The sequence below is a fragment of the Empidonax traillii genome, unplaced genomic scaffold (genome assembly GCF_003031625.1).
Source record: "Empidonax traillii isolate 1590-97213 ecotype Southwest subspecies unplaced genomic scaffold, ASM303162v1 scaffold59:size1551110, whole genome shotgun sequence".
Lineage (NCBI taxonomy): Eukaryota > Metazoa > Chordata > Aves > Passeriformes > Tyrannidae > Empidonax > Empidonax traillii.
This window is the reverse complement of record NW_020955252.1, coordinates 501,472-645,650: the sequence shown is the minus strand read 5'-3', so window position 1 is coordinate 645,650 and position 144,179 is coordinate 501,472. Positions and strand designations below refer to the sequence as shown.

Sequence of the window (144,179 nt, the reverse complement as noted above, 5' to 3'; positions counted from 1 at the left end):
CTGTTTTTGCATGCTAACAAAACTTTTTTTTTCCTCTCCCCCTCCAGATCCAGAAGAATTTTTGAATATTTTATTTCACCATATTCTAAGAGTTGAGCCACTGTTGAAAATAAGGTGAATCTTTTTTCTTTGCTAAATTCAAACATTTGAGAGGCTGATGCAGAGAAAGTATCTGCTGCCTTTCAAACTGAGACAACTCCTAAAACACCATTGACTTGTGATTGGAATTGCTAATAGGATTCAATGTAGTAAAGTTATGTTGACAAATTTGATACTATTTCCTACCTTTTTTGGTAAGTAGGTTATGCCATACTGGTGTCGTTGCACAAGCTCATGAGCATAATTTCATGAGAGCTGGACAGAGATCCTGTGTCCTAGTGCTGTCTGCTTGAGATCCTCACTGCCTTTCTGTTAATTATGCTGGAGAAGGGCTGCTGTAAGAGGGCCTGCAGCAATTCTTAATGTGGCCTGCAGCTTACAGCTCCTTTTTTCTGGGACAAGCTGCACAGATTGCTGAGTCGGTGTGTGAGCTGTAGAAACTGATTTGCATTTCTTCTGTTAGGCTAATGAAAATATTTCAATTGTTTGCCTTGATCAAGTTTGGTTCTCTTACTTTATCAAAATAACAGATGCTGGCATTTATGCATGGATTCATTCTCAGCTGTAGCACTACAAGGGTTCAGCTGTTATAGCTGAGTTTAAGTGAGGTGGGGACTGTTGCCCAGTGCTGTCATCCTCTTAGCTGGCACCTGATATTCCCAGGTTTCTTGCTGCATTCTGTGGCAGCAGCATTGTTACAAAGCGTTTTCTGTAGTTTTTCAGTCCTTTCCTCGTTTCAGGAATTCTGTTACTGTGCTGAGTGAGGTGTTATCTGTGCCCACTGTCGTGCTCTGCAGAGATGAGAGCTCTGACACTGTCACTGAATCTCACACTGCTTTGGTTTCTTTAAGTTTTCCTAAAATCAGTCCACACTTACTACTTGACTTCTGTCATCTGAGGCACTTTGTTGTTGGGGGGATTGTGTTTTGTTTGGGTTTGCTTTTTTTTTCCTAAAGCACGATATATTTCAAAGCAGAGAGGACGTTTTATAAACTATTTTTTCTATGTTATTTTCCTAGTAAAGTACAGTGCTTACAGTAGACCTTCAGAATCTGTTTTCTTTTTTTTTTTTTTTTTTAATCTGTTTTTAGATCAGCAGGTCAGAAAGTACAAGACTGTTACTTCTATCAAATTTTTATGGACAAAAATGAGAAAGTTGGAGTCCCAACAATTCAGCAGTTACTCGAGTGGTCATTCATCAACAGCAACTTGAAGTTTGCAGAGGTTGGTGACAGCTGTGATGATACCTAAATATTTGCCCATTCAGCAGTGGGACAAAAGTAGGATTTGGTGTAAAAACACGTGGACATGTTGGAAATGGGAATACTATGCCAGTTGTCCAGGATGCCTACATAACAAAAATATTTTAAGGCTGACTTAATGACATGTCTCCTTTGGCTGAATAGACCAAAGGGATTTAGGCAAAGAATTACTAAAAGCAACCTTCTTAGTTACTGGCAGTAGGTTGTTTTAAGGACTAATACTTTGAGATATCTCTGACAATGGACTGCAAGTTTAAATAACATGAATACGTTTATAACAGTAGAAGTATGTCTCTAAATTTAGATAAATAATTATCTCAAGCTCATTACATTATATTTTGGCATTTTACCTAGGCACCCTCTTGCCTGATTATCCAGATGCCTCGGTTTGGAAAAGACTTCAAAATGTTCAATAAAATTTTTCCATCCTTGGAATTAAATATAACAGACTTACTTGAAGATAGTAAGTATATAAAATTGCATTGTGTAATGAGAGTTGCTGAGAGTGGCTAAAACAGTGAAAGTAACTACTCCTGGTAGTTTTGGTGGTTTGCTTTGTTGTGGTTTCTTTTTCTAATAAATATTTACCAATATTTTTTAAATGTATTGTTCTTCTCTGTTTAAAGTAATATTTCCCCTTTCTTTTCATACTTCTTGTCTGAAAAAAACCCCCAAATAGAATACAAAAAGCCTCCCCAAATTGGAGACTTAATATCTTTTTTTAAAAATGCAGCTCCCAGGCAGTGCCGTATATGTGGAGGGCTCGCCATGTATGAGTGCAGAGAATGTTATGAAGACACTGATATTTCTGCTGGGAAAATCAAGCAGTTCTGCAAAACATGCAATACACAAGTAAGTGGTTATGTTTGTTATTCTGTGTAGGTTTAACCCGAGTGGTTTATGCTGTAATAGTTGAAAGGAAGGGGTAAGTGAGATTTCTTCATCAGCACTACTGTCACTGCCACCCACCCAGTAAAGTGTCTCCTTTGGTGACAAATCAGGAACTCCTGCAATGTGTTTATCAACACGGCAATTGTCAAATCTAGGACTGGACACAGTGGAGAGGTAGTAACTGTCTGCTTTAAATCCTAATTTATGTACACGCCCCCTTGTTAGAGCTGATAAATTCATGACATAGAACTGCTTAGTTCTGTTTGGTAATTGCATAAAGATGTCAGTCATGGCTTGTTTTCAAGTCATGTGAAAGTGTAGTAGAAAATTGTTGCATTAAACCTGACCTCCCTTCTAACCTTACGTTTGAGTTTTCTGGGTAATGTTGAACTACACTGGTGGAGAAAATTAGAAGAAATGTTTAGTCAGCTATTGTTATTGCAGTTCCTTTTCTAATGCCATTAATCTTCTGTTCAGCAGCAATGTTCTTTTTAGCTTTGTCTGCTACTGAAACAAATAATCTTATGGGGCGTTTTTCCTTTTCTGAAATATCACTTCAACTGTAGGTTCATCTTCATCCCAAGAGACAGAGTCATAAATTCAATCCGTTGTCACTTCCCAAGGATCTGCCAGACTGGGACTGGCGGCACGGCTGCATCCCCTCCCAGAAGATGGAGTTGTTTGCAGTTCTGTGCATCGAAACCAGCCACTACGTAGCTTTTGTGAAATACGGGAGGGATGACTCTGCCTGGCTCTTCTTCGACAGCATGGCAGATCGGGATGGTAGATCTTTTATTTACTCTGTTCACCTTCTCTTAGTTTTTTTTAAGTGTGTTTTAGATTTCAGTGACTATTTCTTAAAGCTGTGGGGATATTAATATCGTTTAACTTGATGTACTCAATGCTGGGCTACTGATCTTGATCCAGCCTTTCCTCAGTACATTGATTTCATGGCAGCTGCTCATTTGCATAATCTGGATTTCACCTAAATTGGATACCTGAGTGAGTAGATGGTACAAAAGCAACTGTAGAAATTTGCTAGCAGGACTCCTTATATGTTTTTTCTATGCTTTGCAAATTTGGCAGAAAGAATTAATTTTAAATAATCAACTGCAGGAATGTATTTTCAGTCTATATTTAAATGGATGTACGCGATCATCAGATAGTATGAAAATATTTTTATTGCTTTTTCTTAAATAACTTACTGAAGATGTCTTTAGAATAAAAGAAATAGTCACACATTACAACATCTACACCATTCCTTTGAATCTCTTTAGAGTTATCAGTGGAAAATTGTTACCATGTAATAATACAAATGTCAGTAAAACAAGTGGTCTCTTAGATACTGTGATTTAAACAGATACTGTTTAAATAAGGACTCTGTTCAATCCTGGTGCCTGAGAAAAACAGTAACAGATGAAGTGTCAGACTCATAGTAACAATTTTTGCATGAAGAATTCTTGAACCCTTGAGTTAGTGTGGTTTGGCCTCCTGTTGAAAATGAAACTGTTACAGGATTAAAGTCACTTTCTTATACCAACTAGAAGACAATCAAGCTTTGTTTCACAGTGTTTGAAATGTGTATGACTGAAGTCTTTATTTTTTGGAATTTAGATCACATGAGGTGCTGAATACATATCGTGCTGATCTTAGGGAGAGGTTTTTTGTATCACAGATATTTTGCTTCAGCTTTTCTTCATAAGTTAAAAATGTCTGCTGGGAACTGCGAGATGGATGTCCATACTTGTGTTGTCTGAATTTGCTCACTTTTATGTGGAAGATGGCCAGGAGTAAACTCTGCCTTAGTGTTGCAAGTCACCAGTGTTACCAGTTGTGTTATTAACAAGTTCAGTAGATTAGAGATGGATTATGTATTCAGGTCACTCTCCCATAAAGAATTTTTAGTGTTAAGGAAAACTGAAAGTTCTCCTTGGGTTTTTGTGGTGCTTGTGTGAGTGTGGTTTGTTAGTAAACACTACAAGATATTCTGACGTTAATTGTGATTTCTTGAACAATGCACCTTTTAGAGAAGTTTACCCTGCAGGTATTACCTAAATATGTCCAGAGGGGCATATTTAGGCTTTTTAGAAGACATTTTCAAGATGAACTGGTGATGCTGTCATAATTAAAGTACATGATAAAGAGCAGATATATGCAGATGCTATCTTAATCTGTTTCTCCTTCTTTCCTTATGGTTTAAAAGGAGGTCAGAATGGCTTCAACATTCCACAAGTTACCCCATGTCCAGAAGTTGGCGAATACCTGAAGATGTCTCTAGAAGAATTGCACTCACTGGATTCCAGAAAAATCCAAGGATGTGCTCGAAGACTGCTCTGTGATGCTTACATGTGCATGTATCAAAGTCCAACGATGAGTTTATACAAATGAACAGGGATCTCTGCGGAACTGAAGAAACAGTCGGGGGTCACTGTTGTGTTTGCTGCGTTCTGGGTTAGTTTCAATGCAACCGTTGCTGGCAATGGAAGAAGTTGACTATGACAGCAAAAGGATTTACTGTCCCAAAAACTACACATGGAGTTCTGCAACTGAAGTATCTTAAGCATTTTGCACTCTGGGAAGTGTGCTTGTGTGTGTTTGTTTTATAAACAAAGTTAAGTTACTGAAACTTAAAGCTTTAAGTGCATTGATTATACACAAGCTTTTTTGAAATGTTAAAGGTGGAATTATATCAGGAGAAATCTCCTTAGTCCATTGGGAATGTAAGGAAACACAGTGTGCATGCTCAGTGCATGTCTGTGGACAGGGATGATGATTCTCATGTGTTTCTCTACCCCTACTCTGTTTCCCCACCCTTGATCTTTTTACTGTCACAGATTCTTCTCTCAAAGAGAGAATAACTTCGATTTTAGATAAATTTTAGACTGTTCATTACAAAATAATTTTGTTCTGTTATCTGCTACATTCTTTTCAGTTCCAAAAAATTAACATTCATTTAAAAATCTATATTCCTGTCTTGTGAAAATCAAGCACACAGACTTGCTGTGTCGTTAACTTGCAGTTTTTGGAGGGGAAAAACAGGAGGAGAGAGAGGGTATTAAGGGGAAGCATAATTGCTGAAATATAAAATTAGCAATGAAAGTTAACAGATGTCTTTTTCTAAGTGTCTATTTTTAAAGAAACAAAGCAGTCTGGAACAGAACAGCAACTACACACAAATGATTCCAGGACAAAACAATAAAACAGTGGATTGCCTCAGGGAATGTTACTGAAGTGGATTCTAGTCCTTGGTAAACAGAACTGACTTTTCTACAGTACATTAAGCTACTGCCTGGGAATGTGTTATACATCTGACTCTTCATTTCAGGATTACTAATATTAAAAAGAGAATATTAAAAGTCTCTGCCTGGAAAGAGGAAACTATAAATAAAGGTAAATCAGAATTTTACTGTATACCAAGTACCTGATGAAAACTAACTTGAAAAGCTGCAAAACCTATGTTAATGTAAAATACTGTACTTCAAAGTCTGTCGGTTCCTGTTTGCAATGAAATAATGTTGTTTTAGTTGCCTTTTAGCTACTTCTGTCTACACTGACTAGCAAACATGCAACTATACATATACAGTACCATCTGGTTGTACAAATTGCATATATATGAACTTTACATTTTCAACTCTTGAGATGTTTTATATGGAAGTTTCCTTTTGGGGATCAAGTCTATAGAAGGAGAGATAACAAAATATAACAGAGGAAAAGCCACTTTGAAAAAGCCACTGTTTTAAAGGCAGTGGAGACTGATCCCTTGTAGAAAATGTGGTTACTTTGTTTTTCTTGGAAAATCTGTACTCTTTCTTTGGGACACACTACCACAGAATAGTACTAGAGAGAGATTTGAAAACTGCTTGAAGGACTAATCAGTGTAAAGCAAGGGCTGCTGAGGGGTTGATCTGTTCCACTAGCTATTGCATGAAGTGTGCTCTAATTTTTTACTTTCAAGAGCAACAAAGTTATTAGAAGTGTCACTGTTGCTTTTGCCTCTATGAGTCTCCTGGCTTTCCCGTTCCCTTGCCTTGTTTATCTAGTCTGTGCTCCTTGGCAAAACTCTCTTGTTTCGGTACTGCTCTGAGCTCTTGACCTCTTTCTCTCCTGGAAAAATTCAGTGAAGCTTTAGATGATGGATTCTCTAACCATCTGTCAATGGATTGATTATTGTCCATGGGCACTTCCTCAGGTCCATCCCATCCTGCTCTGGGACAGCAGCTGGGATGTGCTGACAAAGATGCCCTGGAAGCATCTTGTAGGTAAAGAGAGCAGGCCTTGGCCTGGCAACTTGTGCTCATTGACATGAACTAGAGACCACTTGAGTCATCCAAGCAGAAGGTGTGGTGGCCTGCCCTTGGCTGTGCAATGAAGAGGAAGATTGGCCACAGTCTCCAGGTCCCTCCAGTGATGTTTTTAGAGCTGTTTGCAAATCAAAGGCTGAGGGGACTTGTTAAAAAAAGGCAATAGTAATACAATGGACTCAACTCGCTCTCTACAAGGTTTGAGCCCCTGTTTGAACCCTTCCCTTCCCCAGCCCAACCATGTCACTCAATCTGAAAGGAGGTGCAAGTGTCCCCTCTGAACAAGGAGCAAAGGCAGAAGCACAAACCTGTGTACCAATGAGACCAGTTTGAATGTCTGCATTGTTCTCTTCCCAAGCCCTGTATTTATTTTCATCTTTTCCCAGTGCATTCATTTTATGTATCTTCCACTGGTGTCATCTTTCCCACACCCCCAGCCCCATTACATATAGTTACCTCTTCCTGCTAGAACTTTGAGAACAGCCTTGGACCTGCTATGGCCAGAGGACAGAAATGGAATTGGCAACCCTGTTCAAGTTTTCTTGATGAATAATCTTGTAGCAAAATACCCACTCTTTTTTACAACTGCAAATATCCAAGAATCCCAGTTTTGCAGGATACATACTCTGTTTAATCAGAAGTGAATGAACTGTTTGGCTTCTTGCCTCTAGTATTCTGGTCTTTCACTGGCAAGGGAAGAGAAGTTGTGTGAACTCTTCCTGTGGGACATATAGGGCACATTCATTACTGAGCACTTGGTGACAAATGCTGTGTTTGGAAAGGCAAGCAGTGCTTTGCAGCCTGCATTTTGTAGGCTATTGTAGATTATTGCAAAATGGTAAATAGTTAACAGTATATGGTTTAGTTTATTGCTCACCAGTTAAGAGGGCGAAGATATCTTTTATAATACTTAAAAAAGTGTTGACAGTCTTCTTTTAATCTAAAAAGTGTGATGTACTGCACTGGATTGAAGGTGGTCTGGCAATGTAAATTAAATGTTACAGAAACTAACTAACTCCAATTTTATTTCCTTTCTCAGGAACAAGTATTCAGACAGAAAAGTGATTTCACTGTGAAAGGAAACTTGTAAAATAACTCACATACTTATATGCAAGGGGAAGAAAGCTTTTTAGCCCTCAGCATGTATTTGTAGGGAATTGAATAAGCTATTTTGAAGCCTGCTTTTTAAGTATCTGCTGCGGTAAATGTAATGGCCAAAGATTCCAGTGACTAAGCACCAATATTTATGTTGTTTAATGCATTTGGAAACCTCTCAATCAGTTCTTTTTTCTCTTTTTTTTTTTNGTTCAAGACAGAACAAATCACTGTGCCACTAAATGCTTGCTTATTTTGAACATAGAGGGTAAGGAGAAAAGGTCTTAGTTAAAGGTGATGCCTTACACATTACTAAAACAAGCAAACAAAAACCATCAAACCCCCACCTCTCCAAACCCACTGTAAGTTACATCAGAATGCTTGTCTTTGGTTGGGGGAGATAACTGGAGGGAAAAAAATGCAAAGATATCTATGTTAAGTAAAGGTCTTTCTAATAGCTGTGATACCAATTCTGTGCTCTTGAGAATTGTAGCACTGTGTTGTACTAAACAGCCTGTGAGATTCCCTTTTTCAGCAAGTACTATATGTAACAAGAATTCCTCTTGGTCATAAATGGTTCATTTCAATGCACTTATTTTTCTCGTGCACTTTATACTCCACTGACTGGCTGAACGTGCTCACCACGCTCCCTGAGGATGGCCTGTTCCATGCAACACAAAGGCACACCGTGCTGCACTCTGGAGCGGTGTGTTTTCTGAACTGAACTGGTGTAAAAAGCAGCTTGAAAGCTTTGTGTATTTTTACCACTGTAACAAAGCATGTTTTTATCTGTTCTTGATGTTTTGCTAAATAAACATCCCATGTTTTGTGCACAGATAGTCTCTTAAACTTATGAAGGCTGTGTCCAAGAAGGCATTAGGGAAACAAATCATTGGATCAGGTTGCCCTCAACTAGCCTTAATTTTTTTTTTTTTTTCCAATGGTAGAGCTGAATGAGTTGCTGCTGGAAAGGAATGTACCATGTGCTCTTTCTGTATTAATATTAATTAAAAATATTGTTCTTATGGCTCTATTAATTTCTTTGGGGATTGGAGTTCTGGGAGTTGCATGAAAAAAAATGAATGCAGTGGTGAACTAACTTGTTTTGCATACTTTGAGAAGGATTTATGTTTAAACATTTCTGTTAGTCCCTCTTCAGCATTTCTAGGAAACTTGGGAATTGTACTGTATCCAGTCAGGTCTAACAGTATGACTTCTATCTGAACAGTTAGTACCTGATACTGGAAGGGAAAACCACCGAAAAGCAGCTATAGTTACCTATAGTTTTCCGTGGGGAAAAATTACTTCATTTTTTAATTGCTTAGTAGACCACTTTGCTAACCATAGTGAGCAGCCTAATCCTCCTCGGACAATGCTGTAGCTTCATCAGTGCTGAATCCAGAGCTCCTGGTTTACATACATTTTCTATATAGAAAAAAATACCACTATCCAGTATTTCTAGGTTTAACTTTTTTTAATTATTATTTTATTTTTTATTTTCCTGAGTTTAATAATAAGAATGAAAAAAAAGTCCTGCCAGGGCCGGTAAAGGGAATTCTGCCTTCTTTGCCTTTGCAGAAGCTAAAGCTGAGCCTTCCCGTGACAGGTCCCCGTTCCCGGCGCTCGCATCCCGGTTCCCCCGTTCCGCCGCACGAGGGCAGTGCCCGCACCGCCTGCGGCCCCCGCGGGATCGACCCGCGCGTGTCTCCAGCTTTGTCATCCCGGCTTTGCAGCGCTGTCCTTAAAGCGGGCCTGACGCAATTAGGGGCAGGTAAGGCTTTCACAGGTGTGTACGCTTCGCGCCTGCCCAAGCAATTATTCCGTGTGTATTTCCTGTCTCTGGTTATGCTTGGCTCTCTGTGGCCCCATTTGATTGCTGAGGCTGGGGTGGGGTGGGGGCTGTGGGACTGAACCCCCTGCCCCCCGCCCCATAATGACAGCCTGTACCTGCAGGCAGGAGCTGCCACCTGCACTGACAGCAAGGCAGCCCTGGCTTCACCACATGCCCAGCAAACTACCTCCCTTTAGCTTTCTAATGTTTTAGGAGTCTCCTCTTTCCATCTGCTTCATTTTTCAGCTGATTCCCTGTTCCATGAAGCAGAGACATCTGGGAATATAAGGATTATTATACATATGTTACATAGCAATTTCTTTTTAAACAGTATATAAATTGGCTGGATTTACCTTCACTTTCTGATGAGACCAGTTTGTCTATGCTAGTGCTCATGTGTGAAGATGTTATTCACTAGGTAGCATCTCACATTCCACACTGCGTGTTGGGTTTTTTTTTTGAACCATGCAAATTTCCCACTTATCAAAGTAATTTGCAAAGGTAATTTTGTTTCCACTCATCTATTACAATAAATCAGTGAATAAATAAATTATAATGCAGCAATTAAATGTATAACGAGATGGGCAACAACTATTAATAAATACAGAGCTAGTTGCCCAAAGGTGAACAGACTTCCCCTCTCTTCTTACAAGTCAGGTGATGATCTAACTATGATTGAGAAACAAGCAGCTGCTAAACATGTAAATGAAACCAAGGGATATATGAGTTCACACTATAATACTGTTCCTCAGACTCATTATTATTGTTACATTATCGGTTCTTCTGTGACTTTTCCTCTGAATATTTAAAGACAGGGAGGGATATGCAATTATTTTTAAATATCCTTCTGCCAAATGACTGACTGAACAAACCCAACCATGTTGCTGAGGAGTTGGCTCTCTTTGGTAACCTAACTGGTAGAGCATAGCTGAGTTTTAACCAGCAGAGCTATTACAAAACCAGTGATGATCTGCAGGATAACTCAAAAATTCTGAAATTTCATGGGGGATAGAAGTCTCTTTAAAAAGAAATCAGCATTATTACATATCTAATCTGAACAAAATTATATAAGAAGGCTATAAACTAGTGCATCTTCTAATTTTAAAAATGGCTGTGAATTGTAATATCACTGGTGCTCTCAGTAGTTGATATTGCAATAAGGAAGAGGCAGAACGATCTTAACACCTTTTTGCTCCTTCTTCCTCATGTGGGAATGCTTCATATTTTTTCAATGTCCATCTACCCTCAATATTTTTTTCCTATTCAAAATTAATTGTCAGAGAGTTGCCATGTCATTGTAACCCCTTATTTCTTTCTTCAATAGCCACAACAGTGGATCCCTTGTAATTTTACTCCGACTCTTTCCCAAAAGTATGCTCATGCTCTCCATCTCTCTGTGTCACCTCTCCATGTGTGTGTTTACCCCCATGAATGCTTTACCACCTGAGATCACATTATTCAAAAAGTTTGTTTTTAAAGGAATAATTGATACATTTAGTTTTGCCCCAGTCTGAGCTGACTCTGGCTCACCACTAACATGGGGCTGAGGAGACACAGCATTGCCCAGAATATCAAGTTGTTTATCTGAAACTTTCTCATATTTACAAGAGTACGGTTTCCCTCCCCACCCCTCATTCTGTTTGAGAATTTCAAGGGCAGCAGCTGGCAGAGAATTCAATGAAGCTACAGTGGTTGATTTATTGTAATAGATGGCAGGAAACAGAATTATCTTAGCAAATTAGTTTGGCTGATAGGAAAGCTGGCCAGCAGATAAGAGGCAGTGCTGATGTCTGACCTGACCTGCACATGCTTCTGGCGGAGTTTCACCAATTCATAGCTGAGGATGAGTCTACGCTCAGCACTTAACAGAAAGTGCTCAGGAAGAGCAAACAAGCCCAGACACGGCCAGGAGCTGCATGCAGTGTGCTCCCTGGAAGCGCTGTCCTTGAGACTGTCCAGCTGCCCTGCAGTTTCTGCGTAAGGTGAGAAATATTGGCTGATCCATTCATCATTTTTATACAGTTCAGACACTCAGCAGGAGGCTGTTTCACAGAAGAAGCTGGATAAGTTTTTCAACTTGTATACTGCAGTCACAGAAGTTCAACTGTATTTATCAACCCTAATGAAATGATATCTTTGGCTTTACAGTCCTACACCTTCCTGGCTCTTTACAGCCCACCAGCAGCATGAGGGGACCTATGGCACCCAGGTGACCTATGAAGCTTTTACTAAAGGTTAGTAGTCTTATAAGGGTCTTTCACGAAGGAAAAAAAAAACAAAACAAATGCATCTAACTCTCCCCCACTGCTATCTACTCCCACCTTTTCTGTTTATGCTGGAGAAAGCAGAACTCTCAAAGCCTTCAATAATTTCACAATATAGGCTATTTAGCAATGAATGCACAGTTGAAGCAAGAGCTTTCCTGCCATACTTATCTTGTCGAAGCTTCCTGGAGCACAATAGCAAGGGTAGAACTGTAGGGCAAAAGCCTTCAGGTGACATTGTTGGTGCTTTGCTGCACGAGGTGCTCAGAAGATGTTTTTAAAGTGGACATTAGATGTGCCTTTGACTTTATGTTGGGCTGCTGAGGAAGGCATGAACCAATTTTTCAGAGCAAACTGTAACTTAGCCAGCAGGCCCCAGAGGATTCCCCTCCAGAAACAGACAGTTTTAATATCTTTCCTCCTTTAGAAGCAATTGCCTCCCATGCCCTGGGACACCCATAGTTTGGTCAGAGATGCTGACTCTGACCTCAGAGACAAAAATTTTGGAATTTAGTGGAGCAGTTGATTTTCTGTATTAAGTCCCCCATAAGCTCAAAAAGGTAGAGTTGCAGAAAAGAAACATAGAGGGAGTCCTGATCCCTGCAGATATTGGTGTCAGTGGGTGGTCAGAGCCTTGACACATGTGGGCCACCTGGAGTAACATATTTGTCAACACTGGGTAGGAATGAGTTTAGCATTCATCCTGTCTGTGCAGAGGCCAGGAATCCTGCTAAGCTCCTACAGCCAGAACCAACAGCCAGCTCTTAGTTCTTATGACGAGTGTGAGGAAATTAAATTATAAACATGGAGAGAAATACAATGATAAACACTGGGCGGGGGGGGGGGGGAATGAACCCTTTCTGCAAGGTAAGAACTCAGTGATAAATAGATCTGTGCATATTTCCCAGCCTCATTCCTCACTTGCCAAGTCTGATGCTATTTTCATTAGGCCATGTTACCATACATGTCATTTTATACAAAGGTGCAGTATATCACAACTGGAGGTTGAGGTGCTTGTAGTGAACACAAATGAGCTTGTAATGGTCCATCTGCTTTGATTTTATTTAGTGATCCCTCAAGGGCTGGGAGCTAGAGTGAGAATAACAATGCTTCAACCCATCTGCTATTGTAGTACCAGCTCCAGTTGAATTATCACATGTTCTGAGTGGCTGGCATATGCTGTGACATAAAGCCACAAGAAAGTGTTGCTCTCCAGCTGTTGTGTTGACAAATACTTTTCAGCCAGTCATTAAGTTCAGCTCAATAACCAGGCGGAAACTGTAGCTAAAAGTTGATTATTATTTTATTTTATTTTAAGCATTAGAAATCACTAGTATAATATATTTTATTTAAAAATGTGTCACTAAGGGCACACATTTTATATGAGCTCTAACAATAAAAAATTCTCTGTGATGCCCATAAATTTTGGTGTTATAGGATTGGATGGGCATCTCTGTAACTGACAGTGTAAATCTTAGTAATGAGACTATGGCTAACCTTGTTTAAGCAGCAGCACATCTGAAGCTGTGTATGTATAAACTTGCTGGCTTAGTGGTGTTATGGGCCATGAACATGCCTCAGAAAGATTGTGATCTGAGGCCCTGTGCAATGACAGATAACTAGATTGTCTTTAAATTGAAGAGGAAAGCAAGGAGAGACCCATGCAGAGACATGTACCTTGTGGATGCAACAGGTTCAGATGGCTCATCTGTCATGGCCCCTTATCTGGGCTGCAAAGTGTGATTGTTAAAAATGGCCACTTTTTTGGCCTTTATTGCCTCTTCCACTGTTGGTGGCCTACTGAAGAGCTCAGGACACTCTGGAGACACCCTAAGTTGTGCCCACACAGGCTACTTACTTCAGAGCAGTCTTAAAACAGCATTTGTGGCTCTCTGTTGATAATAGATTGTCCCTTTCTCCTTCCTCTCTCCACCCTGTCCTCTCAGGGCTACTCTGGGTATGGAATCCATCCACCACTGTGTCTGGGAACAAAAAAAAGGCATTTCCCAGAGTTTCAAAGGCTGATATATAGACGGATGTATGTAGGATATGTGAGGTCCCCTGCACGGGCAAATGTTCCCTCTTTCCGTAGATACCGCGCCGAGGGATGGATGGCACATGCCTTTTGGGCACTGCCCACCATCCAACAGACACATGAGAGCAGAGTATATAAAATCTGTTCTGGATGTTCAAGAACACCCTCCAGAGTTCTCATCTCTAATCTGAGCCATTCCCACTGTGGGTGGGGAAGGGGTTGGTGAGGAGTTACAACCAAAAGGCACTGCAGGACGGTGCCAAGCCCCGAGTGCTGCTGCACCCCGGGAAGGCCAGGCGGCCTCTCTGGAGCATGGATGGCTCTTGTGTGCTTCTGTTACCCGCTGCATTAGGGATTCAGTTCCTAAATACGACTTAGGCTTGTATTTTGCCTCAGAAAAACAATAGGCACTGTTCATACTGAAGCATTTCAGTTCTAAAGGTTTATATTTCCTATTGTACCCAAAGACCTGTGGGTGCCAGCTGTCACTGGTGCTGCCATTGTATTATGATCCCCTGGCTAGTGCAGGAATTGTTGATTACGTTGCCTTTTGAATCAGTTGATTACCATGAATAATAGGCCAAAAAGGCTGTCAGCATTTTGACTTTAACTATAACTGTTACAATTAATTATGGGTTTAATTAGCATATATGCCTAGCAGTAGAGAATATAATACTTCATGGGTAACAGATGATTCTGCAGCTGTAACATAAACTGTGATACAGGTTGGGGTACAGATAGTTATTAATAAATGGCTTCTATTGTTTGAGGTCCTTATTTATACAAATTAGCGGGCACGACATAATCAAGCCAAACTGTATAATTTATAATAATTGATTTCATTTTGACTGACCACCAGTCTGCCTACTACATGCCCTCAGAAGAAAAATAGCCCTATTAGGATAAGTTTAATCCTAAACATAGCTAATGAATCCTATTACTTTAAGGTCATATTTGAAGCTTTTGTTAATTGTCAGAACCATTTTAAATTGATTAGAGTTAAATTAAATCAATGTAATGTTTAGAAAAACAATATTTCTAATGGATGAGGCCAAGCTGACCTCGAATAAACATATTTATCAACCGATTTCAGTGAATGAGAAGGCTAGCAGCTGGGCTCATAATTCATGATTGTCTATAATATGGGAAATGTCACTATCTAGGCCATTAATTATGTCAGGTAATAAATCTGTTGCTCACAGTTGAGCATTTGCCAGTTGGGGTAACAATCCCCTCAGCAAGGGTATGATGTTTAGGGACTCTCTCCTCACCTAAACCAGCACTTTACAGTAGCAGAACAACTGCATGAAACTTTAGTGGGATTGAATGTGGTGTTTCCATAACTGACAAGGTGCCAGACTGTGATAACTTAGAATGGAATCGTCATTTGAAATAACAAAGGTGTTCTATGTGTTCTATGAGGAAAAAGTTTTGCTTCACTATATAACGTTTCCCAAGCTGGAGACATGAGCAGCTGTTAATAGTTCTTAGCAGACCTCTACAAAAAGCCTGACTTCAGTAAACATATTGTGTGGCAAAATGTATAATGGTGATAGAAATAATTGTTTTGCACAAGCTTGAGAAATTCAGAATGGATTGACATGAACTAGGCTACATAATGTCTCACAGGTAGTGGTGAGTACAGTTTAATACAACAGGATATAGGAAAAATGATACACAGAAGTAGGATCAGTTTAAGGTTAATCATGCATTCATCAGCTTAGGAAAATGTCTGGCATTATTGCAGACAAATGACAAAAAACATCTGTTCCCTGTTCAATATTTTGTCAAAGAAAAACAACAAAGATAAACTCAATTTTCCTAAAGTAAGGGTGAGGAAATAGTATAAAAATGACATAGAAGTCATGAGAGAGATAAATTCTCTTTTATATCGTATTATCACAGAAGAAAAGACAAGTATAAGTAATGTATTACAATATTGCTATTAAAAAAGAGCATGATAAGCGATGAAAAGTTCACTAAATTAAAAAGAATCTGGGGCAGATCAAAAATATTCCTACCATTTTTTGGAGTGCTTTAACTATTCCATAGAACAAGCCTTCCCATGTTGCAGGTCAATACAAAATGCTGCCTTCTGGTCAGCTGGTCTTCAACACTGAATTTGACCATTAGCTCTGAACTGTACCAATAAATGGTCATATCCTGACAATATTAATCAAAAATTAATATAGTTGGTCAGTCTTAGCTTAGATTTTGAACCTGCAAGGTACCATGCATGGTACTGAACTTGCATGTACATGATCAACATTTTGGTTTCATAAGTTAGATGTGTCTTCTTTGAACCACATCATATAACTCTGAACAACCACAAGTATGTTGAGAACTGGCCTTTTTTTTTTTTTGCCTTGTGTCCAAACAGCTTCATAAAATGTAGTTGTGAAAGTAAGTACTCAAATGCAAGTTCGTAAGCTTACATATACATTGTGAGCAACAGATTTATAAAAGAGTCTCTAAGTCAAAGTGGTTTCCTATGAGAAGAAAATACAAACAAAGCACAGCATCTTTATTAAAAAGGTTCTGCCAGCAGTTCCATGGGCAGGCACTTATAGGAAATTAGAAATTTAACTAGAGGTCATCTGTCAGGATGAGACCCTTCACATGAAGCACCCAGAACTCCAGCCTATGGACAGGGTGCCTTGGTCTCTGCTGCTCCTCTTACAGAAGCTAAAGGCAAACCTCAATCCCACATTTGCTCTCTCCTGATGGGAAATGCTTTAGTTCATACCACTCAGCTTTCTTGGTGAGGCTGCTCTGGGGGCTGCTCTGCCTCTCTGTCTGCTGTGCAAGAGCTGATGCAGCTGAGTACAACTCATCACAGTGGGTAAAATCCAGCTTTGCTTTCTGTTTGGGCCAGACTCTTACATTAAGCTTTTTGTGTTACTAAGAGAATAAGAGAAGCCATAGTGAAATTTACCCTAACACACACATATTTCATTTACAGTGGGCTGAAGCTGCCACTTGACTTCAAATTTCCAGCACATACTTTGCAGATACTACTTGCAATTAAGCATTTAAATAAGGATTGGTTCCATTTGTATATAACTTATCAGCAGGTTTAGAAAAATATGAGAAAATCAAACCCTCAACTGCGAAACACTGCACTGGAGAGCAGCTTTGGGAAATTAAGACAATTTGTGTGTGTGACAAAGAATATGAGACTGTGTTTTTATGGGTCTATATAATTACTATTTCATTTCTTGGGTAAAGGCTGTGTGTGTGTGTGTGTGTGTGTGTGTGTGTGTCCTTTCCTTTATGGCAAGGAAAATTGCTCTTCTAACCTGTCTTCAAAATGTAATAACTTTACTTGCAACCAACCACTGTAGACCTGGACTGGACTCTGAATTATTACTGTGAGTTGAAACATTTCTTTAACAAAACTGAGTCCTTTAATATCCCCCATCTCTGTTATTAGATGGACGAATGAATTTTACTTTGAACATAACATGTGGCATTGTCTGAAAATTGCCGGTATGAACTGAAGTTGGCAGGTATTTTCTTGCTCTCCTCGTCAGTGATTGCCATTTATTATATGTTGCACCTTTATCTGTCAAATACCGCAGAGCGCTATATTGATTTGTGTCTGCCGCAAAGCAAAGGTCACTTTGATCAACATACTACAAAACCAGAAAAAGTAGGGTTCTGACATTTCATTACCTGGGAAAAAAAGGACTAAAATAAATAAGAATATGTTTGAGAACAGAGCACTTCAATATCACAGTGTGCAGTAACTGTAATTAACAAAAGAACTGCTCTATTGAGGTTAAAGAGAAAAAAGAGAAGGCAGGTTTTCTTGCAGGGACTATTCTTTACATGACTGATTCTGTAACATTACAGCTGTGATCTTACTGAAGGGTTACATTCATTACAAATCAAATACCTTTGCTTCTCAGATTCAGACTTTTAATGAGCAATAAACTTGGGAACTCTTTAGGAATTGGGCAAGATTTTATAAAACTTTTAATTTTGACTAAAAACCCCAATGAGATTGGGGAATTTTTATACCCAGATGAAGACATGGTCCCTACTTCAGGAATGTAGTCTGAAGGGATAAATCACAGGAGAAAGAACTGGACCCACTGAGACATGCTACATGCCCCAAGACTGCAAGGAGTGAAAGCAGGAGCCAGAAATTAAATTAATCTCCATTTTGTAATTCTAGTTCCCAAAAACTTGATTGCCTTTCAGGACTAGCACACAAAAATTTGAAGGGAAGTGGTATTGCAGGTGATCTAGTTTTTCTTCATGCCCTGTGTCTGTTGGGCAGCCCCTACATATTGTTTCACTGGGATCAGCAGACACTTCTTTGCATTGTGTAAATAAAATGTAACCAACATTTCTGTGGAAATCTTTCATTCTTGCAGAAATTCTGGCTTACGTTTTGGGAGTCTGCTTTTAAAATCAGTGTAGTTCCCTATCCCTTTCCCAGTAGATCCTGCAAAAAAAAACCCTGTCATTTTTTTTTCATAAAGCACCTAATAGTTTTGCTAATAAACATAATAATTTTGTGTGGTTTTTTTCCATGCAGCACCTCGCTGCCCTCTGTCTGAATCTGATAATTCACATCCCTGGTCTTTCTGAACAGAAAAATGAATGTGTGGGCTCACAGGTACTACTGCTCTGCCTGAACAGAGGCAACAAAGTGCTGCATTCCTGTCATTACTGTTGGTGAGTTTTGTTTTTTCTGACTTCATGCACAGTGTTCAGTTCTTCACCTGAAGTCACATTTGCATTGAAACACAGCAAGCAGTTACACCTGAGAGCTCTGCTATACCTACAATCAGTAGGGTGCCCATCACAGCTTGCATGGCATATGGCAGTGCTTATCATGTCAATAACAAAGTCTGAATAATGCAATTCTTGGTTGTAATTATCTTTTATTATTATCAAGGGTCATTCCTGGCCTCTTCATCCTTTCATCTCATGTGGAATTTTGGGCTTCCTTATTAATTAAATAGCCAGTGTGATTGAATTAGCCAATTAGCTCTGCCTGAAGGGATGAGCACTGATCCAAACAAAGGGCTTGATTCCACAAACTTGTTGCTGTGAGGGAGAGTCTTGCAGGGAGCTGGCTGGCAATAGCAGGCTCCTAGGACTTGGCAAACCTGATCCCAGTTAATTTGCAATTATTAGACCAGGTAAAAATTTCCATTTGGATACCTTCCTACTAGGAGAGTACTGCTTATCAAGCATGAAACTTTCCATAGAGTTGTTTGATTTTATTAAAAATAATGTGTTTGAAAAAAAATCAGATGTTGCTATACAGTGTTCTGCTGTTATAATAAAAGAATTAGACACTGTGTTCAATAGCTACTTCAGCAAGACAATGTATGTTCCCTAATCCTAAACCACAGATTAAAATCCCACAGGGCAACAGGGCTGTGCATCTCTTAAGTATCTGTGCCTGAAAGGCACATTGGAAATGTATGCAAATGCAGCTCATCTCGATCCTACTCCACTATTCTCACTCCCTTTTTTCTTCCCTTTATCTTGACATGTTTACTATTTCTTCTACACTGTGCTTCACTGAATAGCAGATCAAACTTCAAAGCAACTTTTAGTTTGAAATTTGTTTCCAAGCTCCTAAGCTATTCTTTTTCTGACAGCAGTGGATAAGAAATTGTCACTACCACTGGTGACATGTCATCGGGAGATACAGGAATAACAGATGGGCAGCAGTGAGATAACAGCAAGTAACTTCTTTAAAAGATTGTGTTGACATCACCAACCATGAGAGCAGAGGTAGAATGACCCCCAGAAGGGAATCCAATCCCCTCAGCTCTTTCTGACTCACAGGTTTTTTTCTTATTTATTTCCATACACAGATCATATTGGATTTAAAATTGTTTGAAGTTTTAAAACAGCTGTGTTAGAATTAATAGTAACTATTAATAGGAATTAAGAAAAGGATGAATGGATTTAGACACTAACTTGAGTGGTTTAAATTATGCCACTAAAATGATAAAATTATCATAAATGATAAAATGATTGCTGATGTAACTGGCATAACTGAATGCCATTAATAAAAGTCAAGAATCCTTGATTGCAATGTGAGATCAATGGGTTATGACATTTTGATGTCAGGCTGATGGATCTGACTTTCTAAATGAAGAATGACTGATTATAACTCCTCAAAAGTGTGGCTCATTATCAGCATATCTGAGCAAGTCTTGACACCAACTATACATAACACCCATTATGGTGTGTCAGAAGTCTTTTCTTTGGGTGGGTGGCCACGATTTCCGAGGAAATTAATTGTTCTGATTCCTGCAAGATATTATAGCATATTACATAAAACAAAATAGTGGCAACTACAAGGAAAGCACCACAGAGGCCAAGAAAAGATGGGGATTTTTTAGCCCTTTGTGCATTTTGCATCTAACAGATGGTCCACAAGCCTATAAGAAACCTGTTCTTATAGCAGTAAGAAAACTATATAAAGCACAACATGGGCTTAATTTTCTGCACTTTATAAAAGTGTATGAATTTTTCCTCTAAACCAGGAATGACACAGACCCACAGAAAAACAGAGTTCTTGATTTCAAAGTGGGCTGCATTAGTGCTAATTACTTTTGAAAGTGCCCTGCTACGCTGCCCTTCATATTTTAAATTTTAAAAAGATGTAACAGTATTTTATTTACAGTACATTTCAGTCCAGTTCAAAGTGTTGCTCCAGGGTGTAAACTCCATTGTGTAAAATGGCTTTATAGTGGGTAACACGGACAATGCCATTAGTGCAGGGCATTGTTATGGTAATAAAATAATGCCAATACCCCCTACTGTACTGAATATTCCTTTTGAAAGAAGTTGATATTACAAAAGAAATTTTTAAAAGGTATATTAAATGTGGTCTGTTCATCAGTTCTTGGTGTTTTATTGTCTCCTTCAGAATTCTTGGAAGAGCTCTGAGCCACTGAAGGATAATCAGTCACAGCAGAAACTTTTGCCACTAGGTCTGACAGAGTGAAAAAAGAAAACAGCCAGGAAGAGAGAGATTTATCTAGGGAGGCAGAGCACCCAACTGCCCTCTGCTACTAGCTTCTGAATCACTAGATGTAGGATTTAAAGGATTTCAAACGGGCATTTCAAACCACTTCAAACCACCACATTTAACATCATATTAATTTGGCTTGGAGGACATCATAATGTATTGACTTTCCACCTAGAAGACTAAGACATTAGACAATTACTAGCTCAAGAATATCACTAATTCTGCCAAGTCTTGCCAATTATTTTGTCTCCCAAAGGACGATGAACACAGAAAAATCTCCATACTGAGAAAATTACCTTTAAAAAAAAAATAATATTCTTTTAAAACTAGTGAAGGATCTGCTAAAAAAGAAATTTTTTCTCCCTACTGGAAGAGAGTTGGTGTCTGGCTGAAATAAGGTGCAAGTCTTTTCAGGTAGGGATTTACTTTGGAGTGCTTCCAGTAGGAGTTGGACTTTCACCTGTGGATCAGTTTTGGAATAATAACTAACAATTTTAAAATAACTAACAATTACTTAATAAATATTACCTATTACCAAATTCTTCTCTGCCTTGGAAGTTCAGTGAATTCTCAAGCAAACCATGATGCAGGCACAACGTTTTGTTTGTGGCTGGAGTTTGTTTGCCGGGATGGTGCTTGAGAGGTGGTGATTGCCAGCACGTGTTGTGCTCACAGACCTGCCATTTCCTACAGCTAAATAAGACATCTCTGCTGGTTTTGTGAAGGAATATGAACATATATATTGACTAATACATGAGTCACAATTTGCTCCTGCTCTGAACTAGGCCCAAACACACACAAACAGCTCTGTTACACTTCGATCTGTCCTTGTTTTATGTCTGCACTGAGTGGGGCAAATAATTACAGTGATCTGTCCTGGATTTCTGTTGCTGGAACATCACCAGCCAGCAACATCCAGAGTTTCATTAGTACAAATCCATATAATTAAGAGCTAGTGTTTTCAGGAGGACCATTGCTTGGCACTTTGTCAGATCCTAAGAAATTTCCTGATGTTACATCACCATATCATTGCAGAGAAATCCTAGTAAGCAAAGACTGGATCAGGGCTTAAGTATCAGTTCATAGTCATAGCCCTCTATATTGTTATTTTTTAAATTCAGTTTCTTTTGTGGGAAAAGAAAAATAAAAATTGCAAAATCTGCCCACATCTGGTAGATGTGATGTGATGAACAGCTCATAATTTGCAAACTGAAGCCTTCTAAGAAAATTATCAATTACTGAATTTAAACCAAAATTTTTCTTCATCCTTAGTGGAGAAGTCTTACAATTTAATGATGATGCTATAGAATATTAATAATGGGTTTATAGAAATTGCCTTGTACATCTACAGGCTTCACTGTTGCATATTGTCCAGCTGTGGCAGTATGAACGCTTTGTAGAAGAGAACATTCTTCTCCATAACTTTTACCAACAGAGAGAAACTGAAAGTGTTTACAGCAGCCCCAACACTGGAGCTCCTGGAGAGTTGCAGAGAGCTTGTGCTCCCCCAAGAGCATTTGCAGGCTCCTCTCACACCTCTTCCCAGCATATCCCTTTGCTTTTCTGGCTCCCAAACCTTCCTCTGGGGGGGCCATCCACTGATGCCTGCTGTCACAGGGTGCACAGTCCTGGAGCTGTGTAGTTGGTATTTTGCTTAAGAAGTCCCTGAAACAGTGACAAAATCCTCCACATAAATTGCTAAAACTCATTTCTCTATCATTGCTTCCCTTCCAGCTGCTGCATATTAATTTTTAATTATTTATTATTTCTCCTTTTGGGTTTTACCTTCTCTGGAATGCTTCTGTATATTTTTTTTTTTAATTTTTTTTATTCTGCAAAATCGATGAATCAGTAGTCACTGGGGTGTCTGAAATGGCTGGTCACGAAGGGGAGTAGCTGCGTTGTTTGGGTTGATCTCACTAATACACAGCTAAAACTGCCCGACATCACGTGCTGAAAAAGGGCAGAGCTTATCATACATGCTGAGCATCATTGTGGACACTGTGGAGATACCTTCTAGAAAAGAAGACAACTTCATGTACTGCCCAGGCTGTAAAAAATACAAAAGAAAAAAATTAAAAGCCACCTGCTACTGTTAATGTTTGGAGTTTTTAAAAATATTTTTCTCCATAACTATTCAAGTTCCTTAACTTATATATGGCACATTTGCAAATGATAGGGTTTCTTTTTTTGCATTACTGGATGGCTATCTACTTGGTATATATATGCTACACCTCAGCAAACAGAAAACAACAAATAACCTGTGCACAAGAATGCACATCAATGGATTTTTAGCACAGTGTGTAGGTTTAATAGTTATGAAAGCAGTATTTCAACCATGTGATTCTGTAACTGGGTTCCACAGAGCTTTAGATCATGGACACTTTCATGGCAATTTGTAGATAGATCCACAAACACCCAAATGCAGGACCAAGTTTAAGTTTCTAAACTAAGGCTGGCTTGGTACTATATTCCAAGTTCATTGTGCTTTCCAGTATGAAGTATCTTTATATGTGCCAGTAAATTTTAATAAAGGCAGATTTAAAAAAATCCCAAGTCCTCAGCTTATTAAGTGAGGAGCTCACTCCTAGACACCAGTTTCCAATTTTAGGATGTATTTGGCTTTCAAACTTCCAGGGAAATATGAGCTCAGAGTGACCAAAGCAGCTACTTCGATCTGCAGAGCACTTGGGACAATTTCCTTATTGCCTTATTCATTCCTGTAAGGTGTTAACCCAGTCACCCAGGAATGGTAATTTAGATGTCACGAGGAGTTATTGAACTCCTTCATGTAAGAAAGATCTGTACAATTTGCTGTGAGTGACATCTCATCTTAGTGTCACAAGGGGGTGATAGCTGGATGATAATGCCACTTGTTTCTTCCCCCATTAAAAAGAAGAAAAACCTAGCAAAACAGGAAAGTTCCTAGCAAAGTATCACAGTCATTTGTTATATTAACGACTATTTTCTATTTTTCAGACTCGAAGAATGTTTTAGTCTTGGTGCTGTACAACTGAGGAACTAAAGATGACCCTTTCTTCAAAAAGATTTCAAAGAAAAACTGTGCTAGCCATAGAAAGGTGGACTAACACAGTCCTAGTCAATATAGTAGTCTGTGAGTTAAATTTTTGCTCATTTGCATGGCATAAAATGAGTGTCAGTTCTGGTTAACTGGGCTTGGTTTGAAAGCTGGAAGAGTAGCACTGCCAGCATGTGCTGGAGAGCAAGTCAAAGACAGGATAGAGCTGCATAATTATCGCAAGAGTTGGCAACAAATGGAAGATTCTCCTGGGCAGAAAAGAAGTTCCTGCTCTCTCCATTCTGATTCCCATTCTTTGTTACGATGAGAGTCTGAAGACATGAAGAGTAGTAGTACCTTTAAAAAAACCCATAAAACTCTTGTGAATATAACTGGAAAAGGCTTTCAACACTGCACTGATGAAGTGATCTGAAAGGACTGCTGCTTCTCAAAGAGGTAAAGGTAAGTGTAAGATTCTGGAGGAGCAGGCCCAATTCAGTTTTAGGACATAAGCTCTTATTCCACGAAAATTCCTTCTAGGCACTTATTCAGACCAATGAAGAAGCAAAAAAGTAATCCATGGACTACTACTTAGGCCACCACTTGAGTGTTTCAAGGCTATAACTTAGAGATGTGATTTTCCCCACCCCCCATCCCATCCCACAGAAAACTTGTGATTTTATGTGCTTTTTTATGCATGTATTAAACAAATGGCACAGCTGAATAGCTTTTCTTAAAAACTGGACATTCACCAAAAAGAAGTTTGCCAGCACAGACAATTAGGCTTTCTTCTTTTAACAATAGATTGACTGACTGGCACATTTGAAATGCGAGCGTATTTTTTATTCCTCCGTTCACCCTTTGAGCTGATAAACATGAACAATGGGAAACAGCTGGGACAGGAAAACATTTTAGTTTGTATTTTCAAAGCAAGCAAGAAATAAACCCATCAGTGGGAGCCAGATCACATCTTCTGCCTTAGGGGTAGTCAGCAATTGGGGGGAAAAATACGATCCATATTTTTAATCAAACATTACATATTTATTAATGTGCAGCTGGCCTATTGTGTGCATGATTTTTTTTCTTTAACGCTGTGCTGCGTCCGTCAGCCTGACATTGTTCTGTAACTGACATTACTCTATAAGGATCTGGAAATGCACAGATTTAATAGGAATCATTGAGACAATTGCTTTCTGTATTATTAGGTCTGTGTGACGTAGGTACCATCTGAAATTCAATTTTAGCAGAAAAATAAGATATTGTTCTATCAAGGCAATTTTGTGCACCTGTGATACAGTAAGAACACACACCCCCACCCTCCCATTTTCCTCCTCACTCATCTAACTTCACGGCCATTTAATGATATGTGCCACTCTTTTGTTAAAAATGTTTGGCCAAATGTATTTTGATGCTTATTGAGATTAAACTTTCAGTACATCTCCCTGGTAGCAAAGGTTGGGCTGTTCATTAGTTGGAGGTTTGGCCTTGTCAGGTTCCATTGACTGCTGGCTAAAAGGATCACTTTATCATCATTTGTCTGCAATGGAGACAGTCTTTATTCAGCCTTGATTCCTCTGGGGTCACAGCTGTCATAACTTCACGTGCTTTATAGTGCAGACCCCAGTTTTGCAATCCCCTTAGGTAATTGTCTGATAGATTCAGTTTACCTTAATATAGGTAATATGTTATTTACAAAGAAGTACAAGGGAAAGAAAGGGACAATACTGCTTAAAAACATCCCCTTCCTAACCGACTCCTTGGGATCAAGCATTTGAAAATTATATTAAACTCAGTTTTCATTTTGAGCTCAAAAGGGAAATATACCTTTATTTTTTTCTTCTGAGTTTTACTCTGATCCTTCTGCTGCAAATCTCTAGACTGAACCCCCAGACCTGCTTTTCCACTGGTGAAAGTTGAGATAACTCCACAGCTTTTCATAAGGCTCTTGGTGTTTTGGAGAATAAGGCCTTCATTTGTTCTTTTTGTTCAGATCCTGTATCTAAAAGAAGTCTGGGGAGTTGAGCTTGTCTTAATTTATTTTTGGGGATTACTTTGGTTTTGAGATTTGTTGCAACACACTAAAAATGTTCAACACAGAATGTACAAAGATATTTCAGCACAAACAACATATTTCATGCTTTTTTGGTTCTCTTTTTTTTAGCTATGTGAAACTGTTGCCACCATCCTTGTCATTACATAACAGGATTTTCCTCAAAAACACTACTACAGTGGGTGATGCAGGACATTCTCTTCCTAGGTTTCCATTGGATCCAACACAAGCAAAGGAATACTGCAATTCCCAGATTTCACAGAATATTCTGAGTGGGGAGTAACCTATAAGGATCACTGAGTCCAACTCTTAAGTGAATGGCCCATACAGGGATTGCACCCACAGAAGCTTGGTGTTATTAGCACCGTGCTCCAACCAGCAGAGCTAATTCCCCTCCCAAAACCATACTGAGAACAGCATTTGCTCCACTCTCAGCCTCAGGCTTTTGGTTCATTCCTGGGGCAAGCCCTAGGTACAGGCATATATTTCAGGCTCCATAGATGGGAATGCTCTTCAAAAGGCAGCATCCCCTGCAGTGTCCTGGAATGTCACCAGTGAGGTGAGTACATCTTCTGTGCCAACATTTTAGATGCTGAAAACTACAGTTTAATTCAACTTGAAACAATAAGTTTGAGTCTAAACTTCAGGAGGAAAGTTTTGGAAGCTCAGATCTACACAATACTCCCACACCTTCCTCCGCAGGAGGATCCAGACACCAAATCCTCCACACTTCACTGACTGGCTATTTCTTTTTCAAACTGTTTCCAGAATGAGTTTTATTTTTGAAACAAAACATATATTCTATCAATGGCATATTCTCACAGTAGTTTCTTTCAAATTCCACTCAGTCATACCTTGTATGTGCATTTATGCACAAGCACGTGTTGAATTTCCCAGCTAATATCTTAACTAGAAGCTGATTTTCATTTAAGCTTCTAATTCAATGCCACAACTGATTGCACTGCAATATCTTAATTACAGTTGGAGGCAGATAAGTAAACAAGCCATAATGCTGTGGAAAGTTACCCTTTAAATATTAGCTTTCACTTATTTTTTATTATTTTTTCACAAATATCTTCCATATAAGAAATTAATTCAAGATAGTTATAGAGAAAATAAATATTACACAGGGAGAAAAAAACAACCAAAAAACCCCACAACTCCCAACACAATCTTTTAAAGAACTGCATAAAAACTGGATATAAATGCCTGTTTCTATGTGTACTGCTGCACCATCCATGAAAACAGCCTTTAAGACAACTCATCTTACAAAGGGAAATGTCACTAGATATAGTGTTGATCATTAGGTGTACTACAGTGCATTCGTCTGCTTGTGCCCCACTTTGATTACTATACAGCAAAGATGGCCACAAGCACTCAGAAAGTTTTATTGAGGTTTAAATCTTCATTCAAATGATGTAAAGGGGCATTGAATGAAGATTTAGAACTCTATAAAGCTGCTTGGCAGTGTCTGTGGCAATCTATGCCACATAAAAACTGAAATGCTTCTACTTTCTTATTGAAACATTTCTACTGTAATTCTTTAATATTAGGTAGCAGCCACAGTGTTGGGACATTACCACATCTGGGAGTATTTCTCTTACCGAGGCATTTGCCTGCCATCAATTGTGCAGGGTATTATAGAACGTACACACTGTTGATGTCTAGGACATAATGGAAGAGGAATTGTTACTGCAATTACATATTATTATGCTTTTCAGAAGATAATGTGGGTTCATTCATGTGAGTATTTTGAACTAGCAAATACCCTAATTGCTTACACGTCTGTTATAATCCTAAATCCAGTTGACATATCTGATGTACTGTTGCATTTTAATCTGGCCACATGCACATGTACTCTTTATGATTTTTCCTCTGACCTGCATGAACTGTGCAAATAAGTACCACAAGTGTCTTGTGCATTGTCTTTGCAGTTTTGGTATAAGAAAACACCCAGGGGAATAGAGGGACAGAGCACTGTAACCCAGTGCACTTTTTCCAGGAATGTAGAATTAGCCTGTGTGAGAGCAGGATAAGTGCAAATGATCTGATTATGCTGTAATGACAAATTTATGAAACGAAGAGTGTGTGCATTGTTTCAACTGTCCTTTCACAACACATCGGACTGACAGAGAATGTGTGGCAAATTATTCACCCATTCACTTAACCAGAAAACAAAGGGAGATGATTAAGAAACATCAGCATTCTGAAACAGCAATCAAACTGACCCTGCCAAGGAGTGAAGAACAGCAAGCCCAGCCAAAAAGTGCTGCAGTCGTCTCGTTTTGTAACTGCAGGTTTATGGTCAGCATTGTTTCACAGACTCTCCTGAGGTGGCAAGCAGGACAACAGAGATAACAGCTCGCTGCACGGGAACAGCATGGTGCCTATGGTATTCTCGTGTTCACCCTGAGTGACAGAAAACGCTTGGAGAAAAAGATGTGTGCTTTTATAAATTCTTGCTTAATAATCCACTAGAGGGAGCTTATGTATAACCTCTGCTAGGCCAATTATGTCAGAGCTTGGTTTTGCATAATTGACGAAGATGAGGTGGTTATGAGGGGGGGTACCTGCTCTGCTGTTCTTTTCTCCAGCTGTCACCTTGGGGCTCAGGAGTGGCATTTCTGAAGTTCGTCAGTTCTAACCAAAATAGCAATTTGCTTTTTTCAAGTGGAAGCAGCACTCTTGTTTGCGTTAGGTGAGATGCACCTGCATCATCTCTGGACTCGAACCTGAGAAGAAGCAGCCTCTGCCTTTGCCTGTTTCAATTCTGACTGTAAACCAATAATTCCATCGTTATGATTCCCAGAGAAGAAACAGGCAAACTACCTGGATTGCAGATGTTAGTTACTTTTTATTTCAGTAAGACAAGGCTTTCAGCACAGTGTTTGCCTGGGAGTGTTTGCTTTCCAAGTGGAAACTCTGTATTCTTTCACTGGGAGGCAGCTGGTATAAAATTTGGTGTCCTTCACAGTATTTGACATGCAAACACCTTCAATTATTTCCTGTAAATGTAATTAATAAAAGACACGTGTAGCTCTCTCATATCAGAAATATGAACTTTAGTTTAGTAGCAGAGATGCACTTGCAATTACAATTCTAGCTAAATCTAGAGATAACACACTTTCAAGCTACATACCCACACAGTACAGTCTAGCTAAGTAGTCAGATACACTATCAAGAAGCTTATCATAAAACTTGAAATTGCTGTATCCTTTACACTCATTTTGTTGCCTTTTTTTCTTTCTTTTTTTTTCTGTTGGAAGAGAAAACTTATGACTACACTTCAGCTGTCACCAGCTTTCAAGGTTATACTGATAGGAATGAGAAACATATTCCTAATCTGCATACCAATGCATTGAGAATGCAAAGGCAGGCTTTTTGCCATTGAATAGATGATGATAAGGTCTTAAGTCTTTTGAATTTCTTGTGTTGTACTTGTATTATCATATGATTTCTTAAGCTAGGAATGAATATGTAAATTTCTTGCCACTGACTTGCTCCAAAATAATGGACATTACACTTGCACAGTGGCAATTCAGAGTGTAAAATTGATTAATATTTGTTTTCAAAATGACATGCAATGATGTATGGATCCTTTTACAACTTAAATTAATACTTTAAAGAGATGAATGGTCTCTACAGAGGATGTTAAAGTTCAAGCTGGAAAATTTGCATATTTATATTACAACCAACTGATAATAATTGTCGAAACAGAATGTAATGTGGTTCGTTTTTCATTTTAATCTGGTTGTACTCAAACACAGGACCTCATTAACTTCCAGCAACTAATACAGCATTATCAGTCCCCATAAAACAGGCTTGCCTTGAATTTATGAATTTCAAAGACTATTTCCAGTGGTGAATCCCTGTTAAACACTGGGTCAGTCCCTAGCATGTGAACTCCATGTCATGTGCTGCAGAAGCATGAAAGTTACCTGGGAAAAGTGCTTCAGAATCCCATGGCCAGTTGCCCACTTGCTAGCTGACACCTGGAGCCAAAATTAAGGTGTGACATAGACATCCTGCCTTTGATAGCTCACTCAAAGTTGGAATTTTTTGCTCTGAATGACCAAAGTTAGTTCCACTTACTAGGTTAGGTAATATTCTATAACATAAAAAAAAAACCAAAAAAACAAAAACAAACCAACCAACCAACCAACCAACCAAAACCAAAAAAACAAAACAAAACAAAACAAAACAAACAAACAAAAAAAAAACCAAAAAAAAAACCCGCAAGATATCGTTCCTTAAGATCTAAGTTTTGTAAAAGGAAAATGCATAACTTTTGATAGAGTAAATAAGTAAGCATTATAAGTATTTTTGTAGCAGATTTGGAAATTTTTTGTATCAGGAAATCTCTACAGTACATCTCTAAGAGTGAAGAGTTAGCAAGAACCTTCACAGGTCTGTGAATTTCTTGTTCTGAAATGGATATTGAATCTTCTAATAATGATGCTTATTTCTTTAGTTCACCAAAAGCTGATGGTTATGAAAAAAAGAGGTACTGCTTGCAGTGCACCCTCTTCAATTTTTTAAAAATATTTCCACATAAGTGCTAAAAAAAGGATGATGTGATTAACGTATTTCTATCAATAAAATAATTAGGGGAAAATAATAAACTACTTTTTTTCCATCTCATATTTTGACAGCTAATATGAACAAAAATTCCATGGGCCTAGGAACTCATATTGACCCATCTGTTCAAGAGATCTGGTGTGTGGCTTGTCTGGGAGGGTGGGAAAGCAAATGTAACTTTCCTTAATACTATAACAGCTCCAAGTAACTCCAGACTCAAAAGGGCTGTCTGACAGCTGGCAGTAGCTGGAGTATGGATGCATTTGCAGTCTTCTAACTGTATTTCAACAGAGAAGAGGGTAACATTCCTAAACTAACTTCCTGTAGCCCAGATGTTTTCTTTAGGCAAAGAACAGGTCACTCAGATCAGTCCCATGGCTGCTTTGTTCAGTACTGGGAAAGTCCCGAGAGGCTGAGAAAAAGAGAAGGAACACTACAGAAACTCTGTAAAGAAAGTAAATGTACACTTTGCTAAGAAGAATAACAAGAACTTTTATTTAAATTAATTAAAAGCTCTAAAATGTCAATACCTAGCATTATAATTATTATTTTCTAAGAAGCCATTCAGATTTCCTTTTATAATCTCAGAAAAACTGTTCTGTAGATATTCCTATCAGCTGGAAAATACCTAAAGGACAACCTGTTCCAGCAGCACAGTGATTGGACATTAATTTGTTGCAACTTTATAATTCGACTCTTTGGATGCTCGTCACAAAATGAGTCCCCAGAATAGGCCAGTGAGATGCTTTGTTGAATTCCCAAATTTGTCATTGAAAGAGCTGTGCTGCGTCCAAGCCACCACAAAACTTAAAAACAAAATCAAAAAAAGGACAGGCAATGTAGTAAAGCCTCACCTGCAGCACATGAACTCATAGATCCTACATGTTGGGAACTAAATGATAACTAAGTAATTGATTTTTCATTGTGAAGGGAATGTACCTTCCTACAGATCTCTAGTGGGACCTCTGCTGTAATATATTCATAACTGACTTAGAAAAATGAAGGAGAGCATATTCTGGAGACAATTTAGTATCTAGTAGAATATTACCTAGGATAGTGAAAACATAAACTGATCAAGACTTGGTGAAGAATCTCTGAGCAACTTGTTAATAAAATGGCTGAAGAGACAAGATGCTGACAAAAGCAAACATTGCACAGGTGGGGGGAAGGGAAGAGAAAACAATACCCCAAACCAGAAACACAGTATGCAACCCTAAATAATTTATTATCACTTAGCAAAGTGGGAGAGTGATTATGGACAGTAAACATTAACTCAATGCTTAGGCGAGGAATGGAAAAACATTATTTATACACAGCACCCCTGATTCATGAATACTTCTCAGTGTTGGATTTCAAATGTGGTATTACAGAATAATAGAGGGAAAAATAATAATGACAACAACAGTTTTGAATGGTTTTTGAAAAATTAATTAGATAAGATTCCTTTGATTAGGACAGGAAAGCTTGCGAGAGAATTTGTGAGAAACCTATAAAAACATGCTTTAACATGGAAAAGATGAATTGGGAATAAAGTCACCTTTTCCCATACTACATCAGTTAGGGATCAATCTGGGAAATTACAAACCAGAGGGTATATGGAAATATATTTCTCTTTATATGCTTCCTACTTAATTAAAACATATTTAGATGTTAAAATTGTGTGTGGGTTCAGAAGGAAATTCAAACAAGAAATGTCCATCAGAAATTCTTAAACACAGTGATGCAGCTATAAACAGCAGTCCCTGAACTCCAGAACGCTGGAAATAGTAAGACTGCCGTGAGGAAAACTTCATATCATTGCTCCAGCCTTATGCCTGTTTTCACAAACATCTGCAGGATGTAGGGCTTGCACAGCCTCTGCTGTGCTGGGATGGACTGACGGAATGGCACAGAACAGGAACACATGAACGTTTGTTCTACTCTAGTCACAGCTCAGCAGATCACAGAATATTTTGGTTTTCAACCCCACCAACCACACTGACAAATTTTCTTACTGTAGCAAAACTCTTTGCCAGTGAAACTGGGATTTTCCAGTACAAGTTCTAGCAATCCCTGTGAGGCAATGAGGGTGAGTTAAGCCATCAGAAATATATATTTACACGTGGAAATTGTCAGCAATACGGCTCTTCTTTTCCCCAGAGACAGCTCCACTGCAACAGCCTTGGAAAACACATGCACGCACACACACACAGAGGGAGAAACAATCAATAGATACACTTAGAAAGCCTGTTATACCATGTTGTGCTTCACGGATTTTGATAATATCAATCATAATTGAGTTAGATATAATCCATCTGACTTTCAGTGTGCTGGGGTCAGCCGGGGACGCAATGCCTCACTTCACATCAATTACCACATATAGTAAGGTGGTGGTAAGCAATTCCATTTGATAGTTTGCAGCTATAAATAATTATATGGCAATAGCAGTAAAGTTGGCTCTTGGGCACAATACAGAATCATGAATTTTCATTTACTTATATCTCAGAAGCTGTTAGGCCTACTGGTTTGAAATGTGAACCCCTGGTTAGGTATATCAGTCTTTCTATTAATACAGTATACGCAGCTGGTAGATGCTTTTGAATGAACATTTTATGCTTTCTCTTACTTCCTGAGAATATTTTCATTACAAATATGACCACATGATACATAAGGATTGATTAGAAATTGCTATGACAAAGCAAACTTGGCTTCATTCTCCTTTATTATCATGTTTCATCTTTCATTCAGGTTAGGGCCTATCCCATCCAAGTCTCTGCAGGTTTGCAGTAAGAAGGTGTTTTTTATATGCTGTATAATAAATTTTCAGCAATTTGAAAACGTACAGAGTAAAGCAGGTTTATTAATCAGAAGAGTAGTGCAGAAAGGTTGCAGAAAAATCAGATATCTTATTCATTTCATTACTTTGCCTGGACACCTGTTCCTTTTAAAATTCTGCTCTTTATGACATATTCTGCATTTTAAGAAGACTAGTCAACAGAGGCAGAGTGGACGTAGAGTCAGAGTAGGAATAAGGTAGGAGTATGAAATGGAGTTTAGCCGATTTAAGAATTTAGCTGATTTAAGTGTAAAGAAAAGAAAAGAACCAGGCTGAGGGACACCTAAGGAAAGCTGGACAAGTACAGTAAGAACAGGATGATGAAGCAGAGAACTGGAGGAATTACAAAAGCCCAGTCTTCCTAAACATGGAGGTATCTCTATGGCCCATAAAAATGCAACAGAATTCACTTGAAGTTTTAAAAGCAATATGGAATTGGAGGTTGGGGAGTGTGAAGATTCAGGAGAGTCTGATGATAAATAGTTTGTTTGACTTTGAAAAAACACCCACTGACACAAATTTAATAGTCAAACTTTTTCCTAAAAGTGAGGAATATCAGGGGATAGGGGGTGAGGGAGTCTCCATGCCCACTCCTACATGTGGCATGGGTAAGAAAAGAAATACCCTAATAAAGTCACATTTTGGATGTTTTTCTATTTGAACTGTACTGACATTTTAAGGAATACCTACTATTCATAAGAAAGCTTTTACAGACTAAGAATTTGGTTCAAAATGAGCAAAGAATCCCAGTACTTGTCCACTGGGATATTCTTGACACTTCAAAAATTAAGCTTTACACTATCTTAGGGAGAGTGTCTTGTTGAATAATGCTCAGAGTCTCTGCAGAACTAACATGCTGTGATTCAGTGATTCTTGGCTTATCAGAAGATGGACAAGGCTGTGAAAGTGAAACATACTGGTCTGTGGTCATTTGTTCATGTACCACATACATCTGACAAGACGAAACCCATCACAACCAGAAGCTTTTGCCATACACTGTATTTCACCATCGATCACAGAACAGGTATAGGAACATTTCATGCTCTCTCCTAGAGATTTCTGTGGAGAACAGGGGCTAATTTCACTGGTAAGCTTATTTTCAGAAGTGAATATGCCACAAACAGGTGCTGCAGAGCATCCCCACAGAACACTACCAGCAGTTTACGGAGATGCTGGGGCTGGAGGTGCTGTACAGGACACAATGACAGGAATCAAATGCTGTGAAATGGGGCAGCAATGGCTGTGCAACACCAGGAAGGATTTAACAGTGAAGAACAGAGAGAAGATGCACCATCAGCAAGATATTACCATGGGATCCACATTCTAGGAAAGCCTTTCTCTTTCTTTTACCCTGCCTGGAAGACTGATTGTGAAAACCATCAGCATTTTGAACAGGAAGGAAAATAAAAGAAAATGTCCAGTATCCTGAGAAAGAATTAATTTAGGAAAAATTCTTCTAACCAGGAGGAAGATTAAATGCATAAGTGATGTTATAGATATTTGAACAAGAGTTAATGATACAAAGAAAAGGCAGATTACATGTGCCAAAGGAACGCATGGTTGCCACTAATACTAGATGAATCACTGAAAAAACATTTCAATAAAAAAGGGAAGGCTTGCTGGATGATCAGGTGACAACTATATCCTTAATTATGATTTGATAGGATAGATCTAATTTTAGTAATGCAACCTGTGTAAAAATTATGGATCGACGGATTTGAGAGGCCCAGGTTGCAGCCCACAGAGCAGCATCTTGCTGATCAGAGAAATGGTATTTAGCAGCGTGAATTGAACTGCAATCAACAAGGAGCCTGATTTGTGTTCTAAATTGGTGTTTAGCAGCATGATCTGAACTGCAATCAAGGGAGAACTCATAGCATTTTCTAGGGGGAGCAAATGGATTGTTTCCAATCTCATTACAGAAAATATTTGTAGCAGCTGAAATTAGATTGGAAAATATCCCAAATTATTTAACTTGAGGTTTGTAGAAATAGAACTTTTTCAATATGTTTTAGAGAAAAAACCTGCATAAATGTATAGCTTTTAGTAAAAGATTCACTCTAAGTATGTCTTTTATTATTTTTCACATTATAAAAGGAAAAATGTCTGAAGAGCCATTGCAACTTAAAAAGTATGTATTTTGTGTCTGGTTTTTTAACCTTTCTTTCACTAATTTCTCTGCTCTATAACATGCTGCTACACCTGCATGAGTTGTTGTTCGTGTTGTTTTCAGCAAAATATAATGCTTCCCAGAAAAATCAACACATATGGATAAGAAAGGTATATTGCTTTGTGTCATAGCCCCATTTTCTGATGTCACTGCACAGAGAGCTAAAGATCAGACCATCAGGTAATAATCCCTAGGCAGAAATATTATTCAAGAATTTGGTGGCCCTTCCACAAACCTGAGGCACTGTTTTCCCTGTAATCATATGATCAATTTGATAATTAAACTCCCAAAGCTAATATTGCACAATATTCCCACAACTGACTATTTTAACAACCACCTCCCATGCTGGTTTTATACATTTTGTGTTTGTCTAATGTTTTTCTTCTTCTTCATCTTCTTCTTCTTCTAACTCAACCAGAGCCAACGGTCAATTTGAAGATCTGGCTACCCGGCCTGTTGCCATACCTTTGCATATTCATGAGTAAAATCTTTCCATATCCACATGGCAAACCTTTCAAACTGTCATAAGGAAGAAATAATCACCTTTTCTTTAAAATCAAACAAAGCCCACCAGAGCTGTGTTCTTTGTATAATAGTTAACATTGTCACTAGTAATCAATTTATTTTACTGGTAAAGACAGTATTCTCATGACAAGTCAAAGACCTTTGGAAACAGTACATCTGTGCCTGCTATTTAAGCACACACAGACACAAAGAAACAGAATATATTAGAAACAAAAAATATGTCAGCTTGTATAATGGTCCCATTGTTTGCTCTACCAGAGAGGGATTGTGCCATAACATATGACGCTGAATGTGCTTTTCTTGTTCTCCAGCCTTCATAATAAAGTATTTGATGCAAATACTCTAATCACATGGAGAAGATGCGGATGTTAGTTGTCCTTCCTTTCACTGCTATTCCTGCTGCCTCAAGAAATATATTTTTATGAATATTAAAAAACCCAAACAGTAAATTGATGGAATCCTGCTTTAGTGTGTTACTTTTAATAGCAGGTGCTTGATTCACACTTGGCTCAACAGGAGCCCCTCTGCCAGACACTGAAGTGACATTACTGCAATGTTCAGAAAATGGCACCTCTGTTGTGGCTTCTCCATTAGGCTGCTGAATTATTTTGTATAGGATAAAACAGAAGAAGCAAGAAAAGGCACAGGGACCAGCACACACCCTATGCAAATGCATTAAATTGCTCTGTATAGCACTGTAACTGTATGCAGCACTTCCTATGGGTAGTGCCCACGATTGACAAGAAAAAAGTAGTTTTCCAGAGGTGTAGGAAGAGGTAGAATAGGTGAGTTCATGCATTTGTAACACTTCCTCCCGAGCAGGGGAAGTCTAAGGTATAGCTTCCAATACCCAAAGTGGCCCTAAGTAGGAAGGAGATTTAATTATGCTCCTTTAATCACTGACCTTTAATTATGCTGCATGGACAGTAGAATTATCCAATGCCAACAGAGTTCATCCAGTTCAATATTTCTCTTCCTGCTCATTCATTTATGGAAACTTGATAAAGAATAGGAAACATCTGCCCTCAAGAGAAGGAAAGGGGCAGGAATAATTGAGGACTATGGCCTGTAAAATAAGGACTGGAGGCAGAAAGGAGTCCCAGCAGCCTCCATCCTAGTCACACCTACTGCTGCACATCTCATGGAGTTTTGCAGCAGCTTTCTGGATTACAGGAGAGATTCCAGATTTCTGCTTTGTTTTTGTTCTTCCCAAGTCATTTGGTAGAATTATAATAACTCTTCTCTGATTGTCTGGAGCTGGAATGAAAGGACAGGGCAGGCAAATATTCTTCTGCTTTCCCTCCCTAGGCACTTACTCATTAATTGGGCTGTTACACACGTCCACTTGAGAGTATTGCATGCACTTAAGAAGCACATGGGACTTTAGAAAATCCATTGCTTCCATGTTATATTATCAAATTTCATAGTTTTTTCCTATTGGAAGCCAAGGAAACTTCATGTGTGTGTGAGTCAGCCACTGTAGAACGCCACAGTGCACCAAAATCAACTTCAAGCCAGCACTGGTTAAATTGAATGGACTAAATACAGAATGCAACCAGTAAGAAACAACCAGAAATAAAACCAAGGACACAATTAAGGAGGTCTGTTAAAAGTAGCTGATATTATGCATCCAGGTCCATGTGGCCATTAATGCCTGGCATGAGCAGAAGGGGCCTACAGTGGTTTGTGTAACGGATGAGGCTCCTCGGGACCCATTAACAGCCTCAGCAGCCCTTCCCCCAGACACTGGACAATGTAACAGAATTCCTACATCTCAAAAGCCCACTCTATAAACAAAGATGAAATCTGAATATTCAAACCTTTGGCCCTCCTGCTGAGCACAGCTGAGCATGCTGCAGCTCAACTTCAAAGGCAAGAGAGCCATGAGAAAGGAAACGAAGCCTTACAGCACGGGGGACTGCCTGGCTGAGCTGTACATCTCTGGGTGTGCTGTTAAACAGCACTGGGATGTACACAGCAGATCTTCAGCTTTGCAAAAACAGACTCAACATTTGGCTATTCTCACACAGGCTCAAATGCACCTAGTTATTACTTTCCTGTTAATTTGCATTTCAAAAGGCTAAGCCAGCTCTGAATATATCACTGCTATATTATAATTTACTGTGGATTAAATAATAATTTAATCTATGCGGTGGGAGCAGAGGTTACTTTGTGCTGGGACCAGGTACTTCAGGCCATGGAGCTTTGGAATCTGGAGCATGTGTCTGGGACTGTGCAGAGGACAGGTACCAAACCCCACACACCTGGGCTGTGTGGTGAGGCCAGGGCTGCAAACTGAGGCTGACCAAGGATAGGAATTCTGATTGCTGGGGCACAATGAGAGTCAGCCTTACATTGTCCTCACAACTTAGCACTGTTCTGACTTCACTACTCCCTGTCCCATTCTTCAGTGAAACAGAAACATCATTTCTCCAAAATATCACCCAAACCTGAAAGTTTGAAATTCAGACTGCAAGAAAGCAATATCCTTTCTGAGTGAGTAGAACAAGAGGACACCTTTGTCATACTGTGGCTTCTGCTGATGCCAAGGGACTATATCCAGTGTTTCCATCTAGCATTCCATGCAAGTACCTTTACTGAGGCCTTAACACATTCAAGCTCATCTCTAATGCACAGGCATGAAGGAATCTAAGGTGCTTCCTTGTAAAAGTGTCCAAAGGTGTGCTTGATAGAGCACTGTTCCTTTCTGGATGAGTGACCAGATAGTTCCCACTTAAGCAGGACACAGTAAAGAAAACTATTCGTCCCCTCTTTATGACTTAAGACTTTTAAATTGTTTAATTGGAATTGTTGAGGTTTTTGCTAGGACAGTGCACAGCTTGCAGTGTTTGAAATGAACCATGTAACTATAATGCAGCCAGAGGGTAGCACTGCTGACACCCCTGGCACAGCTATTAAAAGTTGCAGCATCTGGGCGTAAGATCGATTTATCTTTTTTCATCTTTTAGAAACACAGTAATCTGTTTTTTAGAAACTGTAATCTGTTTGGGTCTGGCAGTGGATTGACTTGTTGCTTCTTTCATCCTTAATGGGAACATGCACACACATTTACCTTTGGGTCACTCATAATTTCTGTCCACTCTCTGAGCTCTTCAGACTGGTCCCTGTTATGCCCTGTTAGCCAGCACTTTTAATCATCTCTACTGCAAGGCCCATTCTAAAAGATAAAATTACAAGAGCAATCTATGCCCAAGTATCTCAATATGCCCTTGTCAGGCTATAATAGCATCATTGCCTCTCACTGAGTGTAGTGGCTGAAGTTTAGATGGTAGCAATGGAAATGTGGGCTGGTAACACATTGATAGGTTCCATTTTTCACTGTCAGTGAAAGCATTTTTATTAAGCAGATACATTAAAAGTGAAAGGTTTTCAAGAACGTGCCGTGAGGTGAGTTACAGTTGGGAAAGCCATCTTTACACAGAAAGCAGGTGTAGAAGTCTATTCTCATGGGTGTCTTTAAAGAATATAGATCTGTGATTAACCTTACTGGCCATTTTATGTCATATAAATGTCATCAAAATCTCAGCATGTATCTGGCAGTAAAAATACCTGGTTGTTATTAAACGAAAAGTGAGGTGATGATGACAGTTTTCCACAGTTCAGCACATTGCTTATTTTTCGGATCACTGCTTTGGATCTGGGAAGAGCGGGAGCAGGGCAGAAATGTTCATTTCAGGCCCAGATTCTGAAAACTTTTAAACCTTAGTCTTACTTTAATGAAGAACTTGCATGTATGAATTACACATGTGCACAGCTATGTGTGAACTCTGGCACTAAATATTTACTCAGTAAACTGCCTAGCTGGTTAATAGCTTTGACTCAGTATAGCAAAATTGCAGCGTAAACTGCACTGAAAATTCCTGTAATCAAGAAAGATTCCTTAGCACAGGTTATTTTAATAAACAGGCCAAAACTTCAAGATCTGACACAAAGAGACTTACAGAACAAGAAGTGAGTGCATACTTGCAACTAAAAATCCTGGATTATGCCAAGGAAGAGATACACCTGGGGTTTTCTTCAGTTGCTGCCCACCTTGTTGGTTTATCCTACAAAGACTTAACAAATGGAGTGACTGTCAAGAAGTGCTGCTTCTTTTCCAGCTCCAACACTCACCAGCTCTAATGGAACTTTGAAAGCAGCGAAATCAAAGAAAAACTTCACCTGTACCTGCTGTCCTCAGGATCCCGAATCTCTCATTGTGCCCACAACATTCACCAACACAGTAAGAAGGGAAAACAGTGTCTAGAAAGAAATTAGTGAGATTGCTACTACGTAATTTACAGGGAAGCCAAAGCAGGTTTAGCTTTTGAGCTGATTAGTTACTAATGTCATGGTTTGGAGATGATTAATACAGTGATATTATGCTCAGACAGCCACTATTTGTGCAATGACAGATTAAATATTTATTTTAATTACAATTTATAAACCAAATTTTTTCTGAAGGTGCTGTTAGTATATTTGTAAAACATGTTTGATGTTAGCTCAGCTAATTAAAAATTGTAGCTAATTAGATTAACAATTTATCACAGTTTTTACTAATTCAAGACACTTTTGGTAATCCCAGCACACATTGAACTGAGATGGAGAAAAGATGTCCTGATCAAGCCCTCAAATGAGCCCCAGCACATCAGGGATGGGACCTGTATTAATGGGAAAACTTCCTGCTAAGGACCAGCCTGGTGGACATAAGTGTTGAGGCTACCACTGCAACATATCACTATCCAAATTTTTTAGCCTATCATGGCATAAAGAAACACTTTTTCAGGGTGAGGGTGTGAAGTTCAACTCTGGTCACTTATTTCTCACAGCAGTGTGAGGTTATATTGGTTTTATTTTCCCCAACCTGTTTGACATAAAGTAGTGTTCATCTTTTAATATGACATCCCAATAGTTAGGTGTTCCACGAGGGAAAAGAGATAGGGAAAAATCACTTTCCTGATGTGCACAAATTACTTCATTCTAAGTTTTCATGAGATGAAGACGTAAAATATATTAATTGCAGGTAAGCACATCTAGACATCTCACATGATATTATTTCTTCATATATCTATTTTTATAAAAACTCAACAGAAAAACTGGATAAGGAACAAATTTAATTATGTTTTCCTATTGTTCCCTTCTGCCTCTGGAGATGGAAAAAAGTAGAAATCAAAATTCCTCAAAAGGTTTAAAATTTATTCTTACATTTCATGAGAGGCCGGTCAAAGATGTTATTTTTTATAGATTTACTTAAAACTTTCTGTTAGTCATGGGAGATTACAGGATAAATCCAGACACATCTACACCCTGAAGGCGGAATGAGAACTCATGAGTACTAATGCAAATAAGGAATATGTCCAACTGACTTCTGCAGAGCTTTATTTTCAAAGTACATAAAAATATGTTACGAAGTAGTTAAAAACACTATGAAATGTCCTTTCTTTTGTTATTAAAAGGCACCTCTGTAGCCTCATTTAGCTGTTTTTAGAGAGAAAATATTGCTGGTTATTACTTGACTTGTGACTTGGAGTCACTTCTAAATGCAACTGTCATTTTAGCTTAGCTGCAACAAATATTCATTATTAGGTGCAAGTTAGCTATAGATTTAATGACCAGTTCCTTCCATGTCATAGATTGTGAGATTTGATGAGTAGAAAATGTGTTCAAACTGAAGGATGATTCGGCATTATAAAAGAAAAAAGGAATCTAACAATAAAAGTAAGCCCATTATATTTTCCTTGCTCTAATAAATGAAACTATTCTTATACAAAAAGATGAATTAATAACTCCTGTGTATCAGCATCAGAGAATATGACAAAAAAAATAACCCTTTTCCATTTGGATTGTGCTGATAACATTTATTTTTCTCTTTCCATCTGGAAACCCTGTGGGTATCATGAGAATTGTAGCGAAGCTGATTGGGGTCATGTGTGAGGGCACTGGGATCAGAGCCAATGTCACGTCCAGCCTCCTGCAGCTTCAACAGCTCCCAGAGAGGGTGTAAGTACAAATCTGTGGCATATTGGGAAATGAGGGTGGTAACAACTGAGGTCAGTGGCCAGAGTGTTTCAAATAGTCTTGGGAGCAGTGATTGGTTCTTAACCTGCAGCAGAAATATTGAATGGGGCTTCAATAAGGAATGGCATTGAGTCCTGCAGCAATGATGTTCTGATCCTTGGTGCTTTATGAAATTTGGGTATGATCATAGAAATACATGAGACTTACAAATTGCATGTAGAGAGCCCTCTGTGTTCATCTGGCACATGATTTAGAACAGCAGATCTCATGCTTCTTGTTTATTTACTTGTCTAATAGCATTACTGAGAAGAAAATTAGAAGACAATGAAATCAGTATTTGAATGATAGCAAGACTGAGTTTTCAAGAGCCTCAAAGGAGGGCAAAAGTGAAAAAAATCTATAGCACTAGGAGTCACTATGCATTTTCATACAGTGCCCTTGCAATGTCTTCCTGAGACTGAAAATTATGGTGAAAATGTTCTGTGTTATACTCCATATAATAAAATATGAGTTGATTTTTCTCATATGAAATTTAATTTTGTACAGGAACTGTGGAACATCATCTCAAGAGCCTGACTGTTTCACCACACAAGTGCTGTGAGCACAGTTAGTGCACTGACTGCCCTGAGCTTTGGGCTACCAAGCCACGTGGGGACGTGCTAAAGACAGGACATGTCTGAAAGCCCCTCTCTGTCACAAACTCAACATTATGGACTGAGTGGAATATAACTTCTGCAATGATGGCTGCAACAGTACATTGTGCTCCTCACTCTGTTTTACACTGCAGTTCAGTAATGGGAGCATTTGAAGTGGTAAAATCTGATTTTCCCACCTTGACCTGAGGGTGTTCAGTGTCCTTTGGAGGAAGGCTGGCTACCAGACAGCAGGAGCTATGTGGGCAGAGGTGCCACTCTGCAGGGTGCCCTCTGGATTCTAGTTTTGGCTCTGCTCTTCTTTTCTAATTTTTCCTTTTCCCACTGAGAGTCAGTGGATAATGTCCCTAGGTAGCAGGACCACACCATGCAAATCCCAAGCTCCCAGCCTCCCAACAGGGTGGGGATTGAATTACCAACATTCACTCACTTGAATCTTTGAATTGTGTGACAAGACACAAGAAACTGGAGCCCTGTATTTATTTCTGCCCCCTGAGCGCAGCTATCAACATGTTCTCCTCAGGGAACTTGATCCTCTGGATTCCTGGTCCATGACTCCTACCAAGTACAGGTATGATACATTAAAGCACACAGATCAGCCAAGGTGGTAGGTGCTGTAGGCACATGAAACTGCCCAGTGTCCCATTAGCAGCAATTAAGGACACTTTTAAATACACCCAATTTCTCAATAGTATTGGCTACAGAAAAACACAAATCCTTTAACTGAGGTGGAAGTGAATGGGTGAGTCATCCTGCAGAGAGGAGGCATTTTTCTAATGAAAATAGTGAGAGCTTCAACTGACTTTGTGACTTTTCATGCAGACAAAAGTGAATTCTCTGGGTGACTGGTATCATCTCCAAAGAGGGCATATACCAAATTAATCTTGTCACCATGAAAAGAATAACAATTCAATTATTCATCTTTTGAAAGGGACAAATGATCAGATGTGTGTGGTATGGGGTGCATTTAGGTTATCTGCTTTGTATCAAACCCGATGCTGAAATTAGTCAGGGCTTTTAATATGCTCTTTCAAACAATTTGTTATGTGATAGTCACTTTACATTTTCATACATCCGTCTCTAAACATGTGTGGATGGGTATATATATGTCTATATATATATATACATATATGTATATGTGGGAGAAGGGAACAGAAATTAAAATCTGTGCTGTAGTTCACCACCTATACTTTTCACCTCTCTCGAAATAAAAGTTGCTGAAGGAGCAGATTACTTGGATCTTTCCCCACATCAGCAGCAACACTCACTGTTACACCTCAGTGCTTCAGGAATAGATGAACATGTCTCCTAGTGAGGAGTCCAGTGCTCTGTTATTCAAAGCCAGAGTGTTGTTAATCACATGCTCTCAGCTTGTAAACAACAGTAAAATCAGCCTTCAGGAAAGATTCTCTCCTGTTAGAACTCTTAAACTCTGTCTGGAGTTTAAATTGTAACTAGACTGCCAAACCATATATACGTCATAAATTGAAAAATTCCTTGCAATGTTTTAAGAGTTCTTTGTAATAAATCAGATTCTAATTCAAGTATTTATTTACTCACTGTTTTTGTGTGTGAAGTTAAGACAGCTGGCAAATATGCAATGTAGAGTTTATTGTCTAATTCCTAGGATGAAAAAGCAGATTCTAACAGGAGTATAGACTTGAAAGTGAGCATGGATACCTATACACAAATACTTAGCTACTGGAGCAGTATTTTTTCACTGTGTTCATTTAGTACACCCCATATGATAAATATGGCAAAATTTTAGAAATGACAAGGGCCAAAACATTTTTCACATGCATGAGCCAACCATCTAACTTCAGCATTCTAGGGAACGGGGTCATCACAAATGTGATGAGCTTCAGACACTTACAAACCCTATAAACTAGAGCAAAAATTCTTCTGTCAAATTTCACTAATTTTAGAACCAAGAAAGAATATTTGAACAAAAAAAATTTTTGGCCAATTTGTTAAAAGTTGCTCCAGGTCCTTTGGCTTAAATGGATAAAATATTAGTGATATATTATATCATATTGATTATATTATAACTTGTCAGATATATTTCATGTGACAGCAAGCTTTTGACTTCAACTGTTCTGTTTGCCCTCTTTACAAAATTTGTCCCATAATTATGAGAGATCCCTCTGCAGATTACAGGAGATGTCTGATTTCTTTTTACTGGGAAGCACAGTAGCTTCAGTGATGAAAAAGTTTTCATTTTTATCGCTTGTGGTATAACCATGAAAGAGAAACACAGGCCTCTGAGGGGTGTAGGACCAAGTCAGCTTGCACTGAATGTAAGTCCCATAAAAATGTTTCCGTTTCCTGCTGTTAGAAGCTACTGGAACCAACGTGGTGAATCCAGCAAGGCACTGCTGCCCACAGCACCAAGAGGTACGTGGGACAATGTGGAGCTGTGACGGATCTGCTGCTGGAGGGAAGTTCTGCTCCCCTCCCAGGAGCTCAGATACAGCAAAGCTATGCACTGGGCTTCCTGCACTGGCCATGCACATTCAGGACAGCCAAAATTTTAGGTGCCAGGTACAGTGGAGTCAGTAACCATATTGTCTTAAGTTACTAATTTCTTACAAAATCTGCTTACACTCAGGAGCTGCAGATATCCTGTGCTAATACTGTTCTTTTCTACCTTTAAGCTGCCCTTTTCTAGTCCAAGCTTTTCCCCCCTGCTCCTGCTCCTTCGCCCCCAATTAATATGTTGCATCTTATTTCATGCTGTGACACCATTAGTGGACCCTGATCTCCTCTCTAAAGTAGACTGTTAGTGTTTGGTTGGGGCCACTTATGAGGTCATATGCTCACACAGCACTTATCTGAAGTAAATGCCTAGTAGCTAATCAGGAAAAGGTAACATGCCATCACCCTGCCCACAGCTTCCCAATACCCAGATTCCACTCACTCACAGTGAGAGAAACCCCAAGCAGCCCAAGCTTTGTTTTTCCCTTTTACATGACAGAAGCCGTAGCCCTCAAGTGACTAGGATGGAATGGGAAGGGAATAAACAATTAGACAGGGCTGCTGGAACAAATCCTCCTGTTTCATTTTTCTTCTTCACTTGTCTCAGCGGGAGTAGTTTTACCTCCTATTGACACCCATTGTGCTCTTGGCTGCTCGCTACGATGCAGCTGTTTTCTTAATGCCTATCAACCCTCTGCCTCTTTACGACACAAAGGTGACTTGTTAATACAAATGTTGTTGAAACCTCAATAACAATGAGCCCCAGTTGTGATCAATGATACTGTACCTTGGCAAGGAAATGTATCAATGCTTATGGATTCATTTAAAAGTCATCTGCACCAGGCTGCTGATTTTTTATTTTAAAAATCTACACGTAAGAAATACGACTGCTCTATTAGACTGACATTTCTAACTCTACTGGGTGCAGTAATACAGTATTACAGTCTACTATTTCCTGTGATACCCACTTAGTCTCATACCTACCATTTTCTACCTGCTCCAGAGACTACATTTAAGCAGAACCTCAGTCCTGCAATGAAATCCTCAAATCCCAATTATGCTTAGTCCATCCCAGTTATGCTTAGGTACCTGGATGCATCTGTTCTTCTCCAAACGTACTTCCAAGAAAGAACAAACAGCCACATGATCTCAACACCCTTTTTCTTTCATTATCAAAACCTCAGCTCAAACCAAATGTTATCACCACCTAAACACCTGCTGAATTGTCTCTGGATTTACTAAGCACTATGATAAAATCTCAGAATAGGCCAACACCTCAAAATAACATTGTGTTCAAAAGTAAATATGCCATTTTTAGGATGACAGAAAGACTGGTTCTTCTCTCTTTTATGGCATCCTTACATGGATGTTGGTGTAGTCACATCAGTAGATGTATATAGTGCAAAGTGATACTGGATTAAGTGCAGATCAGGAATAATGAAATTGAATAAAGATACCCATATAGATAACTGACATTATGCATAATCCATAGAAAGTGTTGTTTTCAGATGGGAAACAAGCTTGAATGAACTTCATTCCTCAAATATTCTCAGTTCTTGATCAGGGTATTCTAAGTCACTTCCTACTTAATCCACTCAGCCAGAGACATGATCATTGGACTATGCAGGGATCAGTTCACCCTAGAGAATAAAAGCTTTTGGTGTTCAAAACATGGAAGCTGAATCATTCAGAAAGGGAGCTACACTGCTACTGTAATTCTAAGCAGAAGAACTATGTAACACAGCTGCTTTATGCTTTGAAAACTGTTTCTAGTGTTCCAGTGTCATATATTCCTCCAGTCCAGATCATTACACTCTTGCATGAAACTAATGAACGTCACAAAATGAAATTAATCTAGCAAACACACTGTTTCTCATCATGGAATTATTAGGTTCCATTACACTGTTTCAAAAATCCACACAGGGATTAGCTAGAATTTTGACAAGTGTCAACTGCAAAAGCAGGAATAGCTGCTAATGACTGATTTAGAAGTCTTCAGATTTTGTACCTCTGTGTTGTGAACAATAGAGTCTTTTTTGGACCTTTGGTTTGTGCTAGGACTCTGAGTCACTGAATATTTTATGGTATTCAATGAAATACAGTATGAGTCATTCATGAGCTTTCAAGTATTTTTGGAATTGTGTTATTTTGCTTAAAATTGCAGAAAAATTGACTAAGAAAAAGTGATAAAAAATGCACCACTGTAGAATTAATAAGCTCATGTGGTGGAATCAGAGCATATACACATCAGCATAAAAATTAATTTAAGCAAAAATTAGGTCTACAAAGGAAATGAGGGATTCAACAATGAATTGTTAGAGAGTTATTGTATTCTGAACAGGACCCATTTTACTGGAGCTAGTTATGGTTGCCAAAAAGTTCTTGCCTCAGATGTTGTCCGTGCTTACAATACTTATTTCCATACTCTGCTGCAGTTTACAATTTCTACAGCATTCTGCAGCATACAGGCAAGACTTTTATGAGCACTAACTGATTAAGAGCTTCATCGTAGGCACATCAGACACCATTCAAAGGGCATGACCAAAGCCAATTTCAGTTGGTGAGGTCAGTGAAGAAATAAATCCCACTGAAAAGAGGCAGTCCTACTACAGTTTAATACACAGAGATCTATTCCTAGTGTGAAAGAGTGATTAGTCCTAGGTTTAAATAGGGATTTTTTACCTTTTCTTCTGTGGTGTTATTTTTTGAGGGGGTGGGTTTTTTGTTCCTTTGTTTGTTTTAAATATTGTCTAAACTCTCTAAATACCATAAGCAATGACTTCAGCACAAGGACCTGAATCATCAACATTGTTGGAAGACAGGAAAAATAAACCAAACTTAACACGAGGCACATGAAGAACAGTGGTGGAGCTCTGACTTCACAACCTTGTGCTTATGGTGACCATCCAACACTCATTTTCACACAGGTTCAAACTAAATGACATTTAGTCATGGTTCTCTTATGTAGAGATCAGTTTTGGCTTTCTAGCAAGCCTGAATTAAAGCCATTTGGAGAAATAATGGGAAGGATTGTGTCAAAATCTGGAAGTTTTTCCTCCCTTGAGAGCCAAAGTTCTTGTGTCACAAGGCTTTGCCTGAAAGGGAAAGTTTTCTTAGATGCATGACTGTGTTGACACTCTTATTCTTGCTTGAGAGTGGCTTTTCATGGTTTTTTTGAAACTCCTTACTAAGCAGTATAAACTAAGTCAAATAAGAATGGGCTCATGGGGCTTCTTTGGATGGAACTAACAAATTTACACTTTAGTGAATTCTGAACAAGCCTTCCCTGAACAGACAAGAAGTTATCCACTGAGAAGTTCACCATTTCTCAGACTAAAGCTTGGTCTATTGGACATCAAATGGATGGGCATCCCATCTTGCTCCCTGCGAAGTGAGCAAGAGATAAATACAAAGCTTGTTCCAAGTGGCCTTCATTGTTATCTCTCTCAGTGATGAGGGGGAAAAGGAATCTGCATCTTCCAGTATGATACTACGAAAAAGACAGTCACATCCAGCCTGTCCCATGATTTTAACAGCTTTCTCTACTGCATAACTCCAAATCTGCTGCTGAAGAGTGCCATGCAAGTGATGGACTTCTCTTCCCATACAGTTACTAGTCTGATGCACACAGACTAAAGCAGTGGAGAGTCCAGAACTCATGAGACTGGTCATTCAGCTCTTAGTGCATGACTTTCCTAAAATAGGTGTTAGTAGCACTAGCAAGGCACCTTTCAGAAAGCATTTGGTCAGAATGCTATGGTTTGTCAAAGGAGTATTTTGCATTAAATGTTTAGGATAGACTCTCTCTTGACAGGAGAGGAAGCAGGATGTGGGTAACTTCTCAGCTGTCAACAGAAGGTGTTCAATGCACTGAACAATTCAAAGTAGAATGACTGCAAATCATCATCAGTCTAATATTGTGGTATAGCACAGTGCAAATGGTGTGTTTGTAGGTAAATTTAACATGGTAATCATAATACAAACTGATTTTTTTTTTTTTAAATTAAAAAATTTGTAGGAACACTTAATTGTCTTGGTAAAGAAAAATTAGCTTTGGGAAAAGAGTTTCTGCACATAGCTTCACTATTATTGCATTTAACTGATGAAAAAACTGAGGGAAAGAGTTTTTCTGTCACTAGAAAATCTACAAGAGTAAGATTGTTGCTTGGACTTCAAACTCCTTCCTGTCATGCATGAATGACAGGTGCCACTTGCAGTAGTTTTCTATTCTCCTTTCTGAGAAATTTGAAATGTGTTCCTCCAAAGCAAGAGCTGGCTGCCCACTCACATTCCCAGCTACAATATGTAGAACTTCTGCAAACTTCCTCACCACAGTTCTCATTTGGAGGTAAATTCTCTCCCAAGTTCTAGAAAAAAATGGCTGCCTAAAAATGAAGAGGCTAATGATAAAGGGGAGGGGGGAGATACTGTTTCTCTTACCCTATCAAACGACAGTATGAGTTAAATAGTTTTTCATCAAAAGGCAAAAACATAAAATAAAAAAGAAAGGTATGTGTGTCACTTAGAGAAAACAATATTTTTTTAACATTTTGGAAGAAAGGTTGCTTATATTTTTGCTGATATTTTTTTCTCTGAGCAGTGCTAAGACAACATTTTCTATATTCTAACAGCATTTGTCTCAGTCAGTCTAGTATATCATGTAATTGTATCATTCGAGCTTGTTTCAGGTAGGGGTTACTTTTCCATTAATTATATTCCAAGCACACGTATACATATCAGAGCTGTTGGGATGTCTATTTCTATTAGTTTAACAAGCCCTGGTATTAATGAGATTGCTCTATAATTGAACCTTTTCATGGGTCCCTTGGTGATGAAATTATGCTAATCTGAATCTGCAACCACAAGGCATCCATCATACTTGATCAAATAGTAAACATCAACAGTGATATGCTAGGAGTGTAAATGTGCCGTTAATTATTACATAAATGAACAAGCCCCATTATTTCATCTTTATATTCCTGCAACTTAATAAAATGGGTGAAGACAGGGTGTATCAGACTTCCACTATGTGGCAGCATGGTCCACTTAACAAGAGCATGAGCTTGTAAATATTGTTGTATCTTGAGGCCTGATATACTCTGTGTATATAAAAAAAGGGAAAGAACGTGGATATATTTCATCTCTCTGAGTCACTTTTGTGGGAAACAATGATACTGATCAGTTACATATCTTTAAAAGAGAAAAAGCACCTGATTTCCTCAGTGCTATAACTGCTGCTTCTAAAGTCTGAGTGGATAGTGGATCACTAAGTGTTTCAAGTGGGAGACATATCTCAGACTGTCTGCAGTGGGATGATTTATATCAGCTTCAGAAAATGTTTGTAAACTTAGGCAGATAAGATCTTATGTACCTACACTTGCAAAAATAAATGGATTTGCAGAATGCCTGTGTTACTGCAGCATCACTCCTCAGTGATTGTCACACCACACTGAAGGAAAGAAGTAAATATTTCAGGCTGCTTTTTATCAATAATATGAGAAGGAACAAAATTCCCACAGTGCAGGCACGAACATTAATATGCTTATTTGCCAATGTTTTTATTAGGTGCTTATAACTATCTGAGTGAGGACTAAATTTCAATGCAAGTTGCTTTGATTTTTGCTTCAGCATATACAGAGATACACAGAAATTTTAAAAAGACTTTTCTTTTGTTTGGTAGCATTTTAGTTTGACAAATTATAACCCAAATATTTATCCAGTGATCAGAGTATTCTTTCACTGCTGAAGGAAAAATATCTTATCAGAGATCTTACGAATATGGTGAGCAAGATATGTGTTTCACTGATGTGAAATACATCAGTGCCAGGTGTCAGGAACCAATTTCTAAAAAAACAATACTGGTTCTCTTTTTAAATGTACTTCACTAATTTGTATATAACAGAGTATGCTGTGCTGAAGATATTAACTCTGCTTTTTGACCCAGTTTGACTCATGCTTTACCTCTGCCATTTTAATATTTAACTGAACTATTTTAAATGTATTTGTAGAAAAGGACATTCTGTAAGCCATTAAGTTATACATTCAATGTATATAAAAATATAGGGATATATATTACGCCTTTTCACTATCAGTTCCATAGAAGAAGTATATCATTCAATAAAGGAGCATTTGAAAATGTATGCAATAATTTCCAGACATAGTTCAAAACAAGTTCTCTGGACTGATACAAGTCCTGGGGCAATTCAACATGCAGGACCACAAGCTGTTCACTCCAAGCTAATTCTACTGCTTCTAAAATCAACATAAAGGTTCTTATGACTGTTCCAGTATTTATGTTACCTCTATAAGCAAGTGAACAACAAAACCTTAGGCTAATTTAACAAACAATCACAAAAAAAAATTCTTGTTAGTATTGCTTAGTAGATTTCTAGAAACATTCTCTTTGGGCTTCTACTGTTAATATTTATTTAAAAATGTTCCCATTTTAAAACTGTCCTAACACTTTTATACAGATAATGACATAGAAACAAGCAGAGAGAGGACTGGTCCTTTGAGCTCCCCGGCTTATCATGTATTTATTCACATGCTATTAAAAGCATGTGCATTCCTGAGATAGTTTTCCCCAACTTTACTTTATTAAAATTGAATTATTTAGAGATATATACTAGCCATGATCGGAGTTCCATAATAGAGAAACAGCATATCAAAAAGTAAAAAACCACATTCAGTCTTGCAGTTTCTTCCCTTTCCAACATTTGTCAGTGGAAGTACACTAGACTGCTTGTGCTTCCAAAAATCGCCATGTTCTGGTGCTGCTTACTTAAGAAGCATAATATTTAACAAATAAAGCTATACCAGAATGTTCTGAAGATCAGCAAGCAGCACTCTTTCTGCACTCAGCAACCTATAGCAGGGATTTACCCAGACATTTTTTCTATTCAGAATTGCTGCTGAATGTAGGCACAGAAATCCCACCTTAACTTATGCTGGTTGCAAAAGGACTGAAAACTGTCTCTCTCATGGGTCTCACTAACACCTGACCAGTCAGATGTTGGACCCCATTCTGACCTTATTTACACCATCACCACTGCTCAGTTTGGCAGCCTGACTTACTCCAGTTTCAAACAAGACTAGTGTCAGACACTTAAAGAGATTGTTTCCACCCTTCCTTTTTCTTGTTTTTGACAGCCTTGCCTAACACTGTGGCTTCCCTCAGACATGCTTTTGTGACTGTCTCCTGGTGTATCAGCAGCCTCTCCCACTGACTGTAGCCACACCAGCTACATCAGGTTCACTGTCCTGTTCACCTGTGATTCCTAAATACTGGAGATAAAAATGTCAAGGGACCTTGAAAATTAGAGAGAGGAAGGTATTCACACCAAGAAAAGTCCTCAACAGTAAACAAACAATAAAGCCACCTCAGGTTTGAGTGAGTGGATGGATTTAACCAAAAAAAGGCTTTAAATTCCCTCTGTTGCTGCTGGCTGAGGAATGCTGGCATCTGCAGAGGCAGGCACTGTTCCTACACTCATCCAGGTGCCTCCTGGAGTCTACAAAGGCTCATGCTGAAATTACTGGGCCTTCACCAAGACTGTGCCTTCCCTCTAGTAAGGTCATGGCACAACTACCCTAAGGAAAATGGTACTGAGGCACTTGGAAACCTGTCCTGGAGGACAGTCTGTGACTCTGCACAGAACAACTCTTTACCTTCAGATCCTTTCTCATCTCTTTATGAGTACAAATGCAGTCTTAAAAGTGCTGCCTTCATGAAACATTTCGATCACCTGCACAACATAGGCCAGATGTTGTATGAGAATGACCTTCACTTGTGTTGAATTAGGACATTTTAAAATATTCACACTCTGCTCTCTATGTTTTCAGTGTTAGACAGCCCCTGTTATCAGTGTTCAATGTCTCCTTTTTGGAAACCTACATTTCGTATCACCTGAGCTTGTCTAATTTCAGCAGTTACTAAATTTCTTATTAATTTTTAGATTGAAGATTCCCTTATCAATGCAGGCATATAATATAATCCTCTAGATTTCTGTTATGTAAATGATAGTAATTTATCATAAGTATTGTATGATACAAAACCACAAAGCAGCTTTTCCCAAAGACAGTATATTATGGAACATTTGTACCATTATTTATAATTATACCTGATTTTATTAATTACAGATAACACACTAAAATCACACTGAGGATCTTCTGGTTTTGGTATTTTAAAAATAAAAAGTTCAAACTGTTCTTACAGTTCCTAATTTATAGTCGTCAACCGAAATCTACCCTTTCTTCAGCTTTATTTCTGTACACAATGCCTTTGTTACATATCTGTATATATCTTTTAGTAGTTATTTTCACTTTCCAAACAACAGCAGCAAACTCCACCTACAATCCTACTGCCCTTGCTTTCTTGATATTTAACAAAAAAATTCAAACATTCTGAAACTATGAACATTTCTATTAAACCAGAAAACCTTAACCTAATTTACATTTCTATTATTAACATTGTTATTATTTGCAGTCACTATGCAAGTTTTAATCTTGGTAATATATTTATTCTGACAAGATATTCTAACCAGGGGCTTGATTAGCTGCTTGGTTCTTCTGTTTATAGAGGTCACCTATCACAAGATTTGTCTGCCATTACACTGATCCTTTTCTATGTGAGACCATACATTTTCAAATCATGAATGACAGTGAAACAAGTAAACCCACTAAATTAAAGTAGACTGCAATCCCTTTCTTTTTCATCCATTCAGGTTTTCCTAAATAAGTTATTATCTGCTATTATAATTTCCCAGTCATGCAAGTCTTCCCACCAGGGTCTGGTAGCAACTTTGGTCAAATTTACTATTAGCAAGAAATTACAATCCTTAATTGTTTATTAGAAATTCTGAATTGTTTTTTTATCTGTGTATTCAATGTTGCATAATATTGTATATATGATACTTAATTGGTTTCCCTACTGACAATTATTTTCATTTGAATGTAAATTAAGAGTGATCATATAACACAATATTGCTTGTTTCAACTGCATTTCTACCTAAATGAATTCCCTTTGTGTCAAGGATATCTCTCTGTACTTTTAAAATCAATATAGTCCTGTTGCTTTCCTGATGGGAGTTCCCAAACTAAGCAAACAAACAAATACAACCAGGAAAGGCCAGCACTGAAATGGAAAGCCAGCTAAGGTTAACTAATTAGTGCAGATTTTCCAAAGTTCATATCACTTAGAAACTCTTAGTCTGACATTTCATGGCCAAAATGCAGATCTGCCTTGGTATTCTGACTAATCTATCTCATAAAGCTCATGACAAACACCCGAACTGTTGTACGCAGATTTGAAGCTTTTAGTCAATTCATAGAAATCATACTCCATACAAAATAATTAGCATTATTTTGCAGACAATCATGAAGCCATAGGACTGTCAGTTGGTAGGAAACACTGGAGGTTAGTTAGTCCAACCTCCCATTCAGGCAAGGACTGCTGTCAGAAATGTCAGGCATGCCTTTCTGCTGCTGATTCTTAAAGACCTGCACAGACAGACACCACAACCTGTTCCACTTGTGTAGCCACATCTGGAATGCCACTGATAACAATAAGTGAGTATTCAGAACAACACATTTCAAAGATCCATAAACATCAGAGATTTACAAGTGGTCTTGAAAGCTAAATGTCCACCTTATTTAGATATGGATGTTCATATCTGATGGGTACAGGTATCAAGACTTTGGCCCATGTCAGCCTACAATATTAATTTCTATCGCAGTCAGTATAAGCTTTTCAGGTAACTTCAAATGCCCATAACCTCTGATTCATCACCTGAGAGGAAAAAAGAAAGTATCACAAGTGCCACAAGAGCAAAGATACCAGTACACAGCGTTGCACTGCAGAGTATTAATAATCTGAACTTTCAAGATATTCAAAGACTCTTGGTTCCTTTTCCAAAACTCCTGAAGCAGATTTACTTTTGAACCCTTCCTAATATCTTATGCCTGTCAATACTGGTCACCCACATTTTTCTGGAAGAATACATCTCAATTAGTCCAATGGAGACAAATGAAATGCCTGTGGATATACACATGCATTAAATAGCTGTGCATGCTCAGAATCACCAAGGGATAAGAGAACTGGCCAACCAGAATAAAGCACAGAAATGGAAATCTTACATGAAGAGTAATGTCAGTGTTTCAATTATATTCCAGGAGGAAAGGTTTTAAAATTCTAGCGGAACACTTTTGATGGCAGTCTCTCAGAGAACACACACACACAGATATATATTATATTTATATATGTTTGTGTGTATGTGTATTCATGTACATGTTTTTGTGTGCTCATATGGCCCTGTGTTTTCATTGCAACCATAGCAATCAAGTGCTTTTCTTTTAGATCAGCTATACTAACCTAGTTATCACTGCAGTGGGATTCCTAGCAGGAAGCAACCAATGTAGTTTTAAGTCAGATCTGGTATGATAACCGTAGATGACAGTTATAGTGAAAAGATAGACCAAAATGTTCCAGGAGGTGTGTACTCAAACATAGTCCACAGACTGACCAATTGCAACCTTTTCAGCACCTCTTTGAAGGGGTAAGGAAGGATAGGCTTTACCCCCAGATAAGGGCTATATAGACATCATAGCCTAGAATTAATGGTTATAAGCCAGAATTAACCTAGTAGCACTCTAATTGTTATGACACAGAGCTCAGCACTGTTTGGGCAACTAAGGAAACCATGAGTCTAAACATTTGTGCAGTGGAAAATTATAACTTCCCTCTACTGAGCAGAAACTACATGAAGATGATACTCAAGGTGCATAACACAGTACAGCAATCAAAGATGGTCAGGCAAAATGCTGCCGCTTGCAAAATGTTTCCACTTTCAATATGTCACCACAGGACCTACAGAGTCTGGAAGTTGCTAAATTCAGGCAGTCACCAGAGAGGTTTCCAAGTTCAAAACCTCAATTTTAGGTATTCAAAGTGGGTGGAAATCCATGGCAGGGAGGTAGGCAGAGCTGAAAGGAGCACAGGGGCCTTGGGGAAAGAGGAAGAAATGGCTTTGGAATTGGATGTGGCTGTGCATAATCAGCTCAGTGTTTGGGAAGTAGCAAGCTGCTTTGACGTGGGGATTGAGGAACTCCAGGAGAGGCTGAGGTTGCTGTGGGCCAGCCTCCTGCCCCAGCAGAGCACCCTAAACAGATTTCACACTGGAAACATCCTCAGGACTGGTATGAAAACACCTACCCCCCTTCCCACGCTGGACCAAGCAGTAGGGTCTACAGTTTTCAAATATGCAAGCACAGGTCTTACTGCACTGCCAGCTGTTTCCAGTTCCTTTTAGACTACCTGGAAAAAAGCTGCCACTGAACAACTTGTTAGGGGAACTCAAATTCACTTGCAGCCTTCTTGAAAGAACCTGCTCCCTTTTCCAAAACACCTGGTGGAAAAAAATAATTGGTAGACTATCCTGACCTGTGAAATACTAACCTGTTACATGTTCAGAACTGAATCTGTTCTTTATTATTCCTTGATCACTCCACTCACTTTTTTGCCTTCCTAGCTGAATTCAAGGTTTCAAAACTTTTACTACAATCATTTAAGGAGAATTCTTATACAGTGAAATGCTCAATGTCATAGGTTAAACAAGATCAGTGTCAGCTATTGCCATGCAAAAAGATCATAAACATGTGCAGATGGAGTCAGGTACCAGGGAAAATGGTTAATGTCAAGAAGGAATCAGCTATTCTTGGTTCTGTCCTTTGAAAGAAAACAGGTTTAGTAAATGAATCATGTAGTTTTAAAGATTATTTCACTTCCACACTTCCTTCATCTTGAAAGTTTCTGTTTCCACCTTTCCCTGCTCAAGAGATTGGGGACTTTCTCAATTTCACACAGAGAAGACTACAGCTTCACTTATGATCAAATTCAAATTTGCAAAATTCAGGAAACAGTTAAGTTCTAGGTTATATTCCACTATCAAGTTACAGAATTACTATGTTCATTAATGTTCATTCAATTATGCAGCTATGGCTGCATAACCCCAATGTGGCTAACACTGAGACAGCTCTGGAAAAAAGCATTATGCCTTCTTCAAAAACACACACAGAATCTCTGAAGTTCTACTCCAACCATTCTGTTTGTTTTTACAAAACATTTACTGTTTTGTAAATTTTACCTAACAGACCATAGAGATAACACTTCTTCAGGCTAAATGAATTAGTGTTTGCTGGACAGATTTCATCACTATACAGTGGATATAGATTATGTGTGAAAGGGGGTGAACTGAAATCTAATTAGATTTCATTTTAAATCTAGTTGCTGCAATTATGACTTCTGAATAAAAGTGGTTGTTATTTAGCAGGGTAGCCTAAGCAATGCACATAATTATTATAATTATTATGTACCTAATGATATCTAATAGGAGTCAGCATTGTAAATAAATGCTGTAGACTGTTCAGGGGGGTGGCCTGCACTTTGCAGAAAACTAAATAACAAAGGTTAATAAATATGTTTGCAGATGATTGTTTTACAGGAACCCTGGGCAGCACTATCTGTTGGAGATTAGCTACATTAGGACTCAACAGACCAGAAAACATCCAGAATAATAGTCTTGGTACTAGCTTATAGATGCAGTGTATTAAAATAGCTAAACCAAATTCCTTCTGTTCCCAGTTCCTGATTTTCCTCAAGTATAGGTTATAGTGGTTTTTTATTTTGTTTTGCTTGTTTGTTTTTAATAAGATCACGTGGACGTAACTTTTTCAATGCCGTAAATCAGTGAATGTGAAATCAACCAACCAATCAGTTCTTCTGTTCCAAGCTCTTTTTTAATTCTCAGAACTTAAGAATATAAAACGGATGCTGCTGTTTGAAGTGTGAATCACAATAGCTGCAGATGCTGCCTAACCCCTATTTGCACCGTATTAGCAGAAGAATTGTATTTATGTAATGAAGACAATGTCCACTGCTGATATAGATGACACATTAAAGATTTAAAATTGCATGTGTTTGCAAAGTGCATTTCAGAACCTTCAATTTCCAAAGTCCATTGTGTTTTCAATTATCTTCCCACCCAGGCAAACTAGGGAGAGACTAATCAAGCATAATGTCCTCACATACTTCCCACTATGCCTTCCTTAGAGAGGTCAAAGGGTACTGTCAGATCACGATTGCAGCTTGCTCTGCCATGGGAAACACTGGTATGATTTACAGTTTATAGTCTCCATCACTAAATGTAGCCATTAGTAACAGTATGCTTAGCTACAAAGTAAGCATTTATTATTTAAAGTTTTCACACATGATTTTTGAGATAATTTTAGCATTTTTAATTTATTTTGGTAGTGGTCAGTTAGCTTTCAGAAAACAAAAAATACCAGCCTGGGGTAAATATCCCAGTAATGTGCTTAAGGCTCATGCATTGATCTGACTGTAAATATTTGTTTTTTGAATAACACATGTAATACAGGCTGCAAATGAGGGGAAAGGGTATGCATTTCTCACATGTTAGTTGATGGGTTATTAACTGATTGCTGCCCTAGAATAAAAGGGCACAATCCAGACAGTCACCTAATTGCCTTCTGAATTGGAGGTTTGTAGGTCATCACATAAACCTACCCCCAAGAGAACCTTCCATCAGAGATGAGAACTGGCCACCCACTCACTCATCTCTGTGCTGAGACTGCTCATGTTAAACTATCACTGCAGGGATACCTTTCACTAGACCAGGTTGCTCCATCTAACCTGTCCTTCAGCAATTCCAGGAATGGGACATCCACAAATTCTTTGGGCAATTTGTTCTAGTGCCTCACCACCCTTGCAGTGAAGATTTTCTTCCTTATCTAATCTAAATCTACCCTCTCTCAGTGCACTGACTCTTCCCAAATCCCAATAGATACTTTCATTACTGTTCTAGATACATTCACCAGTGCATCCAGGATTTGGTAACACCCTGCTAAAGGCAACTTCTACTTCCAATGAAAATCAACTCAGTTTGCCCAATTACCAACTTTGACAATCCTGCCCCTAGTTTCAGATTTTCCTACATTTCTCATTTGCTTCTACCCACAGGACTCTTGCACTGCCTTTCCCAAATGAGTTTCTTCAATAGCCCAAAGAGTAGCTGCTTGGCACTCATTATCAGGGCATCTGGGGAGGAAGATTTACCTAAGGTTCTGCAGATGATAACATTTTGTGCACCCAAAAGAATGAGACCTCTAGAACAGTTCAACAGAAAGGTAAAGGGTAAAAATCATCCAATTGATATTTGTGCTCTTTCCTGCACTCAATTAGTAGAAGGCAGAGTAGCTTAGGAGTTCTGTTCCACTGTGTAACTATCATCCACAAGCCATAAGTGTGTAACTAGAAAAAGTACAACATGTCCCTCTGAATGTAGTCCTTTAAATATGTGAAGCACATATCAATAGCAATAATGAAATATTGCCTTTTACCTAAGCTGGGTTCATGAGAATCCACTAAAGGTGCAGCTGTCACAGTGAAAGTTATTGGTCAGCTGAACATTACTTCACAATACTAAAAAGGGTTGCAATGCTTTCAGAACAAGCAAGAGGTTCAGCTTTCAATATAGGAATAATGTGAAATTATGAAGTTTGTTCAGCTCAGAAAAAATGTAATTTTTAATCACAATGTTTTTTAAGCCACAAATGGAATTAATTTTAACAATTCATGAATTAAAGATATACTTTGAAATTGAGTTCAGCATTCTAAAAGCATATATAATATATCTATACAGCAAACTTAGGCTTTAATGTAAACCAAGTTCTATTTACATTTTGATTGCTACTTCATATCTATCAATTAACGTACTGTATTCATAAAACACAACCTTCAGCACCCAGAAATTCCATATACATTCCAGGCTCAGTCTCTACTGACTACTTTGTTGGCAATGCTATGTGTGAAGTTAAGTACAGTACTTCTGTTTTTATCTGTCTAAAATGTATTTATCTAAAGTTATCTCAACCAATTTTTCTTAGGCAAATTTCATGCCTTAAAAAATACAACAGAGCATTAAAGCAATGAACAACAGCCTGATGTGTACACGTTAAGAGACTCGAATGAATCACATTTGAAGTCACAAAACCAATTTTTTCACTGATCTCAGTAATAATTTTGATCCATAGAACATTTTCCTCACTGGAAAAACAAACAAAAAAACCCCAAACTTGACTTTCCATTGTCTTCAACAGGATTTTTTGGTATGCATAGCCAACAAATCTGGTCTACCTGTGAGATTCTGCCAATAAGAATACAAGGGATGTCAAAGGGCTTAAAGAGTGACCCTTTACTCAGTCAATGAAACTTCCCATGAAAGAGGCCAAACCCCACTTCTTTTTATATTGGTATGATTTCCAAAGTATTATGAAGGTGAACAAGGGAAGCTGAATTGGTGTTAATGTGCTTGATTATGTATGACTAACCTGCAGAACAGTACAGAATATGTCCCAAATGATGGATTTGATCAGACAGATAGGAAGTTAATTTTTTTTCCATCTGAATAAGCATCACTAAAAATTGCAAAGGTCATCTCTGTTTGTAAATACAAAACACACACACAAACCAGGAATGCTATGCAACTAAACCCACTCCTCTTTCTCTCACCCACTTAAATCAGCACTTTCAGTAATCTGAATTCAGGTTATTGATTACTCTAGCTGCTAGGAAGGAGGTGGTTGCTTACACTGAAAGAAACAACTCAGCATGTTGGAGAAGGACCTTTCAGAACAAACCACAGCTCAGTGCTTCAAACTTCTTTAAAGCAAGGAAGATTATTTATTTAAAACAGGTTGAGTGTTTGTTCTGTGTTCAAAGCCCTTGATAGCCAGCATGTGCCTTTTCCCTGAAGCTACTGCTCTGAATGCAAATGGTTTGTTAGTCATGGCTACACTGGGCTATTTAAGCAGATCAGAGGTTGCACAGAACAACACCAGTGTGAAGTGAGGAATAGAAACTGTATTGCTTCGAGAAAGAATGAGGCCATAAGGAACTTAGCATGCTAAAACAGGGCTAGGGCACGCATGTGGGCAGTACAGCTGGCGGAGTCAGCCATCACTTGTATGCAAATGCATCGATGAAAAGCTTTGTGCCGTGGCAGCGGGTCAGTGCCCACTGGGGTGGATTTCATGGCACAGCCACCGAGCTCCTGAAAGATCGGGTTGCAGCATCTCAGCTGAAAAGATCTCTTGCAGTGATCATTTCAAAATCTGGCTCCAGTGGTATCAGTTATACTGGATGAGACTACAAATTTGTTCCAGTAACTAGAGCTTTTTTGTATTTATTGCACATCCCCCACGGGCCTCCTCCTCAAGGACAAAGTCTTCTGCACAGTATTGGGAAGCAGCACTCAGAAACAAGGAATTTTTCAGAAAGTGGCACAGAGGACGTGGTACACTGAGATTCTCCCTTGGGTTTTGAACTGAAGTATTTTCCCTGTGTAGTATGAGGATATTTGTAACATAAGTGAATGCATGGAATTATTTGTAATATAAGTAAACACATTCAGGTAAGGTATAAGATTAAAGGTTTGAATTTCTGTAGCCACTACTGGCCCAGCTGACCACAGCCTATTTACCAAGCTGTTAACCCTCATGTCCTAATCAAAAACAAGACGCAGATAACTGCATTCTATTTGACTAAATTATTTCCATTGTGTTTTAAAGTGCAGTATCAAGTAGCTGTGCGGTGTTCAGATTTTGGGAGGATATAAAAAATGTCACTGTTCCTGGAAGAAGAGACCCTAAATCTTTGTAGACAGGTTTGTAGGATTTGTAGAAAAATTGAATACTGATCTACTTTAGCACCAAAGTCCGTGTAGCTTTAAAGAACAAACTGTAAAAGAGTGAAGTGCCCTCAATGAAGATAAACTCAAGAGATGTTTCTCTGCCCTTCCCTATAAGGGAGCTTTTAATTCAAGCTGAGGTCAGTTTGTACTGATTTCATCACATAATTCTTTGCTGAGTGAAACAATAGGGTCCTCAAATTACCCAAGGTTTTTTAAATTTCATGGTCCCACTTCTCAAGGTCCCTCTGGATGGCATCCCATTCTTCAGGTGTGAATATTTTACTGTTAAAAAAAAAGACCTTAGGCAAAAGCCACAGCTATTACCTCTCTATGCACAGGAAAAGTCACAGCTAAATAATTTGCATACAAGCTTGCCAAATTGCATACCTGTGTCTATTTGGAAAGCTAAATGGTTATTTGGGCAAATGTTTGCTGTGGTTTCACACATTAGTGAAGTGAATGAGAGGTATTTGACATAACCTGTGAGTTTCAGAGTAGATCAAAGTGGTGCAGTGAATTGTATGGAGGGGGCGTGGGGAGATGAAAAAAAGAGTGATTTTAGCAAAGAATTTTCTTCTGAGTGTACAGGAAGCTACATTAATACTGAGAAATCAAACCTGCCTACCTCTAATGATGAATCTCAATATGCTATTGAAAAGCTTGCAGGATGTTTAACACAGAGATGACCGAAGAAGTTTTCCTATTTACCAGACCAAGAGATCAGTCATTGACTCTAGGCAACACCTTCAGAAGGCACCTTCTTGAACAGAATTCCAAGAGCACTACTGAGACAGTCCTTTCCATATGAGCTCCATTTTTGCTGCTATTTCAATCTCCAAATTAGATCATTGGAATTATCCTGTGGCTACTTCACTGACACACTACAACTTCAGACATGCCAGACACCCTCAACACTCACCAAAGCTGCCTTTCTTAAAATCAAAGAGTCAGGATTTTGGAAAGAAGAAATGGCTGTGGTAGGCACAGGCAGAAATAAGGAACAGGCACAGGCAACTACAGCATCTTAAATGTTACTGCCAAGCTGCCCAAAAAAAAGAGCCTATTCTTATTTCCAGACTAGTTATTGTGAGGTTCCATCACATGCCACCAGTCCTGGAACAAGTGCAATAAGGTTATTAGGTAGATATAAGCATACTTAGTAATAGTATTTGATGACAGTATGGAAAAAAGGGAGTACAAGCCACCAGCAGTGGCATTCAGGGCAAAATGCACTGACTGGTTTCTTGCAATGATTTGTTGAACTCCAAGTCTCACATTGTTTTGTTTCTCACAACCGGAAATTCTTAAGGAATAACAACAAAAAGTTTTGTTCTCTTGGAACCTTGTTGCCAATATCTCTCAAAGACTACCACAAAAGCCATCTGGATCTGATATCTGTTTACAGATATCTGGATGGGAGAGGTGAGGAGAGGCTTATGGCTCTGGTGAGATTTCATGCTTTATGCTTTTCTTGGTGTCCTGGGGATTCTGATATAAGAGCATGTGGAAGCATTACTCAGGAGGATGAATGCAACGTTATTTTGCCTTTATCCCTAGAGAAGGAGGTGAGTTCAGCATCTCGCCTCACTCAGCAAAATGCAGTTTGGATCAGAGGGGTTCCATTGCTGACTTTTTGTTTGCAACCTCAGTTTGTTTCCTAGTGCTGCACAGCAATTGTTCACCTCTAAACACTCCCAATAATCCTCTGATCAAGGTTCCTTGGGGATCTTCATTTGTTTCAGAGAAATGTACAATGGGGAAAGGAAAAGACAAACCCATAACATTTTATCACATGCAGTTCTTTACCACAGGCAGACTGCAGTTTTAGTTAAGTCAACTAGATGGACAGAAGCACCATTCCATGAGGGAATAGACTGCTCTCCATCCAGATGTTAGCACACAGATGGCCAGAACACAGTGTATGAATCATTTTTCCAGCTAGCATCCATTGACAATTGCAACTTGTGTTGCTACTCATTTCGCTTGCAGAAGGAGAAGTCAGCTTCAGTGTAGGGGTGCTGGAATTCAGAAACACTAAACAGTTACCAACATGTAAAAAGTAATAGTATGGGCACATACACATGTGGATGTAAATTCTGGAATCTGTTAACATGCTCCTCTCCCTCCTACATTGCCAGGGCAACTCTGCTGCCCACCTGCACACCATGTGGCTCTGGCTCTTTAGTGAACGTGGGGCCAGGCCACTGACTTCATTTCACTCTCGCACATTTACACAGCAACAGCATGTGACAGATGATCGACTGAGATCAAGACAGAGGATGAAGATAATATCCGAGTTTGCCTGTTCATACAGCTGCTGACCACCTTTCACTCCTCCCAGAACTTTGGCCCTCCAGCACTAAAGCAATACTGGACTGGCATGGTTCGTGATGCCTCCTACAAAACTGGTAACTTACAACAAAACCTGTGTGTAAGAGAACTGATAGTCATAGCAAATCCCAGCAACCATGTGAATATGCCTTTATTTTTCATTTTCTAATGTTCTGTTGTGGTTTTCTTTTTGCTGTTGCACAACCTTTTGTCTTTCTCTTTACCCATGTTCCCCTCACTCAAATGAGAAAAATCACAAGATTGAATTTAATCCCACTAACAATAACAGCTTTCTTTTTTTCTTGACCAGGCAATACTTTCAGGGGGGAAAACTATTTGATCTTTTAAGTTTGAAATAATGTTTTGTTTAAAACCTAACCCATGTTCAATTATAATTAAAAAGCCCGATTATTAAAAAAAATCAACTAAGTGAAACCAATGATTCACAGGCATGTTAAACCACAGATCTGATAAGGTTGATTACTCTGATGTATTGCCATGTATATAAATACTTGTGGTAACTCTAAATGAGCTGCCACCTCTATGCTGCAGGTGTGCATTCAGAAACATCAGCTCAGGTGTGTATTCAGAAACAGCAGCTCCTGCACCAGAAAGCTCCTCAAAGTGAATGCAATAAAACTGCAGTATCACCTTGCTCCCTTGCTTCTGTCTGCAGAGAGATCAGCAGAGATCTCTGAGATAGCTCAGAGATCTTTTGCAGAGCAGTACACACTTATATGCTGTGCTTTAGGATTCAGAGTCCTAAGACCTCAAAACCCAAGTTGCTCAAAAGAGAATACAGGCTTTTCAGTTTACTTGTATTGTTTAAATTCAGCTTTCTCTTAGCGTGCAACCCACTATTTTAGACCTCACTCTATAGCTTCTATTTCAGTATGCTTTCATTGATGTAGTATTTTGCATCTTGAGCACTCTTTCTTTTTAGGAAGTGGTGCCTGCAGAATAAGACATTACAACAACCTTTTGTTTTGCTAAATACCAAACTCGACACTGCTACCTTCTCTAGCCCTGTACCCGAAGAGGAAAAAATCAGTGAGGAGGTTCATAGAGTCAGAAAGGAGCACTGGGCAGTAGGCTTGGTTTGTTCTCTCCACACTTTAAACTCTTGGAATACCACTACCTTAAAAATTGTTTTACTTTCAGTTTCTCCTAGGACAAGACAGGTGATGAGAAGGAATTACCTGTGTATTTTTTTGCACTTCTTACCCCTCCTTTTCTCTCAATTCCTCCTTCTCACCAGATTCCCTCATATACGAATCACAGGAGAACAAAGCAAATAACAAAACCTCCCATTGAGATTGTGAACACGCTGATCTTTCATATCTGAAAGATCAGAGCACATAACATCTTTCATATCTGAAAGATCAGAACACATAACCACATTAGTTACATTACCACAGTCAGATTTTGCAGATATTAAGTTCCTATTAAAAGAGATTATAAATCTGAGCTATTTTATGGCTTTTTGTTTTATAATGTGGCAGAAGTTTAATACAATACACAGGAAAGCATATTTAGAAATGAAATGCAAATAGGATTTTTAAGGAAAGCTTTGTTAAACATATAACATTTCCCTGAATATGGAGAATTCACATATGATTTATTTAATAGCACAAAAAAAAAGTAACTTTGTTAAAAAACAAGATTAATTAATCACACTTATGAGCAAAATAGGGATAATCTCATAGTACTCTGTTCAGATTTATTTCATTTTAAAATACTACAAAAAATAAAATACTGGCAGTTAAGTCAATATAATGCTCTGTTTATACTGTACCGAAAAAGTTTTCTAACCAAAAAGGAGAAAAGGAAATGACACTAACAAAACTTTTAGGATTCTGACTTGAAAAGTCTGCAGTTGAACTTATGTTTAAAGCAGGTCTGTAACTGAACCCTACTGTAACTTCTCAAATCTCAGAATGCTTTGGCTAACTTGATAGCAAATCTTTGTCTTCTACTGCCTAGAATACCAACATCTTCAGAAATACTCCAGAAACTAACACCCAGATGAAATTTCAGCAGACTGCAATCCCATATTTCCTTATGTGCTTTTTCCTTTGTCTCCAAGTTTTGTTCAAGAATTCTTTATCATTCTTCTATAGAGAATTTTGATTAACTTCCATTAAGTGACTAATTCCTCAGATGTTATATTTCTGAGTGGTTCCATTGATGTATGACAATTACACCAGCTGACAAACAGCCACTGCATTACAAAAGAAATCCATATTTTTAATGACTCCCTTGCTGTCCTCCATGTACGTGTGTATGGCATGACACACAGCTTTCTACCATCTGCACCTCTTCCTTTATAGATACGCATTTTGTATTATAAATTGCTTGGCTGTGAGGTATCTTGACATTTGACATAACAGCAGGGCTGGGGGGGGAGAGTAAGTGCTGATCATTAGATTATTGTTGAAGTATTCTCTCCTTTCCTCCCCTGCTCCCTGTGTTCCCTGGAGACACAGGTGTTAATAAAATCAAACAAAATGAAAATGGGTAAATTATTGCAAGCTATGAACACCTACATTGTGCCATGCCTCACTAGTTTCCAATACCACCTCATTCTTGAGACAACCGAAGAAAAAGATGCAATTTCATCCTGTAGACTGGGTGGTATAAGGAAAGGACAAAAGAGACAAGATATCGCAATCCAAAGGTCAGTGACCCACTCCCTTGTATAATTATAGCATTTCATTTATATCCTACAAACCTGTCTTTGGATGGCTGATAGTAAATTAGTAGCTAAAAAAGGGAAATTTTGAAAATTCCTTAATAACTGGTAACCAAGTTCTAAACATGGAGCATCATAGAAGGAGATGAGCACAACTACTAGTTTGTAATTTCTTTTCTAAAAATAATTTTTAAAACACTCGAATACTTAGATCAGATCTAGATCTGTGTCTCACTGCTCTACTTCAGTAATCTTGAAAACAGATCTAATACTTATTCTAAACAACACGTAGATTTTGTAGAACTTCAAGGGTCTGCACCATTCTTGAGCATAATATACATCCAATTCCATCTTCCTCAATGGATGCACTTGATACAATGTAAGCAGAATATTTTTGTGCTGCATTTCTCATTTCCCATAATCAAGCACATACTAAACTCTTCCAAGAAGGTTTCATGCAGTAACAAAAACTGTGTCAAAACATTAATGTTGAACTTTTGCTAATACATATTAACAGCTTGTACCTAGATTTGATGGTGGCCCACCTTTAGTAAGGAGTGGAGACCATCATTGTTAACAGCCTGCTAGCTGCTGTAATTAGAGCAGTATTGCACAGCTCTCTGCAGTGTCACCTGCTGTACAATCAGATGAGCAGAATAAGAAATAAATTCTAGATCTGTAGAACTGATCAAAGAATCCCTCAGTCTGTATTCATTCAGCCTATCATGCAATGCCAGGGAATTACCAGGTTCACTCTCTCTGACACAGAAAAGTTTCACACTTAGATGCAAGGTACTAAAATGCCATAAATTATACAATTTCATAAGAAATAGAGTGGGAGATAATTTTCTCTAAAGGGCTAGTGGAACAGAACAAATCAAATCCTGCCTGTTAAGAGTATTGAAAACTTAACTATTAAGGCCAGATACTTGAGAGAGCTATAACCCCTACAGTTGCTGGCAGCCAGTCCCAGGTCACACCCATTTCCTTTACATTCTAAATATTGACCAGAACTTTGAATTCAAGACTACAGCTTCTTAGAAACAACCCAATAACTTTCCACTTGAAAAGCTGTCTAACTGTATTTATTTCAACCAGACCGCAATAATTAATATTTATGAGGATGAGTGAAAGAAGGATGCTCATAGCAAAAAAGGGATTATGAAAACACAAGAATGTGTGAAGATGCCAATGGGACTGAACAAATGGCACCTGAGACATGCACACAGCAGGCCCACAAAGAGAAAAGAACAGGACAACAGTATATATGTAGCTGCCTATACAGAGAGGCACAGAAATATCTCTTTTTGAGCTTTGTTCCACATGTAGTCCAGGAGACGTTTTGGTACTTGTACCAAATACATTTACCACCACTTATTTAATAGGTTTATTTGACTGTTACAGACACCACCATCTGAGACATCTCTGATTTCAGGCTAATCAAAGTAACAGTGGCTGGCACGTTACGTTCTTCAGTGGTAAGTACTAGATCTGTTACGGCTCTTAAATGTGCACGTGTTGCATATTTCTGGATTTATATCTTACATGAATATGACCAATAAAAAGTGGACAGAAGAAGAGAGCTCCGGAAAGAGCTTGTCAACAGTATTTTCAGGTGAAAAAAAAAAAAAGAAAAATAGGTGGGTTTGATCTGCAGAATGTGAAGTGTACAAAGTACAACAATTAAAACAGAAGGGTAGATACTCTGAGCTCATTAAAATTTCTTTTGAAGATGAAAGTCATTAGATTTCAATGAGACCTTGGAGCAGAAGCTCACACTGACATAAGAATATTTAACCTGTAGTCTACAGTGCTTCAAGCAATTGATAGTATGATAAATAATTACTTGGCTGTAGTAACCACATAGAAGGAAAAAAAGGATTACCCTAATCAAATACAGTCAATGTGGTGTTGCCTGTCTCTGTGCTCCACATTTCATTCTGAAAGTTTGCAGTTATAAAAACGGAAATCCTGAGTTCTTAAAGAGGAAATTGTAAAGGATTTATTTTCCTGCCACCTCCAAGAAAACTTTGATAACATTCAGGGTCAGCCCTTCAGCTGGCATGATCAGCATAGCTGTGTGGAAGCCAGTGGATCATTGCCAATTTATAACAGCTGAATGTCTGGTCTTACTACAGGGACAACCTTATTTTACAATTTTTTCCTCTACTCCTTTTTTTTTTTTCTCTTCTCTTTAAATTAGGGTACTTAATAGCCAAACACAGTATTTGTTGTCAGAAATACCTGTTCTTCAAGGTACAACACTCATATTTTCATGTTAGTGAGTTGCACCAGTGATTTATTCTTAGTTGTATTTCAGTATCAAAGCAAAGCACGTGCCAGGACCGTACAGTGCCCTACAGGTATTTTTTATGTTATATCTAACAGATAAAAGGGAACTCCCTCCACTTGTGCTCAGAGCTGAAAAAACCACAAATACTGATCTTAACAGAGGACTAAAGCACAGGCAATGGACCCTCTTGAAAAAGCAGAACAAGCTTGTGTTAAACAGCAATATGATGTTAAACAGTGCTTTCCAGTTAGTTTACTGTAAAGAAATGAGGAGAGTGAGAGAAGGGAAGACACTTGCACAAATAAAGGCTCCATGCCCTAAGTCAGTGACAAAACCAGGATTCTCCTGCAGGTTATCCCACTGGATGTACAGTGCCCATGCAGTCAGGGGTGACAGCATAGTATGCCCTTTCTCACAGGAGAAATGGCATTTCCATAAGAAACCATATGTAAAGGCAGTGGGAAAAAGAACTTCAAAGCATTACCTAGTCAATCTCTTTGCATTTTGCTAAACACACAGGTCCTGAATACACAGTGCTCAGGTATGCTGTTTTTTCATCCTGGGCAGCATGATCCCTACATAAAATACTGCTTTTTTAGCATATAGGTGCTCGCTGTATAAGTCAAGAGGATAAAATTAAGACAATGCCCTGCAATAAGAGATTGTCCCTGAGGGGTGTGCAGGCAGCTTTCATTTCCTTTAGCACACACAACACAAATTTCATACCTTTCTAATCCTAGGCAGTGTTTCCTTGAGCCCAGAATTCTTTCTTTTAACCAAAGGATAAAACTTTTATGGTTTACTCTAAACCTGGTGTCAGCAAGCAGTGGCCTCAGTAGCCCAGTGCACAGTAAAAGTGCTCGTGGGTAAAACCCCCCCAAAGCAGCCCCACTCACTCACCAGCCCAATGACACATCTCTTTGCATCCCATGGCTCCTGAGCAGCCAGCACCCTTTTCTGACCAAACTCAAACATGGCAGCTTCCTCAAACCAAGTTTCCACTGTTTCACTTCACAGCTCTCCCTCATTAAGATAACAAGACATGAAGCTCCCAGGCTCTCCTTACTACTGTCCTGCTGGTCCTGGTAGGGAATCAATTCCACTGCAGTTATGTAACACACAAAAACCAAATTCTGAAAAGAAATCATGTAGGAAGGAAAAATCCTGAGATTTCACCTTGATAAGCACTAACTACCAAGCTATTATCTATTTTGTTGCAAGGGTGGTACTTTGCTATCCTTTTTTTTTTTTCCTGGAAATTTGACTACTGGTGAAATTGAGAAAAGCTTGTTAGGGTTTTCTCATTGGAAGATAGGTTGCATCACTGGAAGATTCCCTATCTGCTCCTGTGTGAGTTTTGCACAGAAATACAAATTTATTTTGTTACATTTAGCTGCTGAAAAAATGCTGGTGTACAAGATCTCATGTGGCAATTACTTCTGTGAGTGTTCTGTGGTACAAGCAGTAAAGACAAGACCATGACAGGGGGGTCACTATGATAAAACTTTGCCCCAGTCATGGGCAAAAGTTTCAGTTGAACAATGTGCTTCCCATTTGCAAACACTGTTAAAAACAGGTTTTATTAACATCAATAAAACTTCCTCAAAATTCAGAAAAACCCTCCTATTATAGCTTTAAATAATTCAAGCAAATTGAACACTTTCCTGAATATATTCTGAGATAAGAATGTTTTCTAATTCTTTGAGAAAGGAAGGGGGGAAAAAGGTTTAAGTATTAGGGTAAACTTAGATAAAATCCTCCCAGTACCTGAAATAGTAGCTGTCACTCTAAACACTGTACATTTCAGATCCCCACCTCAAAACAAAGATACTCCTTTGCTGGTTTGTAACTGTGCAGCCCCACAACCAGACTATCTAGGACTAAATCTGAAAACAGAATTCAGGCACACTGTAGCATTTAATGTTTAGAAAATCCTTTGCCCTTGCAGTATTCGTAACTCTATTATGTTAAATTTAGCTGGTCAAATTCTGCTCTTACTTGTACTTCACATCTGTCAACTTAGAGTGCACAATGCATACATCAAGGCAGCATTTAGCTCAGCACAGGGAGTGATTTGATATTTGAAATACATTTTATCTTTTGAAAGCCATACTTTTCCCAATAATAAATGCTGAAACAAAGTTCCCTGGGGTCATGCAATCTGCATTCTTTCCTACTCAGCTGAAGATGATATTAAGGAGCCAAAATGAGAGAAATATTGTCATTCGGTTATGGAGTGTAACGTGCTTGAATTCATTCTTCTGACACTTTGGACACTTTGTTTAACAAGGAAATCAGCATGAGCACGCAAGCTCTGAGTACTTCCAGGTTGAGAGCTCGTGACAGGACTGAATTGTCAGCTGAAGGCTGTGTGTGCCACCAGGCTGACAAACACTCTGCACCACAGGCCGGCAGAGGACCCAGTGCCTGGTGAACACAGACCTTTAGCAGCTGGTAAAACAGTAGCACTGCAGGCAGCTGCTGGCCTTATTTGTCAGACAACAGCTGCAGACATCAAAGAGAATAAAGAGAAAGAGGAAGGTGGAAGGACTGAGGTAAAAAAGGAATTCAGTCTACACTGGTTTTATGAAGTAGATGAGTTACTTTTTAATTATATAAACATATTCTAATATTACCAGCTTGCCTTTTACAAAGAAATGCTAAAGATACTTGTAAATATACACATAGAGCACTAAGTCCTCAAGCAGCCTACTGGAGTTCCAGAGGTTAGAATTAATTGATTGAGGCCAACACAATCCTTCCTATATACAAAGTTAGGGATATTATAGTTTGGTCTTCTGAAGCTTTTCCAAACACTTCAGTTTTAACAGCATTAGTTTGATGTTTTCAATGATACCAGCTGAAACACTGAGATTTAAATTTTAAATTGAAATTTCACAGATAAAAACATTAGGATAGTTCTGTCAGCTAAAATACTGGAATGCACATGCATACAACATTATATAATGTCAGATTCAAACATGCCATTAAAAATTATCAGTTGGTGTATTCAATGGCTTGTTTTCCAACTTGATTCACATAAGAATCTCAACAAAAAATTGTCAGTCCTATTTTTTCTACATCGCATTTTTTCATTTCTAATTGTTTCTAATTCTTCATAGAAAGTTTTAATACAGCTAGCCAGTATAATATAGTATACATAATATTTTGCAAGAGGCAGCTTCTGCAACTGCCTTTATACCCTTAGGCTTTGTGACTTGAGGTCATAATGGTTTTGATTTATTAGAAGATAAACCTTTCTCAATGTTTTTTCCTTTTAAATAGTGAACTGTAAATAACCTATCCAATATGAAAAATGCTAAATAGCTCCTTTGAAATTCTAATGGAGATTGTCTACAATTATATCACTCACTGCAGAATCCTTGCTGCTGATGCTTTACCTGCATATGTGGAATGTATAGGAACATAACCTGCACATGTACACATATCTCTCTGTTGGTCTGCTGAGACACAGAAATTTGGGTTGGGTGCAGCCAGCATGTTCCAAAACATAAAGAGAGATTATTTTGCTGTTTTAGGGGCTCATAGATTTTTACTTGAATATTCAAGGTAAATGTACATATAATATAGGCATAATTCAACCAATAGTGCCTATACCTTTTCCCTTATTGACAAATCTTGAATTATTTCAGTTCTGTAGTTTTGCTGGTCCAAGCTTCCCAACTGTCAAATCATCACTAAAGTAACCTTGCTGCAAAGCTTAGCTCCAGTCAGGCCTCACTTTCTATCAGCCACAGCACTTTCTGTCTATGCTTACATGTTGGTATGCAAATGTCTTGGCACACCTTGATGTCAGCAGCCAAGCCCAGATGGAGAGAGGACTGACTGGGCCATGCACCATGATCCCTGTGTTTAGACCTCTAGCTCTGACCACATTAAACTCAACTCCTGGGCAACCAAGCCTTCCTAATTACTCCACTGTGTTCTCTCCCCTACAGGCACCATCTCTAGCACGTTCTGCTACTGAGCAAGCTCGGCTCCACCAGCTTTTATTTATAAGTTATGATCAAAGCTTGTAGAGCTCAGCAGCTCTTTTCTCCCTGACAGCCTTAACCAAATCCCTCTTCTGGACTTGCCATTCCTCAGAACCCTGCCTGGCTTCTCTATCACCAACTCACCATTCCAGAATGCAGTTAAGCACCTATCACTTAAAATTTTAAATGCTAATTGCTTAGTAATGAAAACTTCAACTGCTAAATGACTGGCAGAGTTCTAGTCCATCATAATAATTAAAATTCACTAATATAACATTTTAAAATGTCCTTAGTATGAAAATTATTCTATACTCAAGTGTGTGAAGGCCTAGATACAAGGTGGTTGTTTCAAGTTTTTCCAGGATTGAACAAAAAAACATGTGGCTGAATTAGCAATTGCTAATTTGGGATTAAGTAAAATTTCAGTGTTCATCTTAGAAATGTCTAAATTAATAAAAATCATATCCCCCATTCTTTTATTTCACATGCTTGTGTTCTCAGGTAAATCGATCCCTCTCAAAAATGTGTTTCTCAAGAGAAAGATACTCAGTTTGCTCCTAACCTGATATTCAGGATGGAGACTTGTGTTCTCACTTTGATAGGTTTACTATCAATTGCCAAAGCTATTGTGTAACCCAAGGAACTTTTCTCACCTTCTAAAACAATATTCTGATCTAAATTTTCACAAATTCAGAAGAAATATTGCCAGAAATGAAGCAGCTAATTTCCTGTATATTCTGGTCTTTTACTGCAGGTGTTAATGGAGCTGAGTAGAGATGTTTAATATAGTGTCATTTGTGAGACACTGGATTGTACAGGATAAGGAAAAGGAAATAAAGGCAAACTGAATTCCTAACATATCATTAACTAACCAACTAGAAATTGTATTGGACTGAATTCCTCTTTCTAATTTTTAGAAACTGCAGAAGAAACATCATGAAAACATGCAAGACAAAGCACCAAGTCTGTACTCCTTAGCATCTCTTAATTGTATTTAGTCCGTGTTCAAAATCCCAACCCATCTCTTTTAGATCTCTTTCATGTCACAAGAGTTTTGCAGAAGGTTTGGACAGTGTTCCCAAACACAGAACAAGCAGAGTTTCTCTTGCTTTTACCTTCAGGGCCACAATATGAGAAGCTTCTGGCACTCTGATGTTCTGTCACTTTTTAATGCAAACTCTGGAAGTTCATGGACACAACGCTGCACAATCTGAGGAAGATAAATCACAGTTACTTCAAGCCAGCTGACAGCAGTTTAAGCAGCTGCAATCATCAACCACCAAGGGAGTTTCTTCTTTTATCTTACTAAATGCAAAAGTATACCAGGAACTGGTAATATCACTGGACTATCAGGAGTCCTGCTTTTACATAAATATCAGCAAGCGGTAAGTAAATTCTGTTGACGAAATGTAATAAAACAAAGACGGTTTCAAATATGACCATTCCCTGATGCATTCTGCAGCCCCGTCTTACTCACTTATTGCATGCTGCTGAGATTATAAGGTTTGCTTTTATCTGTCAGAAATCAATATTTCAAACATCGGATAAAAGAGGAAATTGAACTGGGAATAGGCTGAAGTGCTGTAAAAACTACAAAGCACAATTATCAAAAAGCACTTAAAGTACTTAATAGGACACACATATAAAAATGCTCAAATTAATGTCAGGGAACTATAATGAGAACTTTTTCTATGCTTTTTGATCCAAATGCAATGTAATTCGAGTGCAGCCTGGTCAGTCAATACAGTTTTCAATTTATATGAAACCCTAAGGATTTCTAGCAATCCATTTGCTAGAACCAAACCATTACATATGATTGGTTAATATTTCAATTTATTGAAAATACATTATTTTGTATAAAGTGTTTAAGTTGTTGAGGTTTAATCATTACAAACAGTTATGATAAAAATAGATCTTTGGATAAACAAAGACCTCACAGTCAAGCTTTTAATAAATACTGGTATAACTAGAAAATTGGATTTTAAAAGGAATAGACATAAGGAAAAACTGCAGATATGGGGTGGTGAGATGAGAAGGAAATGTTGTATAGAACAGATCTTTATCAGCACACACTTAGCTGAGAAGGAACCTCGTTGAAAAATGTTGGTAACCATAGTTATTTTATGCAAAAAACCCCACCCTCACTATTAATGTTAATACATTTCCCTTAGATTTATATATTCATTTATCATCTTTAATGCTATTGAGCTGGAGTCTTTACAGAAGTATGCTAGATCAGAAATCACTGTAAATGAGTGTGTACATATCTGTATGCACATAGCAGCATCCATGGAAAACAGATCAAGTGACTTTAGAAGATTTGATACGAAATATGAAGAGCTCCAACACACAGAGGGGTTATGGCTATGATTTGAGCAACCACGATGCCCCTTAACTAAATGGCTGTGTCAAACTCCTTCCTAACCTACACCTCACATTTTTAATAAGGAACAAGAAGAGACTCTTGGAAATCTTTCTTTGTGGAAAGTCATTCTTAACATTTATACCTTACTTTTACACTTAAACGACAACATTCATATGAAGGAACCTTAGCTCAATCACAATTAAAATGTGCTTCTTATTGGAACTACACCAAAATCCCTTAAATATGGATCAGACTTTTATTTCCACTAGCAAACTGTTTCATTAGCCAAACACCTTCCCACCACCTCAGTATAGTTTTGAGCCTAATCCAGTACAACCTCTTGGTTAATACATGTACTTCCTCTGTCATCCAGACTAAGTCTTCTGTTACTTCTTCCGTTTTCAAGATGCAAAATTGAATTTCAGTCTCTAGAATCCTAATTTGGGTCATAATTGAATGCTTTAAATTCATACTCCCTATCCTTTACAGTTTTTTCTTATACCTTCTCTTTTCCTGCTTCTCTCCTTATTAGTCTGTCTCACTCCCACCTCCCACTATATCAACTTTCTGAATACTCACTTTCCCTTTAAATACTTGTAAGAAATTCCATGAGCTGCTAGGATGAAGTGGGAAAGTAAATGTAAAAAAAAGTAATATTACACACAAATTGCTACCTGTATCATGTGTTTAACAGCAATTTAAACATATAAACAAAGAACAAAGTATGCATAGGTCATGCAAAAATAATGTATAATGCATACACAAAAAGGAAGCTGAATAAAAAGCCAGAAATTTATTCACGGGTATATGGTTTGAAATATAACATATGTTTGCTATCTCCCAATGTGGCATTTATATTTTCACAGTTACACATTATATAAATCATGTAACTGCTGGTTACTCATGAAGCTGGATAAAGCAAAAACAAAATGGGCCAAACCCTGTAACCCAAACCCTGATATGCAACATAGAAGTTTTGTTTGAATAATAGAAATAAACATTGAGAGTTGGGACAAGTGTATCTGTATAATTTCAGACAGCTGTTGTTTAACCTGCTCCTGCAGATTTCCAAAGACAGAGACTTCTAAATTTCCCAGGCTTTATATTTCAGTGCTTTATTATCTTACTGTTATAAAAGTTGGGTTGTTTTGTGGGTTTTCTTAAGTCCAATCAAAATCTTTGCTACCATAACTGCAGTCCTACTTCTTGGCCTATTTTATGTGATGAAGAAGAGGTTATAGTATTCCTTTTTGCAACAGATTTGATTGTGTAAACACAGCCATCACACAGCTTCTTTCCAGCACACAGGTTCTGTGAATACTACAGTCAGATTCTGATCTAGACAATTAACGACTTATGCAATTCTCCAAGTTAAGCAGCACAATAAACAGTCAAAATCTGTCTTTAATAATTCTGGTCTTGTGTATGCTAAGCAAAATGTAACATGATTTAACTGAGGGAACTGGGAAAGAAATCCCCTAAAAACAGTCTTCACATGTGAAAACAATGTTGACAAGACTAAAAATAAATAGATTGCTTCAGCTGGATTCTGTATTCATTTGAATGGTGTCTTGAGTTTTTGGATTTCCCAAACCAAGAGTGGTTTCCTAAATCAACAGAATCATCACAGAACATACAACCTTTTCCAAATAGTACATCTTTCCAAATAACAAAATAATAAAAATTATTTTGTTTCAAAAAACAGTCTGAGTAGAAAACATACTATGATCCGGTAAGGTAATTGTAGTTACGGCACTCATAATTGCATAATGCACTTCACAGAAGCTTCTTCTGTTGAACCTTATTGTATTTTTTCCTTCAATTATTAAATTCAGAGGCTTAACATCAAAAGCAAATGCACTTGTCTTTACATGCACTTGAATTGTTACTGCCATTTAAAACTAATCAATGTTTTCTTTAGTACCATAATAGCTTATTTGCAAAGCACCTCTTTAAGAAAAATTTACATGGTATTCTGGAAGTAAACATGTTTCACATTCCAAGTAAAAACTCTCAATAAAGAGAAAGAGGGCTTTGTTCTCATCTCTAAGTTCAGTGCAACTACAGTGACTTCAAGCTCTTAAAAAATTGTGCACAAAGGGAGTGCAACTACAGTGACTTCAAGCTCTTAAAAAATTGTGCACAAAGGGAGTTGCTACTAGATTATACCCCTCTGTTCATAAATAATACAAGGAAAAAGCTGTGCATTGTACACAATCCTTATATCCCTAGAGAAGTCCAGGAAATTAATTTTCAAGAGCTCAGAATATAAATATATGCTTTCATCGGATGCTAAGAGGAAAACAAACAGTTAAAATCTTATTATTAACCTGTATTTAAATATACATTCCTCAGAAATTTTAGATCACTCCTGACTTGGATGTTCAACTTCATAAAACTCATAGGACACCAAGGTCTCATTGAGTGGTGGAAAGTCCAAGCAACTCCAGTAAAGTCAGTATTTGCACTCTGAGTGCTGTTTGACACAAACAGGAATGTTCACACCACTTTCCTCTAGGAATATAAGGGAGATTTTTAAATTAGTCTCCGTAGACTTCTTCAGAAGGAGGTCAGAGAAACAAAATTGAGTAATATGAGTAGACCTATTGTCTCAGTACCTGCAGTCACTTAACAAAGAAGTTTTAATGAAGGGTAAACAAAGTTTGCACAAAACTCACAGGCAGGATTTATAATTTCTAATGAAATGTGTAAACATCTACTGTTTTAATAAGTAGATCAACTGCAGTTCAAGCTATGCCTGTTCTTAAATACATGCAAACCCTTTGAACATTTGTAAACAGAAATTATATTAAAATGCTTAGGCTCATAACTGATAATTTGAAACCGTTTGCCCCATGTGTCGTGTTTGGCTTTACTCTGATAGCTGTCTGTTGTAGCTCTGCAGAATATTTGGTTCATTTGGGCGACACAGCCTTTTGCAGAATAACAGTTCTGTCTCAGTGACACCTTTGCTTATGCTCCCAGAGTCTCTACCCTTGCTTTGAGCTACACATTGTTCTCAGTTGAATGTTACTAATAATAGTTGTGGCAGCAGGTGATTTGCTTTCCGATTTTAGTCACGCAGAAGATGCAGTGTGGGGCTGCTCTTCCAGGCTTTGTAGCTTTGGAAATGAAAATTACACAAGAAGCTCAGTGCTTTAACCAGCAGAGCTGCAGCATGAACTGGGTAACTGCATGCATGGCTAAGTACAAAGAGCAGTAGCAGAAGGTAAAGGCCTTGTGGGCAAACAATGGTATTCCCTTTCCCCTCTACATACAGTATATTTTTTAAAAATATGACTATATTGCAAATATAATGAGCAAAATGTATGAATTTTAAAACAAGGATGCAGACTTTGAACAACAAGGACAAGTTATTCACCTGACCAGACAGTTTATAGAGAGAATTTCTTACCTTTGAAAACGAGGGGTTCAAGAATACATGTATTTGAAGATGAGCCTAGAAAGAAGAAATAGGCATTAAACATTTCCAAAGTTGCAATTAATAAAATAAGCTGAGTTGAGGAACACAGAGGACCAATCTTTGCCAAGAGGAAGAAACAGAATTATAACTGAAAGCATTGGATGCAGGGACTGCCACAAAGTAATGCAACAATCTATGCCAAAGCATTTGCCACCAATTTATTTGCTGCTGAAGACTAAACAGACTGAAGTCTTGATCCTTTGCTAAATTGCATGTTTCAGAATTAATCCTGTAGCCTGCAGCAGGTAGCAGATACTTTATAGGGTGACTTAGAGCAGTCAGTCACCTATTACTGCTCATTATTTAATAGGACTACTTTAACTCTACCGCAGTTTTGTCATCGTTGGATACTTTCACTTACAGGTTCATATTTTCACGGATCTTTTCCTGGATTTCAGACCTGCTTCCAGAGTATTACATTGGCTGCAGTTGGCCCAGTGTATAACAAGCAGCAGCTGGGAGAAATTTCCTGTACAATTTGTCCTAGATGGGCTTTACCAAAAGCATGATTTCTTTTTCTTGTCATCTAGTTATTGTGAGATCCCAGCTGACAAATCTGTGTATATGTTTTCAATATCCTTCACTGTCAGTTGTGTGCAGCACAAAAGGAAAATATGCAGCTTATAACCAAAAAAGTTGTTAAATTATATAACTAATTAGTATGCCATGAATAAGATAATTCTGTTTGCAAAGTTAAAAACATGGAGAAGTTGCAATGTAGGGTAATAGGGACTAGCAGAAAGGACAGAGATGACAAATTTTCTATGTATTTGCTTATCTAGAATAGCCAAGAAATTACATCAGTGATCCCACAAATCTGAGGAAAAACCTCATGCAATTAAAGTTCACTTAATTTTTGCTGAGTTTCATTTTTCTTTAATAAGATGAGGAAGGGTTTTTTTTTTTCAGTTACTGTCTATTTCTGTGAATGTGATTTTTATTGGTTTATCTCTGTGTTTCTAGAGAAATGTGCATTGAACAGCAATGGGAAAGTTAATCAATTTCAGCAAATTCAAGAAACTCCACTGAATTCAGTAAAGTTGCTTCAGATTTTATTTTTCACTCTAACTGGTGACACAATTAGGTTCATATTCTTCTACAGCATCAAAAATCTGAAAATCAGTAGCCACGTAATATAGTACTATTTCCTGCACAAGGTTTAAATTCTATTTTTCAGTACACTTATATCCATGAATTTGGAAACTATTACTTTTATCATCTGGCATGCACAGCCAATATTTTGCTTTTGCAATCTGGAAAACAAATTAATAGGGTCAGCAGAATAATTTTATATTTTATCACTTTCTTGTATCTAACTGCTGATGATATGTAGCATCTATCACATATTGCATGTCCTCTGCCATTATAGAAATCAATTCATCCCCCGATTTCCTTTTATTAACCAAGAATATCTTTCCAGCTGGTCTTTAATTAAATATTTCGTTAAGGATCATTAAGGAATTATAAAAACTCTCTATAGTTCTCACTTTTAATCATAAGCACTTCATTCACAAGGGACTATAAATCTGAAATTTGCCTTCTGGTTTTACTACAACCCCTTTTCAGAATAGTATTGAAAAAATTACCAAAACTACCCAACAAAACCTCCTTCATTTTGAAAAAAAAAGTTTCCAATTAACATAAAATATAAAATAATCAAGAATTTACTTAGAGTGTTTAAATAAGGTGATTGAAAAATGAATATCAGGATTTTTCCATTCTTCTTGATTTTTACTAAAATAAAGGCAGCTCAAAATCATAGATTATTCCCTCTCTTTAAACAAGGTAGAAGGTGGTGAGATGGAGTTGGGTAGATGCACAGTAGTAATGGATTATGCAGATGTTTCCCTCCTGGGTCACTGTTATGAATCTGATCCAAGACAGCAATGACGAAATGTCAGTGTCATTTTATGGCTTTCAGCACGAAATCCTGACCCTACAAGTCAATGGCAAAACATCAGTGGTGCCAGGATTTTCACCTTTTGAATCTCTAGGGTACAAAAGGAATTAAAGTCTGACTCAGCATGCATTGACTTTAATGGGAGTTATACCGAGTTCAAGGTGCAGATTTTTAAAAGTCCTTAGATGCTGCTTTGCTCATGCTTTAATAATAGCTGGATCCTTCAGATGATTCAAACACTTAAAACCATAGCATTAAAACTATAAACTTTTACCCTTAAAGTTAAATGTTCTGATGACACACATTGCTCCAGTGTCTGGATTACTCTCCTTCACTAGGCTGAGCACTGGATAAGGGATTCTTTCACCACATTTATTCACTTCTCTTGCTGCTTCTTTCTCTGAAAGTAAAATCCTTGTCACAGATGACACAGGGTTCAAAACCTCTTGGATCACCATATTTGTGGCCCCCGAGAAATTTGGCATAGGTTGTGGTTTCTACTCTGCATTCTGTCTAATCAACTTACAGTCAATCCCACAGTGCTCACTGTTACAAAACATGAGGTCTCTGTAGTAGAGAAATAGTAAGACTTTATGTCAGAATGACTAAATTAAAAAAGCAGTGAGTGATTAATTCAAACAAAATCCTTATCAATTCCCTGAAAACAGTCGGAGATGGCTTGTTATTTCATTTAATTTTCCTTTGATAGTGGTTGTTTTATAGGAAGGACATAACAAGCCATTTTAAACCTAACTCTCAAGTCTTGCCATTTTGCCTGCTTGAGCAGGTTTGATTCTGAAATGGAAATAAGAATAGAATCCAAATGAGCTGTCAAATTCTAAGTGTTTATTCCAAATGGAAACAAACTTCCAATTTGAAATGATTTGTTCATGCCCCTTCAAAATTCTAAGGTACAAAAATATAAAAATTATGTCTTGCTGTAACATATGCTTTCCAGACATATTTCACTTGTACAAATGCACAGTTCAGGCATGTGTTCCTAAAAGTATTTAGCTATGCTGAAAACCACTCAGGAATTAAACTGGATGAAAGCATGCTGAAGAAGTTGTTGGAGGTTTAATTACCTTTTCTCTTTTTTCTCTTTAGTGGGAGTTCTGAATTCTGGAGGAGTAAAACTCCAGTCTCTACTGTATTGAAATGATATTTTTTTAGCACTCCAATCATTGTCTCTACTTGACTAAGACATTTCTGTGCTAAAGCAGGTGCATTTACTTTTCAAGTATTATTTTACTAATCAATTGAAAAATTACCTCCATGAATGACAGAAGTGCAGACCTTTGGAGTATTTCATTAAAAGGAGCAAACATTAATTACAAATCCAGCCCAACCTTTGCAGACATAAATTATGGGACAGATCTATTTTCTCCATGCTTAATTGCAAGCAGTGACTAGCTCTTTAAATTATTATCTCCAAGGCATGAATGAAATTAGAATGGATTTGATGATATTCTCAAGGCTTATTTGTGTCTAAATAACTTGGCCAAGCACTATCTGGAGATATAAGGAAAATTAGGTGAAACACCTTTGAGCCTTTAAACTGTGGCTGGGTTACCATGAAAAAATTAGGAATTGCAAAATGGAATTAGAAAGACCTTAATATCTTTGCAGACAAGAAAGGTCTCGTTACAGGTTTAGCAATGGGATAGTTAATATTGTCCAAGTATTTTTCTTCCAATCCAAATTCTAAAAATTTTAGGGTTTTGCAACTTTCTGAAGCTTTCACATTTCACGCAGAATTTTCCAAGCAGTATCTTTCCTGAAAGGTAATATTTCCATTCCAAGCAAAATACCTGTTTTTCTAGTAAAATAAAACACCCTTCCTACAGAATTAAGCATATTGAAAATTTTAATTTTTTTCAACAGCCACAGTGCTGACATGTTCGTGATCATATCAAAATTTGGCAGGAAAACAAATGAGTAAAGTGTTCTTAGTTGGTCCATTGAAAACTGATTTTGAATTAGGCATATTTGTTGATACAAATTAGAACTTCAAAGACATTCAACAGTGGCCAAATTTTCAAGTGATCTTTTCTCCTGATGAATAAATCCTTTTACAGCATATTCTCCACTTGCTATTTCAACTTTTTAGAATACTGAGAATGAGCAAAATATTTAATTTGTTTCCATTAGCATAGTCCTAAAACTCAAATAAACAGTTAAGCCATGTTTTCAAACTACTTTTGTGAGTTGTTAAACAGATTTCCCAAATTTCAAAACAAACTTTACCAAATCTCTCTCTCTCTACAGAACTCAACTTTACCTATAGCAGTTTTATAGCTCCACCAGTTTTCTAAGGGAGAAATACTGAATAGTTACTACTGATGACTGAATTATTTAAATTATTATCATATAGTAAAATGCCCTTTCAATTTCTAAATCAATGTTTATTCAATATATGATAAAGAGAAGGAGCAGAACAAAATTAAAAATTGAACATGCATAAAGCTTAAATAAATGAAACAAAACTATTTGAAAAATCTCAGCATGAGTAAAAATTGATCTTGAAGTCTCTGAGTACCTAAGATATGGAAAACTTCTAGTCCTTCTCTCCTTTAAATAATTTAAAAATTAATTCCCACAGGAAATAAGTAGCACTGTATATATGCGGAGAACTGAAGGTGCAGTTTACTCTGATAACAAGTGAAAAACAGATAGAGAATGCAAGTGTTTTTTTAATACAGTAATGAATACAGAAATGCATATTTTTGTAAAATCTATTTAATGCATTGGAAACAGAAAGCCTTCTTCTGTAAGAACTCTGTTCTTTATACACCACACAGGGTGTGAACAAGTGAGTCCCACAAGACTCCATGGGTACTGCCTGACCCGTGTTTTTACTACCCTTCTACCCCAGAAGTTAATAATTTGACATTGCATACTTTAAAAAAACAAATAAATAAAATAGATAATGACTTGCTTGGAGTTCAATTGACTTGTGTCATGATACAGTAAATACCAAGCTGAGTTCTCACTGTATTAATCATTAACCTGGGAAAGGGCATTAGCTTAAAATGCATTCCTACAACTATTCATGTTTCATGAATGCATTGGTTGATATTTTAACAGAAATTTCAAATATGCTGAAGACATAAACAAGTCCATGTCCCCGCAGAAGCCAAACTCTTTTCACCTTTTAACTTTTGGGTAGAAAGTTACCATCCACCTGTTGCCAGAACAGCCTCTGAAAGCTTTGCAGAGTTGGATTGTTTCAGGTACAGAGAAGTCCAGGTCATGCAAGACACCAAGCAAAGAACAGGGCAGGGTACCTATGAGAGGAAAATTCTTCTGATATTTTTTTTGAAATTTTCTAAAGTGACAGACTTCTCATGCCCATAGCAAAATGTTTCTGATACCGAGTTGAAGATTCTGTAACAGTATTAGAAGGTGTCTTGGAAAAAAATATATTCTGCTGAAACATTAGAGATTGGCTCAAAAAATTTGAAAATACCTGGTCTAGAACACAGAAGACTTCATGGACTTTCATATCTTGCTTAGGAGAGGGAAGGAAGAGTGAGAAAACCTATTTGCTTGGATTTTGGAAGTATTTATGTTCCCTTTCTTCTCCATGGTATTTCACCTTAATTTAAAAGTGAGGAGTTAAAGATTGATCTGGAGCTTGGGAAAAGCATTCAAGCAGAGGACCACTGGGGACAGAGTGAACCCTTTAACCACATTGCTTGAGAAAGGCAGTGCTTGGCAATATATTTCGGGGAATGATAATATCATAGGTAACCTATTTGCTCTGGAATCTAAACCAGAGTACCATATTTAAACCACCTGCATCTAAAGTGAAGGTAAATATATTAAGATGATCTCTCCACTTACACAGGAGTGGAATGTATGATTTTAAGAGATCTGGGCAAATTCCTCAGACTTAATATACCAGTCTATTCATGGAACATCATGTCCTTTATATTTCTTTAGAAAGAAAAACATCACTAACAATTACTGGCTTTAGCACCTTGCAGAAACACCTTAAGCACAGTGTGAATCTAACATGAATATAATTTATAAAATGTAGAAATGTTCAAGCAGAGAAAATAGGAAATTAGTTAAATGGGAGTTTTAAAAATGAAGATATTTTCTTCACCAAGGTTTATGAAAACATATGACTATGATAGAGTACGTACCTTTAATCAACAGCTACTTTTTCCCCTCTCAGAATACAGAACTGCAGACAGAACTTGGCTTCAAGTTGCAAAAATTGTGAATGGAAATAATGCGAAATGCCTGTTTTGTAGTCAAAATGCAGGTAATTGATTAGTCAAACATTTATATGCACCAAAACAACATGGATTAATTATAATTAAAAACAGTGTGAGCAAAAAGCTGACCAGGGTGCTAATGTGTATCACACTGGGGATCACAAAACAAAGTGATATAATGGCAAGTTATGTGCATAGCTCTCACTCTGCACTTTTCTCCTCTTTCTCCTTCTCAGTCCAGCATATTACAAAATAACGAGTAAGAGCAGCATCAACACCAGCTCCATCCAAATGAGTGTGTATGGGACAGGGAAAAGCATCTGTTTAGTGATTCTGAAGTGAGCTGACTCCTTGCTGTGCCACCAGTCCACCTTGTCATATTCTAACCTGGTTTGTTCTGTGAATAAATATTCTTGAAATCTGACATGGGGAAACAAATTATTTTTATTATATCCACCAGGATTAACTAACTATTTAAATACTCATGTCACCTGTAAACTGTGAACTACCTTGTGGCACATTGTGTAATCACTGTGGACTGAACTTCTGAAGAATAAAGACTCAGAATTGTGTAACTAATATTTCTTCCTCTGTCCTTCTCTGACAGAGGAATATGAATAACAATTTATTTTGGCCAAAACAAGCAATTCCAGATGAATTTATGTCCACAATGGGAGATTTGCCATGACAAACAAGAAGGGGATATAGCTACATGATTTGGTACATTCTAGTCAAAAGTGGAATGTCTTAAATCAAAAGTTTCAGTAGGCTTAAATGTTCCTGCTAATCCCTCTATTAAATCTTCATAACAGTGTGACAAGCTAAAACACATTGTCTTCTAGTTTATTAAAAAGAGGGCAACGACTAGGAAAAATAATGTTGGGAAATAAAATTTACCTTGGATTAGTTTCATGTAAACATAAAAAAACAGTTTCTCAGAACCTACATGAAAAACATAATGTAGTTAATATTAAATACAATGATTACGCAACCTATTATTTTTACAGTTTGTGCTCCTGTGTCCTTGATTTCATCCCTGTTTTGCTTATGATTAATGAATTACTCACCTTCAGTACTCTCTCATTTATTTCATACCTCATTATGAATTTGGAAAGGTCAATTTGTTATTTGAAAAGAGTAAAACATGCTTGAAAGTCAAACAGTGTTAAAAAAATGCAAAGGACATTTTTATAAAGAAATTGCTATCTTATTATATCACTTTTTAATAGTTTGCATTTTTTAACTGCTTTTGATATAATTTTGAAGAGTCTACATAAATTTTTCCCATAGAATGAAGTTTCTACCTGTATTTTATGTGAACATCAGGAGTGTCAGTGCACATGCACAAACACACAAATCCTAGAATGACACCTGCTGTACTTCACCGTCTATTTTATCTTGTCAAGATCTTACGCCATAATTTTCCGTGCCTTGCCATTTGTTTTTCTAGGAATTATTTTACCAGGGTTTGATACTTTATAATATTATGTGATTATACTTGTTAGCATTCAGGTAGGGACAAATTCAAGGCAAGAAAAATTGAGGGAAGTTTCGTGTATATAAAGTTCACAATTGCTGAAGTAAACCCCACTAAATTATTTATACTGAAAACAAAGTTTCATACCAACAGTTCACAGTATAACTTTTTTTTTTTACATCCATATCCTTTTCCAGTTTTGATAATTATTTTTATCTACTGAATTTGGTAGTTGCACAATACTGTCTTGAGCAGAAAAAAAAAAATTGGCTTATGTGACATGAATGCTAAATCCCATTCTGTGGAGCACTCAAAGGCACAAACCAAAAAGTCCATCTTTTCTCTCAGTTTCCTGGAGGTAAATTCCAAAATCATTTGGGCATCACAGTCAGAAAATGATAGTTACCAACACACCTGTGATACACTGATAGCTGGGGGAGTAGACTATGATATCTAGACAAGCTTAGGGTAACTCCATTTAACAGTCACTATCATAGCTGGGAAGCTGCCCTGGGGAACCTGGTATTGGCACAGAAATCTCTTGGACAGAGGGCACTTCATGCCACTCACGGCACTCACCTCTACAGCTGTGCAAAGGCAGAGTCTGTGCTGCCTGCAGAGCAGTGGCCTGGGAGGCTGATTATGGATGGGCTGCACTCCAGCTGCCCACACATGCCCAGGCTAACTTTAAACTGGACAGTAAGGTGATTTCTGCCACTGTGGAGCTGCACTTTTTCAGTGTGGGCTAATCCAGTCCATTCAGAAGACTGTGGAGTCTTCTCTTTTCTCATCACTTTGGCAGTCTTGTCCCCACAAACGAGAGGAGCTTCAAGTTCTGCAGCAGAGACTTTACTGTGTACAGGCACTGCCTCTAATGCCCCAGGGACAGCTGCACCCCACTCCTTCTGCAGAAGATAATCTGTGTTATGACTTACCTTTTTCTGTTTCTGGCTCACAATGTGTAAGCAGCACCACCTGCACCTACTATTTTTGCCCTGCTTTATTTGCAGCTGAATTACAGCTGTGTGGTTTATTCAGGTGAGGTTTATTCAGCCTGGATGCTGAAGCTACATTTGGCTGAGAGTAGAACAGAAATCATGGACACTATGAACAGACACGAAACTCAAGCTCAACCAATTGCATACTTCTTCACTCTGTGCAACGTACGTAGCTACTTACAGTGCCAAGTTCAGTAGCTTAAATATTGTGTCATCATTAAAATAATACCACTGAGCATGGTTATTAACTGCAGACTGACCTTCAGCTTTGGCTTTGTTAACATTGTAGATTTATGTTCCCCCCCCAGCTCCTTCAAAACTCTTTGTACAGTGGATTATTAAACTATAACAAAACATAACTAAACAGATTCATATATGCCTGGAACAATTCCAAATCTCTGATTTTCTTGGAATTTTGTAAGCATGTTCATTAAAGGCCTTTACTCTTCCTTCAATTTCCGTGAAAATTCTACAAGAATCGTTGTTCTAAATCACATCCCACCCATGATACAGTTTAAGATCAGTGAAGATGTTGTCCTTCAAATTAATAAAATCAAATAGCCATCCCAATACTCTACCCTTATTTCTGCCAAGCTCTGCGTCAGTTTTCACTCTGAATAAAGAAGATAGCATCTTTACATATAGCAAGTAAAAGAGGTCATAATAACTGGTAAATTTGGCATGAGTTATGAAGTATGTGCAAAAAAAAAAAAGAAAACCTCATCTCCTGAAAACTTCCTGAAAGTAGTAATAAAAATGGAGTTTGTGATTGTGTAGAAACCAGAGAAAACTACACAAAGTAGGTAGAATATATTATTACAAGGTTTGAGTCTTATCTACATACAGAATGATCAAAACAAAACCATATATGCTATAGAAGAACTGTTATGTACTGATGGATTCACCTCTAAGGATTTAATCTCTAGTACATGGCTTCCCATATAAGCAATGAAAGCATTTAGTCTCCTTGCCTGAACTAGAATGAGAGTCTACTTCTCAAAGCAAATGCTTAGAGGTAACTGAACTCAGTCTGAAACTTAGCAGGTGCTACTTCTGTTACTTCTGCACTTCCGAAGTGCAACTATTTCAAAACATTATTTATTCATTTTTATTCAAAAAAATCCAAGGTATATCTTCAGTAACTATCCAGTCTTCATTTTGACTCCAAATGACCCATTACTCTATTGTGCACACATTCCGTTTACATTGCAGGTCACTATTTATCGACACTTACCAGGGTATCAGGGCAGCCCAGTCAGAACATACATGATATAGACTTGGAGAACACACAGTGAAAACATCAATGTCATGAACATCACAACTGTAAACTGCAAGAAATGACAGAAGGCCAGATTCTGCCCTAAAGCTGTAGGAGGCAAATTCACCAGTAGTGTGACTTCACGTCCAAGCTTAAAATCTGGAAGTGTAAATTACACCTTTGGCACTCTCAGCTAACAGACACCTGCAAAACTGTGGGAGTTCAACCTCCTGCTCAGATGACTGCCTGCACTTTCACTGCTTTTTGAAGACTAACAACACGTGAGGATGCAGGGTAAAAAAACGAGGTCTTGGGGTAAGGCAAAGTACTTGCATGTTTAGCACATTTTATAGACAGGTCTGGAATATAGAATGTGGATGCTGCAAGAGGTAATGAGGTGACTGGCAGCAAAGAACTCTGAGCTGGAGCAAATGTGAAGGTAAAACAGAATCGAAATTGAGAACCATCTGCTTTCTAATGAAAACAGCTCTGCTTGTCAGCAACATCCAGAAAAAATGATTTCTTAGTTGGAGTGTATAACCGAGAGAAGTAGCTTTTTTGCTATATGAGGTAATACACTCAAATGATGTATGACTTAGAAAATAGTGTGGGTTAATGATCTTCAGCTGGATCAGGGAGTAAAACAAAGTAATTTCATAATACAGAACATGATGGATTAAATCATGTTAATACTGGGTATATACATTAAAGAAAATGATCTTTCTGGCATACTAAATGGCAAAATAAAAAGCACTTTTAGTAAGCTATATGATTAATTAGTCTGCCCTTTTATTTATGTACCATGATAAAGTAAAATGTACTTCTTCTGGTTACCTCCCAGGCAATTATTCTAAAAGTTATATTGAATACACCAGCTTCATTGTATTGCACCAGTCCATCAGGAACTGCAAGTAGGTCCCTGTCTTTGTTTAAAGTCAGGGGTTTTCTTTATTCTCTCCCTTTCCTGCCCTCTTTGCTAGAAGTTATTGGGGTTTTGTGTTGTATGTTTTTAAACTCATAGAAACATGAGATTGAACATGATACATTGATGCATTAAAATACGTAAACATCGATTTGTCTTAGTACTGTTAATTACAGAGAATGCAAAAAACTGCAGTGAGTGAAAAGTTACAGCTCACATGTAATTCAGGCAAATATTTAAATATGAGAATGTAAATGCTCCAGAGTTCATTCAGATTCTGAGCTGTTTCATTTCCTGCCTTCACAATCTAGCTGTGTATCTTGCAAATTTCCACCAAAGGTTCAATCACATCCAAAATCTTTTAGAAAGAAGCTGGAAATGCATTTCCAAAGGAGATTTCAAATTAACATAAGAGTCTCAAATTTCAGAAAAAAATATTACCTTCAGAGGGAGGAATATTATTTTTGAGAATTGTTTGTCTTCCAGTCTCATTATACATACTTGTCAGAAATGATGCCAACGATGTAAGATATAGAAGTTTCCTCTAGTACCAAATTTAAATGGAAGGAAGAAAAAGTATTATTAGCACTGAATTGATTTCTGTCTTAAAATCTTATGAGCCTGTAGAAAAAGATAAAATTCAGGAGTTAATGAAAAGAGGAGTTAATGAAAAAATTATATATTTTTTAAAAATATATTTAGCAAGCTGGTGTATATTTTGTATTTTACTTGGGATTCATGTAGTTCTTCTTCAGACTGGATTGCCTTAGATGGATGTACTAAACCACATAGAAAATATGAAAGACCAGACTTGGACAGTTTTCTAATGTTAAATTCAGAATTCAGGTGGTAAGCGCTTTTGACACAGTAAAACATATTTTTGTAAGGGGCCCAGGACTTACATGGACTTATTCTGTTCTGCTGTTCCACACACTTGCACAGAAATGTGAATCCTGATTCTTAAAGCCCTAGGCTAAAGGAAATTACTTTTACACACACAGAGTCCACCTGTGGCTGCAGAGTCAGTACTTGCTGACTAATCTTTTGTTTGCAACATCACTATCGCTTTCTTTTTACTCAGATTTTTGCTTTTCCACTGCAATGTGAAATCAGTCAATATAAATCCATGTATTTTCAATATTTCCACCTGTGCATTTTGCATCTGTGTGCTATCACAAGAATTGCTCTATCATCAGACTCTGCAAAGGCACTTGGGTATTTCAGTGGCTGTGAGTGCAGTGAAGGTATTCTTTCCTCCTCCTGTGCTGTCCAACGTTATATTCTCATCACCTTTCCAGGTGTACTGTGAGGTTTACAGGCCTCTCAGACTTCTGTTCCCTGTAAAAAAAAAGCACATGAATTTTCCTCTTGTCAAAAGCATCTTATATCCTACTTTTCTACGATTAACACTCCCAAAAATTGTCCTTTTCCAAATTTCTTCCTTATTCTAAGGAGGATTGTAAAGGCATTAACCAGGAACACTTCTGCATGCTACTCAGCAGTGTCCCATCTGTATTACTTTCTTTAAGTGAGAAGATTTGATAAATATTTGATAAATAATAGGGAGCCTGTAGCTGTTAATGATTGTTTATGTATTTATAAGCAGCTTTTCAGTCTAGAAATACTGGATGGATAATGCCTAGAAATTCCAAATAGATACTGAAGTTCACAAATAGAAAAAACTTGGACACCTATTTACAATTAGTAAATAAGCTTTAAAGGGGATTTTTTTTTGTAAGGCATGTGAATTATTAGTTCCCAATTAGACTGTTGTGAGAATATAGAAAATGGGTGACATGTATCACAGAGAATGTGTATAAGCACAGCTTCTTCAAAGTGTTGTCCTAAAATAACATTAAATTGTTGTTACACTTTAAAGTTTGTAAGATATAACACTGTAGAGAAGTGTGACTTTAAAATTAGTGTTTGCAAGTGTCTGTGATGTAGGTGAGGGGTTTTAGCAAGCAGCTGGTTTTAAACCTAAAATTACATTAATTTATTTGCTGCAATAAAATTAGTTAGATTAATTATTGTTCAAACTGTTTTGCTACACTAAAAAACCCCAAAAACTCTAGAAAAATGAGCAAAGGTTAGTGCTCCTGTACTCCACTACTGTTGGCAAGACTCAACCAGAAACACAAGATATGTATAAAGAGTAATTTTGTCTCGTTAAATGACAACACTAGTGGTTCCTCTTCATCTCCTTAATTCATTTCTTATAGTTTTTCTTGTCACATCCACTTGTTTTATGGCTTACTAACTTGCAAGTTATGGTCGTAATTTATGGTCAAAATTGAGTGGTAGCAAATCACAGAATATTTTCATTGATTACCCTAAATTGTCTAATCTCCTGTATGTTTTTAGGACTTGATTGGGTGGTATTTACTGATTGCCTTCATCTAATTTAAAAATCAATCAATAGCAACAATGAGAGGTGGTGGATAAATCGAGTCTAATGCAGCATAACTGCAGCAAATATCCATCGAAGACTCATTCTCAATCAAATTTGTGGGAAGTTTTAATACATAAACCAAAATGTCTAAAAGCCTTACTTCCAGAGCACATCATTTTAAAACTGTGCTCTGAATCTTATTGCTCTTATGCTGTCTATTTAGGGCAGTTTTCCACTGCTAAAATGAACATATTTCACTACAATAAAACTGTAGCAAACAAGAAAAAAAAATGTCATCAGCTTTGGTTTAAAGGCACTTTGTTCCATCTTCCTCAATATCATCTGTATATAATAATGGAAATTAACATAACATCAGCTTTTCATATAAACTGTGTGCATTTTCTCCGAGATAAACATTCTAATAAGTGTCTTAATGGGAAATGTGTTTTTTACATTGAGAAATCAATTCATTAATGTTGTTCCTTACATTGTTCTTATTTAAAAGCATCTTTAGTTCCCCAAGTTTTGGATGGCAAATATGAAAGAAGCTGTCTGGAAGACAGTATTCTAATTTCTTGACACTATCAGGGCAAAGACACTTCACCCAGCAAAAAAAGACAGAGAGTAAGTGCAAACCTTCTTTTCCAAGTGATGGCAGTACAAACATAAAATGCTTTCTTTCTAATTTGTCATAAGCAAAAGTGACACAAAAAAAATTTTCTTTTTTAAGTAGGTGTGGACCTCCACTTTACATTAATCCAAGGTAAGTTTTCTACAGGCATACAGAGCTAAACAGTTACACAAATTGAGGTCAGAAGGATGTTGTCATTTACTAGCTGAATGAGGAGCTAGTTCAATAGCCTGGAAAAACAGGTTAAAACTGGCCTCTATTCTTCAAAGAATCTTATCTATACTCAGAAACAGGTATTCAGTGTTAGAATTTGCTCAGTAAATATTCTACATAGATAGCTAAGGAGATTCAGCTTTTATTTCTTGACAACATGGGGCATATGATGTTAGACTTGTTGGGCAATAGGAGGTTCTGCCTTGTGGTTCCAGGTATAATACATAACCAATGAAGGAGAGAAAACTTGGAGAACTGGGGATTTTCTGCAATTTTGCAGTTATTTGATTTTGAGTCAAGGGTGCTTATTAACAGATCAACATTCTTTTTAACTGTATTTAAATTCAAGCACATAAGACAATAAGTATATCCAGGGAACAAACTCTGAAGATAAGATGTAAGAAGAAAAAGACATCTATTAAGCAGAACTTTGAAAGAGAAAGCACATATCCTTTTCCTAGATATTAAAAAAGACAAGGGTTCTCGACTAACCAGAACCAAAATGCTGAAGTTGCACACATCAAAGCCTGGGAATTCTTTGTTCTGTGTTAACTTTACAGCTGACCACTCTCTGAGACAAGTATCACCACCTGTGATTCTTAATATTTCCACAATCCAGATGAAAAGACAGAGAGAACCTGTATCATCATGATATCACAGTCATATTTTCTTTCAAGTGTTGAATGTACCTCATATTTGTAAGGATTGTTCTTACTAATGGTATTTTCATTCCCTTCTACAATTTTGATTTTGGTTGAGATTAGGAAAATGGAACAGTAAAGCAGGGACTCTGAAGTTTGCTACGCTCTCTAACCAAAAGAAGGAAGGGTAAGGCACTTATAAAGTGCTGTTCTTTCTTCAGAAAATAATGTCCAAACCTTTGAAGAGTACTGAATTCAGTCAGATTTTAAAAATCCATGTTTTGGTCTGTATCTAAAGAAAGTAAAAGTTATATGGCTACAATCCACCACCACTACAAACCTAACTGCAGATATATACCAGACTGGGCAAACACCACAACTCTGGAAAATAATAATTCTGTTTTAATCAATTGTAAAATATCCTTTGTTGCTAAACACTCCTGAAAAATCTCTGGCCCAAGCAACAGATCACAGCACACATTACAAATATAAAAGACAACCACCAAAGAGAACCCTACCAGCAGCCCGCGGTTTATTAAAATTCTGACATTCTGAGATATCTTCTTGCCAAGGGCCCTCTTACAATGACATCTGTACACTTGTCATTACACTGCAGTTCACATTACTTACATAAACATGCCACAGGGAAACCATGACTGATATAATTTTTATAAGATTGAAAGGTAGCCATTGTGATCATTAAAACAAACCTGAGAGAGCCTTCCCGATGATGGAACAGATTCAGTTACTTCTTCCTTCTTTGTGGGTCATTAGTTAAAAAGGGGAAGGTGGGGGAGGAGGGAGGGAAGGCCATATACTGCAGGTGTTTTATCCTTTGTGAGGAGACTGCACTGAGACAAATGATTCTAGCTGGCATTTTGTACACACCGGAGATTGCTTATCGATCCAGATCAGAATATTCAGGCTGGCCCCGGGGAAAAGGCAGAGTATTTTCTGAGGGAGTTAATAACCTGGCAGCTGAGCTGTCTTGTCCAATTCACTGAACCTAGGGCTCTAATCAGGCCAGAGTTTTTATTTTGAGAAATCTTGCCATATGTGTCTGCTAGCTGCCTTCCACTCTATTGGACCAGTGACAGTGATTGAAATGACAGCCTATAGATAGAGCCTAATCAAATTGTTTATTATCAGCCTAAATCAATATGTATAGATTGTTGAAACATCACTGTCATGCCATGAAAAAGTCATACATGCTGCAGGTGTAATTCTAAAATGCATTTTTCCGTCCTAAATTATGCCTGAATTTAACAGAGTAAAAGAAATTAGACATGTATGAGACAGTGAAAAATATACAGGTTTACACATCTCAATAAAATAACATTAAGGATTAATGTTAAAATGCCATGCTGTGCATTGCTTAAATATGTTATCGTGCTCCTATACAGAAGAGAGGCAGCAGAGCTGTGGCAAAGGAAAAAGGGATTGAAAACAAAAGTTGTTTCACCTTTTGTACAGAAAGGAAAAAATCTCAAAGAGGTCTGTGCAAGCATGTTCTGCAGCATGAATCAAATTCCAACACACCTAATAAGAAAGTTTTGAAGCATCCAGACTATAGGGATGAAACATACAATAATGTGAATGAATTCCTTTGGTACTACACAAATACTCCTCCCAAGAGACTACCAAAGAGCTTGGACCATGAAGGCTAATGATTTGGAAGGGAGTTGATTTCATAAAGCCCTTTTTTCTGAGACTCTTGGGTACTCTTTTTGCATAGTCTTTTTGCATTACATGGAAAGATTAAAAAGTATTTAATAATATATCATGAATTAGATTCTAGAGGTTTAATTATCATCTCAAGCAGAATTATTCAAACACTAAAAAATGAGAAGAAGAAGAGATATTCCTGAGGGCACAGCAGTGGATGAAAATCTCTCAGATTTGGGAAAGGACCAGTAATCTTTCTGGCCCAATGGAGCTCCCCTGAGTGTATGGATATGAAATTCTTCTCCAGTGTAATCGACCTGAAATGGATAATCTCTGGAGCATTTATGGCCCAACAAGAGTCAACTATATAGTTCATAACTTTTGAAGTCGGTCTACCGGCAGAATTTTACACTTTAGAATATGTCCCATGGAATAATTTATTGCCTTGCTCCTCAAAAAAGAAATTTCAAAACTACTTTAAAGTACTCTGGCAAGGCAACAGGCTGTAACCTTAGAGTAAAATATATGGTTTTCCCTGAAGAACGGTGTAAAGTAACCTTCTGGTTAATTAATCTTTGCCATGCAATTCACTCTTGTTTGAATATCATTTATACTGTGTAATTATTGGGTTGAGTCAAACACGTAACAATTTTTAGCATTACAGCATACATGTCAATAAAAATAATATTATGTTGTAGGTTATACTGATTTAGAGAGGTATTTTTCCCTTGGATAAATGTACTTTTACTGGAGAGCATGGAAAGCTCTCCAAACAGCAATTATCTTTGGCTGAATGAATCTAGGAATTTTCCTATTAAATTCAAAATAAGAATTTTTTCATTGCCATTTTAAGAAATAAAGGCACTTATTCAGCACAAAATGTTAGCATAAAAGTCTCTTTAAGTGCATGCTTAAGTCCCTCCTGAGTCAGGAAAGAGGTTAAGCAGATGCATATCCTCAAGTTCTAATGACTTCAGTGGGACTTTCTCTTGTCTTAAATTTTGAATGTACTTGAAGCATACTAATGGCTAAGCACAGACTATGAATACAGGTGGCTCAGTTTGGCCCTCAGCTGGCACAAAAACAAAATTTAACATTACTTTTAAAGTGTTTTGACTAAAATCCAACAAAGTACTTAAGCCTACACACAGTGCTGATTTAACTGTCTCAGTTTATAGTTACACTGGTGCAATTTCCTAGTGTGGATACAGTTCTGCTAGTATTTGTCTTGGCATAACTTAGCAAGACACTTTTACAGAACTGAATGCCACTGAAAGTCAAGAAGGCTGGGACAAACCTACAAGAGGGAAAGCCAAACCCGAGTAAACTGAAAATGCAAAACTGAAGGGGCATAAGAAGGGAAAAATTTGACTATTGAAACGCTCATCTTCAAAACCTTCAAGAGATCACTGGTGGCAGTTCTCAGAACACTTTCGCCAATGTATCTATTCGTATATGAATTCATTTCACAAATAGTAGCTCCTTCCAGAAGGTGTGGATGGAATGCCTAGATTATACCTCATATAATGTAGGACCCATTGAGCTGGATATGGTCTAATTGTTGGGCTGAAGTATGGAAACCTGTTTTAGGTTCTGTATGGCATGCACTGAAATCCCTATTACAGTCTTCTGATTCTGCAGGGAACACATTATTTTTTTTATTGTTATTTTCCTTTTTATTAAAATTCAATGCAGTCAAATGACCCAAGATAGAAGAAAGCACTTTTTCCCTTTCCAAAGGATCTTCAAGGAAGAGTTTGACCACAAGAAAGAGTGATAAAAATGAAGGAAGAATAATGACCTTTTTATGTATTATTTACAATGCACAGTAGTGGTCAAAAGTGTCACCATTATTCAGCTTTCCAATACTTGTGAATCAGTTATGGATATCACATACCAATGGGAAATATACCTAATAACCTAGTCCTACTTTGGGAAAGGACTGTTTCTAAGACCCTCCTGTAAAACTAATAAGTTTTTTATTTATGTCCCACTTGGTGCTTCAGATGGTCCATTTCTCTAGGTCCATTCATTTTCTTTTTTGGCTGTTTCTGTTGTGGGCTGATTTGCTTTGGCTTTGCACTAAATAGGATGTAAAACTAAGTGCTCCTGAGACAATTTCTCTGGGTTTATTTGTCGCTTTTTGTCCACCTTGCTTTGTATAGACAGCAGATGTATTAAGCGAAGATGCACAGCATACTAAATTCTTATCTCATTCCAAGAACATAGTGCTTCCAAATTAAATTGTTCAAGATGCAAGAAATGGCAGTATTAAAGTCACCAGTACAAACCCTAACCTGTCCCCTTCCTTGCAAACATTCCAACTGTTGCCATTTTTCATTGAATACATCACTATCTATCAGTGTAAGGACACACTAAATAACCAAACTTTAACCCGAAATACTTGTTCTCTAACTCTATTTGAATCTATTTAGTATTTTCAGTGATTTCTACTACACTCCAAGTAATTGTCATAATTTTATATACAATATAATACTGCCAAAATTAAGAATAGAAGTTTAGCCTTTAGCAATCCACTATCAGTTTTCATGGATACCATAAAGAATTTAAGAGCTTCTCTTTTTGTCACACAAACCATACAGGCAGTGACTCTAAGATTAAGGGGATTTATCCACTGCCAAGAAATTAAGCCCCATGTTGAACTATTCCTGTTTCTTTTCAGTTGCATTGGGATGTTGCTAACTAAACAGTAACATCACAGCAAAACCTTACTCGGGCTCAGGCTCAGAAACTTTGCAGCCTGAACATCAAAACTAAAATAATTACTCTTCAAATAAGAAGGGAAAATACAGTATGATATACCCCCGTGCCCCACAAAACCTCTACACACAGCACTGTTTCACTTTGTATGCACGAACAGTTGATGCACTGTACAAAGGCAAACATGGCTTGCCTTCCAAACTGGCCTTCAAACCTCATTACATTTAATAGTTCCGTACCAAATTGCCAAGTACTTCAACAAATATTCTGGCCAGATTTACATACTTTAAAAAAAAAAAAAAATACTGAAACAGAAAAACACAGAAAAGCGTAATATTAGAAAGTTCTAAATTCAAACTACACTTCAGCAGCATAAAGGGGGATTAATCAAGAACTATGTTGGTGAACTTCTAGAAGAAAGGAACTCATTCCAACAGTACCTGTCATGCTGCAAGGCATAGTTGTAGTGCCTTGTCTTCATCAACTGGAAAATAATTTGCTGTGCTGTTTGCAGATAGTGCTGGCAACCATTCTTCTGCATATCCTGCATTCCCACTCTGTGGTGAGTTATGTATAGCAAAGATTACATGTGATCCCCCTGGCAGTCCAGATATACTTGTGGACAGCTAATTCTATTCTGTTTAAACACAATATATAGAGGTAGTGACCATGCTGATCTTCAGACAGATGTATAGAGGTTACATCAGTCCTAAATATCTTTTTTTTTTTTTTTTTTTTACCAGAGTAGGTGGTTACAAGAAAGAAAGAAATAAAGAGAGAAAAAGGGATACTTCTGAAATACTTAGTGAAGCTTACCTTGATGCACACTAAGGAGAAATCCAGGGATTTTGTCTGCACAGAGAAAATTGTCTAAATTGGCTGGAAAAACTCATTGACCCAGTCAGACTGTGTGAAGCTTGTGATCAAATACAGCCCCAGGCTCTCCTGCCTTATGCACTTGTGCATCTTGCTCAGAACACAAAGCCCAATGAAAAAACCCACTATTTTACTGTGATAAACACTACAATAGAATGGTGTTTGCACAGGCAGGTGTGAGTTGCCCTTCTTTATGTGGCTTGGAAACATTACGTTCAAGGGTTTTTCAGTGTAAATTTACAGACACCACAAGCAAAGAATTTTAAGGTTTTGTCGTTCAATTATTTTAAGTAGAACAATGAGAACATCAATGTGACAACAATACAAATTAATCAAACAACAAAAAGTAAAGCAATTAAAGCTGAGCAGTGAGACTGATAAATTCACAGGCCCTTCTGCAATGCATATTCAAGAGCCTGAGTAACTAAGTGCAACTGAAGAAAGATTGTTAAATGTCCTTTATTGCATATCTATGACATCTACTTCACAGAGAAAACAAGTACATTGTTTCTGTAGCTCACTTTGGATAGCTACAAAAAATAAGGAAAGATGGTTCTGTAATTTAGAACATGGAATGTGAGATGGAAGTCTCTTGAACCTTTGACTTCCTATGTGGCTTCAGGCAATGACCTAATTTCCCATCTGTAAAAAAGTTTGACAATCCTTCTGTGTGCTTATCTTGACTAGGAGGACATGTATATTAAGAATGACCAAATCGAGCAGAGAAATGAATAATAGTATCATTCCAAGTGTACAACTCACTGTACCACCAGTGTTCCATATAATCAAAGCTAGCACACACCTCAACCTCTGTATCTACTATTGCAAATACATGTGTTTGTAATCCTGCATATACTTCCTTGCCATTATTAGGCAGAATCTTGTATTTCTAGTCACTAGAAATTCTCAGATGGTCTCATCTGTGGAAGCCCAACTAAAGCTGCACTCAGTTCTGCAAAGTGCTGAGTATTGTCAGTGAGAGGCTCAGAATTTTTGCAAAACCCCAAATATGAAGTTAAATTTCACCTTGCGAAGTTAGTCCTCCTCCAAACAGTGTTTCAGGTCTTCTAATCCAGGCCTCCATTCTGAACTGCTACCACAACCCTCTTCTTTCCTCCTTCTCTGTGTTGACTATAGCAAAGACAGTATCACTGAGCATAAATTACTCCTGAATACTGCAAAGTCAATTCCAAAAGTTGATATCAAAATTCATCCTAGCACAACTTCCAAGATGGGGAGGAAACTAACAAAATTGATCTAATGAAATTGTATTCCTAAAGTTATGATAGCTTGCTTTCTTTCAAATCCAGATTCTGGTTAAGGTTTGGCAGCATATAAATTCTGAATCAGCCAAAATAATTGCAAATAAATAATTTATTAATCAGAGCATTACTCCCGTGACTTAATGAGCCCATAGCAATTCTTAGATCAGTAGACTATAACTACAGCATGTATTTGCAACTCTCTGGCAAGATCTGGGTAAAGTACCACATAAGGAAGTATCTTAAATAAGTCAGGTTCAACTGTTCACCCTAAGGTAGCACTGCAGTCAGAAATGATCTTCACTGTAAGCTGAAGTCAATCCTCCTTTGGAGTGAACATGCCAAGTGATACAGAGCAGATGCATAGCAGTGGAACATTGTGGTAACATAAAAGTGAGACAATATGGTGAAGATTTTATATAGCTTCGTTTTGCAAATCCTTTCAGAGTTTTATGTTTTCTTATCTTAAGGTGACAAAGACAAATTTATAGAGACTGATATATATATAGTAGTTGAACCCTATTGAGCAATTTTTGATGGAATTCTTTGTAATAGACCTAGACAATGACAACAGTGACATGAGATTAGCTCTAACACTGAGCATATAAGGAAAACTATGTAATAATCTTATCCTGTGAATCCAAATAACGTTAAAAAATGAGAAAAAGCCACCTTATCTGCCTTGACAATAGTGTAATAAATTATTCATCTGGCATAGCAACAGAATGGAGTAAAAGAGTCCAGAACATCAGTTTGAATCAAAACACTGATGAGGCAACATATTTAAAATAAGCTAATTCTTTATGTCTCTGAAAATATTTAGTGGTCATCTTCCCTCAGGTTTTGTCTCCAGGCAATGACTGCAATTTTTTGCTCAATAAAACACAGTGACCAAAGCTGCTTACTCTATCTAAAGCATTCGCTCTATCAAGGCTTTATAAAGAAAAGTTACATAAATCCTTACCTTAATGCATGTGGATTTGACTGAAACTTTCTCTCAGACCCTCAAAGGTGTCATTGTGTGGATAGAAGATCAGTATTAAATTTATCCTCTTGTTACTCTGAAGCAGCCAGTGAGCCTGTGAAATGGGGAGCATGCCACATCATTAGAAAATTATCCACTGCCAACTTGCTATTATCCCATGCCTTTCCTAAGAGGAACAAAAGGTGTGCCATAATGACAGCACTTCACACAGGTAATAGAACAGGCTCTCAAGAGTTTTCAGCAGTCTTCAACTTAAATAAAAAACACTAGATAGTTTATAATATAGTAGCTAAAGCTAAGGCCTTTAAGGAGCATGTAACCTATGTACTTAGTATACAGCACTAAAAGTGAAAATCATAGTAGAACAGTTGTTTCTTAGGCTGAAGATTTTTCTCTTTAGGCTGAAGCCCAGCTAGATTCCAATCCTGTAAACTAGGGCTTCAATCTTCATAGAAAGTTATATTTCTGTAACAAGCATATTAATACAAGGAGACTTGTATTAATCCAGGTTCTCATTGTCAGATTATGCTTTATATTAGATTGCCACAGAGAAGACTTGTTTTACAAAGTCAGAGATCTGAAAGATATTATCAGCAGAAATAATAGTGACTGATAGGAATCCAGAAAAAAGTCCATAGGATATCACTTAGTAAAAAAAGGCAGCAATATTTTGTAAAAAAATCTTTAATGTAAAAAGAGGGAAAAAAGGATTCTCCATATGAAAACTTAACAGTTCAAAGGATCTTCTTCTGCTTCAAATACTCAAGTCACTAATATTAAGTATGGTTTCTGTGCCTTTTAGAGGAATTTCAGTCTTACACAGGTGCCAGTTCACCACAATGAGAAAGTTAACTCTGATGAGTTTGTCTTTCAGACAGTCAACTCACCAAGGCTCAAACACTCCTGAGTGCTGCTCCTGAGGGTGAAGTGCAGCACCCAAACCCCTGGAGATAGGACTGAAAGGTGAATCCCCTTCCAGCCCTGGCCATAGCCCTGTCATAGCTCGTGAGGTAGTGCTGGGACTGGTACCAGATTTTCTGAAAATGGTACCAGAAAATGAAGGTATTGTTTCCATCTCAAACACGATTCAAGAATTAGACAATGAAACTCACATTCCCGTCAATAAAATTTTGGCTAAAGGTCAGGAATATGTCTGCTGAATATATTGTAAAAGGAATTGAAAATATATGTCTCCAGGTGAGAAGGAAAATTCCTATTCTTAGTCAAGGACTATGCGTAGAAAACACATCACTGAGTTGTGCCTCAGCTAATGCTCTATGAACTGTGACAATCTTGTAGTAGATTCACCCACCTATTCTCTAGTTGCATCACTAAGGAGGTATCTACAGATGATTGCATACATCATATCAGAGACTCCTAGCAAATTATTCAGTACACTTCTAACAGGCCTGTAATAACACAGAATAAAAATCTGAATGATTCAATAATAATTATTTGCTCTTAGATTCACCTTACCATCCTCTCTATATTTACAGTTTCATAAGTTTTACCTCAATCAAGTACATTAAAAACAGTTACCTGCTTTCTACTAGCAGTGTTAAGACATTTCAGAAGGTACCCAAATCACATAGATTTTCTAATGTCATGGGAATTAATGCAGTCTGTAATACATCGCTTCCTTTACACTCCAGGCTATAATGGCTCAGCTGTGGAGCTTGAATTTGGAGCGAGGAATTTTGCTTTCCAACCCTTTTTACCATCACTGTCAATGCCAAGCTGCTCAGCTTGGCAGGGCATTCCAGTGGGAACTGCATGTGATGTTCATATTCTGTGCTTCCAGTCTGGAAGCCACCAGGTTACACAGCTTGGGTTCTGATAATAAAGTTCTGTTCTTGCATTTCTCTCCTGAGCTGTTGGTTGATGTATCTATTTACAAAGTGCCTGTGGCCCTGACAAGCTTTTTATTGGAAGTCAAATTTTGCAAACCCAAAATTTTCTGAACCTTTACCTTTTTTCAGGTTTGCTCCAAATAAGGAGGACTATCATGGAGTACATGTCCCATCTCACAATGAGAAAATTAATTTCACTCTGGTCTTAGAAATGCATAACTACTACAGGGGAGAATAACATCAAAAGTCACTGCAAACTGTATGATCTTAGAAGAGAGATTAGGGGAAAAAAAATCAAAGTAGAAAAATAGAAAGAAAAAAATCCATCCATCATGAACACATTCAAGGGGAACAAAAATGCACATTCTTAACCAAACTTCAATGCAGATTTACTTTGCCGTATATTCCATACACTCATTCACACCGTGCTTCTTAAAAATAAACAAGTGAAAAGTAAAAAATGCAACTGCCAAAGGAAGTTTATTTATGTTCAAACTGTACTGGAGAAATTAGTCAAGGGCAATTCATGGATGTGAAAATATGATTTCTAACACTGCCAAGGTCGATAAGACCTTTGGGAGTAAATGCAAACCACATAAATCAAAGATGCCTAGAGGCAGTTTTGAAGATGAGGGGCAAGGCTTTAATAGTTTTAAAAAGCCTGTTAATAATCCAAATGAATAAGCAATGATACAAGAAGAGCAAATATCTTGTTTATGAAAGGAACAAACCACTGCTCGTGGTATTTGTGTGGATTGGGTTGCCCACACTCAGAATCGTATGACTCTTTGCTACATTTCCAAAGTAAGTATCTGATTATTTCTCAGGCCTGAAAAATGAATAAAGGTGCACTAAGCTAAATGAATCTGAGCTGCCAAGTTAGTTTGCTTGCAAAAATATTTTAAGGAAAGACAACTTCAGTGACCAAAGTACTGTTAAAAGAATAGTTCCTCTTTTGCCAAGCTGTCTAAACAGAAATGCATTTTATCTGAAAATGCATGTTTGCTGGTGTGTTAGTTGTTTGGGTTTTTTTTAAACCATTTTCCCCTGGCAGATGAACAGAAATCAAACAACTTTCTTTCCCTATACAATTGAAAACTGACAATTTTTCATTTTTAGCCCAGAGACTGGGCTTAAGTACTTCTGACTAGCTGGGTTTAGACACTCCAATGGTTGCCACTGTAATATCTAAAGTTAGTCTCTTAAGTTTCAGGTTGCCTTTCCAAAACTTTGGGTAAGTTAGAGCATACTCATTTCCCACACAGCTCAGATATCTGGGACACACATCTAGTGTGATATCTGAAGATATCTGAAGATCTCTGAAATCTAAGTGATTTTTAAAACAATCTCTTAAAGGAACTTAGTTTTAGCTGTTAAAAATAGCTTGAATTACGAACAGGATGAGTTTGTTTTCTGAGTCAGACCCTTCAAAACCTTAAACAAAGATGAATTAACAATAGAGCTGGCAATTAGAACTCACAGTGTATTTATTAATTTCTATTAATAAATGATAATAGGTTTTTGAATGTTCCTGTATTGTGCCATTATCTCACATTTTAGAAAATACCATCTATGATAGCATCCTTATTTTACTGCTAAAGATATTTAAACCAATTTTTTATGTTGCTTCTGTGTAGGTAAACTGTTAAGCTGCCACAATCCCTTTCAGGACAAACTCTTCACTGTGTAAAGTTCCTGTTAACAAATCCATAACTATTGCAATCTATTTCTTTTCTTTGACATTGCTTTTCAATAGCTCTGCCATCTTGATCTCAGGAAAAAAAAAAAAAAGGTTGACTAGCTTTGCAGATTCCTCTGATTAAGGGATAGGGCATATGTAAAATTTAAGCATGAGCAGGCGGTGAAGTCAGAATAGTGAGAAAATGAGAATACTGTGGAAAGCAAATGAAAATAGATACTTGTGGACCAGTTGCATACAGAGAGATGTAACCTGAAGTCATGCAGCCAATTAAAATTTGTTGGCAAAGGGTGCAGGAGGAAAAGAAGGAAGACAAAGAGAGGAATCATCAGCCATACATGAAAAACTGCTGCGTTCTACTTCACACAGGCAGAAATTGGTCAGATGGTTGGGGGTGTGCATACCTGAGAAGCAGCAGGACAAATCTCATTGTTAATCTTGGTATCAGAAGCACTTGAGTTTCTGCATGAATTCTTCCTGTCTTTTTGGCCTTTCAATATTTCTGTGTTTTCATTCATTTCCTATATTCCTTGGTCTCAGGGCCATTCTGAAGTATGAATCTGGAGAATTTGATTCCAGTTTCTGGAGGATGAAAGAATATTTGATCTCACATAAGCATAGTTTGATCAGCAAGGGGGATAGTGCTCAAAAGCTAATTGCCATAGCTCCCTACTTTTTTTTTTTCCTATGTAGATGTGCACTGACTCCTCTTCCTATAAGACAATGCATTTGACTTAATAGAGAGGAAGCTTTCACAGTCCTCTTGAGGGTAAGAGTGTTGGTAAACTCCATGGAAAATGTAGGTAGAAAACACAAGAAGTCATTACACTTACTACAGTCACTGATTATCCTGGCAAACACCTCGCTGAAGAACATATGGAAAACACAAGGTCACAGCTATCCAAGAAATCCTGGGGGTCTTGAGACCACACCTGTACAGAGTTGTTTCTACACATAAAATTCTACCTTCCTCCTTTCCTCACTGCAGAGAAGAAAAAGAAACTAAAACCTGGGTCCTCCTGCTTGAGATGAGTTGGTAAAGATCAAACATTATTTGCATGAGATTTCAGTGAAATTTTGCCAGAGGACAAAGGGCTGTATGGGCCAAGAAAAACCAGAAGCTCTACAAGTGTAGGAGGATTGTGTTTGTTGGCTGAGTTTGGGAATAAGTTGAAGTCAGACTAAAGAGCCAACAGCAGCTGTTCCTCAATTTTTTTTTTTTTATTTTTTTTTTAACCCCTGCACAGCATGCAAATAATTTGCTATGGACTTGAACTGGAGAAGCCAAGTATATAGTACTGTGGAACTGAAATCCAAAAAATATAATATTTCAGGTTAGGAGACCTGTAGCTGGTAAGCCAAAACCACAGTTTGCATTCAATTTTCTAGCTTGATCACAAGCACTTTTTCTTCCTGATACATTTAACTAAAATATGCAGGTATTGCTTCACATGCACTTCCTTGGCTTTCTTCAGTGCATACAAATATCTGCACAATGTTTTAGAACTATCACCAGACTTTACCACCAGCCAAATCTTTGTTTGTTTGTTAGAGTGCAATGGCGATTTCTGCCTGTGGATGTATCTGGAGTTTGCTGAAACATTTGGACTAGTATGCCCAACATATTCTCACAAAACTGATCAGCTGCTCTGAGACAAAAATGCCACTGCTCCCTGCCTGCACACACCATTTTGAGAGGTAGAAAGAGTGAAGTTGTACAGACTACAGATGATGTAAAAATAATCTATAAAATATAACCTATGAAGAGGAACAGTGCCATACACTTGAGCAGCTCTGTAGCTGTCAGAGTTGACCATTGTGCTTTCCCTCAAAACCTTTCCTCAATCTCTCACATCTACAGTTTTGATAGGCTTTTCCACAGAGCATGCAAGGAACACATTGCTCTCCACATATCTGTTAGAAGTTCATATGGGGCATCTTCTTTGGAGACATTTATAATCCAGCATGAATTCCTTAGCATGATCACACTACAACACCTTCCAAATGGCTGGGAAAATCCACATTATCTTGGATGATTGTTAAATGAAGTGGTTCTAAACGCAGATCTGATTTTCCAAAGAGGCAGGCAGGAAAACAGGTATTTTCAAAGAATATTTATTGCTATGGTAGCTAAGGTGAAGAGTTTCAGAGTTACTTTATGCCAAATTCAGGACTAACACAAGAAGAAAGAACCAGAAAAAGTGCAAAAGCCTGTACCTTGTTTTTTTATTTTTTTAAAGACCAAAGTATCATAAAATATTTTACATGAATAGGAAAGAGCAGTGAAACCAAAGAGGCATGACCAATTAAAATGCACATAATTTTAAGAGATAAAATGCAGATTAATTATGATGTTTCAAGCTACCTATGGTAATTTCTATTAGCTGAGGATCTGTCCCTAAATATTAAAAGAGCAGTCTTGATACTTCCTTTCCCCCCCCCAACTTAAGATTTTAAAGACACTTTGCAGTTCAACAGTACAGAGTAAGAGAAGCTCTACTGCATGCTGCTTCTGGGTGATACCACAGCCATCATCTGCACCAAGAATAACAACGAAGTAGTGTGGGCCTTCTAAAAGACAGAGTGAAGAATAACTACCTAACTATTATCACAAAGGCAATTTTAGCTAAGTAAAACACAATTACACTAGCCAGAATTTCTTTTGGACATGATTAGTAACAAACGTTCCTTGTCCTATGAAAATGTGCCAGGAAATTTTAATTGACTGCAAGCATCCAAGGCTGCCATTAAACACATCATCTGAAAGATGAATTTATTTGGCCCACACTTAACTACCATGTAACCTGCTTTACGGTTTACAAGATGGAATGATTTTGCTTTACATGACAGTTATTGGGCCTAATTCTACTCACAGTTATTCCAGTGAAAAATTTGGAACAAGTCCATTGAAGGCAATAGCTCTGTAAAATCAGAGTAAAATTAGACTCAGGCCCACCATGCAATGTAATAACAACTGGTATTACAAACTAGGCCAGTTTCTGCTTTTCCAATTGGTAGCAAGTGTGACCAAGCATTAGATATCACATTATTCTAAGATAAAAGATACCTTGGACTTGGCCCCTCCCCAGAGAGCCAGGCTCACACACCTCGTCCAACATGACACACCATGTGATAAGACCAACGCAGAGATCTTTATTCCCTGCCGCTTTGGGAGGACCAAATCATGAAAATGGAGAAGAAAAGTGAGGAATTCAGAAAGGGATTTTTGATTATAATAACATTTACTTGCAAATCACTTCAGAATTACAGATCCTCTTTTTTAACATCAAAAGTTTGAGCCACTTTCTCTTATATGGTTTGAGCTTATTGTTTCTTGTGAGTCCAAGGTTTTACACCACTTTAGGTAAGGTGGGACTTTGTTTTCTGTCTCCTGACAGGGTTATTATGCTATACAAAATAGTTTTTCTCTCAGTGTGGACTTCTCCATTTTCACTGTTTCTTCACCTTCCTGGGACAGTAGTACAGAAATAAGCTTAATAAATGTGTCTGCTTCTGGGAAGCTTTCAAAAGAAATGTCCTAACTGTCAGTATTTACTTCTGTGCAAATGAACATCCTTTTAGGTTTTCCTGGAATGGAGAATCACATCTCACACCTAAAAATAAAAAATTAGGGTAATTAATGTGACATAGTATAAAATGACAAGCATTTTCCACTGCCTACAACCAGTTCCCATGATCTCCAAATACCAAATAGTTAACATACAATAACTCATACTCTGGTATTCTACCGGATAGAAGCTTTCTTTTTATATCAGTCATTAATATTAACATTATGTAATTTATTTATTGAAATATTCAAATCAGAAGCCCAAATACATAACAGCACTATAAAAGTACTAGTATGTGAAGTTTACATTCAGCATCTGCTGCAGATATGCTCTAACAGTATAAGTTAACAGGTGGGGGATTTTTGCTGTTGTTTTCTTTTACACTATTGTTCTAAAAATAGTAATTTTAATATATACTCAATTTGGAAGCATTTGAACAAAATTAGACATACAGTTTATTCACAAACTGTATTCTACAAGTTGAGCCCAGCATTAGGTCACTGCACAAGCCACTGTACTTAGCACAGCTCTGGACCAGAGACAGTGGGAGAAGAAAGGAATTAGAAAGGAAATAAGATGCTGTATCATGATAGACACATAGGGATTTGTTCCCCTGCTTAAGAAATTAACTAGATTATTATTACTTTATTGGGAAAGTCACTCTCTGAACAAACACAAGCCAGTGTTTCTTGTCCTTTCTCTTCTGTTGTTGGTGTTGCTCGTTGCTTGAGTTTTCGGATTGCAAACTGTTGGTAACCAACAGCTTTACAAGGACCACATGTATATGAATAAGTGTTCCCTTCCCAAGTCTACTGACAACCAGCTGATTTGAAAAAGTGTGTTTCTATCTATTACAGCACATGTACAGGTTGATAGCTTTCAAATGATTCCATTTATGTTAGGACTGGTAAAGTGATATTCTATTATTTCATTGAAAATAAAATGTATTGAGACATTTCATGCTGTTTTTCATCTTCCTTCTGTTTCAGTATTACTTTAACTGTGATTTGTGCCATCTAACAACTAAAGGTTATCCAAAATAATTGTTGTACATTACATTCATTGCATTAAAGATGATCTGTGTTTATAAAACAAGATTTTTTTATGAATAAAATACATTGAGAAAATATAACTGCCTCAGCAGCAATTCTGTCAGTTAAAAATACAGTGATATACCTTGAATTTCTACACTTCAGTGCATCTCTAGAGGGAGTGAAATGCTTATTAGATGGTAGCATGTATTATTCTCCAAATCTTCTTTTATATGCCTATTTCAAGTGTTTGATTATTGCCTGGCTAATAATAGGTGCTTCATCAGTCAAAGAACAGAAAGCAAAGACCAGAGAAGATAGTGTAAATTGTAGCATGTAATTGTTCACTGACTGCCACTGAAAAGGTTCAGCTGCTACTGTATGCCAACCTTGCTCTGATGTCTGCAGCCACTGTTTCATGTAACAGCAATTAAAGCTGTGGGAATTGGGAAAAACTCACCCACAGAGACCAATCCTGCCCCATTAATTTTTAAGTGCACAGAATACTGCAGAGGACAGAACAGCCCACCTGGGGCCAGTGAAAACACATCACACCAGTCACTGATGTATTGAGATCAGGGGATGGGTGGTGGAAAGGTTGCGAACTTCCCAGTTCCATAGTCTGACTTGCACAGGTCATTCCCTGGCTTTCCTTCTGCTCCTTTACCTTGGTCACCCCAGTAACCTCATGGAGACATATTCTGGTTGCATTCTACATTGAACCTGCCCAGAACTGCATCTGAACTGAATCTGGATTGAGGCAAAGAGACTGATAGTTAAAACCTCTTTCTGAGGCTCTGCTGTGAAGAAGGATTTTGAGAGTGTGGCAGTTTTGCAAAATAGAGCAATGAAGGCCTTCTGAGCCAACCACAAACAGAGGAGTGTGTTGCAGAAACAAATGGACTGGAAAAAAAACCCCAAAGCTGCCCAGAAAACAACAAGATATGAAAGAACTGAATCAAGAAGTTACTCTTGGAGTCTGACGATTTTATCTTTTCAGAGACAGTCTTCATGGGAAAGAAATGGATAACGTGACTTTTGAATTGAAAAATACATGGCTGATCCCCAAGCCTCCAAAGATTTTAATGAAGTGACTGGAGATGGATCTATGAAATACAAATGGGAAGCATTTCAGCTGCTCCTCTTCCTCTCTAATATCAACAAATACCTCAAAGCTAGACTGGACACACCACCTTTGTCACTCGTCTCAGTGACAAAGACTACACAGTGATTGTGGAGCAGAAGAAAATGTATGTCTGTCCTCCTACTAGTGCCAGCTCACAGCCTTGCCATGCTCAAACCATCCTGCCCTGTTGCTTTCTACGCCCACTCAGACCACTCACAAATTACTGTGGGCCATTCTGCAATAAGCCAATTTTGTTATCCAACCCTTTAACACTTAGAGAAGCCTTTTTATCCAGCGACAACATAGCAGGGAAGGTGCCAACAGATCCAAATGGGCTCTGGGATGATTTATTCATCCTAGGCTTCTAAGCCTCTTTTCCTCAGCATTAATACTAAGATTAATGTGACCCATCAGTGCGCTGCCAACAGGAACTTTAATAAAAGCAAGAACAACTAGTTGGCTTGGATTTCTTTCTACTTAAGGTTAGGACATAATAAAAACAGCAGCCTACAAAGACTTTCGCTTTACTTATTACTTTATAAAATGAAAATATTTTAATTAAATTTAATGAAAACATACAGATTGCAGGAGCAGAGGTCCATCACTCCCTAAAGTAATTCATTAGCCAATTTTTAAAAGGATAAATGTAATATATTTGCATATTTTAAATGTTGCATATGCATCCTAAATCTTTCTAATAACTTTGTGCAGACAGGTGTATTTGAACCAAAGCACAACATATACAATACTTAGGAATGATTCATAATGACAATGACCAAACTCCATAGAATACATGACAGACACAATGCAGCTACAAATTAACATTAAAGAATTTGTCATATATCAAGGAATAATTGTTTATATAAGCATTGTCAAACCTGTGTCCCTTTCAAATCTCTTTATCTTACATTTATTGCCGAGTACAATACAATTGTCCCATGAAAATGGTCTTGGAAGTGTGGACACTTGCTCTTTATTTCACATATGCCCTTAAAGTCTTCATCTACCGACAAATCACAAGATAGGCTAGTTTTTGCCCAAGATGACTTTGTGCTTAAGAGCTCCTTTTCTCTACTATTTCTTAAGCTAAACAGGTTTTAAACCCCAGGTCCTCAAACCTTCAACTTGAAAATTCAAGCCCATCCAAGTATGTCCAGACTAGCTTGAAGAACACTTAATGAATGCTATTTGAAAATATAGCAAAAAGCAACCAAAACCTCTGTTCCAGGAGTTGCTGAGCCAGTGACATTAGTGACATTCTAAAAAACTGCAGTGTAACAAAATCACCTCGATGGACTGTGAATGGCACTACAGACTGTGTATTGCATATTTGAATGCATAAAGTGAATCCCTTTGGCATGTAACTGCAGTGCTGCCTAAGCCATTTAACAACGAGCTTTCAAATTAAATCCTGATCACGTTGCTATACTACAAAATGTAACCATTTCTACCTGAGGGATGTTTTAAGTTCTTTTTCTTAAGGTCACCAACCTTCCTGCCTTCTTTTGTGGAAAAAGTATGTATGAGTGCTCACATACTTCACTTTTCTTCCTTCCCATCCCCTGGACCAATTGTTCACCGAACTCAGGCACAGAAACTGCAGAATGTCTGGGTGGTGGTGATGGGTGAGTGGAGCAGAAACTCCATTTCCCCCTAAAAGGCAGAGGTCGCTCAACTGAAAGAACAGAAAGGCCTTTTATTCCTATAAAGAAAAGCAGAGGAAAAAGCTCTTCACAGTGAAGATGAAAAATATTTTATTTGAATCCTGGGAAGAACTTGTTCTTCTTACACTAGAGAATAGTCTATTCACAGCACAATTTGAATAGCCTTTGGCTTTTCAATGTCTACACTAGCAAAAAGGATACATTTTTATATTTATTTTTTATTTTTATAAATTATTTTGTGATCCCAGTATGTAAGCCAGATGAAGATATTTCATGTTATTCCATTCAAATGAGGAAACTTAAATTTTTTAATCATCTTGGACACTTAGATTTTAAACTTCACCTGTTTGGCTGTTAGTACAATGATAGTATAGTGTAGGTTTTAATTTGTTCCTCAAATATTTAGTGATTACTTGTATACTCCTATAAAAAGCAGGAATTTCAACTGGCAAAAAAACACTGGGAATGTAAATTATACCTAAAGGTCTTTTCATTTTTTCCTTTCACGAAAAATCCTTATAATCATTTTGAAAATTCTCTAATGTTTCCTAGAAATACGGGAATTGTAGTCTTTGAATTGCCAACAATCTGCCTCTACAAATAACAAATGCTTGCAAAAAATTTTATACAACATTGTTGGTAACATAAATGAAATGTTTTCTATTTAATGTTTTATTAGATACACTATGTAAATCAGTCAACAATGCAAAAAATGAGAACAGTAAAACGTAAAATTGACACTCAGCATAAAGAAGTTTCAAATGGAGTAATTGCATAATTTCTTTAATCAAAGGACACAAACAATATCACACAACATATTTAACCTAAGCAAAGGGGTGAAGATTTGATTAGGAATACCTACATTTAAAACCAGAGTTCTCAGTTTATTCAGTGCTCAGTGAAGATCAGCAAAATGGAAATTCAGAATGTCACAGAACAAAAATTTCCTGCTTCCAAGTGGTCAAACTTTTCATTATAAGCTTTACATTTTGTGAAACCTCCTGCTATTAAGCTTTTTACTAATTAATAAATAGTGGTAGACATACACTATTGTTGATGCTAATCTGACAATAATAATTCTTTTTTAGTTAGTAAATATGATTTTTTCTGTTATAAAAAGTTGAAAAGAGAGGTAGACCCATTGAGTCCAGGTAGAACAATTTAATCTAGATTCTGCACTGAGCTTGGAAAGAACACATTAGATAAATGGCTTGAGGACTCAACCTACCTCTCAATTTTATTTTAGTAGCTGAAACTACAACCTGCAGTTTCTTGTTAAATCCTTTGCTCATCTGAATTTGAAACAGGGGTAGACCAAAAGTTTGGTCTTTTCTAAGACTAAGATGGTCTACTTCCACCTTCCTGCATTGAGCTGTTTTCTGTTACAAGTTATTAGGTTTTGTTGGGAGGAAATTAAATTACATCCACAAGCTCTATTTTATTTCCATACCATCTTCACTTCTTCATTTTACTATGGTTGCGCTTTTGCTCATTTGCATTTCCCATCTTGTGCTACCTTTGAATAATGATTGAAGACAATTTGTCCCATCTGAATACTCCAGATTTTGAGAAAGTCTGATTATGGGTCGAAATATGATGAAACAAATCACTACTATAAAGACTCCAAAGTATGCAACAATCCAGGCTGAGATGCCTTACAATGTGAGCCCACTTGATCTTGAGAGTTGAGAGCAGAATGTGGTTGGCACCAATAGGATTATTTCATTTTTGAAGAGGAGATCTACCCAGGGTAAGGGGGAGCCCTACAATTATATTTTTCTAAACTAGTCAAACCATTTCTAATTAATTATAATGGTTTCAGCTAAAACTTTCCAGATGAGCAGTTCAAGCTGGACTCAACACTGAACAATCATTGTGTTACTGAAACACTCTGGTATATTCCAAGTCCTAACTTTTTGATTCAATGAGAATACCAAAAAATGAGCAGCATATGTTATCTCAATCCAGGAGATTTATAAAACTCAGATATCTTGTGATTGTGTTGCATCTTTAGCAGGATAAAAATTCTTTTTCACCCCCTTCACTTTTGCAAAATTCCCCCCTAGCTGTGTCTTAAAAATGTCAGACATACTTTACTGTTTCCAAATAAACACATCATTTTTGGCAGAATTAGTAGACAAGAAAGGTAAGGGCACTGTTGTTATAGGAGTTCATATAAAAAGCAAATTTTAATGTTTTAAAATTTAAGACTTTCCTAAAGTTTTAAAATACATCCTCCCTGACTCCATCTGTACTGTTGTCAAAAGCATTATGTAGAGTCCCTTTGGAAAAGTAAATCTGATTAATTAGCATCAGTCTCCATTCTAGAATTCAACAGCTATATAAACAGCCATAGACATTTCTTAACACATATTCTATTATTGTTTTCAGCATTTATATAATCTAAAATTATTTAATTGTTTAAGCATTGTGTTCTGTGCAGTGTTTGTAAAGTTTGTCAAGTGAACAGAATTTTTCTTAGTGTTCTAGAATGACACTGACACAGAATTTTTCTTCAGAATTGCTCTAACACACTATAAAAAAGCAGGATTGCTTCTAAGTAGCAATTTTTCACATAAAGGGAAAGACAGGAGAAAACCCCAAAACAACTGAGAATGTGAAAATGCCAGAAAACAGTTTGTGATGCAGTACTCCATTTCAACAGAAAGTTTGTGCCATTTGTGATAGCAATGGCACAAAAAAAGTTGCTTTCATAGCTGTCGAGCAAGTCCATGGTGGTTTCAGCTGCAGTTCTTCACCAAAAACCTCTCCCTGCACGGTAACAGTGCTTGGACACTGATGCAGAGGTTTAGCTTTTGTGCAAGAAGCTGAGCAGTTGGAGGTCACTGCCCACAGAAATCCCCACATCTCACAGAAATTACTGCTTTGAAGGCACTACTCCCCCTTATCTTTGCTGTTTTCAGTTCACAGACAAAGCAGGGCTACAGCTCTCAACCAGCAGCAAGGAAGCCTCTCAGGAAGGATTCACATCACCAGCAGCTCCTGGTGCCTGCTGACTACTGCCCATGAGGAGTACCTTGTACTGCCTGCACTGTACCAGCTTAATGCTGGAACTGCAAAGGCTTCAGGTTTTAGCCCTGGAAATCTAACACCTTTCTTTAATAGTCTCTTCATACAAGCAACTTCAGAAGTCCCCTGGTACTCTGCACAATTTCAGCTAACACATAGGTCCATTAAAAACTAAGAGAGCAAGAGTATATGTTTACTTCCATATTAATATCCACAGAAATTCTTCAACTGTGAACTGTAAAGGTAAACATAAATAAAGGGGGAAAAAAAGGCAAACCCTCCCAATGTTTACTTGTTGTAACAAAAACAAAAACAAAAACAAAACAAAACAAAAAAAAAAAGCGCAGGATTTCAACATTCACCAGAGCAACCATAAATAACATGGCCATCTCTAATTTGGCCTCCAATATCTGACCAACCTTGATTTATCCACAGACAAAACCAAGCATCTCTAATTTGCTAACCAATCACTGCAATTCTTTTCTTACCAACCAATAATTCTGCCATCTCTAATTTACCAATAAATAATTCTGCACTCTCAAATTTACTAACCGATAATGTGACCAATTTGCTGACCAATGATTGTGTCAACTGGTAATAGTGCCCCTAGCAAACAGTAATTTGCCAAGCAATATTTGGACCATTTCCTCCCCCCAGCAATAAAGAACTGTAGTGGTCTTTGATTCAGTATCTACGGCGTTGCTCTGAAACTGCTTCATGTCGATAGTGAGTTTTTTTACAAAGTATTTGCTTTCTGTAGGAATATTTGACTGCTTAGAAGTCGCACAGGTCTCTCTTAAATATCCATGAACTGGACTATAGTCTTCCCTTTTAGCAATATTAGCATTTGAGGGAAGGTTGTTTTCTCTGCTAGCAGTATTCCTCGGCATATTGCAAACTCCTCTGTTAGTACTGTTGTCATCACGCTGGGATTTGGCGACAACTCCACAGTGCTTGGACAGCGTGCACGGGTAAAGCAGTGACACTGCTAGCCAGCTCTGTCACCCTGCTGACCTTACCACCCAAGTTGATCCTGTCTGGGCAGAGATTGGAGCAGAAAGAGTTCATATATAAATCCACATGATTGATTTGTTTTTTTCTAATTTCTACATCCCTTTGGCTTGGGTAAAAAAAAAAAAAAAAAAAAAAAAAAAAAAAAAAAAAGAAAGGTCTTGAGTTATTGGTTCCTTTAAACAATAATAACAGCATTTTGAAGTCATGTAGTAACTTCTGCAATCAATTTTACCTCCAAGAAATATTACCAGTTTTGTGTAATTTTATTAGTTCATATTAAAGCCACTGGCTAACGCAACATTAGCTTAGTGAGAAGCCACTCTAAGGGCCATTTTACAGGGAAAGTCTACACAGAAAAAGGGCAGAGCAGGAGTGACCATCAGGGCTGAAATTAGTAAAAAATTTCCTAGCTCCGAGCCACTGGCTCAGAGAGCTACAGAAAATAAAATGTCCACAGATTGTGGGTGAAATTATTGCAAAACTATACAACAGAACATTAGCAAAGACAGAGATTGTTTGGGCTCAGCTCTGTTAAAACGACAGTAACTGCACCAGCTCGCCATATATTGTTCCTTGTAACCACCCTCCTAGTAGAGTTTACAGATAAATTATTGCATATTCCAAAGAAATGTATTCATATTTCAAAGAAACATTAATTCCAAAACAGAATAAAATTTGGGGATTTCTAGCTCTTACAAGAAAAAAAAGACACTTGCATTTTAACTTCATGTAAAAATACAAATTGGTGATTGGAAGCAATACGCTGGAAGCACATTCTGAAACTGCATAGCAAGTCTCCTTCTTTATCCTTTTCTTTCCCATCTTGTGGAATAAGCACAGCCTAAGCAACACTATTGCTTCTCACTTTTTTCTTCCTGAAGTCTCCTGGGTTTCTTGAAAGCAGAGGCAGAAATGCCATTCTGGGTGGCTATTCCTTTAGAGGAGGTTGTGAATAGGGAAAGTTAGCCAAGAAGGAAAGGGAGTTGGCCAAGAAGGCAGGAACTCCCAGAAGCCCAGAGGTTTGGTATGTTTAACGTTTTCTTGGTGCTGGAGGAACAAGCATAATACAGCTGGAGCTTTACTAAAGCTGATTTCCTGAACCTAATTAAAGGACAAAAGTAAAATATAAAATCTCACTATCTGAGTGTTAAGGATAAGTAACAACTCTGATGTTAGCTTCAGTAGTATTGCTGGTAAAGATTTCAATTAGCCATAACATTGGGGGGGTCCACAAAAATATTTGGTTTACAAGCTTGGACTTCTTTTCAGTGGCAAACATTTCTTTGGCCAATATTGGAAAGGTTTACTTAAATACCAAAAGCAGCACTGTTTAGCTGGTGAGCCTGAAAAGTAGGTGTGATAAGGTATAGGCACCAAGAATGTGTTTGGATGCATTTCATCCTAATTTAAAGTAGAAGAGAGTGGGAAAATATCAAAAGTAGGAGAAGGAACTTACTGAAGCCTAACACATGAATGAAAGACAACAGCACAGGACAAGGCACAATGAATGTGAGAGCAGAAATCTAAGGACTATCAGAGGGACAAGATGTCAGTCAAGAGGGAAAGTGACAGAAAACAGGAATACGTTTACACCTTGAAAGATGAAACAAGTTTCTAGATGTGTGTAGCTGCCGGTTTCTCACTTCAAAAGTGGCATGAGAGAAAAATGTTTCTGTTCAGGAGTTCCTCAGTTTGTTTTACAGCATGCACACAAACACATCCACAAGGTTACAGAGGATAGTACGACGAGAAGCATCAAAGGATAAAACACATTAAAAGCACATAAGTATATGGTATAACTATAATGTGTTACACTGGGAGGGAACACAAGGATTGATGCAGGTGGGAAGATGGTTTTGTCTTGTCTGGTTAAATTTTCTACATTAGAGTACTATTGATTTTCCTAAGTATATAGGATACTGTATATACCCCATTCTGCTACCCTTACACAGGTTAATTCTTTTATCCATTTCAAACGTGGTCAATCAATAACAGTGATCAGGTAGGTTGTGAAATTGCCTGGAAAACACATCCACAAAGTAAACCCAATACATTGGCCTGTCTATGTGACTTAAAGCTTAGCACAGCATTGAAAATCACTAATGGAACACTGTGCAGTTTGTTCATGCTACGAGCAGTCAAGAATCATGCATAATGTAATAGTGCATCTGCTAACAGCAGCTCACACAAGCTAATTTAATCTTGTTTTACACTAGACACAAGGAATTAATCTTTAAAGCTGCTCCCGTGATTCTCTTTGGCCCTTAAAATATCGAGGGTCTTTCCACCTCCCCATTTACAATACTGTAAAGGGATACATTTCAGTTATCATCAAGTATTTACACTTCATCTACATTAGCTGGAAAATGGATGCAACTCCATAATTTATCAGTCTTAAGAAGCATACTGCTGGCCCAGTCCAGAAGCTGTGTTTTGTGTTGTCACATCTGAAACTAGTATTCCACTACTGTGGAAGTTAGATCACCTAAATAATTAATATTTTAAAATAAATAAATAACTTTTTTTTTTCTCAAATTTAACTTGATAGTATTAATTACATGAGACTGTGTCACAGCTTAGCTTTAAAAATATTAGTATCTTAACTACTTGTATTGCTACAGTGCTATTCTGTTTGCTGCTGTGCAAGCACTGAAAAAGACAGTCTTCAGCTGAAATAACTTATCACCCCAGTATAAGTAAAGATACAGATAGATTGGAGAGTAAGTACACAAGGAAAAAAGAAACAAAACCAATATTAATAATAAAGACAGGAAATAAAATACTCATACATAGTAAACCTGATTTTTGCAAGATTTCAATTTGGGAGCTTGATCGTGAGTTTTTGGACCTATAGCCAAAGAGGAATTTTAGGAGGGCTGAGACAACAGTGAATTACCTTTGCAAATGGTCATGGCAAGCTCCTTGTGAGCGTAAGGAAGGCTGACAGAAGAGAAATGCTCATAGGAAAAAGTAACAAGGGGGAGGTGGAAACTAGGCACTCATTACTCATTAAGATTGGTGAGGCATATGATGTCTTGATACCGAGAGCAGGATGATAGATAACGGGAAAGGAAAGAGTGAACATGAAAACAAGTATTTTACTACAAGTGTGATGGAGCTAATGGAAGAAAAACAAGGAGGGGGGGAGAAATAGTCTAGGTAAACAGACTTTGAAAAAGGTTCCTGGTCATGTGCAAGTTAAATAATATATTTCAAGAAATAGTGTGCAATAATGGAAGGAGGAGGATGAGAATCTGGGAAAGAGTTTATGATGCAGATAGGACAGGACAGACTCTCTGAAATGGTTTTCCAAAATAATGAACAGGACCAAGACATGGCCTGACCATCTAATATTTGGGTTAATGGATGGTAACAGTAAGTGACAGCACCAGGATGCTGGACACTGAAGTCCACAAGAGATATGCTGAAAAGAAATTTCATTATTGTAAACAGTTTTCATCATAAGTTTAAAATTCTGCTTTAACTGTGATGTATTGAACATCCATTAAAAAACATTAGATGGTGACAGGCCAGTATAATATACATCAAAGAAGGCAGAAGTAAGCCCAGGAGGAATAATTGTTGAGTTCATATTTGTGGACTATATCTTAAAGATAACATACAGAAAGAAGAGCAAAGTGCAAGCAAAGGACACACTCATGAAGATGAAGAGCTAGTGCAACTTCCCTGCTTAGTACAGAGACAGCTGGTCGAGAGGACCTTTAAAGGCCTGTTCCAACCTCAGCTATTCTGATTCTATAAGAATAAACTCCTTGGAATCAAATGAGGAAGACTAAAATTGATTTAGAGAACCTCATCAGTAACTAATTCAACAGATTTAGAGCAGACAGAGAAGGGAAACAGTGAGTAGAAGTGCTAGGAAAGAGTCTGGAACCATTTTTTTGACAGACTAGGTTAAATTGTGTTTGCGTGATGAAGAATTACACCAATATAGAGATATATGAGAAAGATATGATCAAAATAATGATGAGTATTAGTGTCCAGAGGAAGCCAACAGTTTGATCAAAGGGATAGAGCACCTCTCCTGTGAGGAAAGGCTCTCTCCCAGAGAGAACTGGGAATATTCAGCCTGGAAAAGAAAAGGCTTCAGGGTGACCTAACTGTGGCCTTTCAGTACCTGAAGAGAAGTTACAGAAAAGGTGGTGCAAAAAAATTTACAAGAGCACAGAGTGACAGGACAAGGAGGAATGGATTCAAATCGAAAGTGAGCAGGCTTAGTTTAGACATTAGGAATAAATTCTTCCCTGTGAGGGTGGGGAGGCCCTGGCACAGGCTGCCCAGAGAAGCTGTGGCTGCCCCATCCCTGGAGGTGTTCAAGGCCAGGTTGGATGGGGCTCTGAGCAACCTGGTCCAGTGGGAGGTGTCCCTACCTACGGCAGGGGGTTGGAACTAGGTGATCTTCCAGGTGCCCTTCCAACCCAAAGCATTCTATAATTCTATGATATAAGTATAAAAAGGACACCAGACAGAGATGAAGTTAAAGGAAATGGTCTGAAATGGAGAAACGAAACAACCCTCATGCAGTGTGATCAGGAAGAAACAAAATTTTTCAGGAAGGAAAGAGAAAGCAAGAAGGAAAGGCAAAGATCTGATAAAATTTGATATTGATCTCTAGGAAAGCATGCTAGCAAGCAGCAAGCATGAATTTGCTTGTTTACTCAGGTCTAGAATGGAGGGGAACACTGTGCTTTTGTGGCTTATTAGACTGGTGTGAATAGAGGAGTTACCAATCTTCATCAATTTTCAATTTCAATTTTAGATGCAAGCCAGCCTTTCAAACTCACTTGGAACCCTCAGGTTTTATTCTACATCCTCAGAAATACAAATATTCCCCAGATCTTCTGGAAAACTATAAATTGGAGTCCTTTGAAGCTTGTTTAAGACCACTTCAGAGGTTGGTGAAGTGTTGCAGTTGGAGCATTCACTAAGGACTGTTCATAAAATCTTTCTGCTTAAGCTTTAAATAAAAACAAACCTCATGAGATTCAAATCTACGTATCTCCTGCTCTGATTTATAGTAAATGTTTAAGGGACAAATAAGAAAAAACAGAGAATCTGATAAGGAAAATCTTTAAACAGATTCAAACTAGTAATAAGAGAAAGAGTTTTCTAAACACATTCGGTCTGTTTCTTAACATGCATGAATAGTATTTCTTTAAACACTTTCTGAATACTTGGACATGGCTCCTACTTTAAAATGCACAATCCAATGATACTCAAGTACTCAGTGAGTAGTGGAAAAAAGACTAACAATAATAAAATTATACAATTTATACATGTCAACTTGATTCACAATAAGCACAGCAGATCCTTAAAAGGGGCTTAAATGTCAACAGGGTGTTATGAATGAAAGAACAGAATAAACATCCATTATGTTACAGTGTATGTGAAAAACTGCATGGAAAATAGAAATCAGGTTTGATTCAGGATTATGAACCCATAAATTCACTTGTACTTCTTATACGTTAAGCCTGTCTCACACAGCACTTATTATTATTTCTAAAGGAAAAGAAAATCTAACATCCTATATAATCATTAGAATTTACTGGTTCCTTGTGTTTCTAGAAAATAGTTTGTTGAGTCCATTCTCATTTATAATTAATTTTAAGTTTCTTTCTGTTTATTTTAAATATAACTTAGAAAATAATTTTAGTCCTATAACCTCTGTCTATACACAGATGAATGACGTATAATACACAAATCCAAAAAATGCTTATCATGCCTTTTCTCTCAGATAGTTTATGTACTTTTAATACAAGATATTCAGATAAAAACAAACACTTAAAAATAGCATTTAGCAAAATTAAACTTGAGACTATGAATGAGGCCTGAGCTGCAAAGCTTTTTCATGGTCATAAAAGGAAAGTTTAAGTAAACAATACACTGCTTTTATTTAAGAAAAAAAAAAAAAAAAAAGGAAAGAAAAATCATCCTATGCCAAGCCCAGTCAAAATGCATTATTAGGGTGTCCAGGAAATTATAGCTTGTGTCCATTAGTCCTTTCAGGGTTAATATTGATGCAGATATTATTTCTATCCACGGTACCATTTATTTGAAATATTATGACTGGGAGTAGCTGCAGCAGTGAATCAAATCAATTGATAGAGCAGTTAGCCCCGCAGTCAAGGCTGCCTTTACACCGTGCAGTGAGCATGAAATATTATGGAGATTGTTCTTTAAAGTGATCACTTTATCATCATTTGTCTGCAGCCCAGGCTATTCCTTCCTGCCTCGCTTCCCTGTTGGGTTAGAGCTGTCATAACTCAATCAGCCGTATAATGCTGTTCATAGCACCTCCGTAGCAGGTATTGAACCTGTCAAGGGCCACTGAGGGAATTATACTTATCCATTTTGACAGCTAGCAACACCACTCTGATATTTATGTCAGTTTATATATGTATGATATGTATTTCTTAAATGTAATTAGAAGCCTGTTTGTGTGTGATATATCTGAATTGCCCAGAGCTGCCCATGATTAAGACATTGATTTCTAACCTTGTGCATTACTGGAGAAGGGAATATGACAAGCTCCATCACTCAGGGGTTGCAGCTAACCTCTTCTGTCTATATACATCATATGAAATTGTCACTATTGTTTATCTGTTCCACAAAGTTGACTACAAAGCAACTGTTATTTTAGTTTGCTAAATAAACTAAAAGACTGTAAAACAAACCATCATCCCTGTGCCTCCGGAGCACTCCTGCTTTGCAGCTGTGTTACTTGGAAAGCAGAGCGCAGTCTGAAAGCTCGGGGAAGATCACCATCATGTTTCCCATGACACTCGTTCTCACAGGTAGCTAAAGCATACTACCTGGATTAAGGTGACATTTTTGTATATATCCTACACACCAAGCAATAGAAAATACACTGTATTGCCATTGTAAAGGGAATAAAGACCAATATGGATGTAAAAAACCCCACCTCTCCCTGAGAAACCAACCAACTCTTTGTGCTTATCTCTTTTTTTTTGTTACGGTTTTAGAATGAGATTGTTACACAAAATAGTGTATGTATGATCAGCCTCTTAACTTTTTTTCCATTTTAATATACCAGTGGTTTGAGGAGATTATACTTTCCAAACCATTCTTTCTCTCATTGCATAATTAATGCTGTTGTTTTATGTTTGTTGTTTTTAAGGTTCAAAAAAATTTGGGTAAGTACTTCTGAATTCTACCTTGGACAATTCAGTTTCTCAGATTCACAGGGCATAATCTGTATTTATACTTTTATAGATTAACAAAAAATAAAATAGTATGGTTTGTGGGTTTTTTAACTGTACACTCAGATTTTACTTCCATTTCCCTCAAAAAATTATCTCCTTCTGAAGATAATTGGGGTCAAAAGCTTCAAATTTGGATAGATCTTAAAGAAGCATCTGCATTAGATTATGTTTTGAAAAACCCTCACTGTAGCTCTGATTTTACAATACAGGATTCTAAGAAAATTTCAAAGCATTATTTTAGAGGATCAGAGCTTTCCGTGTCTTCAGTCTCAACAACATGGGTGGACAGTTTAAGCTGTCACCCATCATCAGTAGAAATCCCCATTTCAAGATGCCTTGAAGCTTGATGAGATCAGAGATAAGGGTAAATTGTACGATCCTATTTCTGTTTTTTTAAACAAATAACAGATGAATCCAAGAAAAATAAGAAGCCTGTAAGTGCTGCTCACAAATAGATGCTAATTTTTGAAAGTATATCTACCTTCTGGAAGAACTCCCATTGCAACCTTAACACTACATTGACTGCACTTAATTTTGAAATTCAGGTCCTTACATGAAACAGAATTTCAGTGAAACACATAAACAACATTAAAAGTTGTCCAAAGCATCAATCTGAATCTCTAGACATATATTTGTGACTGGTCCCTAGAAAGCAATCTAGAAAATATCTATTCCAGCAGTCTCCCACAGAAAACCTGGTTCTGTTCTCACAGAACCAAAAGATACCTAAAGATGTCACACACAAAGCATTCAAGCTAAATATCATTTAGATGTCACCGTTCTGACTTTCCTTTAATAAAATCCAAAGACCTCTGTAATCCAAAGATCTGTGATGAGAGCTGTGTGGTTTAATTCATATGTTTCTAATGTAATTCTTCCAGATTGTTTAGTTTATAATGAATATGGGAGCATAATTTTGTTTTCTGAGTTACAGCATGATGTGCCTGTAGCTGATAAATTTTATGTAGCTAGAAAAAAAAAAGCAAAAAACCCCAAGAGAAAATAATAATTTTCCTCATCTCTGTGAAAGAAGAGGGTTGTGAAAAATGTATCTTATTTCTGAATTATCACACAGAACCATGATAGAGTAAAATAAAGCACAGCAAGAAAAGCCAAAAAAATTAGTAGCATCTAGCAACAAATTAGGACTTAAATTTAAAGTGCTAAATATTAATTAAAATAAATCTGAAAAGCCTGCTCATAACTTTTGTCAAGATACATCAGCTGTCTTAGGTAAGGATTCTGCCATTAGAAAATAGCTGGATCAGTCAAGGGTATAATCCCAGCAGTTATATGTGGCTGCATTAACTTGTGAGTCAAATATTTACACAGCCTATAGTGCTAAACGGTGCTGACCTGAGTGACCATAAGGGACAGTCCATACAATTACCATCAGCTGCCCCTAAAATATCTCCAGGTAATTAAGATCTTTCCTACATGTCGTTACGCCAGTTCCCCTTTGCAATTTTTGAATAAGTAGATGATCTAAGGTGCAGTAAGAAGGAAAACCGCAAAACTCACTGACAGTAAATTACAAATGATCTTTCTTACATCCTCATAAGGAATTGACACAGAAAGGGGAAAATCATTTTTGTTTTAAAAAGAGTTTTCCAAAAAGGAATCCAACTCTTGAGCAGGCAGACTAGTATCCTGGTTCTGCCATGTAAAGATAGGAATGTGTCAAACTTGGGAGTTATCGTTTTTTCTTTGGGTGCTGAAAAATTACTTCCAAAACATTCCAAGATGACTATAAATGCATCCTTTAGACAGCTAATGAATTGTAATCCTTTTAGTTTTGTACACTTGAATGGTATACAGAAACAATTCATAAGGGAGAAAGAGGAATAATTATCTAACACATGTATCACAAAATGTAATTTTTGACATATCTAAATCACGTCTCATAATTTTTTTGATGGCTTTCATTTGACCAGCTACGGAACTAACACTTCCATGGAGAAAAGGGTTGTAGAGAAATAACAAACTGTCTCAGCTGGAAACGACCTGCACACTGGTGTTAACTAAAAGCACCACCCCTTCTTTATTAACAGTGCTCGAGACTCTCATTTTCCATCTCCACAAAGGCAGCTCCTTCCAGCAGCAAAGTGCCCCTTTAACTCCGCTGGTTTGGAGCTGATGCAGAGCACAGAGTGCCCAGCAATGAATCACCCCTGGTAATTCCATGCTTTGCATGGAAGATCAGACAATTTCATAGTGTTACGTTATTCAATTGCTATGTGTTGCATATAATATTTATGATGCATTTTAAAGCACTGTACAGAGCCTATAAATGAAAATATGGTAGGAATTACTATTTCTGTTCATATGAGGTGAAACAACAGATTCAATGGCACAGCTAAGAGAAAAATTCTGATTCCCTGTCTTGAATTTTGCCTAATAGTCCTAATAAAGGGGTTTTTTGGGTCACACTCATACTCTGTTTTCAGAGAACTTGAACTTTATTGTGGTGCCTCAACACAGACACCCAGTGCCATCTGAAATGCCCTTGGGGATCCCATCAGCTCCCCACTTGCTGTTACAAGCACAATCTCATATCCTGCCCATATACAGATTTCTTGGACAACATAGGACATTTCAAGGGCTATAGACACTTAGAAAACTGAATCAAACATTCTATGCCAATATCTTGTGTCACAACAGTAAATTCCCAAATGTGATGAATAGAGCAGTACCAGTTTCAAGACAGGCCCAAGTTAGTACTAATTAGCCAAACTCTTTGAATCCTAGCTATGTGCAAGAGCAGATGTAAGAAATCTTATTCAAAATTCAGAAAAATCCAAAGTGTACCTTCTGTTTACAACTCATTTCCATTTGTGGCTTGCAGCATTTCATTCCAAAGAAAAAATTAATTTTGTGTATCCTTTGTAAATGTAAAGGGCCCTACCTTCTAGGAAATTAGGTGATCAGTGGCAGAGTTACTCTGGCACTGCAACCTGAACAGTTGCAGGGTTGTGAAGAATAAAATTTGTGGCAAAAGCAGAAATTCTGCATTCTACTAATCCAATGCAAATTAATTTTCCATAATGTCTGGCAACTTTTTTTTTGGACACCATAGTCCTTTAATAAAACATGAACACCACAGACATTCCTGTAACATAATATCTTAGGTATCCACTAGTTAATATGTAAATATAAAGAAACACCTATGGAAATATACTTAAGCTGTTACCAATACCACTTATGTAATATTAATGATTTTTTTAAGGGCATTTATAACTGTCTACTACTACTCTCCTTCCTTTTAGTGCACCCCATTCCTACAGCTCTTTATGAATAAGTGGTTTACTCTAATGGTACTCTAATTTTTTTATTTTTTTTTTTTTTGTCATTCTGAGGATATCTTTATTTAGCAAATAAACTGGGGGAATCCTCATATGGAGATGTTGATAACTCAGATGGGTGTTTTAAGATCTGCACAACTCAGCCCAGACTGAAAAAGGAACCACATGTCAACTTTTGATCCAAATTCAGGTTCTAAATTCCCAAAACCCGGTGTTCTTTGGCTCACAGTTTTCTTACTAATGCACAGAGCGCAGGAGGATGACTCGGATATTTCTGATTCTGCCACTGATCTGTTGGGTGAACTTCAGCAAGGTTCTGCATCTGGATTGAATGGTAATGAAAGCAAATAATCCTTGTGAAATATTCTCAAATCTTCCTATGAAAAGAAAAATAACACTATTGTGATCTGTAGTGTAGGTTATGATATATCACATAACAAATGATTTTTCACTTATTTCTTTACTAATTAAAGTGGCTAACCCAGTTTGTCTCCAACAACCTGGTATAGGCCTGTGAAGAAGGACAGGGAGACATGGGAAGAGAGGAGAGAGAATATGGACTGATACATCAGGGCAACCAAAGCCATCACTGGCTGTAAAAGCTTAGGGCTCTGCTTACTACATCTGCTTTCAAATAAACAGTCACTGTGATGCGCCTCCACTGGCACTGCACAACAGAGTCAAAATTTAAAAATAAATTCAGTTGCTGCTCTTACGAGCTGTCCAAACACGAGCTACTGACATCCTGATCTTTAGCATGAACGTGGACCTGCAGTACCTAACCACCAATGAGACTAGAAACAAACACAGTTCTATCTGCTAAATTGCTGCATCTTATCTCTGCCACCTTTTCCTTTCATATTCCAGGGGTTGCAAAGTGTACATAATTATGTAAAATCATTCAGACGTATCTGAATTTGTTCTTGCCATGCCATTTGTTTTACACAGCACAAACAACAATCAGCCAACAAAACAGAAAAAGATGAGCTTTGGTTCATCATGACCGTCTCCAAAAGCTGTTCTCACAACCTTCCAATAACCCACCCTACACTTATTTGTAAGTACCCCTCAAATTCAGATTGCAGACTCTGGTCCTGTATTCACATGGCATTCAGAAGCATACAGAGTCATTGGCCAGGGCTGCTACCAGACCCAGGACTCTCTCTCATGCCAATATAATGTGCCTTCCATGGTTCAGTCAGAGCTCTAACCCTACACAAACAACTGCAGAAAGTAGCTATTTCTGCTATTCCTAAAGGCATCAGACTTTTAAATGCCAATCTACCATTTCAAAAAAGGGTTGCTACAGGGAAAGAGAGCAAAAGAACAAATTCAGGGGATTTTTTGGTTGGTTTTTTTTGTTTTGTTTTGTGGTTTTGTTTTTGTGTTTTTTTTTTTTTGCTGGGGCTCTGGGATTCACTTCTATAATGGTCTGTCTGGTGATCTCTGAGCTACTCTGCCTCCCACTGTGTCTGATATCAGGAGTGCCAGAGTGGCTGAGAGATCAATGGAGCAGCTGAGGGAGCCAGCTGGCAGGGGAAAGGAGCAATGGATTGTGAGGGATAAAGAAATAAAGAGGAAAAGAAAAAAAGATTTGTTGAATTAAACAGTAATGAGGAAGGGACAGAGGAACTCACCAGCCCTTTTAGAAGGGCCACGTTAAGTCCTCCACAAAACCCAGGACCCTCTGGAGCATTCTAATCAGTTTAATGATGCAGATCCCCCTTCCACCCCCTGCATGAACTGAGCTAGTTTTTTGTCTCTTTATCAAAGGATGACTTTTCTAACAATGATATCATTCACAATCCATACATTTATTTCTAGAGTTGGGGCAGCACTGATTTGCTGAGATAATCATGGTCATAAAACACTGCTCTACTACAGAGCAGTCTGACATGATCCTCAATTTGGAAAGAATCTCAGATGTCTTAAGGAGAGGCAAAGTTTGCAAGAAAGAGGAACATATATATCTCAAAGACCAATTCTGTGTTTGAGGAAAAATGGATAAGCCTTCTTTCGGGCATATATGAATATCTTCTCACCTGAAGCAGAAGCAGCAAACTTGAAGATAAATATAGACCACAAACAATTCCTGTGATTTAACTTAATTATGTTCACCTATTACACAATTTGAGAGAAACAGCTTGTTGGAATTTGCAGATAGGAATGCCAATGAGACTGTTAAAGGAACTGGGCTTTCTCTGACAGAGAGAAGAGAGATGTACAATCACCATTATGGAAGGCTGAGGAATTTGGAAAAGATTCAGAAGATATTGATGTGTCAGAATATAATGATATGCATTTCATAGTTTAAATTCTCTATACTGAGTATATGTCCATTATGCCCGTTGAGTAGTTGATACAAGAAATGAACATTCATATGACCATATTTACATCCTGCATTATTAATATAGATTTCTTTAAAGTCTAATACATAAAGAATATGAAAGAACAACAAATGGAGGCAGAATTTAAATGAAGCAGTTGAAGATTTGGTATGAGATGTGAGGTGACAAGCATCCCTACCAACGTGCATAATGTGGTTGAAAAACCATGGCAGGCTGCTTCGGGCTCTCCACTGCTGAGAAGAGTAATACGGTAAATATCCTTTATATAAATATATATAACCTGAAAAGAAACATAACCCCCTAATTGCACACAACATGTGAAGGAAACACCTATATTCACCTACACTGTTTCACAGAATACTAAAGGCAAGGAAAACACCCAGATTCCTATGAAGACTACATAGTGGAAACTCAATATGCTCTTTTCTTCCATATAAATTATAAGTAAAGCTTATTAAAATGGTCAAAAATGTGTCTAAATTTAATTTAGATTTCATACATTATCAGGTTGCTCACAAATGCAGCAAATTTGACTCTCTTCTTGTTTGAGTTGCACTAGTGTTCATCTCCATTGCTCTTGCATCTCAAGATATGCTTAATATTCTAGCAGAATACAATCTCAGGTTGTCTGAGGATAGATGTTAGTAGAAATCTACATGGATAACATGAAAGCATAAGGATTCAGACTTAATTGACACAAACAGAAAGACGAAGATGAGTCATTCCCTTGGGCACTGGATGTGCAACATTTAAGGTATTTCCAAATAGGAAATACCAATTTCCAAATCAAAAAGGTATTTCACAGACCACTGTCCTAGACAACACTTCTGGATCTTCTTTCTTTCTAGGAGTTCATAAGTAAAGTGTGGGCCACAGATTTGACCTGTTTCATTAATCTAGTTCAGCCCTGTTCTTCAAGAGCATTCCTGTATATGTTCTTGTCAGGATTCCACAGAGAGGGTAAGACAAAAGCAAACCTTGTCTTGACTCCAGTCAAGGAAGTACAGTATCCACTTAATGGACAAAGGATGGCAAGTCTAAAACAGCTGAAACAGACCCAGTTGAAATCCCCCCTAAGCTAATTGTTTGGATTAATTCAGGAAATGGTGGGCCCAGGCTAAGGGGAGCAAAGGAGAGTTGGAGGAGCGTGTCTGTCCTTTAGCAGTATTCCAAGCAACAGGAATTTAGGCACAATTGCCATGGTATTACCACATTGCAAAAACTTTTAAAAATACTCAGAAAATACTTCCCGTGGGCTGAAGTTATCTAGTCCATGTGTCTCTTGATCTTAACATGACAATCAGAGAGGCAAACGTACAAATCTCATTGCTCTTCCAACACCTTTTTGATGGCCCCCATGATACAGAACCCTGGAAGCTTTACTTCAAGGGTTCCCAAGCTCTTTGAAAGGATATTGCTAGACATGACATCTGGATTCTTATCTCCCTTTTATCACTCAGCTAATTTACCTAATACTACACTGAAAGAATGTCTTTTTTGAAGAAAATACCACATGAATATCATCCAGCTTTCTCCACTAGATAAGACAGACACTGAGAGGGAAATTTTCTTCTCTGTCTGCCACCAGAATACCTTTAAAGAGACATCTGTGCTTCAGCTTCCCTATCTGTGAAGGGTGAAGGCATATTTGTTTCTCAGAGCTTCCATTTGATGGCAGGAAATATGTAGCAGATTCAGCTCAGTTTCATTTTCCATTTTTGTGTTCATTTGATCTTAAAGCTCAAAAATATGCAAAGCCACATGAGTTTTAATTTAGAATATGGTGTATAAAAGGAAGACTGTACAATACTCAATAGAAAACTGATGCCAAGCGATTGTTAGTAATGAAGAAATAATAATGGTACACTACAGCTTTGTTCACTCTGAAAACAACAAGGAATGACCATCAGTTTGCAAAATGGTGCTACAGGAAAAGTCAGTCTAATTTGCTAGGTCAGAAAGGGGTGATTTTGAAGGTCCTGCCTCCCCTGGTACCTTTGGAAGGAGATTAGAATGGGGAAAAACTGCAAAACAATGGCCAAAATATATGAGAGCTCAGAACAGCACAAACTTCATTAATGAAAAAATCCGGATCTTCACTATTCTCTTCTGGGAGAATTAATCAGATGTTGCAGTTTCAGATTTATAGATTGCTGTGAAAACGGGTAATCTGAGGGGAAAGCCTCATAAAAACTTAACAGCAACACAGAGATAATCTGTGGGCTCACAGTGGCCATGTCAGGGCTAATTGAAATGTTTAAGAGCAGCACAGCTTCCAGGCTCCCTGTGATACATGCTGAAGACACGAATATAGACCATCTCTTTGTCTTGACTGGACATATTTTATCGCTCTGTATCATGAGACTGTCACCCCAGACTTCTAATTGCTCAAACCTTTAGACATAGGGCACCTAATAATTGCAGTACCATGGCCAGCCTAATAATAAAGATAATTTACAGTTCAAAAGCAAAGGGTAATTTGTAATATGAATGGCTTCTTGTGTCCCTAAGCTCATTTCAGGACTCGAGGATCCATGCAGCAATAGCTACAGCCTTTTGCCAGAGCGTGTGACTTACTGTGTTGGTTTATTTAGCCATTTTGTTCCAGAGAAACACAGAAACCAGTGGATTTAGGGGAAATCAATGGGACGTTCAGCACCAAAGATATTCAAAACTGTATCTTTATTAATCCCTCTTGTACAAGGATATGTCCTGCACAAATACAAAAGATTTTAAGTTCATATAACATTCATACCTGTAAGTGTTACTAAAGTGTACAATTCCAAATGAAGTTTAAAACTCATTCATAATTAGAAAGGGATCAAAGTCACGGTGATTGTTGCATTAACTTATGCAGAAAAGCAGGCGTTATTGAAAGCAAAACCAGATCTCTCCAGGAAGGAGAGGATCGAGGAATTTTACCAACACCGGGAAGAAACTGAAAGTAAGCAGCTGTCCCCACTGCACTCTGCCCCCTCCAGTGGGCTGCAGAGTAGACCCTCCAAGACCCTCGAGTCAGTGTCCTGCTCCTCCTGTGGAAGAATTTTCTCTTTCACAGCACCAGGCTCCTATTACACAACCACATTTTTTCTTTGCCTTTTTATAGTTCTCGCAGTTTTAGAGTCAAAGCCCATTGCCACAGCCTCAGACCACTCCTGGCTTTGCCTTGCCACCCACATTGCAAGCATTACCAGAACAAAGCCTCTGTTACTGTAAAGCTTTAAGCTTGACAGTTTTAAAGAAAGTCACAGCGCACTCCATGTAGGAGAAGGATCTCTTCCCTCCTCAGTGAGAGCAGGTTTTGGAAGAGACAAAGAGCAATTAAGATGCACATGTTTTTCTCATGATGACACATCTCTGGACCTGATAACCAAAGGCACAGGAAGTCTGTCTCACCAACCATTTAGACTCTCATAATTTTTTTTGCCATTTGCTTGGCATGCCTGATTGCTCTGAATGTCTCAAATACACCCGCTCATCTCGCAATAATAAATAGGTCTTGAAAATCCTGTTGACAATCTTACCGCCAAAGCCATGTGCAATTTAAACTATTAAAAAAAAGAAAAAGAAAAAAAAATGGGAGAGCACAAGGACGAAATAAAATGCTAACAGGGACCTTCCAAATGTGGTCACACTGACAGGATGGCACTGGAATCTGGGTTTGTTTTAAGCTTACATTGTTTAAAAGCAGCAGGGGACCAAAATGATGATGGCATCATACTGGCTGAAGGGAGGAACCTGAATTGAACTCTCAAGCCAAATTCTAATCTCAGATTTCTGTGACTGTAATCTTCATTAAGAAACTCCCATGGACATTGATGGGACTCCAGTATGAAGACGGCTGTGTGAGCAGAGCATGAGGATCAAAATCTGCTGTATGGGCACCACACATGGAAACACTATCCACAATTTTTCTCAGCAGACGTCAAACATATTGAGAGCACAAGTAAAGGAAAGCAACATTCATAAAATCAAAACCACAAATAATTAAATATTTAGTTTTCTAATCAAGTCAAGTTGTGTGTAAGCCCTTAAACAGCATTTACAAGCATTTGATTTGTTTTCTCCATCGACTATATAAGAGTACTCATGGGCTCACAAATCAGGACTTCTTGTTTGATTTGTTTTAACATGCTTGCCATGTCAGGTGGTTTTTCCATATTTCTTGCTGTTCCTTTAGAAACTTGTAAACCAGGTCAATTTATTGAAATGTCAGCTTTTATAAATATTCCTATCCAGCCAAGCCTCTAAGTTAACACATGCTGTAATTACAGCACAGCCATTTATGGAGAGTAACTAAAAGTGGGATAGCCCTTCTTACTCACATTGAGAAATATCCTACTCCTTGAGTCAACATTTTTATTTCAGTTAATTTACTTTTGGAATTCACTCTGGAAAATGTATTAGCAGCTGCAGAATCTGTCCCTCATCTTACTGCTTTTTCAATTAAGTCTCAGTCTTTAAAATGGGCATTAAATATATCTGGGATTGAACATTAAATATCTCTGAGATTGAACGTTTTCTATAGTCTTATTGAACCTTCTTCTTTGCCAAAACGAGGGTGATCAACCATAAGGTCAGTGACAGAAGTAAACACAGACGGATTTGGTTAAATGAAAATAATATTAAAAAACAAACAAACAAACAAACAAAACAACCTTTAGAAAAAAATGGGCTATCTTCCTAGAATTAGGGGCAAACTTAAATTAGTCTCATCATTGAAATTTTGCCCAAATGAAAACTAATCAATATTCCTTTATTTGACAAGGGCTGCAGACTCTTGAAAAAATTATATCTGAAAATAAAACACCAACACAGAAATGCAATCCCCGACAGCAGTCAGAATCAAGAAGCAGTAGTAGACACTACAAGGGAAGAAAAAAAAAAGGAAAAAAATAGTGTATATATTAGCAAGTTTAAGCAACATTTGAGTCCCTTCTACTGTAGCAGCTCAGCTATTTGATATGTGCCAGTTCAGGGTGGAACAGTTTGCCCAGCATAGGAAAGTACTGAACTCTGTGCCCATTCTGGAACAAGAGATTTGTTTTACAGATACCCTGGTTTAGTCGAGATATAAGTCAAGCAGCATTTCATTTGAGGGAGCCTGCAAGAGAATACACAGAATCCACAGAATACACCGTGCCCTGGGTGACTGCCCTGTCCCAGGAATACGGATCACTTACTGTCTCCCCTTCCCACCCTCCCCACCTCTGCCTGTAAACATTTGTGTTTGTAAAAACACACGGAAAGTGATTTGCTTACATAACAATGCACAACGTTCCCAACTGCCTATGGACAATACGGTAGCCTGGGAATACACTGAACTTCCTTTTATTCACATTGTCATTGTTGAGACTATCAATGCAAAATACATATGGCAAAGCTCTAGGCAAACAGATTTTTTTAGTTAAAGTTAGGGGCTTGCCTGAGCCATGACTGGATTTAAATGCAAATCAAGCTACTAAACTAAATCTTTTTTAATTCTTGCCAACAGACTCTCACACATAACTGTATATAGAAACTGATAATTTCCTTACATTTTGGCTTGTAATGGAAATCTAGGTGATGCAAGCCCTATCCATTCTCCTTATTTCTCAATTCAATTTATTCTCCTCTGACATTTATTTTTTCTCTTTGTTTTGCAAATATGAATATAATTGAAATCTATCGGGTTAAATTGCCTCTTATTTTGTAGCAGTCACCAAACAAACAAACAAAAAAAATGGGAAAGAGAAAAAACCCAAATCAATACAATAAAACCAACCAACAAAACTTAAAAAGTACCACAACAGAAAACCAAAGCAACCCAAAAGGAGGGAAAAAAAGCACTATGTCCAGAATCCACATTACTCAGTGTGTACAAGATAAATATGAATATTTCAAATACATCAATTTGAAGTACTAGCCCAAAAATTAGCAATATTTTGTACTGTACTAAACTAAATGTTTATGCAAAAATCATGCAAAAAAATTTATGTAAAAAAATGTTTATGCAAAAATCTTTCTCATTTGGAAAATGAACATGCTGGACAAGGGAACAAACAGCTGCAGAAGTGAAAGAATCATGTTTGTTAGAGGACAAAGCATTGGAATCCTCTACACTACCTGGGAAATACATTCAGTGTAGATAGGTAGACATGTACATAAGTCTGTACAGAAACATCTATCCATCTGCATCTTCAGTGGAGTTTGAAAAGAGCTTTCTTAAAGCCTTTGCCCTTGCTCTCAGGAAGCACATACAAAATACTTTTGAAACTCTGGATACCTCAGAGGACATAATTATTTCGCTAAGAGGTCAGTGGAGCTGAAGAATAAAATCCAAGGGATAACACATTTAGATAAGACCTAGAGCTTCACACTCTTGCTGTAATTATTAAGATGTACTGTAGAATTTTTACCTGGTCATCAACTCATGTCTCAAATGAGTGTAGAATGTATTACCTTTCAAAATCACAATTCTTTTTAAATACCCAGTCAGGTGCTACAAACCCACAGGAGAGCCCATACCTCCAACAGAGACATTCACCACCAAAATCTATGCAGTTTCTTTTAATAAATGAGTACAAGTTTTATTTCTAAAGCACAGGTGCCCAACCTTGCAGCAGCAGACACAAGATAATAAAAAGGACAATGAACAGGAGCACAAAGAAATCTCATTGTGAAAGGGAAAGATATGGAGCCTTCACTTGTTCAGGTTCAAACATCACATAACATTTATATAGCACAGGTTACTGTACTGTGGTGCAGAAGTGCAAAAGTTGAGAACAAATTAGGAAAGGAATGTTTGAGAAACTCTTAATGGCTGCTTTTGCAGTATTGAACTATTGATTTTATATCTATTCCCACATCACTTTGCTTATATACTTGGTCTTATTTTTCTGGCTTCTCAGTTTTAAGAAAATGATTGGCTGACTTCTGAGAGAGAGGAGTGGTTCTTCAAGCACAAAGAACAGCTGGAAAGACAGATGTCATCTGCATTACCATTTGGATGCTGGAGAAAAATAAAACAAGCTGGTATTTCCAACTGAATAGAAATTTTTAAGTTAATTCCAGCTGTGACCATGTGATCAGCATCCACTGTGTTTGCAGCTGTGACCATGTGATCAACCTCTACTGTGTTTGGCCCTTCATCCAAGCACATCTGGCAAAAATATTTTCAGTAGTGGGGGGAGAAAGGAGGCAGTTTGTGTGGAGATTGTTTTATTTTAGCATGCAAGATTCTTTGTTTTTCTGATGGAATTTTTAAAGATTTGTGGGCAGATGATAGATAGTAAGAACACTGAAAATAAGAATGAGCACAAGATAGGCACAAATAGGATTGAAGTGCTGATGGAAGTCCAATTATAAAGGATTGATTTAAAATTATTATGAGTTTTAACAGAGTGTTACTACTAAAATAAAAATATACATATCAGAAGATTCCTTTGAAAATCTTACACTGAGACAAACAAGAGGAAGCACACAAGAAAATACCATTTGTAAATTGAATACAAGGAAAAGTTACTAAGAGTACTACCTATACATTAGTAAAAGACCTGGGATCTACAGAACAAGGTCAGGTTTTGCACTTTACTGTCTAAAGCTACCTAATCCATTTATAACTGAATATTCAGCCTTACAACCTCACTAAGCAAATCAACTGCCCCTGACTTGTACCCTCAGCTATGCTGAACTGTCCCCCTACATCTCATTCTCAGGACATCTGACAGATACAAGTGCTTAGCAGGGTGGGTCTGCTGTCCTGTGCTCCTGCAGCTCTGGAGACACAACTGTGTTCTGGAGGTGCCCCTTTGATCTCTGCTGTGCTTGTAGAACTGGAGACTATGAGTGCACAGTAGTGCTTAACATTAGGCACTTGAGTCTAGCCTTTGCTTTGTGCTGATCAGATAACAATTATTTATAATAATTTATTTATAAGTCTAACTTCCTTCTGCTGAGGAATAACTGTTTCCAGAAAGCTTTATTGAGTAGGTGAGAATGTATAGAACACACCTTCTACTCTTTCCCTGAGCCAGAAGGCATGAAATTAAGGTGCATGAATCCAGAGAAACTGCTCTGGGTTGGTAAATACCTTCTAATAACTTTTTGCTCACTGCTAATCCAAGAACTAAGGTGCTCCCACACACATGGGATTTGTGCAATTCCCTCTTTGCAAGTTCTCCTTCACTATCTGATATATAAAACACTAATAAGACATCTTTTAAAGAGCTAAATCTGTGACCCAGAATCTGTGAATCTTGGCTATGGCTCACTCCTTTAAATGTGATCAACGTCAAGAAAACCACTGAGGTGGGGAGTCAGTAACTCACCACGTAAGAACAAATAGGCTACTTTGCCACAGTCAGTTTTTACATCTGTCTAATACTGCAGAAACATATACAATTCTCCTGCTGCTGATAGGCTGGTGAAGCTCAGCAAAGCTTACCTGCCTTTTTTGCACTGCAATTTAGTGCAATTATTTGAAAACAAACAGCGTTCTGTCCATTAAACATTATTTAGGTTTAGGTTTTGGTAGTTTCCATATAGCTTGTGAAAACTGACATTCTGTTTCTACTGTGTGTGCAACAAGTAGCAAACAAATGGATCACACAAACCAAACCTTAATAGGATTGTAGCCCCTCCCTCTCCAGCCTAGAAGGTACACAGGAATTACTGTTCACCTGCATAACAGCATTCAGTGACAGTAATTATTGTTTCTTTTACTCTTTAGAAGACCACAGAGAAACAGGATTTAAGCCATTAGCGGAAGTTCTGTCAGGGAACTTCTTTTGAATTATGTATGATTGTAGAGACTTGAACACACTTTACATGTGGTTTTACTTTCATAAAATATCAAACAGCACAATGCTATTAAAAGTTATTTTGAATATTAAAAAATCTGTTCCTATTGACTGTAACATCCCACTGTTCTGTCTCCAACTATCTGAATGACTAAGTTTCCCATTAGTTGCTGGTCAACAAGAATTGAAACACTATTTTTTTCTTGGTAAAGTAAAATAACTTCTAAAAAAATTAAACATCGTATAAAATAATTAAATCACGTTGCTTTTTATAATGAAGACATCTTCATTTAAAATTAAAATTTTCCTCTCTTATTTGTGGTTTGTGGTTTTTTTTTTGTTTTGGTTTGGGTTTTTTTGTTTGTTTGTTTGTTTTTTGTAACTCTTCAAATGAAAATACGACGTCCATTATTTCAGACCTTGAGGAAGTTACAAAAAGTTTCAGTTGCACCGTTGGGTTTTCTTTCTCAGTCAGTTTTATGAAGTTTTGCATGGCATCTCAATACTGAGGTCAAGGGGAATTTTCAAATACTTAGCCCATCAAACACAGTTGTGTGAATAACTCTGCTACTTCACATAGTTCTATCCATGACATACAGTATAGCCAGAACTTCTATACTCAGAATTTCCACTCTTAGATTATATCTCAGAGATCAATTCCAATTTTGTAAATTACTGCTCTTACTTGTCCAAGGTACTGTTTAGGAACCATGCTCTATTTACCATTTTGTCAGTCTAGACACATTGTTTGTCTCACTGGAAATAATATCTGCTATCTTAACTCATGACTTCTAGAGCTTGTGGTTGTGTTATATGCAAGTCCAACAAATATTTCATAAAAGTACCATCTCTTCCACCCAAAGGGGTACAGTGAGATAAAAACTCCACTATGGTAAATGGAATGATCAGGATGACCACTACATACTTTTTATATGAAACTCATAGTTTGTAGGCAGTAACATTTGCCTTTGAATCTTGTAAGACAGGATTACAGTCAGGAGTACGACATTAACTTATTACATACAGGAGTACCAGTGGCAAATGATACTTTAAGAAATCAAATAAAAACCCGGTTCTAAGATAACCCACTGCAGAGATGAGGTGTTTTTATCACAAAGAAGTGAGGCAAGTAGAAGTAAAGAGGTTTATACTGAAGCTCTCCTGAAAGACAAAGAAGATACATGCAAAACTTGCATTTTCAGAAAACTAGCATTCAGACATGGGCTGTCAATCTATAAATAATGTTATTAGCATATATGTAAAACAGAAGTTATATTTGCATGTAGGTTTAGAGAACCACAGGTCAAGCTTATACTTTGTTAGAACCTACAATTCCAGTGCAGGTCAGCACTAACCAACATCAGAGATAGAACAGACCAGCCTTGTTCAGTGTAATCCAACAAGGATACACCAGATGTACAAGTATACCCTCAGACCCTGTGTCCAGGACCAGCTCTCTCTCTCTCAGGGGCCACACCACCACCTGGCACTTTTTTGCTGCAGTGCTTCTGTACAGATGTTCCCATGGCTGGAATGCTCGGGTTTGCCCCCCTTTTGTTCTGCCCTCTAGAGCTTTGCATGGCATCTCAACACTGTGTGTCAAATTCTTCTCTCTTGTTTTTTATTCATTCCAGATTGCACTGAGGCACAGGACGGAAATGCAATCAGGAGATTTTATTCTTTGATTGGAATAGGAAAACTTTGGAAAACTTTACATCTTAAGATAGTCTGTGAGAAAGAAATGAAGCATTTGGGTACCCCTCTGCAGTAGAGGCTTTGGGATGGAAACTTAAGTCTCTCCTCATGCACATAGAATTTTTATGCAACAGAGTCGATTGTGCCAGATATATATTGCAAAGCCAGAATTTAACTACCTCTCCCAAATCCTCTGTCTGACTCTCAGTCCTGTGGTACAATCCTAATTGCAAAGAATTACTTACATTTAGAGAGGGGTAGGTAGCCTAAAAATTAAATAGATGCTGTGCTTTCAGCAAGTGTCCCACACTCATTCCAAAGGGGGAGGCTCAGCAGTGCATCCTCCTTGCTAGAGCAAAGGCAAGAATCTCTCTGCAAATACTTGCAGATACTTAAAGAATGACTTTTTAAAATATAGTTCTGTCTTCAATGGGTCCTAATGACTGATACACCTTTAATATACATATCAATAGGCAAATGGTTTTAATATTGCTATCAATGCAACCCCCACACTATTTAGTGTATCAAAGAACATGAGCCCTGTTGTCAAAGAACCAGTTTGGCTTCACCTCGGTTAGTAGCACATTTTTAGGATAAACTAAGTAATAATAGTTTTCTCACCTAAAAAAGTTGATCAAAATTGATTAAAAAATGGCTTTTAATCTGGTTTCTTTGATTCTTGCTCTGTTGTTTATCACTAATTGGCACTGATGGAGATGGTACCTACATCCAAGGGAATGTAATACCAGAACTTGGGTTCTCAGTAATAAGAACTTAAATACTCACATCAGTGAGATGTCTGTGATAGTTCAGTATTGCTAGTGATGCTCTTAGAACACTTCTATACTCAGCACAACAACCCTGATTCACACAAGCAATATCAATCACTGAGAGCCAATTTCCAGTCTGGCTCTGCTATGCCTTATATCTATTACATAGAGAAGTTGTGGAACTTGTATTTTCAAGCATGGATAAAGCCAGAGAGAATGTGAGGCCTTGATTAGTCTTAGCAGCAGTAGCTAGCAAAAGCTAGTCTTGGCTATTTTGAGGAGTATTAGACTGCTTTTAACATGCACTGACACACAAGGACCTCGGATGGAATTTTAATTACCAACCAATTAGACAAGAACAGTCTGCATGCTTACAGCCAAATTTTGGGGAAAATAGGATGGGTAAAGTTCCATTTGTGCCACCCTCTGTATCAACACCACTTTGTTTAATATAGGTTAAGAATTAGATGCAAGGAAACGGAACTGTTATCACTAACAGGAAACAGCATAAACATCACGAACAAGATCTTTCTAAGGAGGTGGCAGAGATACAGCCATGGAATCTGCTTGCTACTTATCAAGATAGTGGAAAAAAACCACAATTATGATACATCTCTCAATCACTTTCCCTTTTTTCCCTCTGTCAGAGTGTAGTATATAACTGTTAGGATATTGCTTTACAGTTAAGGAATTTAAACTCAGGAAACACTCACAAAGTCAGCTCATTTCAATATCTCCAGCAATGCTGATGCAACAAGATCATTGCTAACATATGTGGGAAAGGATCACAATCACCCTGTTAGCTAATGCCTCCAGAACCAATTGTAGAAGTAACACTTACAATCCACTCATCCATGCATATCTGTGCAAGGAGTTACAGAATAGTCTTCCTTGTAAAACTTGGCCATAAAAAATAAATCTTTGTAGATGATAACAGGACAACTTCTAAATCAGTGAATTGCTGTTACTTTTTAGAGAATTCATCTGGACGTCATAGAAACTGAAAATATGGAAGGAAATTACTTGAACAAAAATAGCTCCCTGACTTGATGTATTTAAGATTACCACTAATTAGCATATTTCAAAAATTCACAAAACAAATAATCATTTTCCATTTAAACACTTGCATGACTGTACATCTGCCTGAGTAGGCTGCTAAAGTAAGCAAAGAAACAAATACCAAGCCAAAAAGCTGACAGAAGAAGAGGAGGTTTATGGAAATGAAACAAGGATGTACTGTAAGTTTTTATTCATTCCAAAGAGGATTCTTCTCTGGGTAGTTCACAGCCAGACTTCCATTTCTGTGCTTGGATGTCTCTGTAAAATCCCTGCTATCTCAACGCTTAAGCATCTCCTACAAGTCCTCCTGATTCATAGCACAGAGAAGTCCTTCCCTTTCCCACACTTTCATACCATGTAAAATAATTTAGAGAGACTCTGGCATGTTTCTGGAGGGTGTTAAACTCTGTAACAATAATCTTCCATGAAGGTGACCTCAGCCCAGATCCTGGGATAAACAGGTCAATACCACCTGCACAGATTCACCATCTGTGAACAAAACAGAGAACTAATTGTACCCTATTCTTTCTCATTTCTATCAGTAGTTCTTGTATCAGCTGTGCTTGTGCTATGAACAAACAGCAAGAGTGTCAAGGGGATGCTGACAGACTCTTCTCAGTGGTGCCCAGCAACTTGAAGGAACAGTAGCCATGAACTAAAACACAAGTTCCACCTCAACACGAGGAAGAACTTCTTTACACTGAGCACTGAACAGGCTGTCCAGGGACGTCATGGAGTCAACCCTCTCTGGAGACATTCCATACCCAGCTGGACGTATTCCTGTATAACCTGCTCTAGATGACCTTGCCATGGCACAGGATCATCTCTGGATGACTGGATGATCTCCAGAGGTCCCTTCAAACCCAACAATTCTGTGATTCTGTGAAATGATCTGCAGCGTTGCAACATGACAGGAAAACTGATCAGGTTCCAGAAAAATTTTAATTTGAAAAAAGTTCAGGTGAAGGAAAGAAATATTTTTTTTCCATAAGAAAAGTAAAATTAAAGATCAAGATGCTCTTAGAATCATAGAATAGTTTGGGTTGGAAGGAAGTTTTAAAGCTCATCTAATTCAACCGCTCCTCAATGAGCAGGGACATCTTCACTAGAGCAGGTTGCTCTGAGCCTTATCCAACCTCACCTGAATGTTTTCTGTGATGGATTTTTTTATAACTACATTAAAGAACTTGACTGTGATATCTACTATACCTCATTTCTTGGTCTGATCAGAAAAGCACAAAGATGCTATATTGCTTCCTACACTGTCTAGTTACCCCACCAAAGAGAGAGATCACAAAGCAGTTCATCATCCCTTGCAGGAGAAGGTCCATATAAGATTTTATTACAAGCACAGGAAAAAACCATATGGACACAGTGAAATAGAAAATATTTAAAAAAAAAAAAAATTGAAAACCCTAAAATTAAAATAAACAACGAGCACAAGATGACTACACTAACTGTAGTGAGCTTTTAAATCACACCAATACTGGCATTGTGCCTCACTGGGGAGGCAGTATGCCAGGATATTGCCATGGGCAGCTAATAATCACTCACACACAATGGGCAACAGAGATTAAATCCAAATATTTGAAGGTTTGCTTTAAAAATATTTTTACCATATTTAAGAAATAAAGCAGTATTTTGGTCTTTCATATTGAAACTATTAAGCCAATTTCTTCAACATTAAAGCATTTCTTATTTCCACAAGCCACCACTATGTCTGATTCCTCTCCTGAGTGTCCTGCTACAGTTCACGTGCACTCTGTGCTACGAAGTCTAGGGAATTCCTTTAAGTCACTCAAGTCCTGTGCCAGGTGTTTGTAAGGATTAACCTCGCAAGGACTTAAACAGATTATGGGTTTCTACAAATTGCTTTCAAATCCGGTTCTTAGACTGGATGATAACTGATATCACTGGGCAGAGTTAAAGAAAAGCCTCTCTCACATTTTCATTTTTTATTATCTCAGCACTGCCCTTTCCTCTTCCATGCTGGAGCCAAGGGGTTAAGAGATGTGATGGTTATTATGATGTAACAATGCAGAAAGACTTCTTTTCTAAAGGAAAGCAGGCAGAGGTTGTATTTTCCTATCATCACCATGAACAATTTTGCTGATTTGTTCTGTGCTATTAGTAACTGATAAGGTCAGGGAATATGTGATTCAAGAAGAAATTTGGAAAATTGTGTTTCAATGCTGTGGCTGAAAGTCTTCTGTCTAACACTACATGTTCCCTCTGGATTAAGTAACCTTTGCAAGTTTTCTACAAACTGATTCTGCTGAATAGAAATTGATTAATGAGCTCAGACACTGAAATTGTCACTAGAAAATAGCCATTGAGATTCTAGTCAGCAATCACTAGCCCCAGGGTCAAGGAAGACCATGGACCGACTCAGCTGCAAAGAGAGTAGCCTTCATTTGTCTTCTCACTAACTTCATTTTAGCTGTGCCTGGTGGCATTGGGTACAGCCAGGAGCCTGCCACCACCTTTTTTGATAAACCCATGTACTGAGGGCTTCTTAGCTAAGCTATAAAAATTCCTTCAAAGGATATAATATCATTGGCCTGAACCTCCACTGCCTCAAAGCTTCTAAAGCTTTTTATACCTCTGCAAAATTAGAGGAAAGTTGGAATCAAACACAGTATCATTCCAGGTATTAGAGGCATCACCTATGACATTACCCCTGAGGTTTCCTTATATCATTGTTGCCCGTTTCCTTTGAAAATACATGCTATAGGAGCATCAGACTTACTCATGAGAGTTCACTTTCATTTCACTCTGCATCATAGCACTGCCAGCTAACACAATGAGCCGTTCGTAA

The 144,179-nt window shown here is 37.6% G+C and overlaps 1 protein-coding gene and 2 long non-coding RNA genes across 7 annotated transcripts in view; 1 reads left to right on the top strand and 2 right to left on the bottom strand.

The window, feature by feature from the left end:
* The window catches only part of CYLD (CYLD lysine 63 deubiquitinase), a 23,301-nt gene extending 15,447 nt beyond the window's left edge, over positions 1-7,854 (top strand). For 4 of the 5 annotated variants that reach the window (XM_027879817.1, XM_027879818.1, XM_027879819.1 and 1 more), the window contains exons 12-17: positions 48-114; positions 1,191-1,323; positions 1,716-1,824; positions 2,095-2,213; positions 2,819-3,035; positions 4,456-5,997. In XM_027879817.1, coding sequence (XP_027735618.1) covers positions 48-114; positions 1,191-1,323; positions 1,716-1,824; positions 2,095-2,213; positions 2,819-3,035; positions 4,456-4,640 — 830 coding nt within the window. In that variant the 3' untranslated portion in view covers positions 4,641-5,997. Of the gene's footprint in view, positions 1-47; positions 115-1,190; positions 1,324-1,715; positions 1,825-2,094; positions 2,214-2,818; positions 3,036-4,455; positions 5,998-7,592 lie in introns of those variants that run through there. The other variant, XR_003570761.1, reaches the window with a different exon arrangement.
* Positions 7,855-31,657: 23,803 nt separating this feature from the next.
* LOC114055561 lies at positions 31,658-78,991 on the bottom strand. Its single transcript, XR_003570763.1, has 3 exons — positions 78,945-78,991; positions 74,280-74,374; positions 31,658-32,486 (listed from the first exon to the last, which is right to left on the bottom strand). It is a non-coding gene; the product is annotated as an uncharacterized LOC114055561 (long non-coding RNA).
* Positions 78,992-81,228: 2,237 nt separating this feature from the next.
* Positions 81,229-105,284, bottom strand: LOC114055560. The gene is made up of 5 exons (XR_003570762.1): positions 105,134-105,284; positions 102,493-102,589; positions 101,160-101,274; positions 90,790-91,132; positions 81,229-81,242 (listed from the first exon to the last, which is right to left on the bottom strand). It is a non-coding gene; the product is annotated as an uncharacterized LOC114055560 (long non-coding RNA).
* Between the last annotated feature and the right edge of the window lie 38,895 nt (positions 105,285-144,179).